This window comes from Suricata suricatta, chromosome 17 (genome assembly GCF_006229205.1).
Source record: "Suricata suricatta isolate VVHF042 chromosome 17, meerkat_22Aug2017_6uvM2_HiC, whole genome shotgun sequence".
Taxonomy (NCBI): Eukaryota; Metazoa; Chordata; class Mammalia; order Carnivora; family Herpestidae; genus Suricata; species Suricata suricatta.
The window spans coordinates 23,262,064-23,403,980 of record NC_043716.1 but is presented as its reverse complement, the minus strand read 5'-3'; the positions used below and the strand labels follow the sequence as shown (position 1 = coordinate 23,403,980).

The following is a 141,917-nucleotide window of genomic DNA, read 5'->3' as shown; positions in this document are numbered from 1 at the left end:
ACACTATTTCGGAATGCCACTCCCCTGGGCAGGCTCTGTGGCTCTATTACCTGCTCAGACGGGCCCAAGCTAGAGATACCCCACTGCCCTCCCCGGCCTGCAGGTGAACGTGTTGGCCCTCAGCATCTGCACGCGGGAAGCCTACCAGTCCATGAAGGAACGGAAGGTGGATGATGGGCACATCATTAATATCAACAGGTGAGGCAGGTGGCCAAGGGCTAAAGCTCAGATCATCACTCACCCTCTGAACTGAGTGATTTGTTGCAGCTCATTTGACCTCTTTGGACATCAGTTTCGTTGGTGGTGACACAGGGACTTAATACCCAGTTAACAGCCAAATGGCACAATTATGGCGAGGGAAACAACAGTGTATGTCAAGTGCCAGCCCCTAGTTGTACTTCTAGGAAGAGCAGGACTTACAGGAGCTGCTTGAATAACTGGAGCTACATCAGTGGGCCACCAGGATGGCCTGTAGAGGTCCCCTGGAGAAGGCCTCTCTGCATTATCTAGGTGGTGGGGCTGACTGGTCCAGCAGGGGGCACTGCTGGTCTAGCACCAGCTTCACTCTCTTCTTTCCCCTTCCCTTCCTCCACCCAGCATGTCTGGTCACCAAGTGTCACCCCACTCCGTGATCCATTTCTATAGTGCTACCAAGTATGCCGTCACTGCGCTGACAGAGGGACTGAGGCAAGAACTTCGGGAGGCCCAGACCCACATCCGAGCCACGGTGAGGGTGTGGCCTGGCCCTGGTGGGTACAGAGTAGGCACAGACAGGCCTTCCGCACCCCACACACACACTGTTCGGGATGCCCTGCTGGGAGCGGGAGGGGCACAGAGCTCCCGGGCTCTGCTGCTGCTTCTGTGACCCTGCACAGCCCTTTGCGCTTCCTCATGTCACTGACTTTGAGGTGGGAGGGGGCTGACCTGAAGGGAACACAGAGGGTCAGACTGAGGGAGAGCAGGGGCTGTGGGAAGCCATGGCTGCAAACCCAGACTCTGGGCCCTTCCCTCGAAGGCTGCATGACATTGGGCAACTCACTCAACCCCTCCAAGCCTCAGCCTTACTCATTTGTAAAATGGAGATGATACCTATCCCGTGATGAAGTCTTAAGGGACGCCATTTTGTACAACGTAGGTGGTAGGTATCATTGTGATCATCGCCAGTGGCAGCTTTGGGAGAACGAGGTGGCTGCTGGACATTGGGCAGCCATCACTGTGAAGCAGAGGGGCCCTTGTGGTCTCCACCCTCCCCTTCCCCTAAGCCAGCTTCTGACTGGGACAGAGGCAGGGCTCAGCTCCGCCCCTGAGCAGTCCCTCTCTGTTGGTCCAGTGCATCTCTCCAGAAGTGGTGGAGACACAATTTGCCTTCAAACTCCACGACAAGGACCCTGAGAAGGCAGCTGCCACTTATGAATGCATAAAGGTGAGGCCTCCCTCTGGGACTGGTGAGCCACTCACTCCCTAAGTAAATGCAGAGGGAACCCTGGCCTTTAGACCACACTCTTCTAGCCAGCCTGTCACCCCTCCTGGAGGGTTCGGGTGGGGATAAAGATGTTGGAGAGGATGTCAGAGGTGGGGGGTCCATTCTGCCCTCACCGTACCTCTTTCCCCCCATACTCTCCAGTGTCTCAAGCCTGAGGATGTTGCCGAAGCTGTCGTCTATGTCCTCAGCACCCCTCCACATGTCCAGGTAAGTCTGGCCTTGACTGTCCACCCCCTGGAAGAGCCCAGCCATCTTCAGAGGGGTACAGCAGGGAGGCCTAGCGGGTGGGGAGAGCATCCTGGCTGCCTCAAGCCTTGTGCCTTCCAGCAGATTGGAGACATCCAGATGAGGCCCACGGAGCAGGTGATCTAGTTTCCTGTGGAGAGCTCTGCCTTCTGTCCCCACCACTCATGGCTTCGTTCCTGCCTCTGGATTTAGGTGTTGGATTTCGGGACTCCTGGATTCTGCTTCCTCTCCCCAACCCACCAGGAGCTCCAAATTTTTGGAAGTTTTTATGTCTCAACAAATTATTTCCACCACAAATATGAACGGCGGGCTGGGGAGAGGAGGTGGTATCCCTGATTGTTTTACCTGGTAACTCATTACTGGTCCCCTTCTTAGGCTCCTTGGCTTCTGTTTGCTGTTTGGTCTCTTTCTTTTGACCTGGGGAAGGGACATTGGCCAAAAGGGAGGCTTCCCCCATCTTGTACCCTACCCCGTGTCTCTCAGGGAGGAGGTGGCAGAGAGAAGCCCTCACCTTCTACCTGAATGGTTATCCAAGGCCCCAGGCTTCCTCCTTTCCCTGCCCTACTGCCCCCATCGCCTCTTCTTTTCCCCCACCCCAGTTCTCCAGCCCAGGCTTGGCTTCTCTGCTCCCAGGGTGGTCAGCACTCCACACTGACTATGGCAGCTGAATATCAATCAGGCCCTGCCTCCCAAGTGGGTTTCACTGTGATAATTAAAAAAGAAAAACTGCAGCAACCCACCTTGGCTTCAGGAGTATCTTTCAGTTCTTCCTCTTCTGTGACTGAGGTGGTTGTGCCTCAGAATCCCTTCCAGGTGAATGGGAAGGTGGCAGATGTGGGGCATCGCTCCTGGAGTATGGATTATCTTGGGTGGCAGACATGGGTTTGGGTTGAGTCTTGAAAATGGGTAGGAGTTTGCCAGCCAGGAAAGAGAACAAGAGTGGGTACAAGGCCGGGAGACCAAAAAAAGCAGGCAATGTCATGGGAACAGCACAGAACACAGTGCAGGAGTGAGATGGGGCTGAAAAAGAGGCTCCCGCCTGGATCACCTGAGGTCTGAGTACGGAGCAGAGTCTGGCCATTACCTTTGGGCCAAGAGCATCAGTTTGCTTGTCAGCAGGCGCAGGACAGTCACGGAGCTATCACTTAGAGAAACAGCCGCCACAGGATGGGAAGTTACTGCCCGTGTCCTGCTGACTGATGCTGAGAGTTTGACAAGGCAGTGGAGGTGCAGAGGAGGGGCTGGATGCAGAAGCTTCTGAGGAAAATCCCCAGCAACTGGTAGTGGACTGGATGTGGGGAAGGAGTCACCACGACTGACCCGGTTGAACACATCCCCTTAATAGCTTTTGCCGGTGCCTGGGTGAATGTGGCCCCCCACCCTCCGGGGACCTCGAAGGGCACGGAATGGTGCCGATAGTAGGGGGCAGCCCAGAAGGTCGCGGTACAGAGAAGGCCCAGTCAGCCCTGCAGGAGGCGCTGTGGGCACGTCCTGCCGATCGGGCATGCGCAGTACGTCAGCGGGCAGGGGGCGGGCTGCCCGAACCCGGAAGCGGAGTATCCCACGTGGGAGCCGGGGAGGGGCGGCAGTGGTTAGGCTACCTATTTGTGGGTAGTCTGAGTCGGGAATCCATACTTTGTCTAAGGGGGCAGGGCCGGGACGGCCAGTGGGTCTCCTTCACCAGTGTTGGGGACCCGGAGCGGGCCGCGGCGGGAGTGACCACTCCTGATGACGCAGCAGGGGGCATTGACCATGGCACTGTTCTGGGCTGTCAGGGGCGCGACCTGGAGGCGCTCGGGTTGCCTCTTCGTGCGTCATTTCTCCCAAGCGTGGCGGCGTGGGGAGCGACCCGGCGGGGAGGAGCTGAGCCGTCTGCTACTGGATGACCTGGCGCCGACTGGAGCGCGGGGACTGGAGCTTCTGTTTGGCCTGTCCCCTTGTCTCCTGGCTCTGCGGGCCGCTCGTCGCCGCGTGGCCAGGCTTCTGCTCCAGGCCGGCAGGTCCGGGTTGCAGGGGGAACGAGCCGAGCTGCTCCGGGCGGCAGAGGCGCGTGACATCCCAGTTCTGCGGCCCAGACGGCAGAAGCTGGACGCCCTCTGCCGCTACCAGGTCCACCAGGGCGTCTGCATGGAGGTGAGCCCGCTGCAGCCTCGGCCTTGGACTGAGGTCGAGGAGGCGAGGCCAGGCGACGACTCCCGGCAGCTGTGGCTCGTCCTCGAAGGGCTCCAGGATCCCCGGAACCTTGGGGCCGTGCTGCGTTCTGCTCACTTTCTCGGAGTGGATAAAGTCATCACCAGCGGGAGAAACAGGCATGGACGTCCCGTAATCCCCATGTGCCCCACTTTGGGGCGCAGCCGAGTTTCTGTGCACCTTGACCCATGATCCCTCGGCCAGGCCTCCCCATCGTCAGAATTCTCACCCTTAACCCTTGGGGGCTGGGGACGGGAGGGGGAGTGGGGCGGGACTAGGGCAAAGCACCGGGTTTGAGATTACCCAGTTTAATGCAGGGCATGGGGGAATTTGCAGCTGCCCGCTCACCCCGGTAGTCAGCAAGGCCAGCGCAGGGGCGATGGAGGTGATGGACCTGTTCTCCACTGATGACCTGGCCAGTTTTTTACAGGTAATGGAGGGGAGGGGGACGGTGGGTAGAGAAGAAATGAGCCAAGCTCAGGCTCTCCAAGGGCATTCATCCAGCAGCTCATGGAAGAAGGCTCAAGGGGCATGTTGGCATCGTTTCCTACGTCCGTCTAAATCCCTTTGGGAAGGGAAAGATCCTGGACTTTTCCAAACCATAAGTAGAGCAGAATATGCAGTTAGAGACTTCCTAGCTTCATTCCCTTTACCGCACTCCTTCTTCGGGCATACCTCTGTGCCTCGGAGGCTAGAATACCTCAGATCCTAGCTGCCTACTAAGTCGGTTTTCAGTAAATGTTATGCTGGTTGGCAGGAGTCCTGCATTCTCTGAGTAGGGGCACAGCTTAAAAGGCTCTTTGAAGAGCTTTGAAGACTCACTTACACGCCTTTCTCCTCCACCACCACTCCACAGAAAACCACAAACAAACCACCACTACCACCACCACCAAACTGATATCCAGTAAGGGGTAAAGAAACCCCTTTCCAGGTCTGTTTCTGTCTTCAGTAGTGCTTCTCTTTCTGGACACAAGGGGGCAGTCTTGCCTTGCATTTGACTGCTCCCCTGACCATCTGCCCCACCTCAGGTCTCCCAGGCCCAGTCTTTGGATCTCTGTTCTGTGTGTGTTCATTTCTTGGTTTCATCCAGTGTCAAGACTTTAAATACCATCTATGCTTGGATGCCTCTCAAATGTGTGTGCTAGCCTGGATCTGACTCCTGAACCCCAGATTCCTATTATCAAGTTGCATACTCAACAGCTTCTTTTGTGGTCTGAGAGGCATTTCAAACATCACATTTTCAAAGCCAAGCATTTCCTTCCACGTAGACTTTGCCCAGCTCAGTCAATGGCAACCGCATCCCTTTATTTAGACCCAATGCCGTGGTGACTTTGATTCTTCCTGCTCTCCATGGCCCACCCTATCCACAAATTCTTTTGGTTTTTACCATGAAGGGTATTTTTGTATTCTCACCATCCCTTCCCATCTCTGCAGGCCCCACTCTGGTGCAGGCCTCTGTCATCTCTTCCCTGCATTATTGTCCAGTCTCTTGCTTTTGGCTCTCAACCCAGCAGGCAGGGTGATTCTGTTGAAACATGTTACTTCGCCCCTCAAAACCTTTCAAAGCCTTCACGTCTCTCCCAGAGAGCAAGAGCCAAAGTCCTTCTAGTGGCCTTTGAGGTCCTACCTTAGGTGGCCCTTTGTTCCCTCTCTTGTCTCAGCGGCTCCCTCCCCACCCACCACCTTGCCAGTCCACTGTTCCTCCCACATGTCACATAAGTGCCAGTCTCAGCCTTTGGACTTACCCATCTCTGCCTAGATTGTTCTGCCCCCAAATGTCTGCATGGTACTCCATCATCTTGTTTAGGTCTCCGCTTCAGTGTTGCCTCAGTGAGGCCTTCCCCAGTCACCCTCCCACCAGGTGGCTGAGATTCGGGCCTGTTTTGTTCTCTGTCCTGACCCCCTTGCCTAGAACGGAGCCTGCCCGTTCTAGAGGCTTAATCACCGTTGATGATGATCTGTGTTAATGGATCAGCCAGGGAATGACCGGGCAAGGCCAGCTGGGGCTTGAATGGAGGTCTGGTGACCTAGAATTTGATTTCTTCCTCCTCTTTTTAGGCCAGGACCCGGGAGGGCTGGCTTGTGGCTGGCACAGTGGGCTGCCGGGGGCCCGAGATTTCCCCGGTCCCGGAGATCCCCGTCACTAGCTGCTTGGAGTTCCTCTGGGACCAGCCTGCTGTCCTAGTGCTGGGTAGGTAGACGTCCTCACTTTTCCTTCTTCAGATGTGCATGTCCTGAGCACCTGTGTGTCCAGCGTGGGCATCCTTAACCCTCTGCCTCTGTGCCCTGCAGGTAACGAGGGCTCCGGTCTGTCCAAGGAGATACAAGCCTCCTGCCAGCTTTTCCTTACCATCCCACCTGGCCGGCCGCTGCCCCCTGGCCTTGAGTCCTTGAATGTCTCCGTGGCTGCGGGTGAGACTACTGTTGCCTGACTTCTTGCCCTCTGGTCACACGTGGGTAGCTGTTTCACCCTCAACGCGTTTCCCTGTCTTTCTGTACCTCAGTCACTTTATGTGCCAAATGGGGACAATGCATCTTTTTTTTAAAGAAATTTTTTTGTTTATTTTTGAGACAGAGAGAGACAGAATGTGAGTGGGGGAGGGGCCAGAGAGAGAGAGAGACATAGAATCCGAAACAGGCTCCAGGCTGTCAGTGTAGAGCCTGATGTGGGGCTTGAACTCACAAGATATGAGATCATGACCTGAGTTGAAGTTAGACACTCAACCGACTGAGCCATTCAGGTGCCCCAAATGCATCCTTTTGAGGATGAGCTGAGGGAGTGCTGGCACGTGTCCTCCCTCTTCCCCATCCTCTCTCTTCCCCTTGTCCTTTTGTCTGTCGGTGCAGGAATCCTTCTTCACTCCATTTGCAGCCAGAGGAAGGGTTTCCCTGCAGAGAAGAGATAGCAACTTCTCTAAGACCCCCAGGACCCTCAGCCACGGCAGCAGGGCCCAGAGTGGCTCAGCACCCAGGACTGTCCTCAGGACCAGAACAAGAGAGGCAAAATGGGGGCTGACTTGGATTGTCTGAGGTGTGTGGGCTGGAGGGCACACACATCCACGTGATCGAATGTGCTGGAGTCTTTTGCCTGAGAGTGCATCCAGGTGCCTGTTTATTCACCATTGTCTTGTAGGGCAGGAGGCTCTGCAATGGAGACCAAAGGAAAGTTCAGTTTCCTGTTTTGATTTTGGACTTGCCGTTGGAAGTGGCAGCTTGTTAACCTCCACGATGTGCTGGGATAGAAGGTCTCGCTCCCCCTGGGCCCTGCCTGGAAGTCCAGGCGTACAAAGGGAATTGGGCAGCCCAGTCCAGGTGTCCTGTTCCTCTTGAACCAGAGTGAGAATGTAGAGGAAGGCCTGGTTCCTCTTGTGGACTAGACAGGTACAAGTCCAGGCTCCAGCGCTGCCCTGGGGGCCTTGAGCATCAGACTTCATCCTTCTGTCCCTCACAGGGCTCTTTGTGAGGATCCAATAGGATGTCACCTGGGTCATTCTGCCCCATTTGTCCACTAGATGGCAGCCTAGCTCTTTGATCAGTAGTTTCTTCTGGAAGCTTTTGCGGCCACCCTGGGAGATTCCTGGCTGTGGCCCCGGGAGAGGCAAGGGAAAGGTTAGCAAACACCTCTCACCTCGCCGGCCCTCCAGACCCCCTCGCCAGTGACTCATCAGTCAGTGCACCTCTGAGAAAGGAGCTGATGAACCGGAGCCCTGGCCTTTGGTTCTAGGGAGTGGTGAGGACGGGGTTGCTGTTTATTGTACAACCCCATGGACTTGGTGCTCCTCCCACAGGGTCCCACAAGTGAGACGCCCCCAGTACACGTAGTTTAGAGCAGTCTTGGCTACACATTGGAACCTCCTGGCAAGCTTTCAAAAACAACTCACGTTAGGGACCCACCCCCAGAGATCTGATGTAATTGGTCAGGGGGCAACCTCGGTATCAGGATTTTTAAAGCCCCCCAAATGGGTCTATTGCATAGCCCAGGCTGAGAACCACTGGAGTAGGGGCTTCGGGACGCCAGCAGTACTGACATTCTGGACCAGATAACTCTGTTGTGGTGGCTTGTTCTGTGCGTCATAGGATGTTCTGCACCATCCCTGGCTTCTTCTACCCACTAGATGCCAGGAGCACCCCCCTGGCCCCCAGATTTGACACCCAAAATGTCTCCAGACATTGCCACGTGTCCCCTGGGGGACACAATTGCCCTAGTTGAGAACCACTGCTCTGGAGGATGGATCCTGGAGTACAGCAGCCTAAGTGAAAGTCCTAACTGCTGCGTCACCTTGGGCAAGTGCCTTTCCCACCCAAGCCTCAGTCTCCTCGTTGGTGAAGGGGGGGGTCACCCTACCTTCTCAGTTGTGGAAGGACAGAGAGAGCAACGTGAGCCTAGTGCCTTCCACACGGTGCTGCTCGGTAAGTGGCACCCCTCTTTTCTCTTTGGAATGAAATTTAACTTGGGATTCTTATGGGATGCCAATTTAAAAAGACATTTGAATTTGTTTAAGGGCCCAAGATTGTACGGGGTGCCTGGGTGGCTCCGTTGGTTAAGCATCTGACTCTTGATTTCTGCTCAGGTCTTGATCTCCTGGTTTGTGAGATCGAGCCTCACGTGCTGACAGCACAGAGCCTGCTTGGGATTTTCTCTCCCTATCTTTCTGCCTGCCCCAACTTGCTCCCTTTCTAAATAAATACGTACATACATGGGCCTAAGATTGCTTTAAAGTCAAAGTTTTTCCTCTCAAGAAGGAGGAAGTACCTTTTCATAAAACTCCGTAGATCTCTACCACATTGGCAGCCTTGAGCTATCTGTCCCTGACTGCCACACAGATTCTGACTCCCACTGGCATGTGTCGAGCGTGGGCATATCACACTGCCTCTCCTGTGTCTGTTGCGCTCTTGGCCAAGATCCGAATGGGGTTTTGAACTTAGGCTACACCTTAGGTAGGGCTGGGTGTGTGTGTGGTGGTGGGGAGGGAACAGCTTTAATATCCCAGCTTCCCAGAGGCATCGGACTGGTTAGATCAGAATCTCTGGGGAAGGACCTGGGCCCATGTTTTTTGGAGCTCCCCAGTTTTGTTAGTGCGCCACCAGTTTCGAGAATCACTGGTCTTCAAGCCATCTTCTCATGTCCAAGAAACTGCTTCCATATCATTCACACCCATACTTTTGAGTGCATGCCGGAAAGTTCGGGCCAGTTGGCCTTTCATCTGCCCGTAAGGTTCAGAAGACGGTGGGTCGAGTCCCAGCTCCAGGGCTTCTTACCTGGCTGGCTTCTCAGCTCCTCATCTATAAAACAGGATTTTACCTTCAGTACCTGCTCCAGCCAACCTGTCCGCAACAAAGATTTGTAAAAACAAAATGAGAGAGTATCAGTAAAAGGCATTCTGTGAACCCAGACTCTGTACTCCAGGACTAGCACATGATAATACAGACCTGGATAGAATGGCTCAGTTTATGTATCGAGTTGCCTGGGCCACAGAATGCAGAGATAGTTGACAAAACCTTATTCTCAGTGTTTCTGTGAGGGTGTTTTTGCATGAGACTGACATCTAAATTTGTAGACTGAGTAAGCCAAAGTGTCCTTTCTAGTGTGGGTGGGCCTCATCCAATCAGTTGAAGGTCTGAATAGAAGCGGGGAGGCTTCTCCCCTAAGAATTCTTCCTGCCTTTTGGAACTGAAACATGGGCTTTTTCTGGTCTCAAGCCTGTTAGCCTTTAGATGGGAAGTACAACATCAGCTCTCCCAGTCTCCAGCTTGCTCTCTGTAGAACAGGGACTTGCCAGCCTCATAACCACATGAGCCAAGTCCTCATAATAAACAAGTAAGCATTATATGTTTGTATATAGATATGTGTATATATATAATCTATTGGTTTGATTTCTCTGGAGAATCCCGACTAATAAACGTGATGGAAATGCACTGAGGTGCCTTGGTGTTCCTTCCATGTGGCAGCAGAGAATCAAGCTCTACTCCCTGGGAACAAACCCAGCGTGGAACCTAGAAGTTGGGGTTGGGGGTACTCAGGGTTCAGAGCCTGCTTTCCTGCCCATGGACTCCTATGTCATGTCTGGAACCTTACCTCACTTGCTTTGGGCATGTTGCTCATTAGTTTTCTGGGTCCCAATAGTCTGAGCCATCAGGTCTTCGAGCCAGGCACAGGGGGCTCCTCCCTGCTTCAGCCCGGGCAGCAGGCCAGCTGGCCTCTGGGAAGGCAGGCTCACTCCAAGTAAGGGGTATTGAGGCTGTAATTGCCTGCTATGCACACATAGGTATGTAGTTAGGTCATGCAAGCCAGGCATTCCCGAAACAAAGCACCTGAGACCCTAAGGCAAAGGATGAGGTCTGAATTTCTTTGTAGTGGCCTCTAGTGCCTAACACACACAGGCTGCTCGGCAAGCATGGGTAAGTACATGGGAGCTGGAGAGGCTGTGCTGTGGGTATAACGGGGGGCTAGCTGAGGGTCTGTCCCCTGCAGAGCAGGGGCAGGATGACCCTGAAGAGCCTGTTAAGAACATGAGCCTGACAGGGGCACCTGGGTGGCCCAGTCGGTTAAGGGTCAAACTTTGGCTCAGGTCATGATCTCACAGTCCGTGAGATCAAGTCCGGAGTCGGGCTCTGTGCTGACAGCTCAGAGCCTGGAGCCTGCTTCTGATTCTGTTTCTCCCTCTGTCTCTGCCCCTTACCTGCTCATGCTCTCTCTGTGTCTCAAAAAAATAAATAAAACATTAAAAAAAAATTAAAAAACAAACAGACATGAGCCTAACTACTGTTAAGTAGTGCTTGCTTTGAGTTCCAATCCTGACTTGCTGGTAGTGGAAATCTGGACATATACCTTAACTTTTCCAATAGCATCCACTTCAGAGGATTGGAGTGTAGATTAAATGAGTTCCCTCATGTAAAGCCTTCAGCCCAATCCTGGAGGAGCATGGCAGCTGTTTTTGCAGCACCTGAGCTGCATGGGCTCTGCTGTCCTGCTACCCGGACCTCAATTTCCCCACAGACTCTAAGACCTGTTTCAGTTGCAGCACACAAGGAGATTTACCCCTGAGACCAGCGGGAGGGGTTTGGATGACATTGGCAAGATCCTCCTTTGTCAGCCCTCCTAAGCCAAGAGGGAAAGGGTCTCAGAAGGTTGGTGTTCCAGAACAGCTGAATTGTGGCCAGCACCCCAGTCCCTTCCAGGGCTGGAAATTTGTTTGTTTGGTTGATTTTTGGCAGGAGGTGAAATTGCCAGCTCCCTCCCCCAGGCTGAGGTCCTAAACTAGACCCTCCCCCCTGGCTCTTACAGGGCCAGGTGCCAGGGATCCCCACAGTTTGTAAATGTAATCAACCTTGAGGTCTCAGGCTTCCACAGGTGCAATTAGCATGCCCATCTGCTAATCCCTGATTAATGATGTTTACAAACATGGGACTTCACTCACAGAGCTGCTCAGTTCCTCCCTCCGGGGCGGGACCTGGAGGCTGGGCTCTTCCTAACACACACCCTCCACATCTTTCAGGCCGGTGCTCCTCTCCATCCCCTTTCCCAGGCTAGGGGCAGAGCTGGGGGTCCCTCCTTGGAGCCCCCTAGCCCAACTCTCGTTGCACACATGGAAAGGACACCCAGAGAGAGCACACAGGGAGACCATGAGGCTTGGCGGTGGGGCTAGGCTTCTGTTCTCCCATCTTCCTCATTCTGGAGCCTCCGGATACCTGGTGGGCTTGCTGCCTTTATTCCCCACACCAGCTCCAGCTCTGGGGCTACACGTACATGTCTCTTTGCATGGAGTGTCCCTTGGGATCCTATACCTGTTCCCAGACAGGAACATTTCCACTCCACCTACCTTCCTGCTGAGGATGTTTGCGAGTGCATGCCAAAAGGCACAGTAGCAAAAATACTAAGAATGCAGACTTGTCCTGCATCCAAATGTTGGCTCTGCCTCAGGCCAATCACTTAATCCAATTGAGCCTCAGTTTCTTCACCCATAAAATGGAGATAAGGATAGTAGGTACTACTACTACAAACATAGTTTGTTGTAATGATTCATTGTTGGATTTAGGAAATGAACTTGGCATAGTACATGGGACATAGTAGGTGCTTAATAATGTAAGCTTTTTATTGCAGGGAAGAAGATGCTGATGATAATGAACAGAAGCATCTGAAGCTACAAAGATGCCCAGGGACTTCCTCTTCTCTCCTCACCCTCCTCTCTGGGGAGGTGGGCAGGTCCCAGCTCATTACTGGTGGGGGCTAGGGTGGAGGTGTCAGATTAGAATCACTCTTGGGTCTGTTCACAGCTTCCCTGTTTCATTAACACCTCCCTGGTGGTCTTCAGCTCATCCTCCTGGGGGAGGTGCTCCAGAAAGTTCTCACTGCCCCCCTGCTCAGCCAGAGCTCAGTGTGCCCCATTCCTAGGTCTGGAATCAAATCCACACAGAGAACATTATATGTGGCAGAGAGGTAGCCACTGGCCAGGAGGCTGTCGCTATCCCCTCCCCTCAGGGTCCTGGAGGCCTGGTCAGGGGACACAGTAGCTGGGCTGCCTCTTTTTCCTCCCCATCAACCTCTCATCAGTGGATTCTAGTCCCCCAGCCCCACTGCATCCTAATCTTGACACTTCTTCCTGTCAAAGCTGTAACTGATGTGAGCAGCACAGGCTTGGGTTCTAATCCTGTTTCACCTTCCCCCGCTGGATGACCTAAGGAAAGTCACTTATTCTCTAGGACATTTAGTTGCTTCCGTAAAACTGGGATACCATAACTACGGCAGGGTGGCACAGGGCTCAGAAAATTGTAAATTCTCGACAGTGCAGCCATTGTTATTTTGCAGGCACAACACTGATCTCTGAATTATATTTTTAAATCAAAAGGCCCGGTTTAGCCAACCGGGGCGGGTGGGGGAGCAGAGCCACATTTAGAGAAGCTCCAGTTAATTGTCCCAGTTTCTTCCCCAGTCTGGAAAAAGGAGTGGTACTGGGTGGTGAATTAGGACCAGGAGATTTCTATCTTCGGCTCTGGGAGGGCTGCTTCTAAACACCGTTCCCCTCCAGACACTTGAAGAAGGATTCTGATGGAAATGCTGTGCCCTCTCTGTCACAATATTCCATTTCAGAGGACACCCTTCACCAGCTGTGGGCCTGGAAGGAGGGGCTGGGCCCAGCCCCTCCCTGCCCCAACCCTGCAGCTGGCTGAACTTGGCTGGCCCTGCTTTCTCCTGCCACCTCTGCACCTCCACTTGCCCTCAGGCTCCCAGCTCTTTTGCTGAGGTTTGTGGGTGTCAGAAGAGAGACTCCATGAAAAATGTCACCTTTTGTAGTTCATCTGTAGTCTCAAAAAAAATGTCAGTTGGCTGAGCAGTTTCCTCTAAAAAGAAGAAACCAAGGCACAAGTCTGCAAATAAAGGAGGTAGCAAGACGGTGGGGTTGGTCCCTTCTTGCAAGTAACCCCTTGGCTCCCACAGACCTCTCTGGAGCAGACACGAAAGCCCCTCCCACCCCTAGGAATCCCCACTCCCATCTTTTACATGATCAGGGCTGGAATTAGCTTTACTGGTTTTATATCCCCAGGACCCAGTTCAGGGCCAGGCACATACTGGGTATTTAAAAATCACCGATAAACACATGAATAAGTCCTGAGGTTGGAGATTAACTGCCTCCCCCTCCTTTTCTCTGTTGTGGGTTGGAGGCAAATCTCAGCTCAATTCCAGCTTGCCCTCCCCTTCCACTTTTGGAGAAGGCAAGACGCAAATGATTCTCTAGCCACAGCTGCTCTTGATTCTCTGCAACAAAGGAGCTAATCGAGAGCGAAGGGACGCTCTGTAGAACCCCTCAGCCCTCGGCCCTGCTGAGACCCATCTGTATCAGGCCCTGCACAGATGCCCTTCCCATTAGATGGGGGAGCTAGCTGGGGGTCAGGCACAGCAAGGGGCAGGATCTCGTTTGAATCAGAGCCCTGAGACCAACACACATACTTAGAACAGTCTCGCAGCAGTGGGTATGGGACCCTGAAGTCGTGTGCATAGAGCAGGGTGATGATGATGACGATGATGGTGATGGTATTAACGTTTATTATGTACTTACCATATGCTAACGGTTTTATGTGCCTCGTCTCATTTAATCCTCAAGATGCTTTGGGGTAGGCACTGTTACTACCTTTGGTTTATAGATAGGAAACTGAGGCCCAGAAAGGTTAAGTAGCTTATCTAAGGTCATGCTGTGGCAATCAGAAGGATTTGTAGGGGGTGGGGGATGGAGGGTGGGGAGCTGAGCTTAGGAGAGAGCTTTCAGCTCATGCATCAGCTAGGAGGCCTGCCGAGCCAAATCTGCACACAGCTACCCTTCCCCCACCCCCACAGCACCAAACCCTCCCGCATGTAATAATACCCCTGGCCCCTCCCTCCACTCCACTTCTCCTGAACCATCCTGACCATCTCTAAGTGGGGCATCCTGCAGAGGGGGGGTGAGGCCACCTCCTTCAGCTCCCCACTTGTTTGTGGGTGGTCTGCCCTGGCTGGAGGCCAGAATACATAACTTAAGCTACCGTGGGGTGCCGTAAAGAGCCTGGACTCCAAGAGACACCCAGATTTAGGTTTAAATGTTAGCCCTGCTCCCAAATAAAGGCTCAGGCCTTGGTCAAGGTTCTTAACCTCTGAGCTTCATTTCCTGTCTATAAAATGGCACCAGTAACCTTTCTCCCAGGGTTGTTCTGGGGCCTGAGAAAAGATGCTTGCGGCAGATGGTAGGCCTTCAAGAACTCTTCCTGGCCTGCCTCTTCCTTCTTTCTCAGGGACCTCCCTCTGTGTCTGTCTCCTTGCCCTTCCTAGTTTGGGGTCTGGTGCCTCCCCTCTCACAGCTCTGCCTGGTTTTGATGATCTCTGTCTTGTCTGCCTGTCAGCGGGGGCTCCCTGTTGCTGCTCCCTTTCTGGGGCTCTGTCTCCACACCCTGTCTACCCCTCTCCCTTCCTCTCCCCTGGCTTCTGATACCCTGGGGGCTGATCGATGGCAGCTGCTGGTTATCGATTGGATGGACGTCCAAGTGTGGCTGCTGGAGGCCGGTATTGATGGACAGGATTGGTGCCCAGGCTGAGCAGAGTGGCAGTTGGGGAGCCTGGGGCTGCAAGGGAAGTGAGGCTCCTCCTCCTCTGCCAGGATCTGGGAGTGGGAGTCCTTAAAGCTGCAGACCCTGATGCTAAGATGGAGGTAAAGGGTGGGGCAGAGGATCTCTGAGGACAGAAGGCCAAGGCTTGGCTCATGCTGTCACTTAACAAGACTTATTGAGCACCTACTATGTGTCAACTGGGTATATAGTAGTAAGCAAGTCAAAAATCAATAAGTAAAATTATGTAATGTATTATGCAAGAAATAGAGCAAAGGGAAAGGGGTATGAAAGTGCAGTGGTTGGGGAAAGGTGCTGTTTTCAGTGGTGTAGTGAGAGAGGGCCCTCCTTGAAAAGGTGACCTTTAAGTAAAGACCCGAGGAGAGTGAAGGAGGGAGCCATGTGAGAGCATTCTGGGCAGTAGAAACACCAAATAAGTTCAAAGACCCCCTGGCGGCGGGCCATGCTTCAGGTGCTCTAGGCTAGGGGTGTGGTGTGGCGGGAGAGGGCTGAGGGATAAGGAGAGGGCAGGAGGAAATGGGTAGGAGAGGGAATGGGGGCGGGTGGAGGGCTTGGAGTGGACAGTTGTCCCAACTCCAGTCGGAGAGGCCTGAGTAGCTTCCTCCGAGGGCAGCTTCCAGAACATGGTTCTGCTGCTTCTGAAACTCCATGTCCGGAGTTTCACACCAACATCCCAGGCCCTTCACTGCTTGGTCAATGAGATAATGCTCACACGTTGGATTCTGTGGGTTGAGTTGAGAACTATGAGGTTCAGACATACTTGGCAACTTGGCCCAGGTCATGTAGGAAATAGCAGAGCTGGGACTCAAATCCAGTTGTCTGGTTCCAAAACCATTGCTTTTTCCTTCTTTCCTGGTTATCATCTTAACCACTTTTTTAAATTAATTTTTTTATGTTTTTCATTTATTTTTGACAGAGAGACAGTGTAAGCAGGGGAGGGTCAGAGAAAGAGGGAGACACAGAATCTGAAGCAGCCTCCAGGCTCTGAGCTAGCTGTCAGCACAGAGCCTGACGCGGGGCTCGAACCCATTAACTGTGAGATCATGACTGGAGCCAAAGGCTTAACCGACTGGGCCACCCAGGTGCCCCCATCTTAACCATTTTTAAATGGATAGTTCGTAGTTAAGTTTATTCACATTGTTGTACAACAGACCTGAGGATCTTTTTCATCTGAAACTGAACTGAAACTCTATACCCATTAAATAATAACTCCCCACTCTTCTCCCCCAGCCCCTGACAACCACCATTGTATTTTCTATGTACTTATGTATGTGACAACTTTTTAGAGAAATGTTTATTTTTGAGAAAGAGAGAGAGACTGCAAGAGGCGGAGGAGCAGAAAAAGAGGGACACACAGAATCTGAAACAGGCTCCAGGCTTCCAGCAGATTCCAGAGCCCAATGTGGAGCTTGAACTCATGAATCATGAGGTCATGACCTGAGCTGAAGTCGATGGATTAACCGACTGAGCCACCCAGGCACTTTACCATTTTATTTTTTTAACTAAAAATTGTAAAGATGTTTATTTGTTTACTTAGGGAGAGAGAGCACAAGCTGAGGAGAGTCAGAGAGAGAGAGAGGGAGACTCAGAATCCAAAGCAGGCTCCAGTTGAGCTATCAGCACAGAGCCCAACGAGGGGCTCAAACCCACAAACTGTGAGATCATGACCTGACCTGAGCCAAAATTGGATGCTTAACCAACTGAGCCATCCAGGTGCTCCTACGATATGTATATACCACATTTTGTTTATTCATTTATTAGTTGACTGACACTTGGATTGCTTCCATCTTTTGCTTGTGGTAAATAATGCTGCAATGAATTTGGACCTGCCCATATCTCTTTAAGATGCTGCTTTCAATTCTTTTGAATACATACCTAAAGTGGGATTGCTGGATCATGTGGTAGTTCTATCTTTAATTTTTGGAGGAACCTCCATACTGTTTCCCACAGCAACTCTAACCATTTTACCCTCCCAGCAACAGTGCCCAAGGGTTCCAATTTCTTCACATCCTCTCCAACACTTGTTGTTTTGTTTTGTTTTTTGATAGTACTCTTCCTGTTGGGTGTGAGGTGATATCTCATTACTGGCTTAATTTCCCTAATGACCAATGATGCTGAGCATATTTTCCTATGCTTATTCACCAAGTGTATATCATCCTTGGTGAGACATTTATTCATGTTTTTTTGCCCAATTTTTAATTAGGTTATTTGTTGTTGCTGTTTTTGTTGTTGAGTTGTAGGAATTTTTTATATTTTTTGGATATCAACCCCTTATCAGATGATGATTTGCAAATATTTTCTCCTATTCTGTAGATTATCTTTTCGCTCTGTTGATTGTGTCCTCTGATGGACAGAGGTTTTAAATTTTGATTTAATCCTATTTATCTATTTTTTTCTTTGTTGCCTGTGCTTTTGCTGTCATATCCAAGAAATCATCGGTGAGTCCATCCAAAATAGTTGCTTTTAACTACTTCTCTCCAACTTTCAGGAATTCTGCCAACACCTTTAGGTCAAATTGGGCAGGGAAATGACCCGGAGGGCAGGACTGGAACCAGTGGGAAGCTCACGGAGCAGCAGCTCAATCTAACAGGATTCCAGAGGATGAATGGGGTACTTTTGAGGTAGTGAGCTCCCTGCCATGGGAGGAGTATAAGGACTCAGATGACCTTTCAGGTAGGATGTTGCACAGAAGCCTCAGGTAGAGGACATTAAGGTTGGGTTGATGGACTCTGATCTCTTGTATGATTCAGTAAGGAACGAGGGAGAGCTCAAAGCTTCAGCGGTGAAGTGGGCTGGGGTGGTAGGACTGCAGCTGACAAGTGTGCCATCCTCGGTGCCTGGGGAAGTCTTGTGTTGGGATCTGTATGTGGAGGAGATTTCCTGAGTTCTTGTCATGCCAGAGTCTAAACCCAAGCTCTGACCAAGATGGCCCAAGGATTTTGGACCCCTAGGCTGGAGACTAAGAGAGACAAAGCTGTGGCTCCTTCATCACCTACGTGGAGCTGCTTGTGAGCAGAATGGATAAAACAAGGATTTCAGAGCCTGGTAGACTTTGATTCAGGTACTGCCTGAGGTACTCCCTGGCTGGGTGAGTTTAGGCAGTCATTTAACTTCTCTGATCCTCACCCTCATCTGAGCAAGAGGCTCTCACCTCTGTAATGGGGTTTTTTTGCCGAATGACAATAACAGGTGCCTGGACCTGGCACATCCTCAGTAAACTCCAGTGATTGCATTTAAGCACTCATAATTGCCTCTCATCACCCTCCAAAGCCAATGACCCTGAATGGGCCATATACTCCCTACCTTCTAGTGACCACTTCCCACTGTTCTTGGCCCCGGTTAGGCCCTCATTCCTTCTGAGGGCAGGGAAATCCAGACTCCTGGATCTAGAACCCAACTCAGCCATGGCAGATACCTGAGCCGGACCAGGGGCCTTCTCTGGGCCTGATGGGAAGTGCTGGGTGGCAGTCTGATATCCTGTCTGCTGGTCCCCTGCCTCCGCCTGTCCTTGTGGCTACTAGGCCTGGAGCTTCTTCACCCTGGTTGCGCAGTCTTTCCCAGCCCTGCATGCCATGCCCTGGCTCATCTCCCTCGTTGCACCCAGAAATTTCCCCCACATTACCCCAGCCCAACCCAGGCCGTCATGGAGAAAAATCAAATCTTATTAAAGGCCATTGATTTTCCTCCGAATTTTCTGTGAGTATACTTTGAGTCTTCTCAATATTATGCCGGCTCCCACTGTCCGCCCCTCAACCACCACCGTAGCTTCCCCAAGGAAACTGAGGAGCATGGGCTGGCAGGCAGTAGAGAGGATGAGAGGGCTGTCGGTACTGTCTGCTGGAGCCCCCAGCCCACTCCGCCCTTCCGCATGGCAAGACCCTGAATACGGCACTGATTTCTTTCCCTGCCTGATTCCCCCCATCTTAGGCAGAGGGGTATGTGTTTCTGTGTGTGTATGCCTGTTCTTGTGTGTTAGTGAGTGACTTCGTGTCTGTGTGTGTGTCTGGGTGTCAGCACTGTGTCTCTGTGCACCTATGTCTATTTATATCTGTGTGAGTGTCTATAAGTGTGTGTGCATATCTGCATGAATGTAATGTGAAGTGGAGGTCTTGGCCTGCAGTTGAACTCTGAATGCTGTGCTGCCCATGAAACAGCCAGCCTGAAGAAGGGGCTTGACTTGGGATAAACCCAAGATATGGTTCTTTTTCCAGGGGCCAAGGACTACGGAGGGCTCTGGAAGGGGAGGGGGCCAGGCTTCTCTGCCCTCTCCCATTCACCTCGCTGTCCCTTTGTCATCTTGGAAATGGGGCGCCTTGATGACTTTGTTGCAGTGTTAGGTTTGGGGTTTGAGGACTGGTGGGAAAGATTCCCAACCTAATGTTGGAGGTGGGCACGAATTTTTCCCAGCCTGCAATCTGAACTAAGAGTCCCCGGTGGGCATGTTTAAAGTCTGGAGAGAGTAGGATAGGAGAGAAGATTGGTAATGAGAATGCCAGGGAGGTTTTGTGACATGGAAGGCATTCCCATCTGCCTGGGTCATGTTCCCAGTATAATGTCAAAAATCAAGGCCAGCCTTAATGGGAAAGAAAGTCATAAACAGGGGCCTTTTGGCTTTTGGGGGGTGAAGTGACTTTCAGCTTAGCAGTAGGCTGGGCCACTTGCCTCTAGCCCACTTGCCAGGGCCTACAGGCCATGGTGCTGGACTGGCCTTCTAAACCCTGGGACACAGCTGAGCTATCCCACGGGGCAGGCTCAATGGGGCCTCCTATAAATTTGGGGGTGGGATGGTCCCTGGGTGTGTACCCTCAATAAAGCCTCGCCCACCACCCATACCTCAACCCTGCAAGACATGTCATGTTCATGGCTGTGAATACATGTTCTCCTAGATACCTCTGCTGGGGAGCTGGGAGCAGCTCTCTGGGTTCTGGGGACAGGCCAGATTTATGGCACTGGGAGAAATATTTAGGCCTGAGACAGTTTGGTTGTGTTAATTATGGAAATCTAAAGATAATCTATATTTAATGCTGAATTTTGTCAAATTTGCTAAAGAATTAGGGGAGCGTGTGCAAACAGTGACACTTCAATGAAGAACAAGGTGCAATTAAACTCTGAAATTTACAGTGGAATAATTGGAGAGCATGACAAATATAGTTATCAGCAGCAACTAATTAGAGGTCTGCTCGAGGTTTCTGGGCTTGATTAATCTTGCCTGGATGCTAATAAGTTATGCTGGGCAGCTGATACCATTTGTTGCCTCCTACTTTCCACCTCTTCTCCAGAGCTCTTGGTGGTTGGGGATGTGGCCCGTCCTCTGTACAGCCCAGCCTAAAGGGGAGAACAGGGTCACCAGAGCTCCTATGCGGAGACCCCCCTCTCCAACTAAGGATGGCACCGACACCTTGAGAAGCATGCCCCTGATCAGGCATCCTGGGGTCTTACTTGAGACTTGTTGGGATTGGGGGAGAGACAGTTGGGGCTGAGTTTTGGGGTCTAGCTGAGCTTAAGTGGGTCACATTTGTTCCCTCCTTATTGACATAGCTCAGCCTGACTCACCTCTGCCTTTTACTCTGCACCTCATGGGAAGGGTCACTGAAAGCCCGTGACTCTGACTCAAAAGAGATCCATATGACCATTCCTTGGCCAAACATGCCTCTCCTCTTTCCCTGCCAGGTCTCTGCTAACTTCTTTACTGCTGACTGTGACCAAGCCTTAGATGGTGCTCTTATCCAGCTGGAGTGTGGCTGGCACCCAGAGCACAGCTGCTGGGTCCAGCTGTGAAGGCAGAGCCATCCCCTTCCTCTCTCGGCCTCTCACCATGTCTCTGATTCTCTCTGCTTCACGACCCAAAATTTTCCCTCAAGACTGCTACCCTTGTTCTGTCAGGACCCCACCCTTAGAGAAGTCTCTGTGTGACTCATCAGGAGGAGGAAGTCACCCCTCAAGAACTCTCTTCTCCACTGCCTGCCTTTTCCTCAGAAGTTCTCCTAACTGTCAGGTCCCCCATCTGGGATATCCCACGGCCATGTTCATGGATCCCGTGCTAAACAGTCACCCTTTCAACTCCTGCCTTTGCTCAGTGTCATCTGGCGCAGGTTGGACACTCCAACTGGCAGCCTCAGAGGAGCGGAGTGGATCTAAAATGGGAGGCTGGATGAACAGCTTCTTTGTGCGTGTCTTCAATACACCAGAACTCTCCAAGGATGAGCATGAGTGTGTGTGTCCTAAGAGACCGGGATCCTGATGTGGCTGGTGGAGAAGACAGCTGGGAAGGAGTGCAGGAGGGGGACAGGGGCTTCCAGAGTGCCTCCCTGTGGCATCTGGGCCAAAGTGATCCTACTCCTGGGAGAAGGGGCCATTGCTTCCTGAGACCTCTCTGTTTCTCTTCCTGCTTGTGATCTGAGGAGTTTTGAGGTCAGACCCCTCTGGGCTTGTGTCCCCACCTTAGGGGTCTGGGCTTTTCCTAACCGTATCAAGTCTTGATTTCCTTCTTGTGGAACAGGGATAATTACTTCAGGACACTTGTCCCCAGGGTTACCAGGATCTCCAGAAAAGGGCTAGGATCTGAGCAGGGCCTCAGTAAGTGGGGCTCCCTCCATATTCCCCCCTTCTTCCTTCTATCCCCTGGCCCTCCACATCTGAATTCCTCCCGGAGGCTCGTGTGGTGTGACTGGGTCAGACTCCTCCACCAGAGGGCAACAGATGCTGCGGGCACAAGCAAAAACGGACCCCAGTATTGGCTACATCCACCATGGTCCCGCCTCTCCTGTGCGGTCTCCTGGACTTCAGGGTCGGAGGATTTGAGGTCAGGGAGTATTTTGTTCCCTTCTCTGCACAGCTAACATGTTCTAGGATTTGGGTGAAAATTAGAGAACAAGCTTCTTACGTTTGTACACTGCAGCAAGTTTACCAGTCACCACTGACACTTTGGGTCCCTAAGGCGAGGCTTAGTTGGCCCATTTTACAGATGAGGAAACATGTATTGGTCATTACTTACTCTTGTAGAGACTGGCAAGTCACAGGTGCAGAATGCAATGGATAAACCAAGGCTCAGAGCAAATTCACTGAGGGTGGCGTGGCCTGTGATGGAGGAGTTGGGACGCAAACTCAGGCTTCTTGGAATTCTAGGTTAGCACTTTTCCTCTGGCCCAGTTTTTCTGATCAATCAAGACTCTGGTCTAATCTCTCCTTGTCACTGTCACAGGTCACAGCTCTTGCTTCTGAGGCAACTGGAAATGGTGCTCAGGCTTCAGACTCCAGACTCTAAATCCTAGGGGCTGTGTGTCTGTGGATAAATCATTAGCTCCTTTGAGCTTCTGTAAAATGGTCAGGCAATGCTTAGTCCCTTCTCTGCAGGGTTGTTACAGGACGAAATAAGATGATGGACACGGAGACCCCTCTCCCCTAGGATGGGTTCCCTGTGAACCTGGGCTGGATATTCCCCGAGGGACTCTTGGTCTGTCACTTGGAGCTGAGAGGAGGAATGCAAACACCTGCAGGTCGCCCTCAGCCTTTCTCTGGAGGAAGAAGAGAAATTGGAGGGGGGGGTCCTTTTTCAGAAACCTGCAGCCCTTGCAGCTGCTTAGAAGTGATCGGGCTTCGTCGCCATGGCAACAAGGGCCAGCCGCCTGCAGAGCCTTCCCGTGCCAGCCGCCTTGACCTCACTTAGGATGATTACCTTTCGGCAAATAAAATAATTGTTTTAATAAAGAGGCTGTTCGCCCCCTCATCCCCCACCCTGCTTGGCCTGTTCCCTGTCCCCACCCCGTGGAGAAAGAGAGGCTTCCCCCACCCAACTACCCCTGGCCTGCGGGATGCCTTACTCTTAAATAAGTTGTTGACGGAGGTCCTGGCTGGGTTTTAATTTTTGCTGATTTTAACCACCTCCCATGGTCCGCATCTTGCTTTCTGCCTTCTTGCCCCGGTGTCTTTGTTGAAGTTGTACAGTTGGGATAATATGACTCTTCCGTCTTCCTTCCACGGGGCTTTGAGCACCACTGGGCCTCCCAAGCTATTACAATAATAAATTCTACTGACTGTGGGCCTGCTGTGTGCTCTAGCCTTTACAAGTGCTTCCACACGTGTCCTCTCCTCAATCCCTACAACGGCCGTGCAAGTCAGGAGCTTTAATACCACTTTGCAGAGGAGAAGACCAAGGTTCTGGGAGAGAATGTGTTTGTTTTTTTTTTAATATTATTTATTTTTATTTTTTTTAAGTTTATTTATATATCTTGAGAGGGAGAGAGAGTGAGTAGGGGAGGGGCAGAGAGAGAGAGAGAAACCCAAGCAGGCTTTGTGCTGTCAGAGTGGAGTTCAACTCGGGGCCCAAACTCACAAACCATGAGATCATGACCTGAGCTGAAACCAAGAGTTGGCTGCTTCACTGACTGAGCCACCCAGATACCCCCATTTATTTATTTTTAAACTGAAGCATCGTTGACACACAATATGACATTAGTTTCGGGTGTACAGCATGGTGGTTGGACATCTCTGTATGCTCACAAGTGTGGCTACATCTGTCACCACACAACACTATTACAACACCATCGACTATATTCCCGTGCTGCACCTTTCATCCCTGTGACTTACTCATTCTGTAACTAGAAGCCTATAGAAAATATATGTTTTGACAGGGCCAGGAACTTGATCAGAACTCTGGATTGGAGAACAAGCTCCCCTAACAGGGTATGGCCATTTAGCCTGGGGACATTCAGTTCATTTACTGGTAGACAAACACTTGTCACTGGGCTAGGCTTCCAGAGGGTCAGGGAGAGGAGATGGATCTATCCACAGAACATGCAAGATGCAGTGTGACTAGTGCCCAGAGAGCAAGAAAATGATGGAGACCCAGTTCAAGGTGCTGTGAAAGCAGACGTCATGACAGAGGCCCCAAGGGGCACAGGGAGGACAAGACTGGCAGTGGTGGAGTCTCTGGCAAGTGGCTGACACTTTGCTCAGTGCCTCACGTTTGTTATCTCACATGGTGCTCATTACAGCCCCATTTTACAGATGAGAAAATAAGGCTCAGAAGGCTTAGGTGAAATTTTCAAGGTTACACAGCCGGTAAAAAACAAGGATTCAAACCAGATTTGCTTGACCTCCCTGCCCATGCTCAGTGCTTGTTTATCACACTGCCTGCCAAGTCTGGGAAGGAGAGGGAGGAGAGATGGGGCAGGAGCAGGCACCCCAAGACAGGCGGAACGAGGCCAGGAGCACAGTCTTCCTACACCGATGGGGCCTCTTGGATATCTAATGATGCTTTGGTCACTGTTCATTATTTTAGGCTCTTTAAAAATACTTGCCAAGGGGCACCTGGGTGGCTCAGTCTGTTAAATGTCTGACTTCTGCTCAGGTCACCATCTCAAGGTTTGTGGGTTCAAGCCCTTTGTGGGGTTCTGTGCTGATGGCTCGGAGTCTGTGTCCCCCGCCCCAACCCCGCCCCTCTCTCTCCTTCTGCCCCTCCCCTGCTCATTCTCTGTCTCTGTCTCTCTCAAAAGTAAATAAACATTAAAAATTTTTAAATGTTTTTAAAGAAAAAGAATACTTGCCAAAGAGGGGTTAACAAAATTGTAGCTGGGATTAGTGTTAGAAGTCTGGACTTGAGGCCCTTTGTAAGTGTGAGTCCCAGGCCAGAAACCCTCCCTCTTCTTCAGCCCCCTACCCTCCAGAAGCTGTGCCTCAAAGTGACTGGACATGGCAGGGGCAGGCAGGGGATAGGGCGTGTGCTGGGCACACTAGGTGGCGCTCTGATATTGGTCAATCCTCTGAGCGCCTGGCAGTGCAGTGGCTGGAGGGCTGGGCAGAAGTCCATCGTACTGGACTTGACACCTGAGGTTAGGGCTGGGTGAAGAGGCCCTGGAGGGAGATGTCAGAAGCCAGGCGGGGAGTGGGGGGGTGGGAGGAGGGGCCTGGTCATTCATGGGGCCCCAAACAGTGGGGCTGAAACAGTAGCAGTGGGAGGGGGTATAGGTAGGGGAGTGAGAGAGGAGGAGCCCAGCGGTGTGTGGGTGACCCTGAGCTGTGGAGGGCATGGGGAACCCTGTCCTTTAATTGACCACTAGACCCCAGGCTTTTAAACCCAGCAGCCCCTGGAGGCAGGACTTGCCCACCTCACCTGCCCTTGGAAACCTAGGGCAGGTAAGAGGCTGGGAAGGCGAGGTCTGCATAAGCCTCCAGCTACTATTGAAGGAAGCCTTGGGAGATGTTGGCAAGACACAGGCACAGGCCCCAAAGACCTGGGTTCCTGTCCCTGTTTAGCTGTGTCCTAGCTGTGTGACCATGGGCAAGTCTAAGATACCTGCCTCATTCTTTGTGACATGGGGATAATTCTCCGAGTTGGGGGCACTTGAATGAGGTCACCCAGAGGTGCTCAGTGTACCCAGCATGGGGCTTCTCTCTTGTCTCATCAGTTTGCAGAAGTAGAATCTTGGTCTCTTCAGTGCCTGCAGGCCTGGAAAATTCTCAGTGATGTTGAGTGGTTAATGCCTGGGGTGAAGGCAGCTGGAGTTGCCAGTGTTCTAGAGGGGGCCTTCAAAACTTCACCTTGTGGGGGGCTGTCCTCCAGAGACCCTTACCCTCAGAGTTTATTTAGTCTTTCCCCTGCTTAGAAATGTGCACCTTGGAGCTGGGCCTGACCGCTCCTGGGTCTCCCCCTGCATATCTGGGGCTCTGTGGGATCTGCACAGAAGGGGATCCCTGGCACCCCCTAGGGGGAAGTAAGTAGAGGGGCAGACTTGCCTCAGGGCCTCTTTTCCAGTCCTGCTTGCCTACTTCCCTCATACCTGGTATAGGTGGGGAAACTGAGGCAAGAGAACCATGGAGAGAAACCAAAAATCCTTGAATTCTGGTAGGTGTGGGGAGCAAGGGGGTGAACTGACTTCCCAGCCTCCTTGAGGAACTCTGGTGGTGGGGTGCAGTGGAAGAGTCTTAACCCTAAACTCCCAGGACACAAGTGTCAAACGGTTGGCTGGAGACCGGAAGGAGCTAGCAGAAAAGAAGGACAGGAACAGTCCAGGATGAGTAACTCAAGGCCAAGGGGACAGATTTATTCAGTGGACAAACATTCTGCAAATGTTCAGTGAGACACCTTATGTGGGCCAGGCACTCCTATAGGTGCTTGGGATTCAGGGGACCCAGAGGGACAAAGTCCCCACCCTGGGGAGTGTCTTTGGAATCAGGCTGCTTGAGGCTTGACTCCAGGTGGCTTCCCCCAACCACCTAACATCTCTGAGTCCCTATTTTATTATCTGTAAAAGGGAAATAAAATGTCTACCTCGTGGGACTATTGTGAATGTTAGATGTGTGGAAGGTACTTAGCATAGGCTTGGTATTTAATGGCTGAACTGCGGTGGGTTTTGTCAGTGTTACTGTGATCACTAGCGCCCCTGACAGTGTGATCTTGAGTAAGCTGCTCACCTTCCTTGAGCCTTGGGTTCCTCATCTAAGAAAAGGGTTTATAACATCTACCCTCCCCACCTCACAGGACCCTGTTGTGGGGCTTAAACCAATTAAGACAGTGCATTGGGAAGGATCCATGTAGATGGTGTGTGTATTTGTGTGGTGCCCTGGCAGTTCATGTCAAGCGTCTGTCCCTAGAGCCCCGGGGCTGGAACTGAGGCCCTGGTGGAAGTGTGGAGATGAGAGCCAGCCTTGAGGATTGCAGCATTTCCCCAACGGCCTAGGGAAGTCAGGACGTAAATCTCAGAGGCTGAGATGGGATCAACCCTTCCCCCAACCCCAACTCTGGGTTGGAAGCTGGGCAGGGCTGTATGCTGAGGTCAAGGATCCTCTCTCCCCTCTGTGAGTGTCCTTTATTCTGTGAAACCTTCCCTGCCAGGCCTAATTCCTGTTGCCCAACTACAGAACAACCCAAGGAAAAATATTACAATGGGCTTTATCCTAGAGGTTTTTGATGTCTGCCTCCCAGCTCCTCATACAGAGGAGTAGAAGGTACCTGTCACCTTCATGAGTGTTTATTAGTGCTTGGGGCTCCCTGACCCCCAACTGCTCAACCAGCTGACTGAGTGGTGGTGCTGGCCAGGGTTCAGCTTGGACTCAAACTGGAAGAGGAAACTCGCATTTGGAAGCATTTAGATTGGGGGGGGGGGATCTCCCTCCCCTGGGAAAAGCGCTGTAGGAGGCAGTGTGGTAGAGTAGGAAGTGCATGGGTGTTGGGATCTGCTAGTCTGGGTTCCAATCTCTAGCACTGAGGGGGTCTGGGACAAGATGGATTGGTAACAGGACTCACTCTGGAGGGTGAATGTGATGTGCCTTAAACTGAATTCAAGCCTCGCTGTCCATGGGGTCACTTGAATGGAATTTGGGCAGTTTTGGTGGCTCTCCAGCCCCCTACCCTGGCTGCTTTTCTCAGCTCATTGATTGATCCATTAGGTGAAAGGCATCACAGGGAATGAGTAAGATGCCATCAAGTTGGGGGATAGGATGTGAGCAGAAAATCCCAGAGTATGCTTCCTTTCCAGGACAGAAGAGAAGACAGCTTTTCTGGCTGGGAGACGCCAAGAAGGTCTCGTAGAAGAGGGAGTGTTTCTCAGATAGCTCCAACTCCTGACAGGTGGAGAAGGGAAGGGGGGCCTGGTAGAAGGCATGGCATGGGCAAAGGCTGGAAGTGGAAAACCTGAGGAAACAGCCACAAAACTTCAAAGGAAGTTGTCCCAAATTCCTGGATTATTATCATAAAAATGCACTATGTCAGGGAAGAACGTAGGAGGCTAAATTATTTGGATAATTACTAAAATGTTCTTTCAACTCCCTGGATCTGTTCTGCTCCCTCAAGGTGGCCCACCTCCTTTTTCCTTCCCCTCCAGAACGACAGGCTTAAAGAAATGACAGTGAAGGGAAATATCCTCCCAAAGGACATCCCTTTCCCTTCTTCTTCCTCCTCTTTCTCACCTTCCCACTGTGTCCTTGACATTAGTCTCACCCCTTCAAGAAAGAAGGTGGTTGGGTGGCTCAGTTAGTTAAGCCTCCGACTTCGGCTCAGGTCAGAGCTCATGTTCGTGGGTTCGAGCCCCGTGTCAGGCTCTGTGCTGACAGCTAGCTCAGAGCCTGGAGCCTGTCCTCAGATTCTGTGTCTCCTCCTCTCTCTGCCCCTCCCCTTCTCATGCTCTGTCTCTCTCTGTATCAAAAATAAATAAAACATTAAAAAAAAAAGGAAAGAAGGTGGTGTAGGAGGAAGATGCAAGAGTGAGGGGGGGTAAAGATGGGTGGTCTTCAAACTGTCCTTGGATAGGAGGGATGGCTTTGTGTTGGAGATGTCCAGGCCACGTTTCATGCTTGGGTCCCTGAAGGCAGATACACATGGGGGTAAGAATCCTGTTCTCTGCCAGAAATACTCATGTCGAATGACTTACATTTAACTGGGCTCATGACTCTTCATTCATTCAGGCAGCAGGTGAGAACACAGGCTAAGGGAAAAGACAACTTGGGCCCTTTCCCTCCCTGCTTCTGGCTCTCTCTCTCTCTCTCTGTCTCTCTATCTCTGATTCAGGAGACGAATCCCAGGGGATTCCTAGGGCCCCTCTGTGCTTCCTGTGAGTTTCATAGAGTGGGTAGAATTTTATTTCTTCTATTTTAGACTGAGCTTGGGATTTCTCATGCCCAGTTACTGAGTGTGGCTTTGGTCCTCTTTGGGGGATCTGGGGTGAGTAGAGAGCCCACATTTCTCTCTCATTCTTCCAGAGTCCAGCTAGTGTTCAAAGGGCTGCCAGTCCTCCGTGGGGAATCTTCAAAGGGCCAGGGCCCCTCCTCCCAACCATGTCCAAAGGGATCCAAATAACTTTAATTTCTACATGTTCACCCTCCTATCAGTTCTTTCTGGAGTATCATTGCCTTCAGAGGCATCTTTGTTAATGAGTAGTTGAAAGCTCCTGAGCCCTGTGACCAGATAGAGCCTTTTTGCCACAGTGGGTTGAGGGCTGTTGATCTCCCTTTACAAATGAAATGACTGAAGCTCATGAATAGTGTCTGGATTTGAACCCAGTTCTTCCCTTCTCTGTGGTGGGGCTCTTTCCCCAGGACTGCAGTCCCTGCCTGCCCTTCCTCTGGGTTTCCTGCTTTCCCCTAACATCCACTCAGATGGACATTTTCAGGGTTCAGCCCCACAGTCTTGTGATTTTAATGGCCACATGGTGTCCCATTATGTTGCTGGCCTGCCACTTTGATCCCTTTGTTACCCGCTGTTGGGTAAGTGAGAGATGTCTAATTTTTTGCATAATAATTGCAACTACTGTTCCTTTTCAAATTACATCCATTGTCTTCTTCATTCCCAGTATGTTCCAGAGTATGTGCAGGATTGGCACACGGGCTCTGCCTCTCAACCAGGGTTGGGGTGGTGGTCAGTGCTTGGTATCTTGACCCAGAGTGTGATCAATGCAGAGATGGCTGGTGACCACCTCTTATGGCGTCGTCACTTCCACCCAGAAGAGGTTACAACCACCACTTTTAGGAGCTGGCAGGCTGGGGCAGTGTATATTCTGCGTGTGCTCTACCAGACAGAGCCTAGACCCACATCACTGATAATAGCACAGCTCAGCTCAGCAATTCTCCGAGCCACCACCACATTAAAAACCAAGGGCTGAAGTGACCCAGAGAATAAATCTCCCTCAAACATTGGCCAGGAAATTTAACATTAAGTGAATGGCCAATGTATCAATAGCTGGCTTAACACGGAGCTACTAATGCATTTCCCAAAACAGGTAAAAGATTTAGAGACTGAACATGGTTAAAAGGGATAACCATAAAGTTCAGTCTTTAGCCATAACACATCCATTTGGTGTAATGCATACATTTTATGAACAGGGTGGGTAATTTGAGAAAAGGGATCAACTATAGGAAGAGACCCTTATTTCAGTTCCAGTTGAAGAGAGGCTTGTGGTTCAGGTGGTCGATGGGGATGGGAACACGTCTGGGGTGAGAGGCTCTTATGAGCTGGCAGAGGAGGGAAGCCGAGGACGCCCCCCACCCTGTGGAGGGACGAGGAAGGGGCAGATCCAATCCAGGGGAAAGTGAAGGCACAGAGCAGGAAGGGACATGCCTGGGGTCAGGACTGGATTCCTGTGGAGTTCCAAGCATCTGAGCCAAGTTGCCTCCTGGTTTTGCAAAGCATGGATGTTAATAAGGGTGATTAGTAATCATGACGTGTGAATAAATAGGGGATGGTTGATTGTCCTGGTTATGATGAACAGCAGTCACTGGGAGAGGGTGGGGGAGTTGGGACCTCCCGACCTAGCACCAACGTCGTCACATGTGAACCGTTCGTGGCTGCTGCTTGCAAGTCCACAAAGCCAGCAAGGTGAAGGGGTATCAGTATTTTTAAAAATGGGATCTAATAATGCAGAATTTTAAAATTCATTTATAATTTCCTTCTATATAATATGAAAAGACATATGTTCCCAGCAGAAAATTGGGAAAATACAGAAATACCAAGGAAGGAAACAAAAACCAGTGTACATATCTTGATGTACATTCTTCTAGTCTTCTGTATGTACATAAACATGGCCATACACATTTATCATAATTGTACAAAAGACAGAATTATATTCTGCATGGTATTTGGTAACTTGATTTTTTTTTAACTTATGAACATTCATGTTTATTTCGCCATGGGATTATCTTTGAGAATATGATTTTTTTTATGAGGGGGACAGTACTTTGGGCGAGGAGGAGCCCATTCAAAATGACATGCATCCTTTCCTGTCTCCTCCCAGTAGAGAGGCTGGGGATCTTTAGGACTATGGGAGGGAAGGACTGTAGGGCAGGCTAGCTCAGTGGACTCCTGTGGATCGGGAATTGGGCAAGGAAGGGGGCAGTATTGTGTCAGAACCTGCGCTTGGAGGAGGAAAGTATCTTCTGAAAACATACAACTTTTTTTTATCCTCAGTTGAAAATAGAGGATAGCCAGTTCCTTCATTGGGCAGAACTAGGGCCCAGTGCCGATGTTAGTACATGGTCCTGCAGAAATTCTGAGCCTCAGTTTCTCCATCTGTACGTAGAAGAAACAACCCCTACCTCTGGCCCACCTCCTGGAGGTGTTTTATCAAGGACTGAGACACGAGCCCACTTAGGAATTTGAAGAACATTGAGCCTGGGCTTCCCATGAAAGTGAAAGAAAGCCAGTCTCTGGGTTCTAGGGAGGGGACCATCTATGTGGCCTGAGAAAAGTGCCATCCTCTTTAGGGGGCTGACTTTCCTCATGTAGATTGTGGGTTGCATTTGGCAGGGTCTGGTATCCTTAGCCCAGTTCTGAACTCCAATTTCCTCTAATAGGCCACAATGGGCCCTGCTAGAGGGAGCTTCGAGACACCTGGCTGGTGCCAGGGTGAGGGGCGGTCAGTGATGCTGTGGCTTCAGGGTCCTGTTCTTGAAAAGAAGCTTACAAGTAGCCACAAACTCTCTGTCCCATGGTTAGACCACTGTGGAAAGAGCATTTCCGGTTTGATTGAGATGAGGGATAGTTATGTCACCCTTCCTAAAAATGGGAGAGCACATGACAAGGACTGTTGGCCTAACCTCAAGGGCTTTCCCACCAACACCAAGAAGCTCGGCTCCACAGAACTCTGAGCCGTCTACCTCGACCTCTGCTTTATCCACCACACCAGCATCTGTGGACTGAATGAGAGGGATGCCATAGGAGCACTCCGATACATCCCTGGCACTTTGTTATTATTCTTATGCAACTTTCTTTCATTATTCATTCACCTTATGAGTGAGAGTTATCCACTATGTCATGAATTGCATTCCCACTACCTGCTGGCTCTGTGGCCACCCACAAGGTGCTTCACCTCTTAGTCCTCAATGTCTTCATCTGTAAAATGAGGCTCCTATAAGGGTACCTATCTTGTAATATTGATGGAAGGAATAAAATGAAATAGTAAATGTAAATTGTGCTTCAAACAATGCTTGGGACATAGTGTTCACTAACCATTAGCTATGATCACTCCTACTTCTCTTCTATGTCAGGCACTATGGATACAGAGATGACTAAGATGGAGGCACCTGGCTGGTGCAGTTGGTAGAGCATGCATCTCTTGATCCCTGGGTTGTGAGTTCAAGCCCCACATTGGGTGTAAAGGATTACTTTAAAAAAGGAATCAATCTTAAAAAAGAAAAAGAGAGCGAATGAGAGAGAGAAGTAAGAGGCCTAAAACACCAATCCTGCTCTCAGGGAACACAAAATCAGCTGCAGGAGAGCCCTCAGGTCTGGGAGCACAAAGAAGAGTGCCTCCTTCCAGGTGAGCAGGATTTTGACCGGCAGCCCCCATCCCCACCCCGTGCTCGCTCCCAGCTGCGGCTCCCCAGGACTCCCCACCCAGTGTGCATCTTTCTCCAGTCTTTAAAAAGCTAGGCCAGCCCCTCCCCCAGTTCCCCTCTGCTGCAGCAGCATGGAGGCTGTTTGGAGAGGTGACAAAAAATTAAAATTAAAGCTAAATTAAAAAGAAGATTCCCATTTCCTCTCCCCATCACACTTTCCACCTTAATTTTATCGCATCTTCCTTCTCGTTTTATTGACTTTTAGAAGCATTGCCACAAGATTTAGTGTGGAGCAGGAGGGGAGGTAATAAATGTGTACTCCTCTAGCCTCCAATTAATGCTGCCAGGGAGTGGGGGCTGAGGGGAAGAAGAGGGCCGCCTCTGGGTGTGAAGCCCCTAGGGACAAGGATAATCCAAGACCACAGAGGTAGTGGAGAGACACTCCCCTAAGGTGGGGGCAATGGTTGCTTTGGGCTTTGGTCCCCTCCCTGGGCCCGTTTCCTGGTGACCTAGACAATCAGTCCGTACTGTTCTAATCCGTCCAGGAAACAGAAATCAGAATTTACAGTCTCCTTGGGCTGGCTTTACAAACAACTCCAGAAGTCTCCCCTCCCTCAAACTCCACCCATATTTCCTAGGACAAAGATTCCCCACCCACCAAACAGATCTTTATTTAATTTAATTTTATTTCATGCTCTGTTGCTGCCAGGCAGTTTTTCCTCTCCTTTCTCCACCCTCCCTCCTTTCTTCCTTTATTTTTTTGCTGCCTCCCCCCAATCGCTGACATCATTTTCACCCACCCACAGCGACGATGCGTATTTTCTTCCGACCTTAATGGCCCTGGTTTCCCCTCAGTATTTAAGTGGAACAAGACAGAGGTAAGTGGCAAATAAACAGCAGTTCCTATTTACGCTGGCAGTTTCTGTTGATCGTGGAGAGGCTGCCTTGAAATTAACTCTGCGGCTGTCTCTTCGGAGGAGGGTCCGCCGCGCACCGAGGGCCAGGGGCTCCTTGCGGCCCATTACAGCCCCTCCAGGTAATCCGCCTGGGTTACACTGGAGGAGTGGGTGGGTAGGTGTGGTCAGCTAATGACCAAAGGGGTTCTTTCTTTCTTTTTTAAAAAACAGGCCCTTCCCCCTTCTTGGCCTTGGCCTTTCCCCTCTCCTGACCGGTGGTTGTCCCTGTGTGGTCTTGGCCAGCAGTATTAGCGCCAGAGAACGTGGTAGAAATTGAAATTCCCCAACCATCACATCCCACAAAACTCTGGGGGTAGGATCCAGCAATCTGTGTTATTTTTTTAAAAGCTTTATTGAGGTATAATTCACATACCATAAAGTTTACCTGTTTTAAGCATACTGTTCAATGACTTCTTAGTAAATTGATTGAGTTAGGCAACAACCCTCCCAACCCAGTTGTGGAACATTTCTATAACCCCACTAAAATCTCTAATGTCTGTTTACAGTTAATCTCTTCCCCACCCCAGCCCTAGGCAACCACTAATCTACTTTGTGTCTCCATAGATTTGTCTCTTCTGGAGGATCTTTTGAATCTGGCTTCTTTTACTTAGCATAATGTTTTGTTAATTGTTAACAGCTTTATTGAGATATAATCCACATTACCATACAACTTATCCATTTAAAGTGTACAATTCAGTGGCTTTTAGTACGTTCACAGTTGTGCAACCATCACTGCTATCAATTTTAGAACACTCTCATTACCCCAAAAAGGGGTAGCTTAGCTGTCACCTCCAAATTCCCCTATCTCTTCATCCAAGGCAGTCAGTAATCTACTTTCTGTCTCTAATACATTTGCATATTTTGGATATTTTATATAAATAGAATCATATAAAATGTGGCTCTTTGTGACTGGCTTCTTTTACCCAGCACAATGTTTTCATGGTTCATACTTGTAGCAGGTATCAGTACCTTTGTCCTTTTTATTGCGAATAGCAGTCCAGTGCATTAATAGGTCGTGTTTTGTTTATCCATTCACCACTTCATGGACTTTTGGGTTGTTTCCAGTTTTGGGCTCTCATAACAATGCTGTGAAAATTCAGTACATAAAATCTGGTACGTGTGAACATAAGAAATCTGCATTTTAATCTGATCGCGCTGAACTTGAGAACCACTGCTCTAGGCCTCATTCCCCGTCTCCCTTCTAGATCTTTCCTTTACTCTCCCATCTTCCAACATCAAGTGCCCTCCTTCCAGTGGTTTCCTTCTTTTATCCCCTGAACAAACATTCATACAGCACTTCCTGTGTGTCTGGTTTAGGTTAGGGTGGGCTGGTGACAGGAGCACAGACTATTGGCCATTCTCAACTTCCTGAAGAGCGAGCTTGGGACTCCCTGGTAGTCGCTTAGTGAGAAGTCCCTCCTGCACCCCAGCTCTGTCCATCTACCCCTATCTCTTTCACAGCTCCTCAGATAAGTCAAGCAGGCCTACAGGCCCCGTGGCTGTGGATGTCACACACCCAGGCTAAGGTACTGGCGGAAGTGTGACTGAGATTTCCTTAACCTCTGCTGCTTCAGTGTTCTCAGCTGGTAAAGTGGGTGTGCTACGCTGACCTGCAGGAATGCCCGGATCATCACGGATCAGCGTGCTGATTCTGACTACTGCTCCGGACACTCAACTCCACTTCTCCACTGAAAAGTAGGTCACTGGGTCGACTTCAAACCCCGTCTGTTTCTACGTCCTGCCTTGTCACCTGCTCCTAGTCCTTTCCCTCCATCTCCCCCTCCCGCCTTCCTTCCTTTCCCGGAACACACTTGTCCCCTCCTCCCCTCTCCCTTCCGCAGCCCCCTCCAATACTGCCCTGTTCCGGGTCACTGTGCTAGAGGGCTCCTGGCTCCCCCACCCCTGGCCTTCTGAGGAGTACAGCCCTGGCTGGGCGCCCGAGGCCTTGGGCTACCCTCAGAAACCTTTGAAAATCCAAGGTCTTTTGGAGCCCCCGGGTCCAGTCCAGACTTGCCCGCGCGGAATGTGTCCCAGCCTGGGGGAGGGGGGTGGGGGGGTGGTTTATGTACCCCCCACTCCTCGGCGTTTCGGATGCCCGAAAGCCCACCCCGAATGTGAGGGTGTCCCGTTATCTCTGCCAGGTATGAAACCAGCCCGCGTGCCGCTCGCCGCCCGTCCGGGACGGAGTCGCCGTCAACTGGCCCCCCTCCCTGGGGGCCTTGGCTCTAGCCCCTAGCCCCTCGGTCTAGGTTTCTCCCCCCTCCTCCGTCCCCTCTCGACCCCTCTCAGAGAACGTTCCTTTCCCTTCCAGGGACTCTGGGGCGGCGAGCGGAGCGCGCGGCCGCGCTTCCCACCCGGCGGTGAAGCTCCTCATTAGCGTGTTTGTTTTTATTGGACGCACAATCACAGTAATGGGCGCCGGGCGCGCTCTCTAATTACAGCTATGAATATTCATAGAGCGGGGGGAGGAGTTCCGGGCGGGGGGGAAGCCGGGCGGGGGCCGGGGGTGGGACCCGCACCCGGCCTGGGCGCCGGGAGAGGCGGGTGGAGGGGGCTGGGAGGGGGCTGGGAGGGGGCTGGGGGGGGCGGGGGAGGCCTCGGTCCTGGGGGTCCCGAGCGCAGCGCCGGCTTCCGCGCAGCGTGGGTGGGATCACCGCCCCAGCCTCCGTCAGGCGTTTCCCCCAGCCTTCAAACCAAAGTGCCAACGTCCCTCCGCTCTGTGTCTTTTTTCAGAATGTTCATTTCCTTTCACCTTGGCTGCTTGGCCAAGGTAATTTGGGATCTAGAGATGACCCCACCGCCGAGTGCAAACTCTAGCGCTTCCTACTTCCCTGGCCTCCGCCTTGGTCTTCTTGGAGCGCTCTCTCATTTTGGTTGGGGTCGGTAAAGGGGAGCGGTGCCTGTAAAGAGATTTAGTCACTTGTGGAATGACTTTATTTTATAGCGACTTCCTCCCCGACTGAGTGATGTTGCATGCATTGGTTGTATTTATAACTTAATAGCTTTTCTCAATTTTATTATACTTTTTATGATACTTGTGGCTTTATGGGACTTCATAATTTTTCTCAGATTCATTAAATTCAGCTGAGGGTGGAGCTAATGACAGAAGCAGGTACCAGATAACAAGATGGCAGGCTAGCCGGTAGGGTGCCGCCCTCCCCACCTCCTGCCCTCCCCAGGCCTTCGGCCTTTGACCTGACTGGTGGTGGTGGTTATGGTGATGGGTCTCTGAGGTGATCTTGGCTTCCTTTTCTCATGTGGGGCCTGGGGTTTCAAAGAGAACCTGCCTGATAGAGCCCTGTCCACAGTTAGCCCACCTTTGCTCATGAACTGCCTCTGACTTGGGTCCTCTCATTCTCTCCAACAGGAATTCCCAGAACCAGAGACTTCCAGCTGAGCTGACTTCCAGCTCAGATGGCCAAACTTCCCATTTTATAAATGGAGAAACTGAGGCTTGGAGAGAGGCCGTTACAGAAGTAGGAACAGCAGACCCATATCTCCTTAACTCCAAGCCTAGGCCTCTTTCTCCTGGTCTCTGCTGATTCTGCAATGGCATCATACTCTTTAGCTTAGCTCCCAATTTCCCTCCTCCCCCCAAATTGCATGTCCTGTTAAGAGCTGCAGAGTTAGAGTGTAATCATAATAGTTAACAATATGGAGGACATGCCTTATGCCCTTCAATCTTCGCAGCAGTCCTGCTAGAGTAGCTACTAGCATTTATTTCCATTTTACAGATGAGGCAGCAGAGGCACAATGAGATTAGAGCATTTGCTCAAGGCAGTGCTGAGGTAGAGAGGGTCAAGGCTTCTGTACTTGGCAGTGATCACATCTCTATGCAGTCAAGGCTCAGATTATTTGCAAATTTTCCGGATGCCTTTTCTCTTCAGGAAATCTCTTTTTGTTAGGAGGAGGTGGGTAGGAAGAGCAAACAGTCTGGAAGACAGTGAGGACTCTTAATTCCTGAGCTGTGGTTGGTTGAGGGAGGAGGTGGGAAGGCAGAGGAAGAGGTGGGTCAGCTATTGGTGGAAAGGATGGTGGGTGGCAGTGCCACGGACACTCTGTGTCTCTGTCACCCTGGGAATCTCTGGCGTCTAGGAGGTAGCAGCTCCTCTTAGATGGATGACTTTGAGTTCTAGTCCCCTGTCCTACTTGGTCTCCCAGGGGCCTGTAAGCTTCTATTTCTGAGGCTCCAATGCATTTAAAAATGAAGAAATACCAAACATGGCTGCCGAAGTGTCATCTGATTTACATTCCACAGGTTAACACTTTTAACTCACAAAAGATGATGCATGTAATTGTGCCTTTCACAAAGTCATTTCATGACTGAGAAAATTATGAAGATGATAAGCTCTGTGACAGCAAGCTTTCTGTGCTTGGGTTTGTTCCCCCCATCAGCTCCAGCCCATAGAGCAGTACTTGGCACACAGTAGGAGCCCCAGCTCTTCTGATGCATGAATGGTCCACTCTTGGCAGTGCAGGCCAGGAGACACTCCAGGTTTACCCCGGAAGAGAAACACCTTCTTCTTTCAACTCTGCTGGGGAGTCCCTGTGGTCAACATAACCCCATGTGGAGATCACGAAAAAGGTGTAAGTGGAGACCATCGGTGGCTGTGGGACCAGAGCGTGGTGTCCGTTCTGCTCTGTTCCCTCCCCACCTCTTGCCCCTTATCGGCTTTAGTGCTGCCACATTGCTTTCCTTCCATTCTCTTCTTAGGATCTGCCTCCCTCAGGGAATCTTCCTGGGCTGACCCTGCCAACCCTTAACCTCATGGCCCTGTTGCTCAGAGGCCCCATCTCGGTCAGAGGCTCTGGATCCTTGGACTGTGGACCTTAGTAGGGGAAGGAGCACTGGAGTTCTTGCAAAACGGTCTTCTGATTCCCACTTGTGTCTACTATTGCTGCCAACAGAGATTCTGGCTTGTTTATGTCTGCATTTTAATTTTTTTCCCAAGAATGTGGTGACGAGTATAATTAAAATTCCTTTAAAAGTGTGCCTGGCTAGGGGCACCTGGGTGTCTCAGTAGGTTAAGCATCTGACTCTTGATTTTGGCTCAGGTCATGATCTCAATGTTCATAGGTTCAAGTTCTGAGTCAGGCTCTGCACGACAGTAGAGTCTGCTTGGGATTCTCTTTCTTCCTCTCTCTCTGCCCCTACCCCGCTTACATTCTATATCTCCCTCTCTCTCAAAATAAATAAGTAAACATTCTTTAAAAAGTGTGCCTGGATTTATTATAGCTTTACAGATGTTTAGAGGGAGAGCCACCAGTGTGCTTGGGAGTGCATGGTTAGTGGGGTGCTGGGTAACTTTCAGATACTAAGAAAATGTTTGGAATTTGGAGAAGTGGACAGTCCTGCTTCAGAGGATGCTATCTTGTTCTGTTCACAACCTGTTTGGTTTACCCTTTCCAGGGCATGGCCGTGTTGTGATGTGCATGTACTTAGAAAGTGTGTTCAATTTCTTGGATGAAACTGGAAGGAATAAGCCCCTGGGGGGCAGTGGTGGAAAGGGTATGGAGTCGGGAGGGGGGGTCCTGGGTTTGTATCCTTGTTCTACCTGTTACTAGTGAGTCATCTTGAGCCAAATCACAACTTCTCTAAGCTTCGGTTTCCTCACCTGTAAAATGAGTGGAAGAAAACCCAACTCACTCAAGGGGTGGCGATGACCAGGAAAAATCTTATAAAGTACCAAATCAGTTGTCATGTGGTAACCGTCACCCTCTGAATCCTTCACATGCATGCCAGGGGCACTCTGCAAGTCTGCTGGATGAAATAGAGACAGAATGACCAGCCAAATGGAAAATGAACTGGTGTCTGTCCGTGTTCCCCCCCCCCCCCCCCCCGCCCCACGCCCTCCCCCTCCCTGCTCCCACCTTGAAGCACTCGTGGCTTGAGCGAGAGCTGTGCCCCAAGCCCAACCCTGTTCGGTGCCTCCATTACAGACCTCGGGTACATGGCCCTCAAGATGCATTTGTAATTTTTATTGTTATATCTTTTAATTTTATTTTGCTTTCCCTGCTGTCTTGAGCAGGGGAGATAGGAAGCTGGTATTTATGGCTGCTCCCGCGACCTACCTCTTAGAATGTATGTATCAGTTAATTTAATCTCCCCTGGTCTTATTTAAACTGTTTTCCTGATTCACTCTCTTCATTCTCCATCCACAACCCCTCCTTCTGTCTCATCCCAGCCTCTTTGCTGTGGCTGTTTCTGGGCTTGGTCCCTTTCCTCCTCCCCTTCCCCCTCCTCTCCTCCCTGCCTTTCTCCCACTTTATCCTTCTCTTCTCCCTCCTGCCTCGCCTCTGGCCTGGGCCTTTCCAGCCTTAGGTTCTGGAGGATGAAGAGGCCTCCTACACAGAGGTTGCTACAGTATTTTCCTTGTTTTTCTGTCTCAGTCTCTCCCTCTCTCTCTCTCTGCCCCGGTGCCTGATTGACATTTACAAATTACCCAGCTGAAAGTGTTCAATCCCTGACCCGCCTGTTTCTGTTCAGCAATGAGTGAGATTTGCAAGCATTTTGTCATATAATTACTGCAAATCCCTTGAAAATTTCCACAACAAGGCCAGATGAATGGTAATTTGGGGGCCTCCAGCCCCTAGTCGCCTCGCCAGACCACAACGGTCTGAAGCCAGAAATGCAAACCAGCCTGTGTGTGTGTGTATGCGTATGCATGTATGTAAGTATGTTCGTATTGGGGGAGGGTTTGGGGGGACTCATTGGTCATTTTGCTTATTTCCCCTAGAGATTACTGGGAAAAAACTTGAACGGCACAGACATACACACTTCTCCACTTTCTTCCTTGTGGTGTACATGCTGTAAAATATTTGGATTGGGAGATTTATTTGCTTTACACGGGTGTATTTGTGCTGATTTTATTGTATTGACTGGGTGCATTTTTTCTGCGTTCCACTACAGTTTTATTGTGTGCCAGTCTTGGGCATACATCACCTGCATTGTTTTCTGCAAAAATTACGCCCCGTTTCACTGTGTCTTGATAGGACTTACTACATTAGTACCTAAGTGGGGAAATTTGCTGTTGCCATAGCTGTCTCACTGCCTCCTCCCTGCTTTGTCTGGCCAGTGCCAGGCACTCTAGGCCAGAGCCTTAGGCACCCGGGTTTCTGTGGCCACCCTGTGGCCCTTGGGCCTGGAGAGGTGGCTGGACAATGGAAGAAGTGGTTGAGTTGGCCAGGGGATTATGTGGTCATGGGATTGAGGGTGGCAGAGGCCACCCTGGGCAGTAGGATGAAGAGAGGATGTCCTGGTCTGGTCCTCTTGGAGGACCCTCTTAATTTGTCTGCTTTTCGCTAGCATTTGCCGGATTATCCCTGGAGAGCATTCATGGGCCTTTCATGGTATCTCCTGGGGATTAATGAGCATAATGGAGACCGGGAGTTCCACACTTAACATAGGCAGAGAGTTTGGCTGATATCTTTTGGAATAGTTCTCCCTATTTTACAGACGGGAAAGCAGAAGCATAGAGAGACGTGATCACTTGCCCTAGATGACACACTTAGCGAGTGGTGTGTGGAGATTGGAGTCCATGACTGCTTGACACCAGGGTCTGGTTCTTACCCCTCAGGAAGCCCAGGAGGGAGGAGGCATGTACTTGGGATGGTGATTTAAGGCAGGGATGATTAAAGCCGGAAAGGGTCTTATAAAGCATATATTCTACCTCCTTGAAAGATGGGGAAACTGAGGCCTGGGGAGGTCACCGACTTTCCCAAGGCCAAGCTGTCTGTTGGTGATTAAGTGCAGGAGCCTTATTTTCCTTCTTCTTCTGGGGCTGTTTATGGGACTGGGGTCTGACTTCTGGGTGTCTGTCTGGCCCTGCCTGGCCCCTCCATGGTGTGAGAGAGAGTGTGTGTGTGTGCGTGCGCGTGCATGTCAGGCAGAGGGCAAGAGGAGCATGCTATAGCCTGATTCAGGGGGTGAGATGGCTCTCCTGAGGTGGACATAGGCCCCCCTGCTGTTCCCCAGCATGACTGTGGACTTGACCCATAGCCTCCCTTCTCTGTGCCCCTGCCCTGTGGTTCCTGAAGACACCTCCTCTGTGACAGTGTTTTAGGGGTGCTCATGGATAGATTTGGGTCTGACCTGTTCCTAGGATTTTCACCCTCTTATCCTGGTAGTCAGTGAGCACAAAGGAAATGCAAAGGATTGATTTCAAAATCTCAGCCCCTCCCCCTACCCATATCACTTTATTTTTTTAAGCAAAGACTATATAGTTAAATTAAAAGAAAATATGTCTTCTAATAAACTGTATTTCCTCATGGTAAAGTTCCATTTTTGAGGCAAGATTGCAATATCATATCTAGAAGTGTTTTCCTTTGGGTATGAGCTGTCTCTTCCAATTAATTGTTTCCACCACCATATCAAGAGCTTATAAGAACAGCTTCACCTCTAGGAGGCTCCTTTGGAAGGAAGCCGCCAAAAGGCAGTGGTTGGCGCTTGCCAAGCCTGCCCAGCAGGCTCAGCAGGCTCCTGGAGACAACCCTCTTGTCTCTTATACTCTTGACACAGGGACCCCTGCAGGTGAGACTATGGAGGCCTTTGCTCCTCAACCCGTAGGCAGTGGCATGTGCCCTGCCCTCCTGCACACACGTGCCTACATGTGTGACCTAGCCTGGTGTGCACACACATGCTCATACCCACAAACATCACAAACATGTAGGCAAATGAATGCCAATTTTAGATATTGACTCAATTATGTGAACAAATGCATGCAGGCTCTTTCACATGGTGGGTACTGCTTGCACATGTGGGTGTCTATGTGTGTGTATATACATATGTTATATATCATATATATGTGGAAGGATATCTGTATCTCTATCTATCTATCTATCTATCTATCTATCTATCTATCTATCTATCTATCTATGTATATCTTTCCATCAAGTCAAAGTCAGCCCATGGCTTCAGAGTCAAGAGACCAGGTTCTCCTTTCTTCTCTCAGCTGTGACTCTGTGTGACTAATGCAGTTCCCTTCCCTCTCTGGGCCTAGTTCTCTCTCAGTAGAGAATTTACTAGCCCCAGCTCCCTGTGAACCCTCCTTCTCTCTTCTAGGTTGTTTGCTTATCTTGTGCTCAGGGTTTCTCAGAGGGAGGCAGGAGGTGTCTCTCCCCATTCCTGACCTCCAGCCCCTGCTTTGTCTTGTGGCCCTCAAGATCTCTATGCTTCCTCTGACCACTCTGTGCCCCTAAGGCATTTCCTCCCAATGCCAAGAACCCCATAGTGTCCAGAGGAGAGCTCAGTGCAGGCCATGAGCAGGGGGAAGTAGGCAGCAGGTGAACTGACCGTGACTCTTCCTTCTCAATAGCTGCCAAGGGCATGATCAGACAATCCTGAAATATGAGTTTGGCTGGGTAGCTGTAAGGGATATCCTGGGTGCCCCCACTCCACTTCTGAATTTCCTTTCTCTGTGGATCTCCATACAGAGGAATGGTAAGCAGGTCTCAACCTGGAGCAGAATCAGCAAAAGCCCCAGAGGTGGCAGAAGAACAGACAGGAAGGAGGAGTTAGGCTCCGGTGAAGAGGGACCAGTGGGGAATGTTGGGATTCTCAGCCCAAGGGCTACTTGTGCTTCCCAGTTTCTCTTGACAATGCCAGGAATGGAAGGATGAAAGTTTAGGGCAGGTATTGGTATTTATGTACTAGATGGATTTCTATAGCATCTCCTTCTTTACTCCCCCTAAATAACACCCTCAGTCGTGTGGGAGAGGAAGGGGGAGAGCAGGGTGGTAACCAAGGGCAACCCTCCTCTCCCTCCCTCATCCTGAGCTAGTGCCCCTGAAGAGCTCTCCAGGGCCAGCGAATCACCCACATAATTATCCCTGGAGGTAATGGGCTTGGAGAGGTGGGGGTAGGGGGGTGGGCTAGGGTGGGAGGGAGCTCAGGATGAGGGGTTTGTTGAGGCTGAGGGAGCAGAGCCATCCCTCCCTCCATGGGAGGTGGACAGGGACAGGGTATGGGTGCTGGGCAGGTACGGATCCCAGCTGCTAAACTCTGCACCCCCTACTCCATGTCTGCTTTTCCTACAAGAATCAGATTTGAGGTCCAACTGTGTCTTCTGTTGTCTAGTTTGAAACCTGGTGTGTGTGTGTGTGTGTGTGTGTGTTTGCCTGTGTGTGTCTGTATGTAAGAGAGAGAGAAAGAAAGAGAAAGAGAAAGAACAAAAAAGAGGGTTGGGCCAAAATCAGGTACAAACATTTCAGGTTCTGCTTCTCTTCTTCAAACAGAAGTTCTTTCCTTGGAGGAAGTGTGGAGAGAGGGCAGTGTGGGGTCAGACTCATTCCCTTCCTGGATTTAGGATGAAAACTATAATCAAGGCTTACAGCTCGTCACCCTCACCCCATGACACATTTCTGTTTAGAGCTTAGAGGGAATGTGTGTGTGTGTGTGTGTGTGTGAGAGAGAGAGAGAGAGAGACAGACAGACAGACACACACACACACACACAAAGAGAGACAGTTTGTGAGGGGTTAAACTGAACAGGGCTTTCCAGGATGATGGGGAGGGGGTGATCTTTGAGGATGGAGCTAACTTCTGAGCACAGGCCCCAGATTACAAGGCGAGACCGAGACTGGGGAATTGGGTCCAATGGCTGGTCTGTGTCAGCGTCTGGATGCTTCTCTGCCTCCCGCCAACCCATCCCAGCTCCAGCACAAATTTGCATTTAAATAGAGATTTTTTTTTTTTAATGAGAAGGACCCAAGGGAGCCCCCAGACTATTAAGTTTTCTTCTGGGGGCTGTGTGGAGCCTTCTTCATTTACCCCTCCACCCCAGCCTCCCACCCCTCCTCCCTGAACTGTCATATTGTGCGGCCATATATTCTGAGGGCCAGATGAGGCCCTGGCTGACAATCTGAGGGCACTTGTGGGGACAATGGGGCTGGTGCTCTTGGGAAGATAGAGGATGCGTAGTGCTCGACCCTAATACCTAATACCCCTTCCTCTTTGTCTGCCGAGGCCTGAGCACCCCACCCTTTAATTTCTCTCTGCTGGCCCTGGGGAGTGGGGGGTCTGGACTGGGGGTCCTGCCACTGGTTCTGGGCTGTAGGCAGTGGTGGCAGCATCTATGGGCAAGGTGTGTTAATTAGGAGGCCGGAGACCTGGTTTGAGCCTGGCTGTGCCATTCCCATGCTATGTAACCTTGTGTAAGTCACTCAACCTCTCTGAGCCTCAGTTTCCTCATCTTTAGAATGGGGATAAAATAGAAGCATCCTTAGGGGTGAGTGTGTGGTTGGATGAGATAATGTGATAACTGGTTCAGCTCAGTGCCTAGCATAGAATGTGCCTCCGATGATCAGATTGAAGGCATTGGCTGGAGTGAGATTTTCAGGAAGAAGTCGGATGCTGTACAGAAAGAACAGGATTTGAAATTGAGAGATGAGGGTTTCTTTTCCTGCAGCTCTAGTTACAAACTGTGAGGCTTTCCCTGCTGTGGTTGAGATTTCCTCATCTGTAAATTGAAGATTTTGAGTTAAAACTCACCTGAAAGGGTTCTTGTGAATGTCAGGAGGTACAGCCAGGGCTCAGGGCCCCTGGCACCTGGTAGGTTCTCAGTAACAGTTAGCTCTCCTCCACCTTCCCTTCCACAGGCTGGGCAAGATGGAAAGGCCCTTGGAAAATGTTTGGGAGGACTGGGGCCAGGGCAGGCCCTCAGAGATCTGAATCTCAAGGGAAGAGGCTGCGGGTGCCCCCTAGGGTGCCCATTTCTGGAGCTGGGGCTCAAAAGCCCTAGATGAGCCCTAGATGTTCCTTCCAGGGGCAGCCCCTGATGGGTGGTGACATGTGTTTGTGTGTTTAGGGGGATCATGGGAAATGAGGAGCTTGGGAGGGAAATTGACAGATTTGATTAGACTCCGCCCAGCCCAACCCCCACCTCAGCTTCTATCACTAGTTTCCTGGGAAGGAAATGAGACATGAAAGGTCCCTGGCCACCTGGGATGGGCTGAGAAGGGACACAGCATGGGCATGGCAGGGGAGGTGTGTGTGTATCACCTGTTAATCCTGATTTACCCCTCACCCCAACCCCAGATGTTGGTGGGCGCAGGTCAGTCATGGCATCTCAACTAGCAGAGTGACATTGACAAGTTCTGTGATTAGAAAAGCCTCCAAGGATGATCCCCTCCCCCACGCTCCTCCCTTCCCTCTTCCTCTCCTTTCATTTTTTCCTTTCCCTCCTTCTCTTCCTCCTTTTCCTCTGTGTCTATTTCCTTTCCTCTCTTTCTTTTTTTTTTTATTTGTAAGGAAATAATGTCTCACAGGCAGAGCTGAAGAGCCCATCTGTTACCTGGCCAGCTCAGAATGCTCCTCTGTAAGAATCCAGAAACGGCCACGCTCCTAGGGGACACAGTTCTGCGGGTACAGTGCGTGATGGTTGAGGGTGCTTTCCTTGAACAAGGTGACCTCCCGCCTGAAGGACACAGCCTCATGTCAGGTGGTGGCTTGGCCAGGGCAGGGAAGGCTGGATTTGAGCCCATACTTGCCCCTTTGGGCAGTGAGCAGCCTCCAACCCCAGCCCTCCTCCTCCCACTAGGGGCCACCTCTGTCCTGATGCAGCTGTGCATCCGTCACATCCACGATTTTGTATCTGCTCCCTTTTCTTCCTCCTTCTTTGGTTCCTTTCTCTTCTTTCACCCCCTTCTTCTCTTCCCAGAGCTCATCTCTTCCCAGAACAAGACTTACTCCTGTCTTTTCCATGTCTGTGTATCTTGGGGTACACATATAGTGTGTGTGTACATTGTCACCCCGTCCTGGGAGGAGTGTCTTCATGTCTTTCTCTTGGCATGTAGTAGGTGTTCAAGATCGTGTGACTGGTGTGTGTGTCCACGCATGTCTCAGCTCTCTTGACCCTCAACCATTCTCTCACTTGAGCTTGCAGGGGACAGGAGATTCGAAGAGGGCCCCACCTGGTTGAGGCCCTGTGACCTACCATCACCCTCTCAGTCCCTTCCTGGCCTATTAGTTCTTCTTTCACAATACTCAGTCTTCCACAGAGCCCCAGAGAAGTACAAACTGAGGGCCAGCTCTGTGCTGCCTTCCTTGGCCTCCAGGTGGGTCCCCCTCTACTTCCCTCCCTGGGGCCTCCTGAGGCCTGCTAAGGCCTCCCAGAATGGAGATGCTAGGGCAGGGGCAGGGGAGGGGGCGGAGAAGAGGAGGTGAGGGAGCCTGAGGAAGCTGGGCAGGGGCTGGCGGCCCCTGGGACCCCTTTCCACAAGGACAGAGGCGGCACCAGCTGCTCCACAGAAGAAATATTCCCCAAAGTCAGAGTGGTCGTCTCGTATTTTAAGTGGCCCTTATTTATCACCGTCCTCCTGGGCTCCCTTTCGTGGCAAATGATGATAAAAGACAGCAGTGAGGGGGGCGCGGGGGGCTGTTCCCGGCTGGCCCTGCAGCTGTCGGAGGTGGCAGCACCAGGGGAGGTGCAGATGGGCACAGCGACATACACACACATGCCAACAGTGCACACAGACACACACACACACACACACACACACGCAGTGACACATATGCACACAAATTCAGCCACAACAATGACTTGCCCATAAAAGCTGAACACACACATGTATGTCCAGTGACACCCAGAACTATGAACATCTGGGCACACATATACCAATATGCACGTACAGTGATAGACACATGCCAGCACGTGCTCATGGGACACACACATGTGCACTGACCAAAACAAGCATGCGTACACATACTCATCCTGAGTACTCACCCACTCCTCACACCCACTGTGCAGATGTATTCTGGACTTTCCATGTGTCTCTGTGTGTGGAAACATGTGTGCCTTAGCCTCTGCACGTGCACCCCCACTTTCTCTGAATGGCAGCTAGCAGATGTGTGGACATACATGTAGTCACACATGTGGACATACAAATGCAGTCTTAGTCCACTTGAAAAAAAAAAAATGAACACCAAACCTCATCTCACACCATGCACCGAAGGTAACTCAAAATGGAGCGTAAACCTAAATGCGAGATGGAAAAACAGGAAAACTTCCGGAAGAAAAAAGAAGGCCTTTGCAAGCTTGGGGTACACAGAGCTTTCTCAGGTAGAACACAATGATGGCTGGAGCTCTATGGTTTTAAGCATGAGCTTTGAAATCAGAAAATCTCTTGTTGATTCCGTTTTACTATGTAAACCTGGGTAAGTTATTTGCTTGCTCTGAGTCAGATGCCTAATGTACATTGGAGGTATTACTACTACCTACCTCTCTGGATGCCTGCAAAATCCAGGGAAATAACACAAGTGAAAATTAAAAGCCGGGACCTGCCACACAAAAGTCAGGTAAATACAAAAAATCAGTTTTGTGTATTGTAACTATTCACACGCATCTACCTAGGTAAAGCTCCTAATGGCAGTCTACCACTCACACACCTTCCAGCCCAGGTGGGGGTGGGTGGGCCGGTTGACCATCCTCCCTACCTAGGGAAGTCCCTTCCCTGTCCCACACCCTTCTCCACATCAGCCGCCCAGTTGCCAATCAACCACCCTCCCCAGGCTCAGCCCATTAGTACAGCTCCCTGGGGGAATCTATTTTTTAAAGGTTATTAGCAGATTATTGGTTCTTTATCAACCTCAGGGCCCCAATCTCCAATCTCCCAATGAAGCCATTGTCGCCTAATAAGATGCACTTGATGATCTCCAAGTGCAGGTAGTAGAGGGCCTGGTGGGGGTGGGGCAGCTGGAAGGAGGGAAGGGTTAACAGCACCGCCCCAGCCCCCACCCCCTTGGTCCTCAAATAGCTGAACTACTGTATGTTGTAGTTTTCAACTGCAAATCATCTTTAATAGCAGACATCACGGGATGGCTCATTACATTAAGCTATTTTTCATGCTATCTGCTGTAATATCCTCTAATCCAATGCGTTTCAAATCACCTCGGGCTAAAATAAGAGACATAGCGATGTAATAGCCTAGTGTATTAGTGGGTTAATTGCCCTGTTGTACTCTTTCTAGTAGCTATCTCTGGAATGACTTCTATATTAATTGTAAATTGCTTAATACATTTAACTCCTTGCCATCACCCCATCCCCTAAATAAGGAGGCTACTACCAAGTTGCTTGATGGGAGGGTGTGTGTGTGTATTTTGTGGGTGCTCCTGTCCAATCCTGGACTACCTCTGTCTTCTCAGCCTGAATTGGCAGAGAAACTTGGAACATACTTCCTAGACTAATGAGGGGAAGCGAATGAGACAGCATTTATTGAACACCTGCTATATGCCAGGCCCTGGGCTAGGCCCTTTCTTCACATGCAGTCTCCTTGGAGCCTCATAAGACCCTGAACAGTGGCAGCAGTCTCTCCAGAGGTCATGTGACTTATTCAAGGTCACAGAGCTAAGACCTGATGAAGGTGGATCTGTGCCCAGACTTGAGGGCTCCTAGAACCATAGTGCCCGGGAGTGGGATGGGACCCTAGTAGGGCTTTGAACACTAGTCAGCTGTAGTCAGTTGGGTCCTGGGGAGGACCTTCTGATCTAGAGGGGAGACACACAGCCCTTTATCTGAGGGGGTCCTCCATTTGAAGGGGGAGGCAAAAGCCTCTATTCTAGGGACACAGTCCCTGTTCTGGGGAGCACCCAGTGTGATGGGAGGGATACAACCTCTGCCCTGAGGGGTGGACTCTCCAGAATGATGAGGAAAGCCATTTCTGTCCCCAGGAGAACCCACACTCAGGGAAGGGGGGGGATACCAGTCCCACTCATCCACACAGAGGAAGCAGTGATAAGGTACAAATGAATCTGGATCTGAGACAGAGTGAATGGCCACTGCAAATAGTGTGCTCATGATGAGGGCAGAACTCAGCCCGTTGGCATGCCCAGTGCCTCAGATCCAGACCAGGGAGGGGGCCTAACCCCGGGCGGGGGGGGTGGGGGTGGGAATGCATGTGTCTCAGCTCAGTGCCTTCCTCTCCCTTCCACGGTTACTGTTCACTTCCCTCTGGGCTGAACCCCTCTCAGGGCTGACTGGCAGGTGGGGGCACCTCAGGCCACCACAGGGCTGGAGACCTCCTCCTCACACATGGTTCTGGTTCTAGGTGCCAGCAGCCTCCACCTGTTCCCCCTTCTCCAAAGGGGCCTCAAATGTCCTGCTAGCCCAGGACCTGGGGTCTCTCCTGTATCCACGCCCCCTCATCCTCTCTGGAGGAACAGTGGAGATCCCTGAGGGGGAGGAAAGAGAAAGATCAGGGAGGGAAAAGGGTGAAGGAAGGGAGCAGAGCTAATGAAGCCATGTCAAAACAGTCACTGAGATGGGTTAAATGTTCACCTTTCTCAGATTAGCACTTTTAGCACAAGTACACTCGCTGCCTTGTGAGTGACATTCTTGAGGTAGTTACCGGATCAAAACCTATTCCAGTTGGGCTTACTCCAGGCACCAGGCTGGGCAGAGGGACCCAAACGTGAAGTTGCACACTGAGCACCTTCTTGCTGCAAGCCCGGGTGTCCTTACAACCTCATCCTGGGCTGGAACCTACATTTGAGGCTCTTGGTGAGTTTGGAGCGGACACTGTGGCCGCCTGGTCCCCGAAATAGGTCTTTGGGGCAACAAAAAGAGCGAGAATGAAAAGGAGGCAGCGGGAGGGGGGCGGGGAGGAAGGCAGAGGCGCAGCAGAGGGGCCGTGGGCGTCCCTTCCGCGGGCCTTCCCGGAGGCGGCGGGGGGCCGGCGGCGGCTTTGTTGGCGGCCGCTCGGGAGCAACCTTGAGCGCGGGCGCTGCGACAGTGATTTAGGTGCTGGCATTGGAGCGTGAAGGTAAATGGCCACATTTCACCGTCAGAAGGTGAGCCGGCGGCGCCCGCCCCTGCCCTTCCCCCAAGGCCCCGGCGGGGTGAGGGTGGGCGCTCCTCCCCACTCTCCCTGGACGCAGGCCCCGGCCTCCAGGCTGCCGGGGAGGACTCCCTGCCGCCCCGGCCCCTCCCTCCCCGGCCCGCCTGGCGGGAGGCTGAGTGCGCTGGGAACGCCGAGGAGGAGCGTCCTCGCCCGAGCTGCTCTGGGAGGGTTAAAAAAAATTTTTTTTTAATGTCTTTTAGAGAGACAGAGAGACACAGTGTGAGCAGGGGAGGGTCAGAGAGAGGGAGACAGAATCCGAAGCAGGCTCCAGGCTCTGAGCTAGCTGCCAGCACAGAGCCTGACGCGGGGCTCGAACCCACGATCCGTGAGATCATGACCTGAGCCGAAGCAGGACACTCAACAGACTGAGCCACCCTGGTGCCCCTAGGGGAGAGTTTAGAAGGCCTACCAGTGGAGGCACTTTGGGGGGCTGTCTGCTTCTGTCAGGGGAGGGGTAGGTGGGAGGCACCTCCCTGGTGCTTGTTGACGAACGAGCAGGGAGCTCAAACACCCCATCTTAACTCCCCACTGGGGTCCCGAGGCAGGATCTGCCTTCTGTCCACAGTGCCGATGTGAAAACTGAGGCTCATAAGGTTAAGGGACTTGTTGAAACCCACACAGCTGGGAAGGGGTGAGGAGGCTAGCGACGCAGGTGCTGGGGATTTCTGAGTCCTTCCAGAGCTCTGGAATCTGGATGAGGGTGCAGGAAATGAGGCATCCAGCAAACCTGCTGATTCCGGGAGGTTTTAAAAATAGCACATGCTCTTGATAGTTAAAAAGTCCAGAAATGTGGGTGTGATTAGGTAACCCTTCATCCTGACCACTCTACCCCTTCCTCCTTTGGACCCGCCTTCCTTGCCTAAGACCCCTGCCCCTCTCCCATGGTACTGCCCCTTGAAACTACCAGTTTTGAGTGGAGCACTTGTGAGTGCAGTGCTGAGATGAGTAATTTAATTCATTTTGTTCATTTGCTGAGAAAGAGGACCAAGCTGGGGCCTGTGTGCATTGCTTGAGTAAGGGCATAACATGGCGAGAGAGCCCCCAGCCCATTGCTTTCCAGACTTGGGGCAGGGCTATGGAGCCAAAGGCAGAGTAGGGAAGGGGTAGGGGAAGAGTAAGCCTAGGGCTCAAGGTCTGGGCCAAGAGAGACTTCTTGCACTGACAGCCTATGCAGAGGTCTCAAGCCAGTGAAAGGGAAATAGCTCCCTGGCTTCACTTCGAGCAGCTTTTATTATTCATAGTAGCTGGTTTTCCTTGGGCACCTACTGTGTGTTAAATATTCCTTTAATTGTCCCAGCAACCCTGTATGAAGTGTGTATTGTTATCCCCATTTTGTAGATGGGAACACCGAGGCCCAAGGCCTGGCTCCTGGAAGCCCTCAGTAGACACACCTCTTGCTATTCTTGTCTTTAAGTAGATGAAGGCATCAGGATGGCACCACCTCACCTTTCAGCCCATTATTTCTGTGCCTGGCTCTGAGCGCCAGGGATCCAACTTCCTAGCCAGGGTTTCAAGGTACACCTCTCCCTCCTAACTTCTTCTTAATTAGCCTTTGTGCTTCTGTCTGGCCCTGGATCTAGGGTGATGCATGTGGGAGCATGTGTGTGCATGTAAACATGCCAGAGAGGGAGTGGGTAGCTTCAGAGATGTCGCTTGTCCTGTGAAGAAGTTCAGGCAGAGTGGAGGGATGGGTGTTCCAGAAAAGCCCTTCCCAGGATGGGGTCTGATCCTAGGTCCAGGATTTTCCTAGCTTCCACCAGAGTGGGGAGCTTCAGGACCCCCCAATCCCACCAACCACCATTTCTGATCTGGGACAGTCACATGCATGGAGGTGGGCTGTGCAGGCTAACCTCTTGCCTTGGTGGCAAGACCAGGGGTCTGTTCTCCTTCTGGGTCCTCAGTACTCTGCTGTGCCCACCCTGGTTCTTTGTGCAGTTGGTCCAACCCCATCTTTTGAGAGCTAAGGAGAGAGAGAGACACAGAAAAGGGGAGTGACTTGCACAAGGTCACACAGCGGGTTAGAAGCAGGCCTTCAGACAATGCTAGGGATGACAGCCTGATGAGAATCTCATAGTTTTGGAGGGGTCCTAAGTATTGAGGAGTGCCCCTCCCTCTTCTTTCCTGGGGTGTTGTCAGTTTGAGCACTGGCCACCCCCTCCCCGTCTCCACATACCAGGCAGAATTGTCTTAATGCAGCAAATTGTTCATATGCGTGTAAGCAAGTATCTCCTGAAATTATCTCTTATCACCAAATAGCCTGCGATGCTCACCCCGCTGGAGGGCTGGGGTTGTCTTTCAATCCACTGACGCTGGGGAGGGGGCAGGAGAGGGGGGCTGGCTGACACCAAAAATAAACCGGCGGAGCGGGGATGGTTGTCGTGAGGGGCAGAGCGAAGTTGTCAGGCGGCGAGAGCGTGTGAGGCGGCAGGACGATAATGTGGCATGACACTTCTGAAATGAGCGGCCCGTTGCCATGGTGAGCAGCCAGGAGGGACCGGCTCTCCCGAGGCTGAAATAAAACACGCTTTAAATGATGTTTGATTAGAATTTAGATCATGTAACCGAATACCTCAGTCCTCTTCTCTGTGCTTTTTCTGCTTTTCTTTTTAGTTCTCCCTTTCTTCCCTCCATCCCCTCCCCTCCCTAACCCGGGGCAGACAGAGACACACACATTCAGACAGGCTCACACCCACATGCAATGTGTATACACATGCACACACACGCCCTTCTCCTCCCCCTCTTCCCCCCAGTTGTTCCATGCCTTGGAGGACCTTGTTTCAGAAAATCCAGCTCAGAGCAGAAGCCAAGGACCCCTTGGTGGGGGTGGAGGCTGGTCACAACACTGGTCTCAGAGTCATGGGTTTGAGTCTCTGTTCTTCTACTCCAATAACAGTGATAATGAAACAATTCAAATGGTCTGAGCCTCTCGTCTGTGCAGCGCCTCATCCTTCTACAAAGCTCTTCCAAATGCAAGCTCGTATTTTATTTTCATTGCAGCCCTTTGCCTAGTTACGATCATACCCATTTTCTAGATGAGGAAGCAGAGGCTCCAAGAGGCCAAACATCTTGTTTGGGATGTGAGTCCAGTGCTTCTGTAGGCTGTCCTTTGGGCTCTTAGGAGAAGCCACTCTAGGAGGAAGGAAGCACAGCCAGCTGTCTGTCCTCTGAACCCTCAGACCTTTACTTGTGTAATCCATTCAGTATTGGTTCTGGCCTGTGTGAACCATCCGCAGGATGGGCAGAGAGGCCCTGACCTGCTTCTAGAGGAATTTGTGATTTTCTGGCTACATGCCCCATTTTTTTGTTTGGCAACAGACTTGTATTATATCTGTAGTGGTTTTTCCAGGGCATGCTGCCCATGAAGGGCAGACAGCCAATCCTGGGGCTTGAGGACACTGCTGCTGAATTACCCAGAGTGGGTAACAAGGGTAGGCTGGCATGTATGAACAGGGCAAGCAGGGATACTCCCCAGAACCCCATCATCTTGCACCTTGGACCTTCTCTGAGGGCCTGGGGAGGTTATCAGCTTCCTATTTCTTTGTCAAAGAGACATGACTTGACCCAGTGTCCATTTTCCCTAGCAGACTAGTGTGTCCAGATTGTCTCTCATATCAGCCAGTCCCTCCAGCCATTCGGTCACTCAGCCATCACAGACTTGTTCAGCACCAGCCGGGACTCTTACTGGGCCTGGTCTTCACCCTCACAAATGTGGGGCTTTGTGGGCCAGGGGCACGCACATGGGGACAGACAACCAAACACACCTGAGAGTGTGTGCATGCACACACACACACACACACACACACACACACACACACACAATCTCCTTCAGTGGAAAGTATGAAGTGTTCTGATGGAGGAAGGAGCAAAATGCTCTGGGAGACTCCCTGTGTCTGCTGGGAATCAAGGAGAGCTTCTCAGAGGAGGTAATATTTGAAGGAAAAGTAGGAGTTTTCTAAGTGGTCAGGCAGGAAAGGGCAGCCTAGGAGGAGAGACCTTGATGTGCAGAGATTCACCCTTCCCCAGAAGGCTGGAAGCTCCCTGGAGGGATTGTATCTCTTCCAGAAGAATTTGAAAGATGGAGACTAGGGGCCTCTGTCCCCTTCCCCCACGCAGGAAGTGGGGCCCCGAGGGTAAGGTGTTATCTGCAATTTCTTCTGCTTATTGCTCCAAGGGAAAAGGCATTTATACTTTCTTAAATTTTTTTTTAAAGTTTGTTTATTTCTGAGAGGGGGGAGGGGCAGAGAGAGAAGGGGACAGAATCTGAAGTAGGCTCTGAGCTGACAGCAGAGGGCACAGACTGTGAGACCATGACCTGAGCAGAAGTCCGACACCTAACCAACTGAGCCACCCAGGGGCCCCAGAAAAAGACATGTATATCTCTGTATATCCTGTTTGCTCTGTGAAAGCTGGGACCCTGCCTTACAGGTACATGTGTATAACCTGGTCCTAGCCTACCTTTCTGGCCCTTGTGTCTCTCAACCTGTCCTGTTCCAGAGCACTCAATTCTCGGTGCCCTTTCTTTCACACAGCTGTGCAGACGCAGAGTGCCCTCCAGGAGTCCTCTCACTCATCCTCAAGCCAAAAATTTACTCTGGTTTTTTTTTTTTTTTTTTTTTTTGGTGGGCATAGCTCTGGAATATCCTTCTTGACCTGAGGGTATATGTCTTAGTCAGCTCGAACTGCTTTACAGAATATCATAAACTGGGTGGCTTGAACCACAGGAATTTATTTCTCACAGTTCTGGGAAGTCCAAGGCCAAGGCACTAGCTCATAAGGTTCCCTGGTGAGAACCTATTTCCTGACTTGGAGAGGGCTGCCTTCTTGCTGCATCCTCAGATGGTGGAGAGAAAGCTCTGGTATTGCTTTGTTGTCTTCCAATGGCATTAATCACTTCATGGGGCCATACCCTAGTGACCCCATTAAAGCCAATTACCTCCCCCAAAGCTGCACCTCCAAATACCATCACACTGGAGATTAGGAATTCGACATGGATTTTGGGTGGACACAGATTTTCAGCCTACGCAGCATGTCTGTTATATGTAGTTCAGATTCCCATGTTGTCTAGTCGTTTCAGGTATGTCTTCAACTTGACCGTAAGCTCCTTGAGGAGCAAACTATAGATGGCAGCAGTTGTGTGTTGACATATTTGATCATAACAAGTATCACAGGACCAAAACAGAGTTTACCCCCAAGGACCCCCAGTCTTACCCGTCGTCTGCCGCCAACAGTTTCTATGTTTGATCCTTTTTGGGCCCAGTTGTTCTACCCAGGGGTAGAAATCAGAAATTGAAAACAGCCCAGAAATCTCAGATTACCTTCCTTCACAAGGGGGAGGGCATCCCTCCTGGGGGAAGGAATGGAAGAGGATAAAAGACAGAGGGGAGAGCACAGAAAGCTGGGTACCTGCAGGGGCTGGGTTTGGCGAGCACTAGAGGAGACTGAGGCACCACGGCCCAGCCGTGGGGGGCTGTGGGCGATGGAGGAAGAGGGCTCCAGGAAGCATTACCTTATTTTAGGATTCATAATGCCCTTGGAGATGCATGGTAAGAACCGGAGCTGCATTTCCATGTTGTTGTGGTGATGGACTGATGTTTCCTCTGAATGCTGCACCATGCAGAGCTGGCTGCAGGGTGGCCCAGTGTTAGCTGGATTATGTTGTCTTTTGGGGACCACCTGCCCTGGGTCCAGGAGCTACCTTTACCTAAATTGTTTCCAGTTCTTATAGCAACACAGCAAGTTCAGTGGTAGGAAAGGCAGTTTATCAATGAGAAAACTGAAACACTGAGCAGGGGTAGAGAGAAGGGCCCTGGCCCTGACTTAGACCTTTAACCTTTCACCTCCAGCCCTAGAGCTCTGTTTTAGTCAGGGGCCACCATGGCCATTAAGCTCTGTTTTGTGGGAGATGTAGTAGGCTCATTAGGCTAGAAAATGATTATATCAGCTCCACTCTGTCCGTGGGGTCAAAGGTGGGCCAGCCCCAGGTCTCTGCAGCCGTAAGAGCTCAGATGACGTGTTAGCAGGGGAAAGCCCTCTGTGAAGGCTGAAATGGGAAGGAATGGTGGGGTGTTCTGGGAGATGTGCAGAGGGAGGGGCTAGAAACTGGATTACTGATCCTGAGGCTTGTGGCTGCGGGCAGTCTTGACCACACGGCCAGTATATCAGCAAGCTTCACCTGTTGGTGTGTGGGGCCGCTTTGGTGAGGGGAAACCTTACAACTAAGAATAACTTTATTTGAGGGTGAAAGGGTGGGCCAGGTTCAGCCCAGTATGGGAGGAACGGCCAGGGCTCGGGGGTCAGAAGATCTAGGTTCTAGGCCCCCAAATTTGACTGTAGGAGAGCTCCTAAATTTTGCTGTCTGCTTCGGTTTCTCCACTGATAAGTTGTGGCTGCAAAAGCCCCTGTTGCTCACCTCAGAGGATGCCACAAAGTGATGGTGATTTGAGAGGTCAAGTCCACTGTTCGCATGTGAGCTTGGCGGGGTTTGGGGTCACAGTAACTCTTTAGAAGACCAGCCCATCACAGGCTTACTCTGGGCACTTACAGCCCCATCAGGGTGGATGTCATTAATGAGATCTCTACAGGGACAGGAAGGGGACCAGACATGGTTGGAATCTAGGGAAAGACAGAGCTGAAGAGGGGATCCTGGCTGACACAGGCTGTCATCCCTGCCATTCAGGACTCTGTGGGAGAAGGAATTCTTTGTCACCCCCTTCCCTTCCATCAACTGACTTGGAGCCCAGTAGTGAACAGTAATAGTAAAAAACAAACAAACAAACAAACAAACAAAACCACAACAAAAAGCACTGTACATTTACTGAGGGGTTATCATATGTCAATCTCTATTCTAAGCACTTTACCTGGAACGGCCCATTTCTGCCTCAGAACAATCTTACGTAGAGAGTACTGTTTGTGTCCCTACTTTATGGATGCAGGATCCAGAGCAGTTAAATAACTTCCCCACAGGCAGAGCCTGTAAGTGGTGGAGTCATGACTCAGTCTTGGATGGTCCAGGGTGTGTACTGAGCTATGCTGTCAGGAAGTAATCCTGAATCCTTTATACCTCAGAGCTTAGCTCTTCAGCGGAAGGGATCTCATTCCCCCTCCCTCCCCATGCTCACACTAGGAGGAGGTCCTCTCCTCTCTCCAAACAGAAGACCCAATTTGAGTTCCCTCTGGCTGCTTATGTGTTCTTGGGCAAATTAGTTTTTCTGTAAAATGGGAAGAACAAACAGGTGTTAGATGTCTATCATGTGCTACATTTAATTTAAACCTCACCACAACCTTCTGAGATTGGCATTATCTCCTCCAATTTATAGCTGGGGAAGTCAATGCACAGAGGGCTTAAGCAAATGACCAGGGCCAGATGAAACAGGCTGAAACTGAGCTTTGTCTGACGCTGGAACTTATGCTCTTTCTGCCCCTCTTCGTTCCTCAAAGTGTGATCCACAAAGCCTCAGTGTCTGGGGTTGTCCATAAGTGTTATGGAGAGAGAAAGCAAGAAAGAAAGCAAGGAAGCAAGGAAGGAAGGAAGGAGAGAAAGAAAGAAAGAAAGATAGAAAGAAAGAAAGGAAGGAAGGAAGGAAGGAAGGAAGGAAGGAAGGAAGGAAGGAAGGAAGGAAGAAAGGAAGGAAGAAAGAAAGAAAAAAGAAAGAAAGAAAGAAGAAAAAGGTTTTATGATCAACTGGGTTTAGGGAAGGCAATTTTCTTTCTTTCATTCTTTTTTTTTTTTTTTAAGTAGGCTCCATGCCCAACGTGAGCCTTGAACTCACCCCCGAGGTCAAGAGTGGCATGCTCTACTGACTGAGCCATAGGAAAGGCTATTTTCAAAAAGTTAAATAGATTCCTTGCTGCAAGACTTCTCAGAGCCTTTATTATGCTGGTGTGTATTGGGTAGTTCCAAGAGAAGAGCATTGTAAGTATCAACTACTTTGCTGTGAAAAGTTTTGTTGAGAAGAATCTTGTGGCGGAAATGTCCCCTGGAGTTCACTTTGGGAAATGCTGTGCCTCACCCTGCTATTCCCCAATAACAACAGTGCTGACAACAGCAGTAACAGTAGCATATGAAAGAGGTCATCACTATCATGTTAGCTTTGTCTCAGTTGCAATGATATTTTTGTGTCCAGGATATTTTGAAGCTTTTTCAAAAAACGGCCCTTCTCGTTGTCACACCCTTCTTCCTTTCTTGAGCTCAGGCAGTTCAAGCCTGTGGGGTGCATTGTTCTCTGTGCCTGTAAGTCTTCTCACTTCTAAGCCTTTGCCTGGGCTGTGCCCCTCCATTGTCCTTCTCTTCCTCTACATCCCTGCCTCGTTCATGAGGGAAATGAGAGAGGTTTGGAAATGGAGAGCGACATGGCCTGGCACACGTAGTGAGATGGGGACCCTGCATCTCCTGCCGCTCTCCTCCAGCTTACTTCCGCGGGACACCCCTTCTGAGAGGCTGATGCTGCTGGGTTCGTCCCAGGGCCAAGCACAAGGCTACTCTGGGTCTCTCTCTGTCCTGTCACGTGGTTTCTGTTGTACACCATGGAAAGCCAAGGAAGGGCTTTCTTCTGGCATACTGTATTTATTTTTTCAAAAATAGGTTTGCTGAGGGGCCCCTGGGTGGCTTGGTTGGTTAAGCATCTGACTCTTGATCTCAGCTCACGGTCCATGAGATCGAGCCCTGCATCAGGTCTGCGCTGAAAGTGAGAGCCTGCTTGGTAGTCTCTCTCCCTCTCTCACTATCCCTCCCCTGTTTGCACTCTCTCTCTCTCTCTCTCTCTCTCTCAAAAAAAAGAAAGTCTTCTCCTTACTTTAAAAAAAATAGGTTTTCTGAGGTGTAATTGATATACCCATTCACCCATTATCATTATCATTTTTATTTGTTAATTTTTTTAATGTTTATTTTTTAGAAAGAATGTGTGTGGGGGGGGCAGAGAGAGAAAGAGAGAGAGAATCCCAAGCAGGGAGCTCAGTTTGGGGCTTGATCTCATGATCTCATGACCCCATGACTGTGAGACTATGACCTAAGCTGAAATCGAGTCTTATGCTTAACTGACTAAGCCACTTAGGCGCCTCTCATCTTCATTTTCAAATTGTTAATTAGAAAAATATCTTCGATAAGGAGCATAAATCAGTACACTAAATACCTGTGCGATCACCAGCCACCTCAGAAGCAGACCATTTCCAGTGTCCAGGACTTCCCACCATTAGACATTTTCCTGACTTCTAACACCGCGGAGGTTTATTTTCCAAAACTCGCCAACCTTTTCTTTTCCGCTTTCCTTCCTTTGCCTCTTCCTTCCTTCTTCCCTCTCTCCTTCCTTTCCTGTCTCTGTCTCCTTCCTCTCCCCCTTCACTCCCTTCTTCCTTTCCTGTTGGTTCTACTTTCTTTTTTTTTTTTTAATGAGAGCCAATCTTTTTTAAAAAAGGTTTTTATTATTTATTTTTGAGAGACAATGAGACAGAGCGCGAGTGGGGGAGGGGCAGAGAGAGAGGGAGACACGGAATCCGAAGCAGGCTCCAGGCTCTGAACAAGCCTTCAGCACAAAGCCCGATGCAGGGCTCGAACCCACAAACTGTGAGATCATGACCTGAGCCGAAGTTGGACACTTAACCGACTGAGCCACCCAGGTGCCCCTGGTTCTACTTTCAACTAGTTTTATTGAGGTGTAGAATACGACGCACAGTAAGAGAGGATGTGAAAACCTTCAACATAGTTGAGGTGTTGAAGAACGTGAAGCCTGGGGAGGCGGTGTGAGGTGGGATCAGGAGGGCAGAGGCCTGAACCCTGGATTGACCACTGGCAGCTATGAGGGCCAGTGCTTGTGACTGAACCTCTCCAGACCTCAGTTTCTTTTTCTGGGAAATGGGAATAATGACTGACTTCAAAGGGTGTTGGGAAGATTACATAAGGTAATTTTACCTTATGCCTGGGAAGTGTTCGCTGGGTGCCTGCCTGTGGGAAGCATCAGTAAGGGTCTGCCACATAACTACATTCTTATTAAGTTGAGACTTTGTGGACATGAGGTCTGCCGCCATTATTGAGCACTTATTGTGTGTTAGGGTGTTGCCTTTCATCTGCATGGCAATCCTGCAAGGAGAGATTTTCTCCACTTTGCAGATGGGCAAATGAGGCCTGAAGAGATAAATCCTAAAGACATAGATTGGGAAGCGTTGGAGCTGGAGCTCGAATCCAAGGAGTTTGGCCGAGTGCCCATGACCCTAACAACAGGGCAAGCCTTATATTCATGTCTCCTGGGCCATGGCCTTCCAACGCCTCCTCAGGGCTGTCTGTACCTGTGAGCTGAGTACCATCTTTTGCTGTGGGATCTTTTGTTCACGAGGTTGCCCCTCTGGACAAGCAGAGCAGTCCTCCTGGGGTCAGAGGCGAGGTTCTGGGGAGGGGATGAGTTGCCCAGGCGGGGTATTCAGGGGGCTGCCTGGTAGTAGAAGGTTCAGACTGCCCTGGGTGTAGGTAGTGCTGGGCCCTTCTGGAAGCATGACCTTCAGCTCAGGGAAGACTCAGAGTTGGGGGCAGGGGACAGCCCTGTGGGGTGGCTACATCTCACTAGCCTGGGGCATTGGGGAAGAGCAGCCCACACCCAGCAGCCTCTCCTTGAAGGGCCTCACAAGGTGGGGGTTGTGGAGGAGGGCCAGGAAGGCCTGGTGCAAGGTGTGCAGTGACTCCTTGAGAGGGGGTGGGGCCAAGGTGCTGTGATCTGTCACCCCTGCTGAATACTCAGTAAACACTGGGTCATGGGCGGGATTCCTGCAATGTCCCTCCCAACAGAAGGAGGGCTGGCCAGTCAGGGTCTGTGTCATCTCCATCAGATGAGTTCCCTAGACTGGTCCTGGGGCCGTGCGGCCTCCTTTCCACCCAACTCCTAGGACCCATATGTCCTGGTGTGGCCCAAGGTGGAGGGCAAAGAGGGCATCCCCAGCTGGTGTGCCAGCCAGCCCCTAACTTCTCAGTGGGCCTGGTGGCAGTGCTGACGTCCCTGCCCTGACCTCTGCGTTCCCCGGGGCCAGCCCGGACATCTGTATCCATCTTGCCCCAAACTCTGGAGATTCTGACACACTTCCTTTCATTGCTTCCAGCCATGTTATTTAAAGTAATTAACCTTAATTTATAAATTTTTATATCAAACTGCCTTTTAACTTTTAGAACTGGCAGGAGCAGCCTTATCCCTGGGCTCCTAATAGTTCTCCATTTAATCAAAATTCATCCATCAGGTTCCAGTGTTAAATCATCTTTTAATTGGGAGTTACATTCTGGTTAATAGTTTTATAATTCGCCTCCTCTAATAGTTTTTACCACAGGGATCTCTATTCCATTTTTCCTCACTCTATTATTGCCACACGCGGTTCTGCGGGGACGGCTTAGCCAGGCCCCGCCTCTCCGGCCTCTGCTGGCTGCCTCTTTTGTTCTTGGTGGTCTCATTAATTCCCGAGAAGAGTTCTCTTGCCTTCTCATTACGAGGGCACAACTGCTGTCCTCGAGAGGTGCAGCCCTCTCACTGCCGCAGCCTTCGGATTGTGGCCCCCGCTGCATCTCTCCAAGAGAAAGCCAGAGAGACACAGACCGGAGAGTGGGAGATAGAGACAGACAGACTGGCAATACCACAGAGAGGCAATACGGAGAGGAAGGAGGGTTCTGGAGGCCGCAGGTCAGGCCCACCGGGACAGGCAGTTGATGGGGGAGAGACAAGCAGAGGAGTTTGCAAATGGACAGGGACCCCAGTACAGTCTCTTTCCTGGCTCCTGTGCCCCTCCCCGCAGCCATGCCCCCTCTTACCTGGGAGTCATGATGGAGGAAGGACAGCGGCTCCGCCAGAGACCCCAGAGTGGCTGGGGCTGCAGGGTTCCTGAAGGCCGGCATGGAAGTCCAGGGCCCCTCCCCATTCGCTCTGGGCTGCTTCTATTGCTGCTCCTTGAAAATATTTGCAGAGAAGCCACCAGACCTGCTGCTAGGAGGGCAGGTCAGGAAGGGGGAAAGGGCACAGACACCACAAAATGGGAACGGGAGTAGAGTCAGGGACGAGGGGAGTCTAGCGCAAGAAAAGGAAGGAGAGGAAAGAGAAAGGGAGCGAGAAGGACAGAAAGGAGGACAGACAGACAGAGCAGGGTGTGGAGAAGGTAGACTGGTGCTCCTGTCAGGGAGCCCTGGACTGCGAGCAGGCATAACTGGCAGGCACATGCACATACGTAGTGTGCACACGCATGTGCCCTGCACACCCACATACTTACACAGACCTGAAACAGATCTAGAAGACGCTAGCGAGGGGTGCTGCTGGACTGGGGGCCGGACCTGGGGCCTGTGGGGGGGGGGTCTCTGAGAAGGCCTATTCTGGGGGTGGTGGCCATAAGGGGTGAGGGAAGGGTCAGAGCCGGGGCTGAGGCCACAGATGTGGGGTTCCCTGGGGAGAGGACTTAGAGGCTGGTCAACCATGAAGTCACGTCCTACGGAGTGCGCTTCCCTAACGCCCTCCAGTTTGTGACTTTCCATCTCAGTGGGTCTCAGCCCTGACTACATGCTGGAGTCACCTGGGGAGTGTTTAAAATCACAGGATCCCAGCCCGCCTCCCACACTGTGGTAGTTTAAAACTATTTCCACATCAGGGCACCCGGTGGCTCAGTCTGTTAAGCATCTGACTCTTGATCTCGGATCAGGTCATGATCTCACAGTTTGTGAGTTTGAGCCCCGCGTCAGACTCTGTGCTGACTGTGTGGAGACGGCTTGACAGTCTCTCTCCTTCTCTCTCTGCCCCTATCCCACTCGTGTTCTCTCTCTCTGTCACAAAATAAATAAACTTTAAAAAATTTTAAATACTTTTCCCTTCTAAAGATGGAATCAAATTCCCTTTCCCTAGAATGTGGGTTACTTCTAACAAACAAAAAAAGCAGAGTGACAGTGTGATTTAGGAGTTAGGGCATAAAAGCAGGGTGGCTTTCTCTTTACACTGTTTTGAATCAGTCACTCAGAGCTATAACCCAGCTGCCGTGTCACAGGGACATGTAAGCAGCCCTGTGGAGAGGCCCATGCGGCAAGAAACCAAAGCCTTCTGCTGCCAGCCAGGGGGTGACCACCTTGAAAGCAGATCATCCAGCCCCAGGCAAGCCTTCAGATGCCTGCAGCCCTGGCAGCCATCAAAACTACAACCTTATGAGAGATCGTGAGTTGGGACCACCTGGTCAGCTGCTCCCTCAAAATGCATGTGAGAGAAGAAACATTGTTTCAAGGGGCTACGTTTGGTGGGAGGAAATTTGTTATGCAGCAGTAGGTTACTAATACACATTTATTCCTTCAGTTTCCCTGGTGGTGGGGCCAGACGCTGGTGTGTTTAAAATCTCCCCAGGTACCCCAGTGTGCACCTAGAGTTGAAAACCATTGCCCTAAGACCTGTGTGTGCTTGTGAGAGTGTGTGCGCTTGTGTGCCTGGCTGTGTGCACATGCCAGGTGCTTGTGGATGGGGGGAGGTTCTGCATCACACATATTTGTCCGGATGTGTAAGTGCCAGCACCCCACAGGATGACCCCCTCTCAGAGTGAGTCAGTTCATGTGCCCCAGGTACCTGGGCCAGAGCCTGGCTCAGGAAGGTCTAGGGCACGGAAAGAGCCTTAGCGATCTTGTAGCCAGACCCATATGGATCATTCACTGCTTCCTCTCTGTGAACCTTTGCTGACCCTCAGTTTCCCCATTTGGGGAACAGGAACATATAGATCACCATTCTGCCCAGTCCTCTGAGGAGGCACTCTTTGTGCTGGCTGTATGCCTCCTGGTCAAATTGGCAATATTTTGGTAGCACTAGGACTTTTGCTGTAATAGCTGACCTGCAGCCATGCAGAAATGAAATCAATCCAATGTGAGGCCTCTCTGCAGGACTGGACCTGAAGGAGGGTCTGCCTTGTGGGACATTCCTAAGAGGAGGACAGTTTTAGTCATGGCTGCTTTAGGCTTTGAAGTCTGAGACTAACAGTCTTGCCCTCCTAATGCCAACTGGCTCAGACTGGCAGGATGAGGAGTTGGACTTCACATGCCAGAGAGTGAAGATGTTGCTTCTGAAGCAGGAAGCAGAGTAGTTTGCTTCCTTTTAGCTGAGGTAGGCTGGTGGTTCCAGCTGAGCCTAGACCTCCCTGGGCTTTGTGTCCTTGGCTGAGCTCCTTACCTTGCTGGGCTTCCATTTTCTCATCTTCGACATGGAGGAGAAAATACTCTCCCACCTTGTACATGTGACATGCTGTGATCTGTTCACTGGGGTGAGGAGCCTGTGAGGTTGGGAGAGGGGGGACTCTGCTGTAGGGAAGCTCCCCATGGCTCCCAACATCTGTAGACAGAATTGATCCCCATTCCTGGCTCTTACTTACTCTGTGACTTTAGGCAAGCCACTGCGCCTCTCTGGGCCTTGGTCATCACATGTTGGTAATAATGCCTGTCTCGTGGGGGTGGGAAGATGGAATAAGATGCTGCGTGCACTGCACCTTGCATGGTGCCTATAGCACCCAATAAAGGGCAAATTCACTTTATAAGAGCCTCAGCCAAACTTTTTCAGGAGGAAATGGAAAACATGCTTTCTTTTTCATGGAAAATGGTTTCTCATTTCCATGGGAAGGGGAGGAGGGAAGGGGAGGAGGGAGAGGAGGAGGAGGAAAGCAGCATTTGTGGTGAGCCCCTCATGGGCCCCAGGAGGGCTGTGCTCTGGCTTCCAGCTCACTGTGGCATTTAAGCCTCATGACAATGAGGATGATCAATGTCATTTTACAGATGAGAAAACTGAGGTTCAGGAAGGTTAAGGAGCTTCTAGCTCAGTGTCACACTGCTAAGGAATAAGGAACCAGGGCTAGGGCCTAGGCTTAGTGGCTGCAAAGCCTGGGATTTCTCACAGGTACTTGAGGGCTGGGAAAAGTAGAGACTGGGGTGCTGCCTGCTCCCAATGGGGCACTCCTTCCAGAGGCTGTCACCAGGGTAGAGGTAGGTGGATGGACATGATGGTGGAAGAGTCAGTGAGAGGTGTCCAGGAGTGCCCTGAAGCTTGAAGGATTTAGGTTAGACTTTCAGGAAGAATACAGGTACTGAATGCTCAGGGTGGCTGCAAGGAGCCTGTGAGGACTTCTTCCTGGGGGCACTCAGGGACCATGAGGAGTCAGGCTCCCCTCACAGGCAGTCAGCCTGAGCTTCGGAAGAGGATGAAAGTTGGTCCTTTGGGGAGGCAGAGGTGTCATCAGATTGACCTCTGCAGGGACCCACCAGTCTACGTCGGATGGACAGGCCACCTCTGATGTTGCTGGTGCAACTAGTTGGTCAAGTTCACAGTTTCCATACACCACTTGTAAGCAGAGTGACTTTGGACAAGCCACCTAACTCCCTGTGCCTCAGTTTCCTTATCTGTAAAATAGGGAGAAGAAATCTGTTTCATAGGTGGAATGAGCATTAAATGAGATAAGCCCTTTATAGCGTTTAGTCAACTGCTTAACCCGAGAAAACCACCAGTACGTGGTAATCACTGTTATGAATTGTCTGAGAAGACAAGAGGAAACAGCACACCTTTTCAGTCTGGAGTCCCCCCTGGCAGTGCTGAGTGGCCTATCTTACTCCTGCTCTTCCCTTCTGTGAGATCTTGAAAATATCCACTAAATCTCTCTAGACTTCAGTTTCTGTGACTACCAGATAGGACCTCAGTCCTGCTCATCTGGGGACAGAGAGAGACCTCAATGGCCAGAAATGTGTTATAGATGCTCTGGGTTGGAGTCTACCCTTCATCCTGTTCACATGGTATTCTGATGGGGCTCCCAATAATAAACTTTGTCCTCACCCCCATAATAAATTGAAAAAACACGAATTATGTTAACCTCCTCTGGTGCTGGGCTCTGTGCCCGTGTTACCAGTAGTACTTGTTGGGCACTAGCTCTGTGTTCTTAATGCTGCAGGACCATCTATAAGCTGCACAAACATGGGAGCAATGGCCATGGTCGTTCCTCCTGTATGGATGAGGACGATGCAGCTTTGGGCTCCTCGGTAACTTGCCCAAGGTCACAGCGGAAGACAGGCATCTGGCTGTAACTCAAACACACCCCCTTATGCCTTCAAAGCTGCATTTCTCACTCTGTCCATCCTATTACTTCCTGCTGGATCTGGAGGGCACTCCTGGAAACTCAGGATTATTATCATTTCTACAATGAACAGTCGAGATTCCCAGAAGTTTAAGGTCTTGTCCAATGCTCTTTGCAGTGGCCAAATCCAGGTACCTCTGACCCCGGGACCCTGTTCGCTCCTGCCCTAATGATACCTTGCCCCTGGGGGACACAGATGCCTTTGGTCCTAGTATCTGTTTTCCTATTTTCTTTGCTATCTGCTGTATCGCTAAGCAAGCCTCTGATTTCTAGGGGTTGTGCCTGCTGTGGAGCTCTGTAACTTACAGAGTTGCTAAGGGAAGAGTCCTTGCCTGGGCCACAGTCCTGGAACTGAGCTCTGTGTAGTGACATCCAAGGATTGTTGAAAGAGTCACAGTCCCCATGGCACATTATCCAATATAAGCGCTTTCCTTTGACAAACTCTCACTGAGCCCATTTCACAGATGAAACAGCTGTTGCTCAGAGTCCGAATTGGACCGTGTCATCGAGGAGCCGGAGCAGCTGAGACTTGGCTGACTTGGCCAATGGGCCTGGCTGGCTCCGGTCTCTGGAATAACAAGAGGTGAGTGCAGGGACAGAGAAAGAATGGGGGAGCCAGAGTGAGGGAAGTGAAGCTCAAAGCAGAGCTGGCCCCTGGAGGTTGCAGGAGCCCCAGTGTTTGTAGGGGTCTGAGGAAGGGGACAGAGAGATCTGTTGATGCTTTCAATGCCCTCAGCTATGGGAGCCAGACTGGCACCCCCTCTGAGTGCCAGTGGGACTGGGTGCTGATCAGCCTCCAGGCCCACTCTGCGACCTTCCCAGGAGGGCTGTCCCTGAGCCCAGGGGTGATGGAACTGAGGGGACCGACGGGGGACCCAGCAGCAGAAGGGGAGCCGGGCAGAGACACTGTTCTCATGAAATCTCAGAGCTCCTCTCTCTGTCCTTTCAGGTGTGGGAGGTGTTAGGGCCCCTTCAGCCCTTTTAGAATGAAGTGTTTATTTTCCCCAGTGGGTGGAGCAGGTTCTGGAGGGAAGGAGTGGAGGAGAATAGGCAAGAGTGGAAACTTGGAAAAACCCAGGGATAGAAGGAAAGAGCCCAGGGAGGCCCAGGAGCAGCCCAACCAGAGGCTGTAGATTGTAACAGGCAGGAGAGCTTGCGTCTCTGGAGTGCTGGTGAGGCTCCATGGTCTCTGTCTCTGTGGGGAAAAAAATGGGGAGTCTGTGGCACGGGGAGGAGGCCCAGCTTTCCCTCAAATCCCATTTGGGGATAGAGGGGGGAGCAGGCAGGGCTTCTCCACGCCAGGGACCCTCCCCTTCTCCTAGTCCAGATCCACGGGCTCTCACTCCCTTCCCCAGCACCTCCCCCCATCTGGCTTGCACCTAGGAGAAGCCTCTGGTTCCTTGAACACCATTCCCAGGATAGTGGGCTACCAGGCTTCAGCCTCACCTCCAGAAGGGGCAACCGAGGCCCTGGCAGGTTTGATTAGATGGGGTTGGGTTCATCTGAACTGTGGTTGAGTAGTGGCACAATCTAGAGTCCACTGATGCCAAATCCTGGCTGAATTTTGGTCCTTATTATCCTTCTAGGAGGAGGGGGGACATATCAAAGCCCCTTTTCACCCCAACACCACACAGGGGACTTTCTAGTGGGGCGTGAGTGAGGCTAAGAGGCAAGGGGGAGTGGAGGAAGGGCAGGATGCATTTATCAGGGGCCTCCTGGGGGCGGGCATTTTATATACCTGCCCTTTTGACTCATCACCATCTGTGGGGCAGAAATTATGACTCCCTTTTACAAGGGAGGAAAGGTTAATTAAATGGCCCATGGTCGCTCAACCTGTGAGTGATAGCAATCAGGATTCGAATCCAGTTCTGGCTCCAAACCTAGATGCTTCCCAGGCTGCTGTGTGCATGAGGTTTGGAGTGGACATGGAAAGAGCAGCTGCCCTCAAACTGGGGCACAGGCTGGGAGTGGGGGCATTGCCGGCGTCCACCAGGGCAGGGTGGACAGATACCTTGTGCACTCAGACCTGGAAAGCTTCAGCTAGAATCCTGGCTTTGTCACTCCTCACCTGTGTTTGGCTGGATGAGACCCTTCTCCTCTCTGAGCTACTCGCAGGAAGATGGAGTGGCTGTGAGGTGTCTCCCAGCTGTTTGGTAAGCAAATGACTGAAAACACAACTGAAAGTGTGAGGAGAAATCCCATTTATTGTATCTTGGATTTAAGGTTGGAGGGCCACCTTGGACTGGGGACAGCATCCCTGCAGGACCTCGACCCTGAGTCTCTGTCCCTCTCAACCCACCTAAATGGGGTCCTCTGGCCCTCCCTGCACATCATGTGGACACCAAGAGACCAGCTGATAGGCAGTGGGTGGGGTGCACATACTGGTGGCCCCAATTCTGGTGGCTGTTTGTCACACTGTGGCATCTCTTTCCCTATGAAGGCACCCTGAGATCTCTTTTTCTGCGCTAGGTTAGTTGCTGTTAATTAAACCAATTGTTGGACTTAATGCCCATCCCATTAACATGTCTCCTAGACCCCATTAATCACCCACCAGTGGAGGAGCGGGATGGGAGGTGAGGGTGGGGGCAGAGGAAGGATCCTGAAAATCGAGTCTGGTGGCCTTAGGAAGAGAAGGGGCCTGATAGACTTAAGCCCATACTTTTTGGGAGTCTTGGAAGCTTCATTCCAGCTGTAAAATCCTGGAAGCCTGTAGCTGCTGCGTCCTGTGAGGTTCAACTGCCGCCTTATGGCTGCTATGGGACCTCTTCACCATTCAGCTTCCCTGGGGCTTCTGGGGCAAGGCTAGTGAGCGTAGAGGCGACTGCATGGGGTGAAGGCAGGGGCCAAGAGCTCATTCTGGGGGTCAGGAAGGAAGGCTGGACAGGAGCGAGGGCTGGAGAGCCTGGGTTATCCCCTTCCCTCCTATACACATCCGTCCCAGCCCCGTTTCTTCTGCTGCTCCTTGGGGATAGGTGGGGCTCCCCCAACACCTCACTTCGCTGCTCAGGCCTTCCTGGGAGCAGGTGGACCTAGAGGCAGGTTCTGGGGCCCTGGGAGGGATGCTCAGACCTCCACTGGGCCTCCCCTTGGTGACTTCTTCCTTCCTGCCTCCCTCCAGGGGGACCCTGCCCCCTCCTGGCAGTGTCAGGGGCCAGCTGGGGCAGGGAGGGAGCTAGGGTGGGGCTAGCAGAAGGTGCATAAATCATTATTGGCGAAGACCTCAGCCCTGAGCCGCCGGGTGGAGGCTGCTGCTCACGGTTCAGGCCAGGGCATAAATCATAATTCCTCTACAATAGATCCTTTTGCAGCCGCCATCAGGAAAACTGTGTTGGTTTTATCGATTTTTTGACATGGGGGCCTAGGCAGCGGGCGGCTCCTGAATCATTATGAAATGAAACTGATTAGGAATTCATGGAATACTAAATAAACTTTACGAGCCCGTTGTAAGTTTTTTGATGCATGGGGAGCGGAAAATGAAAACTAATGATATAAAAATTACACAGCGTGCTGAGTATTATTATACCGCTATTGATTTGTTTCAAACTGTACATCAAAATCGAAGAGGTCTGGGGCAGCTCCTGCAGCGATGCTGGGATGTTTGGGCTCACCGGGGCCAGAGGACTTTTTTTTCCTGTTTTTATTTAGTTATTTTTTCTTTCTCCTTCCTCTATCCACCCTGCTCTGAAATCTGACTCCTTTCTCCCTACCTCTATTCTTCCAGAGAAGACCCCAAGGGGTCACTCAGCCACCCACCCACTGGGCAGCCTCCCCCTCAGCTTGGAACTTGGACCCTGGTTGAACTTGAATTCCTGGCTTCCACTGGTCTTTTTCTCTGGAGCTGCATTTTCAATCTGAGTTTTTCCTTTTGCCTTCTGCCTTCCCTTTGTTTCTCTAGGGGAGGACAGTGGGATTTGGGGAAAGGAACTGAAGATCTTGCTGTGTGACCTTGGGCATGCCACTGTACCTCTCTGGATATCAAAAAGAGTGGACTCATTCGATTGGGGTTCTTTTTTTTTTTTTTTTTTTTTTTTTACTGTCTTTATTTACTTTAGAGAGAGAGACAGCATGAGCAGAGGAGGGTCAGAGAGAGAGGGAGACACAGAATCTGAAGCAGCCTCCAGGCTTTGAGCTAGCTGTCAGCTCAGAGCTTGACACGGGGCTTGAGCCCACGAACTGTGAGATCATGACCTGAGCTGAAGCCGGACGCTTAACCAACTGAGCCACCCGGGCGCCCCCCAATCGGGTTTCTCAAAGTATGGTCTGTTGACAGTCCACCTGTCACCTCCAGGGCTTGTCAAAAATAGTAATGCCTGGGCCCCTCCTTAGATGAAATGGCTCTGAATCTTGGGAGGGGGATCTGGGATTCTGCATTTTACTAAGCATCCCCTGTGATTCCCATGAATGTTTTTTTTTTAATTTTTTTTAACATTTTATTTATTTTTGATACAGAGAGAGACAGAGCATGAGAGGGGGAGGGTCAGAGAGAGAAAGAGACACAGAACCAGAAGCAGGCTCCAGGCTCTGAGCTAGCTGTCAGCACAGAGCCTGATGCGGGGCTTGAACCCACGAAGGTGAGATCTGACCTGAGCCAAAGTTGGAGGGCTAACCGACTGAACCACCCAGGTGCCCCTCCCATGAATGTTTGATGTAAACACTGTACACACTGATGTGTACAAGTAGTACAATGACATGTCTGACCCATTTAATCCTTTGGGTTCTCAGAAGTTGCCTTAAAACTGTGAATGTCGCCCTCTGTATTAGACAGCTTTTGCTAGTTTATGATGTAGTAACAAACAATTCTCAAATCTCACTGGCTTATAGGAACAAAGTTAATTTTTTGCTTATGGCACATGATATTTATGGCTCAGCTCTATGTATCTTCATTCTGGGTTTTAGACCGAAAAAGTCCCAATCAAAGACATGTTATACCGGTGGCCGAGAGAAAAGAACAAGAAAGATGGTGGAAACCTGTGACGTTCTTAAAGTTTTTGATTGGATGTGGCATTTGTCACTTCTGCTCTTACTCCATTTGCCAAAAGGAGTCATGTCCTCAAGTCCAACGTCAATGGAGCAGAAAGTACACTTCTTCCAGTGGAGGGCGGGCGCCAGGGAGAGGCCCCATAGGGATAGATTGGGAGAGAAGGCTGCAGATACTGTAATACACAACACCACACCCTCCTGGTTTAGGTGTGGGTCCAAACTGCCCCAGGATTTGGGATCCAGCCTCTTATTTGGATGGACCAGTGGGATTTGACCCAGTGCAATTTGGAATGGTGCTTTACAGGTGTGCCCACACTGCACAATCATGTGTCTCTGTGACCCTTGTCGGTGGACTTCCTCCTCCACCTGCTCCGATGCTGGCCTTCTTCTCAGGGCCCTGCAGTGGGCAGGCTTTAGCCCTTTGTCTCTCCTTGTTTCCTTCATTTCTGCTTCCCTGCTGGAGAAGCCTGTCAACACGCACCCTGGCTCCTCAATGGAACTGCTGTAACAATTAAAATCCTCTTGTAAGAAATGTCCTTTAACCTCTAAGTTCAGAATATAAATTTAGATTTTGTGGATTGGACTTTCTTAAAGTGGAACACCCACAGTAGCTTTCTTTTTAGCAAGTGCCTGACTTTTTCACAAGAGATATTCATGAAAGTTACCTCTTTTGCTAGTCTTGTTCTTGTTAGGTTCAACTTCATATCAGCCTGAGTCTCAGAAAGGTTGAACTCTTTTTTAAAAAATGTTTTATTATTTATTTTTGAGAGAGAGAGAGAGAGAGAGAGAGAGAGAGAGAGAGCGAGAGCGAGCAGGGGAGGGTCAGAGAGAGAGGGAGACACAGAATCTGAAGACAGGCTCCAGGATCTGAGTTAGCTGTCAGCATAGAGCCCGACATGGGGCTCGAACCCATTAACTGTGAGATCATGACCTGAGCCAAAGCCAGATGCTCAACTGAGTGAGCCGCCCAGGCTCCCCAGAAAGGTTGAACTCATGTCCTGGACATACAGTGTGTCATTCCCAGAATATTATTGCCCATCTCTGGGCATCCCCATTTATACTTGATGTACAGGGGGGGGAGTTGCTGTATTGACTTGGGTCCAGGAGATGTCAGGGATGTGAGTGGTACAAGTCTGGCCCTTGGGGACCTCAGTATGTCTCTGAGGATGCAAAAACATACACACACACAGCTACACGCACACTCACTGTGTATACACTCTGCATGTAAACCTTTTCAGAACTAGATAAAATGAATCATACAATGGTCCGAAAAAGACACAGGAGTAAGAGTCTTAAGGTTTGGGTTAAAATCTCAATTCTGTTCCTAACTATTGCAGAAGCTTTGGATAAATTTTTTTTAACCTTTTTTTAAATTGCCTGAATAAACTTTTTTTTTCTCCAGATATTTATTTTTGAGAGAGACAGTGTGAGGGAGGGAGAGGCAGAAGCAAGGGACAGATAATCTGAAGTGGGCTCTGTGCTGATAGCAGAGAGCTTGATGCAGGCTTGAACTCACAAACTGTAAGATCATGACCTGAGCTGAAGTTGACACTTAACCAACTGAGCCATTCAGGTGCCCAATTTTTAAAAATCTGTTTTTCAGTTTTCTCCACTGCCAAAGATGGATTTGGACTCAATCCATCTGAGATTCCTTCCAGAGGATTAGAGTGGGCAGAAGTTAACAGACTGGCACAAATCCCACAAGATACTGATCCCTGTATCAGTCCCAACTCTTTTCAGTTTGGGAAAGAGGCTGGTAGAAACCTAAACTCAAAACTGGCTTAAATAATAAGGAGGTTACTGACTACTAAAGAGTCAAAAGGATTCTTCAGGGACAGTGTGATCCAGAAGTTCAGACCATATTATGAAAGCTCTGTCTTTTCTCAGATTTTCTTGCCTTTCTCTAGGCTGGTTTCTTTCTCAGGCATGCTTTCTCCTCATGGTGACAAAAATGGCTGCCAGTAACACTAGGCCCACATCCTAGTGGTTCGGCAAAGGAAGTTTCTTCTTCCCAGTAGTAACAGTAAAATTCTTAAGACTGAATTTCAGTGGGTCCAGCTTAGGTCACATGCCTGCTTCTATACCAGTCACTATAGCTGGGGGCAGAGGGAGGATTTTAGGCCCATGACTATCCCTGGAGCCAAGGAGTGGGCTCTGCCCTTGCAGAACCACATGGACATTGTGGGAGATGGATGCAGGCTCCCCAGGAAATTTGAGGTACAGTTTCACAAGAGGGGGATTCTGGGCAGATAAATGCCACACAGGTCCATTGAAGTCCCCAAGGTCAGGGAGAGTAGCAGTGGGCAGAGTGGAGTCAGAATACGTGAGGCTCTTCTGGCCCTACCTCATGTCTGGAACTTTGGAAACAGCTAGGATAGAGCCCAGAGCTGGGGCTGAGGAGTGCTCATGTGTCAGGGGAGCTTGGAGCCAGCAGTGAAGCCTGGAGGCTGTCCTGGGCAAAGAGAAAGAATGCCCCGTCTTCACCACCGGCATCCTCATGGCTATGAAAGCGTGCCAGTCTCTAAAGTTCCACCCCTGTGTTCACATCCAACTTTACTTCCTCTCAGCTATGTGAACTTCAGCCTGTCCCCAACTCTTTGGAGCCCAGTTTCTGAGGATGGAGTGAGGAAAATGTTAAGTGCTGGCCCCACCCTGGCTCCTGGAAGCTGCTCAGGTAAGACTCTTTTGCCCTCTGCCAGCCGAATTCTTCCCGGGTTGTGAATTGATTTGTCTGCTGTTCTCCTCTCTGGTCTTTGACTGAGGCTAGGACTACATCACATACACCCTTGTTGCCAGCCTTGGCACTGTGCCTGGCGCATGGTCTCGGCCCATGAAAGGCTGTGAAACAGCGTAACAAGGAGCGTCGGGTTGGGTGATCCTCCCCGCGTGGAGCTCGGACGCAGCTGAGCCCGTGTCAGCCTCCTCTCTACCCCTCGCTCGCCCGGTAACATGCGTCACATGTGCATCCGATTCCCGGAGCGCAGGCGAGCTGGGTGGATTTTCCTGCAGTTTTCATGGGAAGACAGGGGCGCAGATGGCATCACACACCACCACCCCGAACTCATCATACCCCCCCCCCCCGGGGCTTCTCTCTTCCCTTCCTCTCCAACCTCAGTTTTTGTTTTTTAATGTTTATTTGTTTATTTTTGAGAGTGAGAGATAAGAAAGAGAGAGTGGACAGGGGAGGGGCAGAGAGAGAGGGAGAGGGAGAATCCCAAGCAGCCTCCACAATGTCAGCGCAGAGACTGACTCGGGGCTCGGGCTCGATCCCACAAACTGTGAGATCGTGACCTAAGCTGAAATCAAGAGTCGGAGGCTTAACCAACTGAGCCACCCAGGCGCCCTCCGATCTCAGTTTCTTAAACAAACGTGAAATTCAAACACTTATTCTGTATGCACACAGCAAAAGAAAAGCCTGATGGGACCTAGAGCACCTGACCCCATTCAGCCTGCTTCACCCCCTTGTTTTCACTGTGGGCAACCACCAGGGCTCTGTGTGCCTGCGTGCCCAGCAGCCTTTCAAGCTGACCCCCCATGTTGATTCCCTGAGGCTCAGAGAGCAGACACGACTTTCCTCATGTCACCCAGCCCTTATGTAGGTCTTCTCCCACTATGCCCCAGGTCATGTTGGGGGGGTCTAGGTTTGGCCCCCTTCCATGCTAGTTTGCCCCTGTGCATGGGAGGTGTGGGATGGGGCAAGGCTGCTCCTGGCCAGCTTCCTTCATGAAGTTTGGGTGATACACACACTGAATTTAGATGTGGTTCTGAGCAGGCCGTTCATTCATTCCTGACCATATCGACTGCAGAATTGAGTGCTACAAGTAAGAAGGAGTTTAGCTATTATTCTCCTACTGATTTGATTTAATGTTTGGTTTATTCTTGTCCCTCCCCACCCTCTCCTCATCAATTTGACATTTGCATGGTGTTTCCCTGTAGTTTTGTCAGACATGTGGTTTTTCTGGTAGCTCCTTGCTTTGGCTTGAATGGTTTTTGTTCGGGGGAGTTTGGAGCCCACTGAGGCACGTTCTTGCTTCACTATCCTGAACTTTCTCTTTCCACCTGCTGTGGGGAGGGGCACATAAATAACCAGATTTCTCTAGTTCTTGCCCCTTTGTGAGGCTGTAAGATTCCCATGACCTAGTAGCCTTCAAGTGTTTGAATGTCCTGCGTGGGTGAGAGTGGGGGGAACTAAGAGTGCTCGTAAATAAGTCTGCCCTCCACACTGGGTAATCTCCGCCCCCTTCCACCAGACACCTCTGCCAATGCCTTGAAACCCTTAGGTGACAGAGCTGCCCAGTGGTGAGGTGGCATGTTCTGTCCCTACTAACCGCTGGTGCTGCCTTTTGTTAGAGGTGTCCTACCCTGTCGGGCCTAAGGGTTTATGGAAAACCTGGCTGTCTTGTTGGATGTCACCCAGAGGCAGACCCCAGGACAAGAATCAATGGAGGTGAAAGGGATATTGGGGAGTGGGTGGGATGTGCGACAGGGAGGGATGTCCACACAGGTAGTTGAGCTTAATCTCACCCCAGCTCTCCAGGTCGCCCAGCACGCCTGAGCTGCTGGCGTGAGTACCCCAGGGATGAGGGAGGGTCAAGGTGGGAGCCCTCCTCCCCACTAGAAGGCTGTTGAGCTGAGAAGGGGCTCACTAGGGACAGAGAAGTTTTTGGAAGAAATCTACAGATTCCAGAGTTCCAACTCCTGGGTCTGGACTCCTCTCCCCAGAGAGGAGAACCAGTGGCGTGAGGTTGCAGGGAGGCAGCTAGATGCTCAAGAGGAGGCCAACACATAGGCAAATGCATCAGCAGTAAGATGTTTAAAATGATCAGGCAGAGGTTGAAGGATCACCTGCTCAGGGAATCCATCGGCAGAAAGCAGGGCGCTGGCACGCATTAGACACCTACTGTGTGTCAGCTCTGGATATATGGGGGTAGAATGCAAGCTCCTTAAAGACTGGGGCCCATGTTTTATTTCTCTTTATATTTCTCAGTGCTTAGCATTGTGCTTGGCTTTTGGTCAGAAAACCGGAACAGAAAAAATAGCTACCAGTCACCTACTATATACTAAGTGCCTTATATTCATTGTAGTGAGTCCTTATGACAATCATCATGATGTGTGCTATTATCCCCATTTTACAGATGAGGAAACTGAGGGACAATGGGGTTAAATGACTTGCCTAGGGTCAAACGCTAAGTGGCAAAGTCAGGATTTGAGCTCAAGTCCGTCTGCCTTTTAAGTGCCTGATTTTTGTCCTCCTTTGTGGCATGTTCCTGCACTGGGAGGTAAGTCAGACTATAGATGTCCTTGGAAGGTCCTCCAACCTCTGAGGTTCTGTCTTGTTAGCTGCTATTCCCCTCAGCCCCCCACCAACCACAAAGAAAAGGAAAAGTCCCTTCCTCCCCCTCAGGTGGCTTGTGGCGGATTACTTAGCGCTTGACACGGCATGTCTCTGTGTCACTGTTCCCGGGCGGAATTAAATCAGGACAGGAAAATATTAATTTGGAGTTGGGGATGGAGGCCGCTCCTTTCCAATTACTCTCCACCCCGTCAGGCTTATCCTGGCGCAAACAAGGAAGGAGGCTGGATTAATTGCTTTGGACTCTGCCCCACTCCAGTCCCAATTACTGGGCCGGCTTGGCTCCCAGCATTATGAAGCACACTGCTGTGCGGGAAATTGTGTGAAATTTTAACGGATTTTCAGGCGCAATAATGGAGCACAGGATTCGAGGCTAACATTCGCTGGGCGGCTGGGCCCTCTGTGCCTCGGCTGAGGTTAAGCTGTTTGGGTTTCTTTGTGTATTAAAGGATCATCTGGTTAACCCCAAAGCTTAGGGCCACCAGAAAGGTTCAGACCCTGACCCTGCAGAGGTAGGGTGAGCTCCTGGAGGACAAAGCCCACTGTCTTGATAATAATACCACTTTCTGAGCTGCACCTGTGCCAGGTGCTTACCTACAACATCTGTAAGCCTCACCCTTTAAAGTTCTTGTTTTCTCATCTTATAAAGGAAGAAAAGGGGATGCAGAGAGGTTTAGTAATTTGCATAAGGTTATTTTGTGACTTAATGATGAAGTCAACATCTAAATCCAGATCTGTCCCCAAAGCTGCTTTCTGGCACCTCTTCTATCCCTCGTCTTCTATCCCTTCTTCTTCAGGATGCATTATACATGCGTCTCTCCCACCACCCTTGAGCTGTGAGGGTACAGCGTCCTTTCTTATACTGTCTCAGCAACTTCAGCCACTGTCAGAGGACCTGACACACAACAGGTGCCCACAAGAGGTTTGTTGAACTGCACTGAACTTGGCCAAGCTTCTCAACTCCAGGATTTGTTAATGGAATGAAGGGAGAGGGCTCGTGCAATCGGAGACATCTCAAGTCAATAAGAGCTAGCCCCATTTGAGCCCATCTGGAACCCACAGGAGGGAGTGCATCTCCAACCCTACTGTGTACAGGTGCTAACTGTATCCGTGTAGAGTTTCTGTTCATCCTCACCATGACCTTAAGAGATAGGCGGCATCACTCTCATCAGAGAGATGTAGAAATGAGGCTTAGAGAGTGGACTTGTTTGGTAGAGCTAGAAAAGGATGGTCTGATGTGCCTGAAGCTGGAGCCCCGTGGTTTTGGTTGGCCAGAGCTGGAAAGGCTGAGGCATGGGTTTCCTGCCTCAGGGTTTCCACACCTTTTACAGCAATGGCACTTGTGGCTTAAACAGTAAACAGAAGTCTACCTGCAACTTTGCTGTGTCAAGCTAGTAATAGTGGAAATGCTCTGGGGAAAGGACACTGGGACCCTCTATGGCAGCAGAGCAGTTGGGGGATGAGGGCAGAGGTGGCAAGAGGGATGACACTTGGAAGAAGGGATGGAGGATTGGAGCCTGGGGACATAAACACTATGTATCTCACAAATCAGACTCTGGTGAGGTCCCCATTTGGAAAGGGAGTCTGACTTGAGTGGTGAGGGGCCCAAAGAGGAGGACCCTGCAGAGGAGGAGGGTGGTGTGGGAGTGAGGACCAGGCACGCCGTGTTCATTAGCTGTCCAATTCTCACCTGCCCCTTTTAGCAAAAGGAGAATTAATTATGTGCAGGGGATGCCCCCTTAATGGCTATCATTTAGTTTAATTTAAGAAACAGGCCTCCCCTCACACCCCCTTGGCCAGCAGCACCACCAATGGCAGCTGCATTGATTAATAGCCTCCTGGATACAGGAGAGCAGTGGTTCTCAAACTGGAGCATGCCTCAGAATCTCTTGGAGGGCTCATTAAAACGTGTTTGGCTCGGCCCCACCCCTCGGTACTATGCAATAATTTGTATCTCTAACAAGTTCCCAGGTACTGCTCTTGTCACTGGTCTGGGGAGCACACTTTGGAAAGCACTGTCATGGAGACAGGCTTTCTTGTAGCGCCATCACAGCACTTGAGAACTCTGGGCCTCCCCTGCCCCCAAGGGCCATCTAATCTAATGGGTGAGAGACATAGCCGTCTCTGCCATTTTGCACCCCTCAAGTGTATCCTTCCCTCCAAAGATGGGTTAAGACAAGTGCATTTTCTCAGCCTCGCCACGGCCTCTACCCCGGGCATTTCTGTTCCAGAGAGGAATGGCAGAATGCCAAGGGCTTGGTTTTCTGACCAGTGCATCTAGATGCAGCCGCTCTTAAGCTAGATTTGGGGGAGCTTAAGAAATATCACTTTTTTCATCCTCAGTCCCAGGCCCAGAGAGGCCCAAGAGAAGCTGGGCCCAATTCTGCAGGCCCTCGGCTCCTGCCCACCAGGTGAGAGAGGTGAGGCAGTGAGCGTCTCCAGGGGCCTGGCAGTGTCAGGAGGGGGCCTATGATTGGAGGATTAATTGTGGCTCCAGGACACTCCCCTCCCACCCCCCCATGGATCTGGCTCTGCAGGCTTTACCAGGACCACCATCCAGAGAGCCTGTTTGCACCTGTGTCAAGGCAAGCTCAGGAAACCTCATTAGCTAGTTTGGTGTTTTATAATTAGGTCCTTTAAAAGAATTCATAGGTGGTGATAATAAGCCATTTAAAAATCTATTAAGCTCAGGGGAAGTTTAAGGGAAACCTTGTAACCATGTGCACATTTGCTTTCTCTTTCCCTCCATGCCACTTCCTTCTACCTTTCTCTAGTTCTTCCTGATTTTTCCTTCTTCCGTCTTTCCCCATCTGCATCCTCAGAGTTCCTCTGATTCCTCTGCCGTGCTAAATGCTGAGACCTTTTGATTGCCACTCGGGTCAGGCAGTGGCACACGCTGATTCCATTAATCCTCCCTGCAGCCCTTGGAGTGGGGTACTGTCATTATCCCCATTTGACAGGTGAGGGCAAAAAGGTGGGACAACCCCTCTGAGCCTACACGCCCTTAAGTATCTGAGCTAGAATTCGAGTGCGGACAGTCTTGGCTCTTAATCCCTCACAGAGCCTCACTTTCCTCCGCCAGCATCGCCCTGTCCCCCCCCACCCCCATCCTCCGTGCTCTAGTGCTCCCGCCAGGCTGGCTGAGCTGAAATTTTACAAATCACATTCCTGTTTTCTCAAAGAATTGGTGCCAGGGCTTCAGAGCTAACTTCAGATGAGTTTGTAATGGACAATGGCTTCTAATACATTTTGCTTCTCTAGCAACTCTTCTCCCTTGGATTTCTGCCAAGGTAGCGGGGTGGAAGGAGCAGCTTGAATGCTTCTCCCCGCCTCCCTCTTCCATCCTTCCTCCCTTCTTCCTCCTCCCTCTTTTCCTTTCCTCCCACCATCCTCCTTCCCTTCCTTCCCTGTGCTGGGCCTGAGGAGCTAAACATGAATCAGCCGGTTTCTAGCAGTGGAGCCTCCATGTCTCTGTTGGACACCCCACCTCTGTCCCATCCCCGTGTGTGTCCTTCAAAGCACTTATCATCACATGAAATTCTCTCCGAGATTTGCTCACCTCTTCATTTACTTGTTTTTTACCTACCTCTCCCCATCAGAATGCAAGCACTGTTAGGGGGCAATGACAGGTCTGTATGTATCTGGTTCTCTGGGGCCAGCACAGAGCAGGACCCAATTCATAGTGTTGGGCCTGATCTTCAGTTTCCTTATCTATAAAATGGGGATAAAAATACCTCCTCTACAGGGCAGCAAAGTGCCTGGGACACAGCCGGTCACCTGTAAGTGTCAGTGCTCTCACTCCTGCTCCTATCCCCCTCAGGTAAGCACTGCAGTGCCCAGAGAGGTTCTGGGACTTTAAGAACCCTTTGATGACTCCTTTTTTTTTTTTTAATACAAATAATTTTTCTGTAAAGCAAATGAGCCCTCCTAGATTTATCTACTTTGGAAATTGGTGTTTTTGTTTGCTTTTGGCTTTCTTAAAGTGGGCTAACTTAGTATGTATAACTATAGAAACATATAAATGTATATATTAGTAGCTTGTTACAGTAGCTCATGATTATGCAGATTCTGAGAGAGCAGGCTCAAATCACGCCTCCTTGAAGCATAACCATGTGGCTGCAGAGATATAAAAGTCAGATACAGAGCTGCTGCTCGGGGGCATGGCTGGCAGGGCGCTTGCTCTGAGACAGGGCTGAGACCCTCCACTTACTGGTTACACGACCAGTGGGCAAGTTACCGAATCTCTCCAAGACTAAGTTTTCTCTTCTGTAAACTGAAGAGGGGGGTAATATTTATCTATATCTTATAGCACAAGAGCCCTATGAAATCAGACTGTGAAATCATTTATTGAATGAAAGCTTATTGAACAATTTTTTAATGTTTATTTATTTTTGAGAGATGAGGGAGGAGCAGAGAGAGAAGGAGACAGATGATGTGGAGCTGGCTCTGGGCTGAGAGCAGAGAGCCTGATGCGGGGCTTGAACTCACAAAATGTGAGATTGTCACCTGAGCCAAAGTCAGATGCTTAACTGACTGAGCCACCCAGGCGCCCCATTGAACAATTTCTATATGCCCAGCACTGTTCTGAGCTTTGGTGATTCAGCAGTAAGAAAGACATTCACTCCTCCATGGGGCTTACATTCTAGTGGGAATAATGCGTGTGAAACCAGCTCAGTGAGCACTGGCCAGGAAGGTCACTGTGTTCAGAGTGGTTCTACAGTGACATAGCTTACAGTGAGAGACACAAGTCCACATTTCCCCTTTCTCTGGGAGAAGAGGTACATGTGGCTGGATACATCTCTCTGTAATTGACCTATGGTGGGGGATGGCCTTGCTTCTCTTTCATAAGGCTTGGATTCTTTGTGTGTGTATTTTGGGAATAAATGGGTGTGGACGAATGTGTGGCATTCAGTGAACAGGTCTCAATCTCATTTTTCCTAGCCCCCATTCATATACAGCTTACTGCCCTCTGTCTCATGCACACTTCACCTTTCTTACTCTGCTTTGGCTCACCCTGTTTCCTATTCCTAGACCACTTTCCTCCTGACTCTGTAAACTCCACCCATCCTTCATGGTCCTCCCTTATGAAGTCGTCCCTGCATCCTCAGCTGGGAGAAATCCCTTCCTTGACTCTCCATCTTCCTCCTTTTTATGGCCCGTGTCTCTTTCCTCCCCAGTCCTCCTTGGCTTGTTTCTGTTCCCCTTGGTGGGCTGTGAACTCCTTCAGGACCAGACCCTGTTGTGTTCATCTCTGTGCCTCTGTACTGCATCGCTTTACTTGAAATAAATTCCCAACAAACATTTCTTAGGCAATTAAACAAGTGTAAGGCTTAGCAGATTTATTTAGCATCATCAGACTTTACTTTTTCTGAGGGTGAGAGATCTGAGGCAGGGGCCTTGTGTGGAGGAATAACAGCCTTTTTTTTTTTTTTTTTGCTTGTGTGCAGAAGCTCCCTTGGGTAGGCTACCACTTGCTTCTCTGTGCACTCTTCACATGCATCCACACAGCCTGGGCAGTTGTCTTGGGTATGTTTTGGGGGGGTATGGTGGCAGCCCAGTGCCCAGTGATGGATGAGGGGGGTGGAGGTGACTTTCCCAGGGGAAGATTAGCGCCTGGCAGCTATGATTTGTCTCATGCCCTCCTGTCCTTTTGCTGGGCCCCACTGCAGAGTCATTCATTACAGAGACTGCTGTCACAGGGCTGGGGGCAGGGGCTGAGCAATGTGTGTGTGTGGGGGGGGATGGCTGGTTGGACCCCTCTCCCAGATTCTCATGCTGGAAACCAGAGCCCTCTCTGTGGCCATGCAGCAGTCCCCTGGAGTTGTAAAGAAGAGGAACAAGTTGCAATTTGCCTTCTAGAACATACCCTTGCACCCAGGGGCAGCACTGTGTGATGGGGTGAGAGGAGTGCTCATTCATTCATTCATTCACTTGGCAAACAATTTCACTAAGTGCCACCAGAACTTCAAGGAACTCACCATTTCTGGAGAAAGGCAGGAAAGTAAACAGTGTAAGGAGGGAAACAGTCTGCTGAGGACAGGTGTCCTACACCCTGGGGGACCTGAGAATGAGGGAGAAGCTACAGGGAATGGTGGAAAGAGCATTGAATGTGGAGGCTGCCGAAGAGTTAGGCCCAGTCTTGGCTTCATTACTTACTAGTGTTATGGCCTTGGACAAATCACTTTAAACCTGCTTCAAGCCTTAGTGCCTACATCTATAAAATGGGGCCAATGATACGTCCTCCATCCAAAAGGCTGTTTTAAAAGTGAAAATGCTGTTAAAGTCCTTTTTAAATTGGAAGGTGCTATATAGGTGTGTGAGATCATTGCTTTCTCCATTCTGATGCAGGGATGGGGGTGGGGGTGGGGAGGAGCAAGGAGTAGGTACAGGGTAGCCAGATGAGGCTACAAGAAAAAATAATACAATGCCCCCTTGTATTTATACAGCCCTCTACAGTTTACAACACAGTTTTACACTCTTATATTTCTTGGTCCTTACAAAAACCTTGCAGGCCAGGTCAAGGCAGGCATTATTAACTCCCAGTTTGCAGGGTAGGAAGAAACTTTGAAGATAAGTGGTTTGCTGAAAGCCCCTTAGTTAGTAGGTGGATGAGTTAGGATTGGAATCTGGTTCTTTCTGATACTCAGGCCTCTGTGCTCTTTCCCTGTTTCTACACACCAGAGTTTCTCTTCTTTGATAACAGCCTCCATTCATCTCTCCTTCAGTCTGGGTGGCATTACCTCCACCCTCTAAGACCCTCCTCCCATGAATGGATGCAGTGACTTACCCATTCCCACACCTCCATTGTGCAAACTCATGAACACTTCTGGACACAATCGTGCCAGGGAATGGGGGATGAGCAGAGAGGGAGTAAGTCTGAGTGTTAGAGGAGAAGAGAGCAAACTGAGATTTTCTAAAAGCTCTTTTCCAAATCTGGTATGCTGACTGCTAAATTAGTATGATAGGGGGAAAGGAGAAAGCTGAGGAAAGAAGGAGGAGGAAAGAAAAGAAAAAAGAAAAGAAAGGAAAGGAAAGGGAAAAAAGAAAGGAAAAAGGAATTTAGGATGAAGAGCATGAAGAGGGAATAAGGGGAGGGGAAAAATACAGGAGAATGGGGGATGAGACAGAAAGGAATCTGGGAGAGAGGAGGGAAGGGGAAAAAGGGGGAAGGTCTGAGGTCTAGGAGGCTGGGAGGGCGTTGGGGGAGGGCCAGCTCCACTCTGGCAAGGGTGGGAGATTGAAGGCTGAATCTCAGCAGGCTGTGGAGGAGAGGAATAAGTCATAAACGCTGTGGGAGCAAAGGTCAAATATAGACTGATGGCTCCATTGTTTCCCAGCCTGTGAGGAGGACCCTGTTGGGGGTTGCTAGGATGCTTAACCCTTCCCTGTCCAGCTTTTTGATGGGGAGGCTGGCATGGGGCTGCAGATTGAGAAAAGTACCTGTGTGTTGGGGTGAAGATTGTGGGGTTGGAATTAGGATTGGACAAAGACCCCACAGGTTTGGGACTGGATCTTGGGAGAAGAGACTCAAGGGGCCTTTTCCACTTCAGTTCATAAGAGGTAAATAAAACCATACCACTTCCCTTTTTCTAGTGGTGATAGTCCTCTTGTGCATGCCTGTGGGGGCAGATTTCTTAGGGGAGAAGAAAGTTACTGGAAAATGATTCTTGAGTAACACCTATCAACAATAACAACAATAATAAATGGTATTAACACTAAAAATAAATATTTACTATACTAGATCATAAAAACAAAATTAGTATCAATTAGTATTTATCATGAACACATTAATGTGTTATTATATGTGCAGTGTTTATGGTTTACACTAACTATAAAAACCCTAATATTATTTAAATCTAACAATCTTGTGTGATTGGCATTATCATTATTGTTTTCAACTGAAGAAATTGATGCTTGGACTTTTATCCACATTCTGCCAGTTAGCAGGTTTTCAAATCATAATCCACAATCTTTCCGCTACTCCACAACTTTCCTTGGGCAGTATCATATCCACAATAGAGGAGGAAAAGAGGGACTTTGGGGACATAATTGAAATGTCCCTCACTCATTGGGAAAGCCAAATGTAAGAGGAGGGAGAGAGGGTAATGTCCGTCTGTGGGACAGGACTTCAGCACCACTGACAGTTCCAAGTCTGGGTGCCCTGACCCCTCTCGCCAGTCCGCTTTGCATAACCTGCCTTCTTCCAAGGAGGGGTCCATCACCAGACTCCTTGGGCCCTTCTCAGTGAAGAACTGGGGGGCTTGATGTCGACTCCTCAAGCGCTGTAACCACCCCCAACCCCCCTACTCCTGCACCAATGATGTATAGACTGACAAAGGACTTAATGCTGTGAATACATAAAGCGGCCGAGGCTTGGGCGGTGGAGGGTGACAGCTGCCCTTTAATGCTTGGCTTTTTAAAGATCATGGTAGAGTTCAGAAAGTATAGTCATGAGGTTTAATGATTTAATGGGGACGACTGGGGAGCAAAAATAGTTACTGCGCCCTGGGGAAAAGTGACTCCTCATACATATTACTTTAGCCTAATGGCCTATAACGCCCTCCCCCAGCGCCCACGGGGGGAGTCACGCTACATAGCCGCTGTAATACCGAATGGCCTGATTAAATGCATATTAAACAATACTAAATTGGGGGAAAAAAAGGCAGAGGCGGTGCTAAGTGTATTTATTCTGTTCTGTGGGGGCAGGATATGGCTCCTTCTCTGGTGTTGGGTGGAAGAGGTCCTCCTTTGTAACCTGCTTCTCAAAAGAGTGGTGCCCCAATGGGATCCTGAGGGAGGTGGGAACCTTGGTTCTCTGGGAGGAGACATATTAGGTTTCATATGGGGGGACATATTTTAAGAGCCTGGAATGCCAGAAGTAAAAAGGGTGAGCCAGACCCACCATCCCAAGAGAGCCTATGTGGTTCCCAGCTTGGAGACTTGTCCAAAGAAATGTGGTTTGATTCTAACCAGTCTTTTTTTAAATGGTTTTTATTTATTTTTGAGAGACAGAGACAGTGCGAGCAGAGGAGGGTCAGAGAGAGAGGGAGACACAGAATCTGAACCAGGCTCCAGGCTCTGAGCTAGTTGTCAGTACAGAGCCCACGAAACTGTAAGATCATGACCTGGGCCAAAGCCACATGCTTAACCAACTGAGCCACCCAGGCACCCCTAACCAGTCATTTTTGAGAGGCTGCTTTTCTATAGGTTCTGGGTGTACTCTGTTGGGGGCCCTAATGGGATGGCCTCTTTACCTGTAAACCATTTCCCTATAACCTTCCAACCATGATCACCAGTTTCTAAGATCCCTGGTTAGGCTGGAATGAGAATACAGCCTCAGTTTTCCAATGCAACTTTGTTCTAGAGACCGTGAGTGTGCATTAGAGTCACTTGGGGAGGTTAAAATGCCAGGGTCTTGGGGTTATATCTCAAGAGATTCTGATTTAATTGGCCCCAATGCAGCCCAAGTGTTGGTGTTTTATAAAAGCTAACCAGGTGATTCCAAGGTGCATCCAGAGCTGAGAATCACTTCAGTAGAATGTCAGAGCTGGGAGATTCTTTGGAAAACACCTGGTTAAAGTTTTTTATTAAAAAGCAAGAAGTTGATGCTCATAGAGGCCATGACTTCTTTAAGGTCTGTAGGAATGGACAAGGTTCTTGTTTGCCAGCCCAATGCTCCCTTCTTTTCTTATGGTAGCATAATCAGGACCAGTGTCAGGAGAAGTGATTACGAAAAGTTAGCATTCTGGCTCTGCAACTGTCTTCCCCTGACAGGACAGCCAAACATGGGCTAGGTAGACCTAAGACAGCATCTCCTCCATTGGACTCAGGGAAGAGGGATTCTTTATTTGGTCACTCAGCCCTGTCTGAGATAATAACACGTGGGTCTTCCTTTCCCAAGAACTTTCCAGACTACTTATATGGCCCTATGTACCCTATGTCCTGCTGACCTATTGGCATGAAGAACATGGACCGCGGAGCCAAGCTGCTTAGATATAAATCCTGAGCCTGTCATTTATTACTGGTGCAACTTTGGGCAAGCTAATCCCTATGTGCTTTAGTTTTCTCATCTACAAAATGGGATATGAAAGTACTGACCTCATACATAGGGTTTATGTAAGGATTAAATAAGCGAATACATGTAAAAGTACTTAGAACAGGGCCTGGCATACAGTAATTGCTATGTAAGTGATAGGTATTGTTGTTTTAACATTTTATATGCGTCTCCCTTGAGGCCACTATCATAGACTGCATTTCATTAAGTTGTTTGTGTATTTATATATGCTATTCAAGTTTCTCAAGGGTGGATTCTAGGGTCTGTACTCAGGGATTTTTTTCTCTCAGGTCCTGAATGGCTCAGGTCCTGGTCAGGATCCAGGTAAGTTCAGATGTTGCCTTTCCCCAAAGAGAAGAAGAAAAACTTTGAAGCTTGGTTGAGGATGGGGTAAGTAGGGCAGGAAGATAGTTATGTAGAAACCCAGTTCCAGGCAGGATGCCAGGATGAAGGTTCTGCCTGTCCTCTTGGAATGTTTGAGACACCTGAGAGTAACAAAGTGATGGTGATGACTGCTAGACTTTAAAATCCCACTGGTGAGTAGGCATTAAATATAGCCCTGCTTCTGGCTTCCTGGTGGTAATACAGAGGAGTGGGTGGTTCATGAGTGTGCATTCATCTTTTTCCTTGCCTATAGCCTGACTTTGTTGAGGTGCAATATTATTTCCAACCAGGCTGCTGGATGCAATGGAATGGGCCCACATACCATCCAAGGCATGGGCTACAGGCCACAGTGCTCATCACATGCTCCTGACAATCACCTGCCCTTTGTGTCTTGGGGAGAATGACTGTGAGGAAGCCACAATCTTCTCAAACCAGCTTCTCTACTTTTGGTTTTGTGATATACAGAACTCTCTCAGAGTGGCCTTTCCTCCCTCATCACTAGTAATGACACATTCCAAGCCCTCTGTTCTGAACAGCAGAGTATTGTCCCTCCTTTGTGTTGTCCTTATATACCTCTAATCATGGGGGACCTGACTGGAGCAGTTAGTGGAGCATGTGACTCTTGATCTCAGGGTTGTGAGTTCCAGCCCCATGTTGGGTGCAGAGATTACTTAAAAATAAAATATTAAAAAAGAAGACACCTCCAGTCTTGGTTTATCAAATTCTGCCCACCCTGCAAAGCCTAGGTTGAATACTATTACCTCTAGCAAGTGTCCTCTAATGGAACAGGCTTTCTCTGTCTTAACCACTTTAAAGTGTTTATACTTATGCTCCTCACTGCTCTTATTACACACTGCATTGTACCATAGTCACCTAGGCTCCTTTTGGCTCAGCCTTATACTGTACCACAGTCTATGCTGCTGGAGGGCATGGGGCTTGCCTGACCAATCCGTGTGTACCCCACTATCTAAAGTCTAATGCGGGATTTATCCCATGTGTTGTTAGATGTATAAGGGTTGAGTGAATGAGTGAGTCTTCTTACCTATCGAACCTCACATTAAGTAAGAATGCATGAGGGGTGTGCCTGGGGGACTTAGTCACTCAGGTCATGATCTCATGGTCTGTGGGATTGAGCCCCAAGCAGGAGTTGTGCTGGGCATGGAGCCGACTTGGGATTCTCTCTCTCTCTGTCTCTGTATCTCTCTTTCTGTGTATATGTGTGCTTCTTCTCCCTCCCAAATAAATAAATAAGATTTTTTAAAGGAAAAAAAGTAAGAATGCATGAGTTACCTTTCCTAGACCTGGTCAGAAAGGCTTGAAAGGGGTGGAAAACATCCTACTGGGGCGGGGGGTAAGTGGCAGAAAGCCCTCAGTTCCAACCCTAGACCATGCCTTTGGGGGAGGAGAGGGGAAAGGAAAATTGATTGATTCCTCCTTCTTATTCCACAGACACTCCTCCACACACTGACACACTGTCACACACACAGACCTCACTACCTGCCTTCCTTTTTCCTCCCTCAACTGCATTTTAAATAAATGCCCATTAAAAAAATCCTCCTCTTCCCGTCACTACATGAGCCATACCCTCCACCCCCAGGTCCCTGACGTTCTTAGATTTTCCTGCTGCCACGTTCCACCCTGAGCCATGTCTTCTAGTATTTTGCTTTCAAATTGTGTCTCCTGCCATTTGTGCCACATTTAAAATGCTAACAGTACAGAATGTCATTTACAGAACCGGGGCGTTTGCTCCGGAAAATTAATTTGACTTATTCCTTCTGCCTGTTCCTATCTCCAGGCCAATATTATGCTACTCATTCTACAAGAGTAATACTTAATGAATAGGACTATTAATAATGTCAAGGTCCGCGGGGGCCTGGCGGCTAACGGATAGGCGTAGACGGAAGGAACCCATCACCTGACTCCTGGTTTAATGTCCCATGAAAATATCAGGCACTGCAGTGTAATTATGGAGCAGGGAGAGGCGAGTGGATGACGACCCAGAGTTTCTTAAATATTTTTCAAATTAGTTGATGCTTTTCCTTTTGGGGAGGAGGATGCTTGTCTCCCCCCACCCCATTTTTAGTTCTGGTATAGAAGAGGAGGTGGACTTGTTTTTATTAAACACACAGATACACACACACACACACACACACACACACACACACAGAGAGAGAGAGAGAGAGAGAGAGAGAGAGAGAGAGAGAGAAAACAATGTAAAGTACAGATGCTAATAGCTGCTATCACCCCAACATGTTGAGACATTTCAGTATGAAGGGGAGAAGGACAGCTTAGATTTTCATTTAGGGGAAAAAAAAGAAAAGTAGAATCAGAAAATCTGATTTACAAAGAGAACCCAGTGACCCTCCTTTCATCCATCCACACCCCCTTTTCCAGTACATGCCGAATCACAGAGCTAACAGGGGCTTCTAGAAAGAATGTGAGTTTTCTGCAGGCCTAGACATCCACTCTCCACCCCCACTGCCCATAGTTCTGAATACTCAAGGAGATGGAAGAATGTCCCTTGGTTTACCGCTTCTTTGCTTGAAGCCTGATTTCTTTCAAGTCCTGAAATTATGGCCCTGAGTTGGTCCACATGGCTGCTCTTATAGGAATGGATCAGCACTGTTGGGCTGTGGGGGGAGGGGCGGGATGGGGGTAGGACTGGGGGTGAGGGACTTGGGGCATCAGTCTCATCTCATGTGCAGAAAGGGGATGAGAATATCTGTCGTTCAGGATGGTGGTGAGGCCATGAGATAATGGGTATGAAGGGCCTGGGGCTGTGGCTGGCACATGAAGGGGGCTGATAATGTTAGTCTCTTTTGTCCAGTTCACAGATGGTGCAGTCAGGCTCAATCAGGCAGCAACCAAGCACCTCTCCTTGGTGCAGGGGTGAACAAAGGATACGTATCTCTTGTCCTGAGGAAGACTAATTTATAGGAGCTTACAGTGCAGTATGGGAACCTCTGCCCTTTAGGGGTCCCCATACTCTTATGAAGAAGTCACAGCCCCTATGGTGGTGGCCTTTAGTCTTGTGGGAGAGACTCAGCCTCTGATCTGAGAGACTTCTGGTTTGTTGGCAGAACGCCTGTTCTTGAGGGGATTCTAAGGAAACATAACACCTATTGTTGGGGGGACAGTCTTATGAGAGAGTTAGAGAAACCCAGCTTCTAATTAGGGTGGTGGGGTTTGAACCTGGTCAGGGAAGCTGAGCTCCTACTCTTGAGGAAACCCTGGTCTGATAGAGGAAACAGCCTCTGGGTGGGGGGCTCCCAGTTTGATGGTGGAGGCACTTCTCTCTGCCAGAGGAGCTCTCAATCTGGTGAGACATGCCTAATCCTGACATAGTTAAATCCCAGTCTCATGGGGGAGACAAAGTACCTCTTGGGGAGATTTCAGTCTGATGAGAGTAACAGACCAAAGAAGGCCCCATCTTATGGGAGGTACCAGAGACCATCTTCAGACCATCACAGACCTCTTGGCCTCAGGGATTGCCTTTATAATCAAGAAGAGGCTTTTTTAATGTAGTGACAGATCTCCCAGTCTTATTGATGAGACATAGAACCCACTCTGGGACAGCTTTATCCTGACAGGGATGGTAGGAAGGTAAAGGCAGGTAAACTGCAGAAACCCCAAAGAGAGGCACACACCATTCAGCTTAGTTGGGGGGAAATCAACCCAAGCCCATAAACATGGCAGATACCCTGGGAGGCTGAGCCTGTCAAACTGGAAACCTGGCAGGCTGGTTGCTTTTGCTCAGTGCCTGCAGCCTCCCTTTTCAGTACCATGGCCAGCGGCTATGCTGCCGGCTGAGCACAATTCTGCTTTCCCCCTGGGTGGGCTTGTGGACAATCTGCGTGTCTCTCCATCCATAGAGACACCAGGCTTGAGGAGCAGGCGTCCAGGTCGTGAGTGAGAGGCTATGGGGCGCCTCACTCGCGCGTCTCTCTGTGAGTATCTGTCTCCCCCATGCGTCCGCAGCTCCTTAACAGAGGCATCTGGAGTGCGTGTCAGTGTCTCCCTCCTTTGCGTCTGGGCCAGCGCCTGATCCCACAAAAAGAAGGGGACATTTACCCCATCTCCTCTCCCACTCTAGGGTTAGAAAAGGGTCAAGGCTTCCTCTTGGGTTCGGCAGGAGCAGGGCTGTTCTCTCTGAAGGCCTAGGTGTGTGTGTGTGTGTGTGTGTGTGTGTGTGTGTGTGTGTGTGTGGTGTGTGTGTGTAGAGGTGTTGCTTTGAAGGGTCATCTTACTATTCATGTCTCCTTGGGACACTGCAGGGCCGACTGGGAGAGGAACAGCCTCCTGAGCTCTGCTTGCCCTGCTCACAGGATCGATGTCAAGCCTGGGTCTGCCTCTGATCTCAAATGCTCCCCTCCCCCAATCTGGAACTGTGTGTGGGAAGAGTCTTGGGAGAATCCTGTGCAAGAACACTTGGCTTCTGGGAGAGACCCTGAGGGGCTCATCCCATGCCAATTTAAGATCAGGAGATCAGGGCCTCTATAGTTGCTCTGTGTCCAGCCTTTCCTCCTCATTTTCTCCCCATCACATGGCCCTTATCATCTTCCACAAAAGACATGTTCATGGCCCCTGCTGCTTTCTGCATCTGCACCTTAACAGATCCAAGTGGTCCAACCAGACCCCTATTATTTCATTCCTCATCCCCCAGCCTCTCAGAAGAAAGGTCAAAGGTGATGGACCTGGACACAGACAGACACCCCTTCTCTACTCCTGCCTTCATCCTCATAAAAGGCAAATATAGAATCAGCAAAAAGAAAAAAAAGGCCAATTTATATAAAAAGTAATAAAGTAATCCAATTAATAATTATTCTGATGGGCTCATCAGAATTCATGGCTTGGCCAAGGAAAGGGTAGAAGAGGGTGTCGGGGAGGACAAACGTGGGGGGCGCCTTCTTGTCCCTCACCCTCAGGTGAGGGTAAAAGAGCCTCCTGCCAAGTTCTCGTTTTCTTGCCTGCTCCTTTTTTTATTTTTTTTTATGGGGCATCCTGAGTGTAAAAAATATGACTTGCCTTTATGGTGCTCCAACAGGAATGAAGCTATAAAATTATGAACAGTTTTTATGACGGCTATTCGGGGGATGCTTTTATATTGATGGTATACAGCCTGAATCTGTCTTTTTTGCATCCTACCCCCCTTCCCTGGGTGGGGAGGGGAAGTCTGTGTAACTATTTTTCATGCATTTAATATATTAATTATCCGGTAAATGCTCCCCAGGCTGTGCTCGGGACATTGGAGAGTGACAGGTTCTCAGCGAGCCTCCAAAGGCAGCGCATCAGCCTGCAGTGTATTATGTCGGCGAGGTCAGGGTGGGGTTAATGTAACTTTTTATTTGCTGATTTTTCATAGGCGGGAGCAAAGCTAGGATGGAGGGAGGGAGGGAGGGAGAGGGAGGGAGAGAAGGAAGGGAGGGAGGAGAAGGTGCCAGGAGAGCAGAGATAATAGTGAGGCAGATCTCTCCACCCCCAATTCACCTCTGTCAATGCCAGGAGGTTTGATTAGGTAGGAAAGGAGCAGTGGCCTCTCCTGGCTGGCTCTGTCTCCCAACAACACACATCCCTGGTGACACTTCTGAGCGCTCATTGCTGCATCTTGCACACTAGGCTATGGGCTCAGTTTCGCCATTTGACTCCTCCCTACTCTCTGAAACCAAAACCCAGGATCTTGGGCCTGGAAAAAACCTTTAAGCTTACATGGGAGTGTCTGGCCGACTTCTGCTTGCAGCTCTCAGGTGGGTTCTTGTACACAGACAGTTGCACACTGCCATGTGGACTTGTACACACACGTAGGCTGGCTTTGTCATGTGGTTTGCATTGTCCCTCATGCTCTCACATAGATCCCTTACCCATTCACAAGTACAGCTTCTGTTGATTAAATAAAGGGAGCAAGAAATGGGTCCCACTGGCCACAGTTTATCTGTGTCCTGACACCAACTGCCTTGAGTCTAGAGCCGAGACCCCATCCACCTGCAAGAAAGAAAAACCACAAGACAATCAGATAGCACAATCAGCATCAGGGTGAGGGGTGGTCCACAATACCAAGTGCCAAGGTCTTCCCTGGGTCTGTGTGTGTTCCAGGTCTTGTGAAGATGAAGGTTGTTGCTTGGACCAAATGGGGACTTCTCTGTCCCTGGACTCCTGACCCTGGCCCTCCATCTGCCAGCCCCAAGAGGGCAGCACAGTGAGGTCTTCTCTGCTTTTACTAGTCTGTGATCCTGAATGCCTGACTCCTGGTCCTCTAACCTTTAGAGCCTTTTTTTTTTTTTTTTTTGCTTTTGTATATTTTTAAATATAAAAATGTCTAATCACTCAGAAAAGTATAGATATTGTTATTATTATTATTATGTTATTGGTATAGATACATCCGTGTGTCAAGGCAGCACAAGGGCTGCTCCTGCTGAACCTGGAGTCCAGATGTTGGGCCTCAGCACTGCCGAGAGGCGTTGTGTGATGTCCCCTTTTTCCTTCACCAAAGATGGCAGGAAGGGTGAATACCTCTGAGACCCCACAGACCTGTCCATCCTTGCCCCGGGTGGCACTGAGGCCAGAGTGTGTGTATGTATGTATGTAGGAATGAGCCCTATCCCTTTCCAAGGGAAGAAGTTAAGACTTCAAGTCCCAGAAACATAGGAAGGAGCCTGAGTTCAGGTTCTTGCTTTGCCGCTTCCTGTTCTGTGATCTGGGGAGAGTTTTTTTCACTGCTTTCAGGCTCAGTTTTCCCATCTGGTTATTGGGGGGTAATTATATTGGGAGTGAAACCTTATAGGAATGTTGTAAAAAACAAAGTAGTTAATACGTGTAAGGTGCTTAACTCAGTGCCTGGTACAGACATTTTTTTCTATTGTTATCGTCAAGATTATTATTTAGATTCTACTCATTCCCACCTACTCATATTATCTACAACCAACCTCTATGAGACTCCCTCCACAGATTTGCAAGTTCTGCATTCCAGGTGACTATTTCCTCTTAGGCACTTGGCCTGAGTTGTAGCATATTGTGAATAAGTATATGGTGATATCTAGTTATAGTCCAAACATTCCAGCAGGCTTAGCATGCATCTGCCTTTGTTATTTATTTATTTAAATGTTTATTTATTAATGTAAAATTTTTTAAATGTTTGACTTTATTTTTGAGAGAGAGACAGTGTGAGCAGGGTACGGTCCGAGAGGGAGACACAGAATCTGAAGACAGGCTCCAGGCACTGAGCTGGCAGCACAGAGCCTGACGCGGGGCTCAAACCCACGAACTGTGAAATCATGACCTGAGCTGAAGTCGGACACTTAACTGACTGAGCTACCCAGGCACCCCAAATGTTTATTTATTTTTGAGAGAGAGAGAGAGGGAGGGAGAACAAATGAGGGAGGAGCAGAGAGAAAGAGGGGAACAGAGGATCCAAAGCAGGCTCTGTGCTGACAGCAAAGAACCTGACGCGGGGCTCAAACTTGCGAACCACAAGATCATGAGCTGAGCCGAAGTTGGATGCTTAATCGACTGATCCATCCAGGTGTGCCCCGCCTTTGACATTTTATTAGGCTAGTGTAGGGAGCAGAGTGAAAGAGCCACCATCACTGGGAAACAGTGCGAGCTCTTGGTGCTGAGGGTGTCACATGCGTTACCCGCTTTATTTTTCCAAGTGACCACAGAAGTATATACTATTATTAAACTATCTCACTGGTGAGGTGCCTGTGAATCAGTGACACTCAGTCAATGACATGCCAGCCTGAGGTCACCCAGGTGGTAAGAACTACAGTCAGGATTCAAGGACACCCTACTCTGAAGCTCGTGTTCTTCCATTCCCTCAGGCTGTCTCTCACTCTGTTTTTAAAATGATACATCAAACGAAAGCAGTGATAACAACTGGCAAGTATATGTGCCTATTATCTGGCAGGCGCTGGTGAGGGGCTTACAAGAAAGAGATGTTGTTGCTGCCCTGGTGGAGTCTGGAGGACTTGAGGGAGGTAAGATATTTATTTTATTTTATTTGTTTTAACATTTATTTATTTTGACAGAGATGGAGACAATGTGAGTGCGGGAGGGGCAGAGAGGGAGGGAGAGAGAGAATCCTAAGCAGGCTCCATGCTGTCAGCGCAGAGCCCGCCACGAGGCTCAAATCCATGAAAACGAAACCCTGAGATCATAACCTGAGCTGAAACCAAGAGTCAGATGCTTAACCGATTGAGCCACCCAGGCACCCAACAACACATTTAGTAATAGAAATAGTTGTGGTACCCTTACGACTACTGTGCTACTCATAACACTGTCAGCAACAACCACAATAGTTCTTGCTTACTCTGTGTTGGGCACTTTTCCCAGAACATTATCCCACAGAGACTCATTTTACCCTTATACCCTCACAAGATAGGTACTGTAATTACCTACAAGTCTGTAGATGAGAAAACTGAGGGGCAGAGAAGTGAAGGTGCAGAAAGCTTGCCCAACTAGCATGTGGAAGATTCTGGAACCAAGGCAGGCTGACCCCAGAGGTGAAACCTAAGCTTGCATGCAATCTGTCATGTGCCTGAGGCCTGTCTTTTCACAACTCCCTCATCAGTTTGGGAACCTTCTTCCCATTTAAGTGTATACAAATTTGGGGCCCTTAAAATTTTTGTTTTATTTTGGTGCAAGTATTTAATAAAGTGTTTTAAGTGTCATGTTTCTCATCACAATGACTCTAAGAATAGTAGTTAACATTTGAGGATCTACTATGTCCCAGGCACTGTGTCAAATGCTTTACCCTACATTACCTCATTTAATTAAAAAGCTTATTTTTTATTTTGAGAGGAAGAGTGCACGTGCGCATGCACATGTGAGTGGGGAAGAGGCAGGGAGAGAGGGAGAGAGAGAATCCCAAGCAGCCTCCGTTGTCAGTGCAGAGCCTGGCATGGGGCTAAATCTCATGAATAGTGAGATCATGACCTGAGCCAAAATCAAGAGCAGGATCCTTAATTGACTGAGCCACCCAGGTGCCTCTACATGATCTCATTTAATTTTTTCAAAAACCTCATGCCGCTGGTACTGTGATTATCCCCATTTTGCAGATGGGGGAACTGAAGTTTGGAAGAGGTTAAGCAATTTGCCCAAAGTTACACAATAGGTGATGAGGCCAGAATTTAGGCTGAGGCATCTGTCTCCAGAGCTTGAGCTAATAATCCAAAGCTGCTAATAATAAAAAAGAAGCTTGCAGAGTAAAAGGGATCAGTCAGGCCCCTGTTGCCTCCCTCCATCCCAACCGCACACTCTCCCCCTTCCTCTCTCCTCCTCAGAGAGCTGTGATGTAGGGCTTTCCCAGAACCATATATATATATACATATGGATTTTTCCTCCATGAATGCGATCATTTTGTTGTATTATTCTGTAGCTTGCTTTCCCCCCTCATTTGATGTCATATATGTAGATCCATTTTATTCTTTTAACTTCTAGTATTACACAAAATGAATTCACCCCAATCCTCCCATTGATGGACATGTAGGTTGTTTCCAGTTTTTAAATACCGAACGGGATGAGCAGTGCTTCTCAGAGCATTCTAATACGGGCGTTTTACGCCCATGTGCTCAACACCTACACGTGGAACTGTTGAATGGAGCAGAATGTGCCTTTAAAATGTTTATAGCTGTTGCCAAACTGTCCTCCAAAAGAGCTATATGCTCCCCATCCCAAGCATGAGAGGACGCCCATTACCTCACAGCCTTGACATTAATAGCTATTATACATCTTTTCCCCCTCATTTTTCTTTAGCTGACAATATGAAAAAAATCTTTATTGTTTCAATTTCCTTGATTACTACTGAGATTGGGGACCTTTGTGTTTATTTCTTATTTTTTCTATCTTTTTACCCCCCTTTTTTTTTTTTTATCTCATCTATGCATAGCTTTTGCCCATCATTTGATTGGGTTGGGGGCTTAAAGTTTTTTATAACATTATTTTTCTGAGTATGGAGATAACACATTCTAAATGAAGAACATTAGACACACAACCATAAGGGAAAATAGATATTACATATAAGCTCACCACCCTGAGGTACCACTTGGCAACGTGTTGATGCATTTTTGCCACCTCTTTTCCTATGCAATTATATGTGCTTCTTACCCCCACTCTTAGTATAGCATGGTATATGCGGTCTTGTACTCTTTTTCCCACTTGACCTTATAAAGGGCACATTTCCCTGTGTTATTAAATATTTTAAATACAATTTTTATGTTTGCTAGTATTGATCAAATTGACATGTCAAAATTTATTGAACAATTATTCTAATTGCTATATAGGTTGCTTCCAGTTTTCTTCTATTATAAATAATGCTGTAGGGAACATCTTTATACATAAATCTCTTCCCTCAGCTCTGATTATTTCCTTAGGATAGATTCCTTGAAGTGGAATTACTGGGTCAAAGGGTATAAATTTTTAAAGATTTTTGATCCATATTTCCAAATTGCTTTCTAGAAAAGTTATATCGATTTCCATTCACCCTAACCATGTAGGAGACATACATTTGAGTGCACACTTTATAATTAAAAAACAAACTTTTCAATTGGGAGGTAATTGTATCCTATTATTGTCTTAATCATCATTGTCCCTTGCAGTGACATGAAACGTATTTTCTATACCTCTCAGCCATTTGTATTTAGTCATGTATTGCCTGTCCATGTTCTTTGCCACTTTCTATTGGACTTATTTTCTCCATTTTTTAGACAGAGAAACTGAGGCTCAGAGGAGTGAAGTAATCTGCCCACAATTACAACAGCTGGCAAAAGGCAGAGCCAGAACACAAACCTCTCTTACTCCAAACCACCAGCTCCTGTACCATGTTCTTTCTCCTTTGCTCTAGAGCAAGAGTCTGCAAACCACCACTCAGCCTGCTGTTTTTGTAAACGAAATTACTGGAGACCAGCCACGCCCATTTATGTACTATCATCTATGGCTTCTTTTGTACTACAATGGCAGTCTCAGAGTTGCCATGAGACCATATGGCTTACAAAGGCAAAGTATTTACTATCTGTTTTTACAGAAATATTTCACAGAAGATATTTGCCAACCCCTGATCCAGAGCAGCGCCGTATGCCACATTTAGTAATAGCCACAGTTTAAAAAGAAACAGGTGATGGGCTCCTAGATGGCTCAGTCAGTTGAGCACCTGCCTCTTGATTTCAGTTCAGGTCATGCTCCCAGAGTTCTGGAATTGAGCCCTGCATTGGGCTCCACACTGAGTGTGGGGTCTGCTTGGGATTCTTTCTCTTGCTTCTCTCCCCTGCTGCTCATGCGCTCATTCTCTCTCTCTCTCTCTCTCTCTCTCTCTCTCTCTCTCTCACTCACACATACACACACAAAGAAAAAAAACAGGTGAAACTGATTTTGAGGTACCTTACTTAATATAAATGAAGATATTATCATTTCAACATGCAATCAACATAAAAATTGTTAATGAGATATTTTACAATTTTTTGTACTGTCTTTGAAATCTGTTTTGTATTTTGCAATACATCTCCATGCAGGCTAGTCAAACTTCAAGTGTTCAGTAGCTCCTTATGACTAGTACGCTTACCTTACAGGACAGCGCAGCTTGAAAGCCCCAATTTTTTTCATCTGTGAAATAGAAACAATGTTAATATCACTCACTTCACAGGTTGTTGCAAGACTTGAATGAAGGGCTATGTGTGCACACAGTTTGTAAGGCACTGCATAGATGTCATGAGCTATGACCGTAACCATGGGGGATCCAGGGATGATCTGTCTTACTTGCTGAAGCACGGGTAGAAATTTGATAGGCAGTGAAGGTATTTGTTGCCAAGGATAGTTCAGATGATCACACACATACATGCATACCCCACATTTTTGTTTTTTCCCTTCACCAGCTCAGTGTCTCCTGCATAGTAATTGGGCTCCAAGAGGGCAACGGTTATGCTCGCTGAGTCCAGGAGAGAGTCTTCTGTTAATTTCTTATTAGTTCCTTACATGCTCCATTGTTTTGTGTGGGCTGTGCCCATAGCCACTGGAGGTATCTGGCTCTGAAACACCCTGCTTCTTCTCAAGCAGAATTAAAATCTGGCTTTTTAAAATTTACTATTTTATTCCTTCATCAAGCATTTATTGAATACCTATTGTCTACTAGCTTCTGCGCTAAGAATTCAAAAAATTTTCTCAAAAGAGACATTTACAAAGTCATTGAAATTGAAATGTAAAAACAATGAAGAGGAAAATGTGTTTAGGCACAGAGCTGATGTCACATGAAATTATGCTCTGAGCTTCTTGGCAACCAGGGCAAAAAGGGAAATATATTGAATTACATCATTTACAATTTGGGAGGTTGGGGTTTTATGTGGAGAAAAAAATTGGCTGAACCAATTTTATCTGGGAGGAAAAAAAAGTATGCCACTGTTTTTCAAGAAAAACAAACCGTTCCCTGGTACTACATTCAAACAGGCAGGCATCACCCGAGGCACTGCTTGGGGACTTGGAGCAAAATAATGAACAAAGCCCTTCCACTGCAAATTTACAGCAGGTGCAGCCCTGATCTTCATGTGGCTGTTTCTTGTATGTGCCCTCAATAAAAGCCGAGGGCACAATGTGAAAGCTCAGACTCAATGAAGGCGATCCTGCAAGAGGCTAACCTAATGTGGTCCAGGTATGCGGTTTTCTAGGGATTTAGTCGGAAGAAGGAAAGGGTTTAGAAAGCGCACTGGAGCATATGCCCCTGCTGTCTGTCAAATCCAGTCCATCCTATTCTCTTCTTGGGGTGGATCCTCGTCATTTCCTGCCTCCACCCTGGTCTGCCTCCGGACTCTCTTCCACCCGGCAATCTGTGATCTTTTTAATACGCAGACCCCTTCATCACCCTCATAGTCCATAGACTTAAAATCCATCAGTGACCCAAGTGGTGGGATTTGGGGTGAATTTGTTTGCTTTCAGCTTGGAATTTTTAGTCATTGTTTGAATTCTTTATGACAAGTATGGATAATGCTTACAAAAACATTAGGGAAAAAATCTGAATCAAGATGCCCAGATGTGCCAAGATTCTAATAGTGGTTATTTCTGGATGTGGGAACTATGGTTGTTGTTTTGTTCTGTATACTTAAGTATATTTTTAAAGAAAATAAAAAATCAGGAATGCTTCCTTGTTGCTTTCACACTGCCTGGCACCCACCCATTTCTCTTCTCTGCTCTGACAGTGTCCTTTGCATAGAAAACACATTTATTAGGCACCTACTGTGTGCTAAGCACTGTTGCTAGATGCTTTATTTAAAAAATTTTTTAAACATTTTTGTTTATTATTGAGAGACAGAGAGAGACAGAGCATGAGCATGGGAGGGACAGAGAGAGGGGGAGACACAGAATCTGAAGGAGACTCCAGGCTCAGAGCTGTCAGCACGGAGTCTAACACAGGGCTGGAACCCACAAACCGCAAGATCATGACCTGAGCCGAAGTCAGTCACTTACCCGACTGAGTCAGCCAGGTGCCCCTGTTGCTAGACACTTTAGAGAAATACAAATATTACTGCATTTACCATGTCATGTGTTGGGGCCATCTCATGGATGAAGAAACTGGTTAGAGTTGCAGAGATTTTGTGGAGTCTCAGGCTGGAAGTGAAACGTGATTAGAACGTGGGCAGTGTGAAGCCAAAGTCTGAGTTTCCTTTATATCACTGTCTCCTCTTTAGCACATTGGATCTTTTCTTTCTTACTTTACCATAGCATAGTACTTGGCATATTCTAGGTGTTTAATAAATATCTGTTATTGAATGAAGGTATTTCCTAAATATCACTTCTGTGTTAGGATATTTCTGAAACGTTTATTGATTTTGTTTCTCTGCTCCTAACTGCCCCTCCCTCCGCCCCTCAATAACATGCCTCCATGGAGGGATGGGGAAGGGTGGAGGGTGGAATCATGAGGTTCGATCTTCTGTCTTCAAAGCCTCAAGCCCTCAAGGGAATGGACCAAATTTCCTGGCTGAGAGTTTAGGCTTGCTCTACCTCAGAAGAGAGGCCTGAGCCCAGGAAGACCCCTGAGAACGAAGAGGGCTTGGCTGAGAGGTGGGTCCAGGAAGTTGGCACTTAGATGACTTAATGGACAATCCCATGCCCAGTAAGAGGAGTGGAGTCACTAATATGCCTTCCATCATGGCCTGAAAGAGTGCGACTTGGGCAAAAAAGAGTGTCCTCTTAGGGGCCGTCTGGGTGGATTGATGCCATGGTGGATTGCCTGGCTCGTCCTTGGCCTCAGCACTGTGTAAGGCCCCTAGGACTTAGAAGGAAGTCTAGGATAAGGACAAGAGCTGGAGAAAACCCAGAAATGCCCAAGACTGAATGTTTTTCCACTGCCAGTGGAATGAGGATTCAAAATAGAAATGAAATTGCATTAAAGAAAAAGTCTTATCTTATACTTTTTTTTTTTTTTTTAAGTAAACTCTATGCCACACGGGGCTCAAACTCCCAAGATCAAGAGTTGCATGCTCTACCAACTGAGTCAGCCAGGTGCCCCATTTTTATCTTACACTTTCGACTGAGTCTTTGGACTGAGATGTTTACTGACTGCCCTCAGCTGGGCATTTGCTCTGGGCTAGAGAAACACAGTCCCAAGGCCTCACTATCCTCTGTGAAGAAAGAGGCCTGGAATTTCAGTTCATCCACTGAGGGTGCGGGGGAGGGGTTCTCAGGCTTTGGAATCCATAAGAGTGGAAGACTTCCTAAGACAAAAGTTAAGGATATGGATAAATGTTCTTCCCACCTGGAAGGTCTTCCCTCCGTGTGTGCAGGTGGACCAGAGGGCCCCCTTGTGGGGAAACTCAGGGTTTCCCCTCAAGATAGGGGGTTTTTGTACCCATCATGCTTACAAACAGGAACTTGATTTAGACCTGCAATTCCATGCTATCAACCACGATAAGAATGATCTTAGCCTTAAAAACTTTCAGAGAAGATATGACTGGTTGCCCATATCTGCATCATTAGTGCCCTCTGGACTGTCTCCTTCTGAGCAGCACTGTTCCCTGGGGACCTTCAAGATGAGTGAGCCATGAAATGGACACCCAGAGGATAAAAATTTGGGGGAAGGGAGCTCCTGAATGAAGTTCCTTCCAGTGACCCTTTGCATTTGAGCCTATGCATTGAGGATGATGAATTTGGCCTTGCCATGGCTAATGTTGTCAGCGCTTGGGCTCTGGGGGAAGGAGGGAGCACTGCCAGTGGGCCAACAGGGTGGCTGCATGTGGTGAGAACGTCATTTAGCTGGAAGGTCTGGCTCAAGTTTCAACTCTGCTCCTGCCAGCCTGGGTTAGGCAACCACTTCCCCTTTCCGAGCTTTGGTTCCCTCATCTGTTCGAAATGCCTACCTTACGTGATTGTGGAGAGGGCACTTGGGAAGCTCTTCGTGGCTTCCCCTAAGGATCTCTCGTCCTATTTTATTACTGCAGCCTCATCCAGTCTTGGCGGCAACCCCGTGTCATACATGGAAATCCCCTTATCCCATGAAAATGGTGTGATTCAATGCAATTAGGATAAGGAGGGACTTGGGGGCAGCCACTGGCGGTTTTGCTGCAGTTAGAAAGTAAGTGGCCTCTTTAGTACCAGGAAGCCCTGGGAGTCCCCCACCCAGCTGATCCCCAGGCTGGTACTGCGTCTTCCGTTTGAACCTAGGCCTTCTACAAAGCTAGAGATTCCATACTTTGGGCTCTTCCTCTGTGGTGTGGGGAGGTTGGTGTTAGTTGCGGGCTCATTCTGAACAAATGAGCTCTGAGCCTGGGAACCTTTTGTCTTAGTTGGAATTTTCACAGCAAGAAAGCCACGGGGGTGACAGCCTTTCCTGTACATTATCTCATTCAGTGCTCAGGACACTCTGATGATATAAGCCAGGGAGGCATAATTTTACCGTTTAGATATCTCTCTATCCTCATCTCTCCAGCGCCTCTGCTATCTTCCTAGTCCAAGCCACTGTCAATTCTTCTTAGTAAGTCTTTTTAAGGTATAACATATTTAGTAAAGTATGCAAACTGTAAATGTGCAGTTTGACGAGTTTTTACACCAGCATGACCACCATCCAGATGGAGATATAGAATGGTCCCAGCAGGTTTCCTTCTCCTTCCTCACAGTCATTACCCCACCCAAGGATGACAACAACTCTGACCACTCTTCTTAGAGAATCCTTTTGCGTGTTTTTGAACTTCCTATAAACAGGCACAGACAGTGTGTCTTCTGTTGTGAGAGTCATCCACGTGGTTGTCTCAGTGCATTGTTCTTCTTCATTGCTGAACAGTGCTCCGGCGTTGGCTATGCCACAATCTGGGCATTCCGCAGTGGTTGGACATGGGTTGTCGTCGGCTTCTCACTGTTACAAATAAAGCTCCTGTCTTCTGGTAGACTTATTCTGGGCCAAAAGTCATACCTATATTTAACTTTAATAACTATCACCAAATGTTTTTTCCAAAGTGGTTGTCCTAATTCATATCCCCCGTGGCAGCATGTGGAGGGGTTCCAGTCACTTCATACCCTTACTCATCCTTGGAACTGTCACTCTCTTAAATTCCAGCCAGTCTGATGGGTATGTAGCAGACTCTCACGGTGGTTGTACTTAGTGTTTCTTCGGTGGTTAATTATGTCAGGCATCCATTCATTTGCTGTTGCAAGCCACAGTTAACGCTCTCACAGAGCACTGGGAAGGACCTACCAGACCTTCCTGCTTTGGGCCTCTCTAATCTTGTCTGGCCAGTATATTTGCAGCAAGTGGCGTTCCTGACATGTAAGTTGGATCCTTCTACTGTCTTGCTTAAAACCCGTCACTCTTTTGCCTTTTGGATCAAGAGCCAATCCTTGACCTGTCTCTACCTGCCCAGAACCCCTGCCCATCTCTCCAGCTTCATCTAGACCATTCTCCCCTCTGATGTCCTCCATCCATGTTGGCCACCTTTGGGCATGTGAGTTGTTCCCAGCTTTTGGCTATTACAAATAAGCTCATATCTCTTTCCTTCTCCACATCCAACACATTCTATAATTATATAGTGATGCGACTACTTGATTGATGGCTTCTCTGCTACAAGACTGTAAACTTCATAGGAGAAAGCCTTACTTGCTCATTATTGTATCTCCGGTTCCTAATGTAGTACCCAACATATAGTAAGTCCTCAATTAATAATTGTTGAATGAATAAATATGGCCTTAGTTTACGGAGGAGCAATCAGAGGAAAGGTATCTTTAGGTCACACACCTGGGGCTAGAAGCCAGGTTTCCTGACTCTGCACTGCTCTATCCACTGCCAGACCCTGCTGCCTCTGATAAAGCACTTTGCTGCCACTTTTGCACAATTCTAGTGTAAGGAGTGTACTGTTATGATTATTGTCATTGCTGTTATCAGCTCCCCAGGGCAGCTCCCAGAAGTCAGTGATGGCGTCTGTTTCATTCACTGCTGGATCCTTAGCACTCAGGACAGTGCCTGGAACATCAGAGATGGTTAACATCGGTTAGATTAATAGTTTACTATTGGTTGAACTGAAACATTATTAGTATGGACCAGTATAAAGAAAAATGTCAGTTCCTGCTAAAAGCAGATGCTGTGGAACTATCCACATGGTTTCATTTTGCTGGGATTTTATGGGACTGATTATTGCTCAAATTAGAAAACTTGGCGACAGGTACCTGGAAATCTGTCACAGTGCTAAATGGCATTCACTCGAACCTCAGTAATCTAACACTTCCTCGGGTTGCATCTAGGCAAGTCGGCTTTCATTTGCCCTCTTGGGAAAAGAGTTGGCTTGAACCAGGAGGCTGGAAACGAGAGGACACTCTGAAGGCCACAAGGCACCTACCAAAGAGAATTAGGACTTTGCTCATTGTTGGCAAGCAAATTGATGCTGCTCATTGCAAATGGATCTTATTTGCTCACCATCAAGTCTTATCTGCTCATCCAAGCGGGTCCTGCTGCCGCGCTGCTTGGCAGCCGATGGGTTCCAGGGATGGCGGTTCCATGGAAGTAATAAAGTGGCGTTTCGTTTCCAATTGTCTCTCATTGAGACCTCTCGGTAATTTGGATTGATTGTCCTGTAGTCCAGCGCAGGGACTGACAGAGTGAGGTTTGTCTGGGCCGGGATTTTTGTCACTGTCTCAGGAACTGAGTGATACGCACAGTGAGGGGGGTCCTGAGCTGCCTGGGGGATCCTGTCCTTTCCAGCCAGGGGCCCAAACCTGTGGGTGACGTGAGGGGACACTGGGTGTAGGCTTTCGGACTCCTGATGCACCCCCAGGAACAGGTCTAGAACAGGTTCCATGTCCCTGTCTCTGCTGTGACCATGGTCCTCAGAATTCCTGGTGGCTCTGGCTTCGTCTACAAGGGCAATCCATCCTCTAGGAACCACCCAGCTGGGAGTCCCAACGTGCTTCCCATGGGGCAGCTCCCACGTTCTTGCTGTGGCCTGGCCCAAGCTCCGTGCTCACCTCTGGAAGAGCAGGTGGGTGAGGGAGTAGTGAGAAACCATCGCTCCTTAGTCCCGGGCTGTCTTGTTTGTAGGAGCACGGAGAGACAGATGTTCTGGGTGCTGAGGGTGAAGCTGGGGTCTGGCAGGGTACTGCAAACCACCTCACTGCAGTCGGTGAGCCACCAGCCAGAGGCTCTGCTCAGCTCAGAACCTTCTGGCAAGGCCTGTTAAAGGCCCAGGGCCCTGCCCCTGGGAGCAAGGTCAGCCTGGTGCCCCCTCATCCCCTTCCCTTTCCATTTCTGTGCGTGTTTAGTTCTCCTCCCGGCCCTGTCTCTTCTCTCGCCCCCCTCCCACAGCCCCATCCCCTCAGACCCATCTACCCCTCAACCCCATCCGGCTGCCAATTGAAAAGGCCTGAAAATAATGTGAAATAATATAGTTTATCACCCAGAGGCTGCTGACAGGCAGCGCGGCCACCTCTGAAAACAGGCAGGGAGGCTGGGAGGGCGAGGAAATTATAGGCTGCACAAAGGAGAAAAAGTTAAAGTGAGAGCTCCATAAAAGAAAGTGGAACTATTATACTGCAAAATGCCAACTCATTACAAAGCGGCCAAATAAGAGAGAAATACGGCGCTGCCTGTAATAGCAGTTTACAAGGGAACATTGTACAGCAACAGAAGAGACGCTGCTATAATTTGCTCTAACAACTCCAATTATCCCTTTTATTGATTTGGCAACACATTTAATAGGAGTAGCCACACCTCTTCTGTTACAAATCATTAAAGGTGTTGAACGGTGTAATTTTAAAATTGTCCTCCTACGGCTGTCAGTATGACAGCATAATTCCCCCTGATTTCGGCTATGTAAACACCGAGGCACGGTCATTTCCCCCCTTACAAGGCCGGAGATGTTGTCAGCCTAGGGTTTTTGTGCAGAAACATCCATTTAATACATATCTTTTTCCCCCAGCTGCCTCTCCTAATTGCAGTGAGGTTTGGTTTAGTTGTTTGTTTGGGTTTGTTTTTTTTTTCTCTTCCCCCTTTCTCTCTCACTCTTTCCCTCTTCCTGTGATGGGGATAGTGGAAGGAGCGAAATAAACAGGCTGTTTGGCCTTCTCTTTCTTGCTTCGGGGCAGCCTCAACCGCTACTTAAGTCTGGGCCCCCTCACTTAATATCCGGAGAGCAGGCCCTGCGCACCCAGCACGGTGTACTGAGGCCGCGGCGCGCGCCCCCGCCCGCGCGCCCCCGGGAGCCGACGTCGCGCACGCGCTCTGGTCAGAACCGGCGCGCGCCACGCTGCAGAGCCTAGTGGCCGAAGGGGCGAAGGGAGACTAGGCTGGCCCGCGCCGGGTTGACGTGGGGGTCGGGGTTCGGGTCAGGGTCGGGTCGGGGTGGGCGAAAGGCCCGTGGAGTGCGCGGGGAATCGCAGCATCGGAACAGCTGGGTCCAAGGATGCCCAAGGATGCCCAAGGCTGGGAGATCGTGGGGATGAGAGGGCAGCGTAGAGGGCAGGGACAGGTGTCTGGAAAGGCCCTGACGGGGGTCGTGGGGAGGGTGTGCCCTGATGGAGCCTTTTGGGGGGTGTTTACCCGAGGTGGCCCTCCCTCGCCGGCCTACCAGCTCCTTGGGGGAGTTTTGTGGCTGCAACCCAGTGCTTAGCTGGGTAAGGAGGCCCTCAGTGTGTTGACCAGACAGGGAAGCTTGGTGGTTGAGAGGAGTCTGAGCAAACGAGGTAACTGAGGGTTACTCAGGTGTGGGAGAGGGTGAGCAGGAACAGGGTGGCTCCTTGGGAGTCTGATCCTGTGCCATGAGGTGGGGCTGTGTGGGGTGGCTGGGGCAGGCTCACATCCTCCTTCTCTCCCCTAAGACCACACCCAAACCCGTTCTGGTCCCGTGTGTGGGCTGCCTTCAGGTATGCCAGGGGCACACTGCTCCTACTAGGAGCCATTGGCCAGGTGCTGGGAGGTGTGTTTTGAGGAGTCAAGACCGCTTTCCAGATCCACCTCTGAGAAATCTTGGGGGAAGTTCTTCCACCCTCACGATTACTCTGTATGGTAGAGCTGGGCCTGGAGCCTCTCTGAGGTGACTGTGGGCGGGCCAGCTTCTGGGTGGGTGATCAGAATGATGTAGACAGCGTGCACACATCTGCTCTAAGGCCTTGAGCTCCTGCACGGGACCACTGGCATTTGACCTAAGCTGCAATACAAGGGATTTAAGTTAGACCCAAAGAATGTTAGCTCTAAGGACTTTATGGTTCCAAATTAGGTGACTAGGGACTGTCTTAAGATGAGGAGAGCCCCTTACTCTGCACTGGGCCAACTGAAGGGCTCTTGATTTGGAGAAGTGGATGCTGACTCAAGCATGGCCATCATGGAGAATCTGCAGGAGCTGGGCTCTTGGCCTTGGCTCCCAGGGCAGTTGGGGAATGGGACCCAGGCCCAGCACCTGCCATCCCCCTGTCGTCTACCCCCACACATTTGTAGATGTTTGCCTTAACCAGGGCCTGGCTCTTCCCCCACCTGAGCCTGCTGCTCCCCTGAAGGAGAAAGCTTAGCTCAGCCCCATTCCGACCTCCTCACAGAAGAAAGCTTTGGGTCAGCCGTCTCTACTGGCAGGCCAGGGCGGTGGCGTGTGTGTGCATGTGTGTGTGCATGAGTGCACATCTGTGGATGCCTCTTTCTCATGCTCTCTCTAAGCACTTTTGTGTGTCTTGGCTTCTGCCTTCCTCTTTCTCAGCACCTCTGGGTTTCTCTTTGTGTCTTTTTCTCTCCGGCTGCCTTTTTGTGCTTCTCTGGGCTTCTTTTCATCTTTGTGGGTTTTGCTCACTCTATTGTCATTGCCATTTCCATGCTTGCTCTCTCCCACCAGATCATGAGCTCTGCGGGGGCAAAGACTGTCTTTTATCTCCCTGTGCCTGTGCATAGTAGGTGTCTAATACATTTCTGTGGAATAAGTGGGTGCATATCTGACTCTGCCTCCAAATCCTTTTGTGTCTGCCTACACCTTTTTGCAACTGTGAATCTCTCAGAAGCTAGTTTTGTGGCTCTGTGTATAACTGTACCTGGTTTATTCTTAGGCATATGTGTATTTCTTGGGGGTATTTTCTCTGACCTTGTCTAGGTCTTCAGGTCTGCCGGTCTGCCTAAATGTCTCTCTGTAGGTAGCCCCACGCCTCTCCCCATGCCTGCTGGTCTCCGACATGAAGCATAATAGTTACTATGTGCAAAGCAGGTGTCCTCCCTGGGTGTTCCTGGTGGGGGAACCGGACTTCCATGTCCGCCCCTCTTCACCTGAGTGAGCTCCTCTCAGACTCTTCATCACAAGAGGCTGTGAGCACCTGAAACTGCTCAACTCCTTCTCAGCCTCGGCTTGGGTGAGCTGTGTTCCTCTCTATCTCCTCTCACAATGACCCCAATCACAGCACCTGCCCTTCTCTAATTGGCCGATGTCAGCGGAAGGGGGGAGGGAAGGCTGATGTCCAAGGAGGAAATCCCATTAGGGGGGCCAGAGCCAAGTTATTAGTGGTTAAGATGTAATTGGAGTTAGTGAATAATCTCATTCGATTCATCACATATTTATGGCGTACCCAGCTGTGTGACCTTGGGTGAGGTGCTTCACCTCTCTGATGAAATAAGACCTCTGTGTTTGTCAAGGACCTCCAGAGTTCTGGCATTCTGACTCCCTGAAGCTGGAAGGAATCTCTCTCCACTGAGTTCTGATAACTTGCTGCTGCTGCTGCTCTCCTGGGATGGATGCATACCTTGTCTGAATTATTTGTGCAGGGTCCAAGTTCCCCTCCAAAACTTTGCACTTCTCTGCACTTCTTATTCCCCACCGCTAAAGTGCCTTGCACCCAGTGGGTGGTTTGTTGGTGTTCTGAATGAATAACTGAATGATTGAATGCCAGGCAGTGTGACTAATAACAAAGAAATACAGTTCCAAGACCTTGTACAATTGCGGCCAACAGTTGGGTGGTGGTGAGGGGTGAGATAACACTGCCCCTTGGTAGCTCTGTGAACTGAATTCCTCAGCCTCTTTGTATCTCTAGCTCTTCATTAATAATAGGCAAGTAATAATAGCTACCACACGACGAGCGTTTTATGAGGGTTAGATGAGATCATGTGTAGAGTTAACTCCCGGATGCAGTGGTTGGCACTTAATTGTTTCTTTTTAAAAATATTTTCAAAGCTTATTTATTTATTTTGAGAGAGAGAGAGAGAGAGGAGGGGAAGGGCAGAAAGAGAAGGAGAGGGAGGATCCCAAGCAGGCTCCGTGCTATCAGCACAGAGCCTGATATGGGGCTCAAACCGTGAGTTCATGACCTGAACTGAAACCAAGGGTTGGTCGCCTAACTGACTGAGTCACCCAAGTGCCCGGGAACTTAGTAGATTCTTACTTAATGTATATTCTTGCTCTGTTCCTAAGTGGAGAAGGGGCACTAACCCTACAGATATCAGTAGGAGAGAAATTGGTGCTGGGTAGGTTTTTGGACTAAGGCTGGAGAGTGGGGAATCTGTATTGGCAGGATAAATATTGCTTTCTTGTGCTCGTGGGCCTTATGGATTCTTTTTGTCCTCCCTTCCCCGACACACATAAAGATAGCAGATGCTCAGAAAGTATTTGGTGAATTAATGAATAAATGAAACCTATTTGTGTGTGTGTGTGTGTGTGTGTGTGTGTGTGTGTGTGTGCGCCTAAAGACAGCAGACCCTGAATTAGGCTTCTCCATGGATTCAATGGTATCTTTAAAACAAAATCTGCTTTCCCACACCCAGCTTCCAAAACCTGCCCCCCTCCCATATTGATTTAGAATCTCTAGGCTTGGGTTCAGAATCCAGTATTTTTAAAGATACCCAAGTGATTCTGACATATGGACAATTGGGGATACCTTGGCTTAGGATAGTACCAAGATTATACATATTTAATGTACATCTGTAATGTACAGATGTAATGTTTGTAACGTACATAAAACAAATGATTCTGGTTAATATATGAACACTAAACATTATTATTTGAACATTGTTTATAAAAATCTATATTCATACCCTGTGTTCCACTCCCATGTCTCCTCAGCTACACTGGGGGTCACTTTCATGTAGCACTGAGGTCAGGGGGAGGAAGGATGAATATTTAAGTGGGGCTTGGCACTGGGACTAGAGGGACAAAGGGAAAGCAAGCAGGCTGGAGGTTCTCTGCAAAGCTGTAGACCTTGGAGCAAGTTACTGGCCCCTACCTCCTAACGCTTCCAAAAAGCTTCTCCTGAGCACCCCCTCACCCGTCTTGGGTGGGGGGGCATAGGAGCTGGAGAAAGCAGCTTTATCCCTTCCAACATGGCTGGGCTAAGGTAAAGGGTAAAGATAAGATGAATGACTGAAAAAAAAAAAAAAAGAAAGCTTCTTTGTGGAGATTTGAGATGTTTTGTGTTTTGGGCATCCTTGGGTTATTGTGTTTGTTAGGCTTGTCATTACAAGGCATTGCTTCTTCTACTCAAGAGTGACTAATACATGATGGGCCCCAACCCTGTAAGGTATACAGGTCATTACTGTTTCCATTAAACAGGTGGGGACTGATACTCAGAGACATTGACCTACTGAGTTTACACAGCCAACAAGGGTCACCTCTCAGCTCTAGATGGTGATCCTAGATCTTATGACCCTAAGGCCCATGCTTTTCCTTCATGCCTTCCTGGAAAAGGTCCCAAGCCAAGAGGTAGGAGAATTCTCTCAGTGTGGCTAAGCTCCAGCAGGGATGCAACTGGCTGAGTTGCCAGCATGGATCAACTGGCTGATCACTGCCTTGATTCCCTTCATTAACTAAGTACCTTCAGCTGGTAGAGCCTGAGGACTGAGGACCAGCTCTTGGGCCACACCCCATTTTTCTTCTTCTGGGCCCTCATATCTCCATACCTTTCCTGAGTCGCTTCTCTTCAAGTGTGTGTCTGGTTCTCACAGAATGTCTCCTCTCCCCCACCCTCTTTTTTATAAATTTTTTTTAATGTCTTTTATTTATTTTTAGAGACAGAGAGAGACAGTGTGAGCAGGGGAGGGTCAGAGAGAGAAGGAGACACAGAATCGGAAGCAGGCTCCAGGCTCTGAGCTAGCTGTCAGCGCAGAGCCCGACGCGGGGCTCGAACCAACAAACTGGTGAGATCATGACCTGAGCCGAAGCCGGTCGCTTAACCGACTGAGCCACCCAGGCGCCCCTCCCCCACCCTCTTAGCCCTGCCCTGTTCCACTTGACTTCATTCATTCATTCATTCATTCACTCATCTCCCCATCCACCGAATCTCTCAGCAAACATTCATCCAGCTTGACCAGGCATGTGCTGGCATTGACATCCAGGGTTAAGGAAGACCTGGCCCTGGCCCTGGCCCTTTAGGAGCTCTCAATCAAGAGAGGGCAGTGAATTCAATGGCAGTACACTGGGATTGGCACCCTGCAGGAGAGAGGTGGGCAGAGAAGGAAACAGCTTCCAACTTGACCCTATGAAAACTAGTTTTTCATGATGTGTGTGACAAGGGTCCAGCTGGAATAGCTAGAGGTGGCCACAGTGTGGCACTTGGGGGACACTGTTTGGATTGCCTTGAGGATGCCCCTGGTCAGTCGAATAGACCGCTGACCCCCGAGCTTGCAGGGATTCTACCTCTCCTAATCTATGCCTAGTGCCTTTCTGCCTTCTTTTCAGGCCCCTCAAAATGATCTGTCCTTTGAGAAGGGCTTCTCCTCCTTCTGGGCTGTGTTCTTCCCTAGAATTCGGTTCTCCTGGTGTGTATGCACGTGCGTGCATGTATGTGTGTGTGTGTGTGTGTGTGAGAGAGAGAGAGAGAGAGAGAGAGAGAGAGAGAGAGAGAGAGAGCGTGTCTTTTATATCCCATCTCCGCCTCTCTCCATCACTGTCTTAGACAGTAGATGAAGAGCTAGGCCCCCATTCTAGGCCCTGAGCCCCATCCCTGCCCTGTGCAGGAGCACACTGGTGGCCACAGTAGTCCTTTCTTCCTTCTGGAAGCTTGCAGCCTGGCAGGGAAGAGAAGACATGCTCATTTTGCATGACTTGAGAGCTCTTGTCAGAGTCTAGAAAGAGCCAGGGGGAGGAGAGGCATGAAGTAAAGGAGGTATAAGGAAAGGCCTTGACTATGGGAAGACCAGGGGAAGTAGCATGGGGTGAAAGGCCAACAGCTATCACCTCCCTGGAAGAAAGGACCAGAGACCTTTGGCAGGAGCAAGACTCCACCCACCTGCCCCCAAAGGCCAAGCCTCCACTCCTGGAGGTAAGCTGAGCTAGACCAGGTCTAGGCTGCGTCCCCCCTGGGGGCAGCAGGGGTGTGGGGGAGTTCTGAGGTCTCAAGGCCAAGGGGTTAAGCCAGCAGCAGCAAAGTTTGTGGTGTCAGCCCTTTCCTATCTGCCTCTCCCTAGTCCTGCGCCCCCCTCTCCAGCCCCCACCCCAATCCTCCTCCAGTCCTGCTCCTCCTCCCTTTTCCATTTGGAAGAAGGAGGCTTGCTGTCTTTGTATTTTAACTGTAGCAAAAAGATTAAATTGTTTACGAGCCGGGAGCCTCGGCTGGCTGGATGAGCCGGAAGAGACAAAGATAGACATTCTAATTCTCCCCTGTTCTCCGGGCCTCCGTCCCCCTGGCTGCTGCTAATTCTTTTATCTGCCCCCAACACTCCAGGCATTATGTGCATTCATAAAAAAGGGGGGGGAGTGGAGAGAGCCCTTGCCGAAGCCAGCAAAATTACTGTTCTCTGCGCGGATTCTCCGATAGCAATCTCTTGAATGCTGATTACTTTTTTTCCCCTCTCCCGTGCCCCCTCCCCCCTTCCCCAGCACCCAACATAAGTTGGTCTTTAACCCTTTATCTTTAGCAAGCAGAAAGACACGGAAAACATCTCACTCAGTGGGTGGAAAAAAAAAAAAGCAAGGAAAGGGGGAGGAAGAGAAAAAAACCCAGCACGGAGAAGAATTACTGTTATCTCCCCACCAGAAGAGGAACAGCAGAGATAAGGGAGGCCTGAAGAATTAGAAGAAACGTAGCGTTGGGGGCTCTAAATTCACGCCGAAGCTGGTTGTATTTGTCTGTCACGGGGGTTCATAATTTTCCGAGGTTGTTTTGATAGACTTATTGTGCGGACTGCATAGAAAACTCATCAGCATTTGTTGCCTCTGAGCATTATTGTCAGAGGTAACTGCGTGTCTATAGACTGGGGGAGATAATGGCTGAAGTAGAAAGCAGATAAAGCCTGGGCCCTTCTCATTAAGGACTATCTCTGCCTCCGCAGACCGGCTGGGATTGAGTGACTGGGGCGGCAGCACAGGGCATACATTATGCCAGCAAAAGCGAAAGGCGGCGTCAGGACTGTGGGCAGCCCAGTGTGAATGGCCCAGAGGGGCTCCATCATCAGGGCCCCCAGCTGATCCTCAGATGGCGCCCTCAGCGTGAGGGGGTGGCCCCGGGGCTCTCAAGCCACAGGGGTTTGTGGCACGGCAGTGTGGCTGGTGCAGGCCATTCTTTGGTTCAGTTCCAGAAGGGTCCAGAGAAGGGAATGGGTGTGCGTGGGGCCCCCCAGTGAGGGAGGCTTCTGATTCTGGCGTCTTCCACCTTGGTCTGTGCCTCACATGGGGAGTCGTTGAGAGGCTAGCTTCCCCTAAGCCAGACCACTGCCCACATGGAAGTGTGGGGGCTTATATTCTCTTAGCACCTAGGACCTGTGGGTCCCTCTTTCCTCCTTCTCTCCTCCCTTCTTCTAGAACATTCTTCTGGAGTGCCCCTGAGGAGCCAAGTGCTATGGAATGCTGCCAGCATGTTTTGTGTGTAAACGCACTGGCGATCTTCTTCCCTCCATCTATCATGGAACCACCCTCCTTCTATCTCTCCCCCCCCCCAAAAAAAAAGCCAGCAAAGGGGAGCAGACACATCTAGGCAGAGAGGCTCACATATGTCCTCAAGCCAAACCCTCCGAAAGCCAGGCTGGGGCCAAGCTCTATATGGAAAGTGGAGGCCAGGGTCAGCAGAACAGGGCTCTGTGTAGCCTGGGATGGGGGCCCTCTCTCTGGCCCTTCTCCCATCTGTGAAATGTGGATAATAATGTAGCCCACTTCATAGTGTGACAGTAAGGACTGATGAAATCATTTATTTAGCGAAGTCTGTTAGCACAGTTATTGGACATACTAAGTGCTCAGCAAACCTGTTATTATCTTTACAATTACTGTCTGTCTTGTGGTTCTTAGGGCCTTCTGTCCACCCAGTTCTGCATCTGAACAAGCAGCATGGGGCTCTGGAGAAAGGCATCTCAGCTGTAGGCGAACGCTTTATCTCTGTCTCCTACTCCCATAAAGGTGAGGCCTTGGTGTTTCCTGAGCCCATCCTTCTCAGCTGGCTGATGAGAAACAGGCCCAGGGGAGGAAGGGACTGGCCGCTAGGGCACACAGCAGGTCCCTGGCAAAGCTGGACAAAGGACACTGTCTCTCTGGGGAGTCGTTTCCCTCTGCGGCATCTGGCCTATTTCCGCCTGGGATGCTGGCCAGGCAGGAGAGAGCACTAGTCCTTGTAGAGAGGCCATATCTGAGGCCATTCTGGTCTGCAGCTTGTGTAGAATGACCTGAGCCAGGCTTGGGAATGTGAACACTTTTAGCAGTTGATTGATCTCCTGCATTTGGTTGTCTCAGGCCATCTGAGAAGGGAGATTATCATCGGCATAGAGACTTAGTGATGGGGGCAGGGGGAGAAGGCAGTCAGGTCAGGAGGAGGGCCCCCAGACAGAGTATCCTCATGAGGGAATATGGTCACCTCAGGGTCACTGGCCAAGGAGTCTGTAGTGTGGACAATGGGGAGCCACCAGACATGGCTTCTGCTGGTATAACAAAACCCATCATTGCCCCACTCACCCCTCCTGGGCACTTGGCCACAGTCCGAAACTGGGCAGGGGATAGGTTAAGGGACTCTGCAGCTGTTGAGCACTGTCTACATGTCACAAGGTGTATTCTTCTATCATCCTTGCAATTGCCTAAGAGGAGAGACTTTACCATCCCCAGTTTACAGCAAGAAAACCAAGACCCAGAGAGACATAGTTAATAGGCTTACGATCACAAAGTTAGTAAATCAGAACTGGGACTTGAACCCAGGACTCCCTGACTCCAGAGTCATGATTGATCACACTCTATATCTGCTCCATATCTTCCTTCTAGGACCAACTGGCACACAGACCTTTCCTCCCTCCCTCTATCCTTCTCCCTTCCTCCCTTCCTTCCTTCTTCCAGTATTCAACACTTATCTAGCTCCTATCATGCCCTAGTCACGGTGTTGGGTGGGTAACAGGCTGCCTGGCCTTCTAGGACTAGCGGGGAAGATTGCCAACATAAATTAGGAGAGGGAGCCAACACTGTCAGGGCAGGGGAAGAAGGAAAATCAAAAGGCAGACAGTGTGGCGAAGGACATTCCATGCTGAGGGAACAGCCTGTACAGAGACCTGGAGGCAAGGAGGAGCACAGAATGGAAGTTGAGTCAGGAGTTGGGTGTTAGGAGAGGGCAGGTTGGGCTGAGCCTTAAATGTCTGGGGAAGGAGATGGCCTTATCTAGTGCATCGCAGGAAGCCCTCAAGGGTTCCAAACAGCTTGAAACTCTCACCTCTGGAAAGTTGGGCTCTACCAAGGACCATTGCTCTCATCAACCCTACCCTCCTCAACTGTCCACTGGTTCAGTGAAAGGCTGACTCCTGATGGCAGAATTTGGTAGGAGTGGCAGAATGCTGAGTGGAAAGAATGTAGACTTTGAAATGTCTGAATCTCATGCACTGAGATTCAAATCTCTGCTCCAAGCTATGTGGCCTTGAGGGTCAGGGATGTAATCTCCCTAGACTCAGTTTTCTAATCTATAAAGTGGGGACAACCTCTATCTCACAGAATTACTGCAAGAATTACCTGAAGATGGTGTGAGGAGCCTGGCCAGCCTTGAAACAAATGCCATTTCTCCCTTTGTCTCCCCCAACCCTGTGTGCTGCCAGCACTCTGGTTGGGGCCAGGGTACTGTGGTGCCTCTGCCCTTGCCCTTTTCAGGTGAGCTCGCCTGCAGGGCTCCCTCTCCTTGAGACCCCAGGAAGCTCTGTGGTTTGAGTCTGTCATTATCTCCCTGTGTTCGGGCACTCCTGCCCTTCCTTGCTTTTTCTGACAATGACATACTGCATCCATCCCAGCCTGCCCTCCTTGACAGAACACCTGGTATTTCCATCCCATCCCTACTTCCCAGCAGAAAGGGCTGTTAGCCCAGCCCTACTGTGGCCAGCATCCCTGGACAGAGCTCCACCTTGCCTCTCCAGGCCAGACCTGTCCCTTGTCCACATTTCGATTTTGCTCCCTGTAATAGAGCTAGTTTCCCGACAGTCATGGCCCCAGGAAGGCCTTAGAGTCCTCTTCCAGGTTAGATGGGATAAAGAGGTAGATTTGGCGATCCTGGTGGCCAGTGGGCTGGCTCTGAAGGGACTCTGCATCTGGGACAGTTCAACCTAGCAGAGAGAGTTCTGGCTAAGAATCAGGAGACTTGACTGAGCCCTGGCTAACTGGCTGTGTGTCTGTGTTAAATTACTGTCTCTCTCTGGGCCTCAGATTATTAACCTATAATTGGAGATGATCCATCTCTAAAGCTTGATCTGGCTCTAAGGGTCTGGGATTCTAGCCCAGAAGGGCCAGAGGCCACAGCAAATGTAACCCCCTTCCTCTGTGGCAGTGCAGGGGCAGCAGGGAAGCCCCCCCAACCCCCCAGCTCAGCTTCATCCTGCCCCTCCCTCCCGGACCGCTCCCTCCGCAGGATTTACAATGGGCTGAATTCATTTGCATGACAAAATTGGCTCGGGTATCCAAGTGTTGCAGGAAGACAAGTGTAACATTACACAGAACAAGCAGCCGGGAGGAAGGTTACCGCTGCCGACAATGAGGGAACAAGCCACCCGCCCACTCGCTGCTTCTGCCAACCTTTCATCCACTGGTGGAGTGGGGGGCTGCCCTGAGGCAGTGTCAGGGAGGGGGTGGGGAAGGGGAGGAGATGGCACCTGCCCAAGGATCTGGGGTAGGGGGACTCCTGCTCCCAGTGTCTTCCCACAATTAGGGTGAGGAGGTTTCTTTGCTATTTTTAAATACCTATAACCCTTTAAATGTTGCAAGGTTAGTTCTCCACTCTCAGGACTTGATAACACCAGCATTTTCTGAACCATTATCCATGCCCTTGTCCACTCATCTACCCATCCACTGACTTATTCATCCATTCACTCACTCATCCACACATCCACTGTCTATTCATCCACTGACCCACCCACCCACCTATTCATCCATCCATCCATCCATCCATTGATCCATGCATCCACCCAATCATCCATTCATTTTTCCACATGTCCACACACCCCTACTCACTCACCTATATACTCACCCATTTGCCAGTCTGCCTGCCCATACATATGCACCTATCCTACCCACACTTTTATACACCCACTGATCCACCCACTCATCCATCCTTCCATCAATCCATTCATCCATCCATCCATCCATCCACTAATCAATTCACTCATCCACATTCACCCATCCACCTACCTACCTATCCATCCATCCATCCATCTACACTTCCACTCATCCATTCATCTTTACACATGCCCACCCACTCTTACCCACTCATACACTCACCCATTTACCAATCTGTCTGCCCATCCATCCACCCATCCGCCTACTAATCCACTCATTAACTCACCTATCCTTCCTTCCATGTCTCTAACAAAAACAGATATTGGACACTGTTTATATGCCAGGTATAGTTTCAGACATTTCTCAGTGCCTCAGCTTTCTCTCCTGTAATAATAATATCTACCTCACAGGGTTGATTCTGGTCCAGAATAAGAGCTATGTAAGTGTTTTCTACTATTAATCTTATTAGGAATTCAGGACCTAAAAGTAAATAAAACATAGTTGCTGCCCCAGAAAAAATCGGAGTCTTTAGTGGAGAAAGAAGATACATGAAAATTGGAGATACACTGAAGTTACGGTCCTATGTGGAATGTGCTCTATTATAGGGAAGTATGAGGGGCTTGGGGGGTTAGAGCTGTGGCATCTTGTCTCGTTTGAGACTCTGCTTGAGAGGTATGTGGGAACAGAAAGTATTGTTATCAGCCTCCCTGTGTTACAAATGAGGAAACAGAGGCTTAGGATGGCTAGTGGCCTGCCTGCAACCACACACTTGCAGAGTCACCAGGACTGAACCTTGCGTCTTCTGATTTGGAGACATCCCAGTGGCCTGGGCTCTGCTCCCTCTGTCCCCTTCAGGCAGCCCGATGAGGCTGCTCAAATGCTACCTGACTCCCAGCAAATGAGCAGCACTATGTGGTTCAGATCCTGGAGGAAAACAATGGCTGAGCTCTAAGGGGCCACCCAGAGTCCCCAACCCATTTGGAGCCCCTCATGTAAGGTAAAAGAGGGACAGTGGGCAGATGAGATGGGTCAGCTCCGGAGACCAGAATGGGGGAGGGGAAGGCAGACATCTATTTGGAATCAAGGCCTGAGCAATGAGTTCTTGGCTATGCTATGGGAAGTGATCCTAACGGTAGATGAGGATCAACCCATGAAAGCTACAGAAAGAGCACACTTGATCATTTGTCATTACAACACTCAGAGCCTCACTAGCAGAACTGCCCATGGTGAGGTAGTTGTTTTCTTCTCACTAAAAGTCTGAAAATATTATAGATGGCAGAGTATGGTAGAAAGAGGGTGGCCTTTGGAGTGTTTCAGGCTTGGGTTCAAATTCTGGGTCACCTAACACTATCTGTATGATCTCAGGAAAGTCACTGAACTTCTCTGTGGCTGGTCTGAAAAATGAGATGAATAAACCTCCATCCCAACATTTTGTGACAATTAAGTACTAATCACCAATACTTATAATGTGTTTAGTAAGCCTTTCTCACAACAAACTCGTAAGATGGTCTTTTAATTTTTTAAATCCACTTTTTCTTTTGGAGTAATTTTGGATTTACAGGAACATTACAAAGATAGTACAGAGGGTTCCTGTAAGCCCCTTACCTAGTCTCTGCTATTGTTAGCATTTTATGAAACCATGGTTCTTTGTCAAAACCAACATTGGCACATTAGGTTCTGTACTTTTTCTTTATCTCCATCTTACAAATTAGGATGGGGAGCCACAGAGAGGCTCAGTTTGCAGCCAAAGATCACACTGCATTATGATACAGAAAATGAAATAGAGTGTATGAAAGGCCTATTAGAATATCTGGCATCAATACCTCTCCCATTCCAGAAAAAGTGGGTTGGTCCTGGGCTCCACCCTTTTTTACTAAATGGCCCTGGCAGGCTGGATCTCGGCCTCTGCATCTATGTCCCACTTTCTTGCAGGGTCATAGCAAAGAGCCACCAGAGAGACAACTCTTGGATTGATGGAGCAATCATAGATTACTACAATTCTGTCAGGGCTGGCTGCCTTGTCTGTGCTTATCAGCAGGCACATGGTAGGTGCTCAATAAGAATTTGTTGAGTAAACAAATGAATGAATGAAGTACAGGGCATTCTGCTCTGTGTAGAAGATTGAATTCAGGGACTTCTAGGAGCTTTTCAAAATCTAAACTCTGGAATTCTAAAATGCCCAGTCTATTTCCTGGCCAGGCTCCCTTTTCCCTTGAGAAATGGGAATCACCAATCTGTCTTGCTTACAGTAGGCGCTTAGTGGATGCTACCAGTGCTGAGCCTTGATTTTCCCTTGGCCTTAGTGTCATCTCCACCTACTTAAATTTTATTTTACCTTATTGTGTGTTTCTTCCAAGCTGCTTCAAATCCTTGAGAGGTGTGTGTGTGTGTGTGTGTGTGCATGCGCACGCACACGTGCGTATATATATGTGTGTGGTGCATGGTGGTACACAAAGAACCCCTCAAGTCAATCAATCACTAACGGTAATGATGGTGGCATGTGTTGAAGGTGAGGTAGGTGGGTAATCCCCCACCTCAAGATTCTTGGGCCCTGGGGCACCTGGATGACTCAGTGGGTTGAGTGTCTGACTCTTGGTTTTGGCTCAGGTCATGATACCAGGGTTGTGAGATCAAGCCCCGTATTGGATTCCATGCTGAATGTGGCGCCTGCTTGAGATTCTCTTTCTCTGTCTGCCCCTCTCTCAATCACATTCTCTCTCTCTAAAATTAAAACAAACAAACAAACAAAGATTCTAAGAGGTTTGTTTTTGTCCATTTGGTCACTTAGCCTATACATGTGTTGAGCACCCACTGTTTGGCAGCCTTATCCTGGAGCTGCCCTGCTCAGTGCCCAGTGCAGTGGTCAGCAGAGGCCACAGCCAGTGACATCAGGTGTAGTAAGGGTCTCTTGGGACCTGGCCTGGGGAGCTCCAGAGGAAGATCCTCCCCACATGCATCCCCTGCAATCAGGCATTTGGGGCTCAGATTGGAATGTCCTCCCCACTTCTCTGAAGTCCTTCTCATCACTCAAGGCTAACCCCTAGTCACCCCTGACCCTCCCTCATTTCCTTCTTTTCCCCTCAGCAGCCTCAGGCACTCCCTGCCCCACAGTGTATATTCAACCTAAGCCACCAGGCACCCACAGTGAGTCTGGCTTCTGCCCCAGCAAGACTCCAAGAGCCCCCTAAACAGGAACTGGGCTCCCTTTTCAGCTTCTCACTAGCACCCAGCATAATCCTCAACATGTAGGAAGTGTGCAAACGATGTTCTGCTCTCTCTAGCACTTGGTGTTCTGGTACATGTCTGGGCTCAGCCCCTGCTGGCCAGCAGCCAGCACTGGTCTCAGGTTACTGGTTATACAGTGGGCACTCCAGGTGGCTGGACCCAGGAGGATAGGCCAGAGCTGAGAGGGTCAGATCAGGGGACACTACTGCTCTCCCCTCTTCCATAGTGACCCAAAAAAGCCCTTAGAGTGGGTTGAATTTTGTTACTCTGGAAAGATGTGTCCAAAATCTAACCCCTAGTACCTGTAAATGTGGCCTTATCTGGAAATAGAATCTTTGCAGATGTAATTAATCTAAGGGTGTTGGATGAAGTCATCTGTAGGGTGTCCCTTAATCCAATGACTTGTGTCTTTACAAGAGAACGAACAAGATCTGAGACACAGAGAAACTAAGAGCCAGAGGTTGGATGAGGCAGCTCCAAGCCAGTTGAGCTGCCATGGGTGGCTGGCAGCCACTAGAAGGTAAGGAGAGAGGCATGGGGCAAATTCTCCTTCAGAGCTTCAGAAGGAACCAACCCTGCTGATACCTGGATCTCAGACCTCTGGACTCTAGAACTGGGACAGGACATATGCTTGCTGTGTGAGGCACCAAGCTGGTGGGGATTTGTAACGGGAGCCCTGGGACACTAATACTGCCACTTTCTCCCTCACTCCACCTGCCTCCAGCATGATTTTCTGCAGCCTCTTAGAACAAAGAGAGGACATCAGCCTCCTTGCCCCTCAACCCAAAGACTGCAGGGAAATCTCACAAGCAATATTGCCACCGAGATGCTCGCAAATCCCAGCATGCCTTTCTCTGGGCCTCAGTTTCCCCATCTGTATGGAGGGTTGGACAGGTTGATTTCTAAGACACTTTCTAGCTTTGAGAATTCATAAAGCTAAAAGTCAATCTTTTTCTTTTAATGTTTCTGTTTCCAGAACTTGGGGGGAGGGGATACAGAGTGGGCCACCCTAATGGTGGTTCTGTGCTCTGCCTCCTCTCCATAATCCAGGCTGTGACTAGGGATCCTATGAAACGCTATTGTCCATTCCAGTCCCACGGGCAACCCCGTCATGATGTCATTTCTGCAATTGCTTCGTTAGGCAAGTGGGAGGCAAGGACAATGTGGGGAACTGCCTCAGTGTCTAAGGGCTGCAGAGATGGGTGACGCCTGACAATGAATTTAACTGGAGGCCCTTGCCTCTGCTGGGCCTCCATGCTTTCCCGTCTCCCCTCCCCCCACCACACCTTACCCACTCTTCAGATGCCCCCATCATCCCTTCCTTTCCGTGTTTCCTGCCTGTGGGTGAGTGAGTGATGGCCATAGGTCAGATTGTGTCCCCAGTGGCCTGTCCCACCTCAGCCTTCCCTGTGAGCCCTGGACATTCTGCCCATGCCTGTGGGGCAGCGTTTACTCCAGCAGTGATTCTCAACCCCCTGGCTGCATGTCAGGGTCTCCTGGGGATTTAAAACATACCCATACATACCATAACCCAGAAATCCTGGGTTAATTGCCAAGGTATTCCCTGGGCACAGGACTCCCAGGAGATTCCAATGTGCATTCCACAGTGAGGACCACCAGAGCTGGTTGTCTCCACATTGCTCTGTGTGTAGGGTGGTGTTCCTCCTTGCTTGAATGCTTGCTTCTCTCTTCTGCCAAGTGTGGAGTTTGAGGGTAGGGTCTTATCAAACATCATAGCCAGAACTGGCACAGGGCCTGATGCTTCAAGGAGAGAAGAAATACATGAGCCTGGGACCTAGGGTCCAAGCCTGCAGGGAAGGGGTGGGAGAAGACTGCTGGGATTTTATAACAGCCTTGTGAATTAGGGGGCAATACCCTAGTTTTACAGTTGAGGAAACCAGGTGGTTGCAGGGATGGCCAGGGTCAAGGATGGTGCAGAACTAGGAAAATCCCACTGTATGCCATCCAGCTAGGTGGATGGGGCAGGTTGGGGGGCACGGTGTTGGTGAGGATGAGAGATTGCCTTATAAGGAACTGAAACTCCACCAAATCTGTGTAAGGGAAAAGGAAAGAAGGAAGGAGAAAAGAATGAAAGAAAGAGGGCATGAGGGTATTGATGGCAGGATTCAGGAGTCTCTGACTCAGGCTCCCCAGTCCTTGGATCCCCTCTTAGCCAGAGCAGATGCCCTGGTTTTCTGCAGGCTCCGACTTGGGCGGGGACACTCTGGAGATGAGACTGGGGAGGTGATGGCAGGCACCCACGGGGCCCGGGATGACCTCATTAAGGAGTTGCCTCTCTCGGAACCTCACTTCTCTCTTCTGCCAACTGAGGGGGTCCAGCTCTTAGGCTGAGCTCCTCTGTCTGAGAACAACAGCAGCACCACTTCCTGGCACTGCATCGTGGCCCACTGGTTACAACAGAGCCTGGCTGTCTGGGCTTCAATCCCCACTTTTTATCTCTATGGCCTGAATGGGTTTCTCAGTGCTTCCTCAATTTTCCCTTATGTGAAATGGGGATGATAACTTTATCTCACTCACAGAATTTGCGAGGACTAGCTAAGCTTGTGCATCAGAAAGGAGCTAGGGACATACAGTGAGCTTTCTATCCAGGCAGCGCTGGCCTTCATCAGCATCCTGGTTTTGTCATTATTATTACTCTGCCTACTACAATGTTGACGGTATACCAAGCACTACACTTAATGTTTTATTATCCCATTAATCCTCACAGCCACCCAGAGATGAAAGGACTAAGGCTCTGAGAGATCATGTGATTGCTTAGGTCAGGTGGTTCATCAGCGGCAGAGCCCAGATTCACCTGCCAGACTGTCTGACTCCCCAGCCTAACTTGAACCCAGAACAGCTTTCCAAAGACAGGGCCACCTGGGTTCATTGGGAGGCAAGAACAAGCATTAACTGAAAACCTACTGTGTTCCTGTGATCAAATTTAACACTTACAATGGCATAGCTAGTTGGTCCAATTATTCCTAATGTAAAGATGAGAAAACCAGGGCTCAGTGAGGCTCATCAACTTACCTATTGGACCTGGTAGAGGAGGATTGCTACACTGGAGTGATTACACCTGCCAGCGACGCCAGAACCTTCCCAGACTGGAGATACTTTCTGTGTGTGTGTGTGTGTGTGGGGGGGGGGGGATCTTACTGCTCACACCTGCCAGGTTGTGTGAGTTTGTGAGTGTGTGGATGAGTGTGTGGACGAGTGTGTGAGCAAATATTTGCCTCTTCTTCCCACTAAACCCAGAGCAGCTCTGCTCAGATCTGAGCAGTCTGAGGGGAGCAGCAAGCCCCTGTGTGTGTGTGTGTGTGTGTGTGTGTGTGTGTGTGTGTGAACAGGGATGGGGGCCCTTTGTCTCCTGGCTCTGTACACCTGGGAGATGAGGGGGCATGTGGGGGCCACCTTGGAAGGCCTGAGAGCTGGGAGAGGGGAGGAGGGCAGGGTAGCCCATTAATGCTGCCCTCCTGGTGGGGGGTGCAGATAAGTGGCCCCAGGGGGCTGTGCTGAGGACCCTCTAACTAGCTTGTTGCCATGGGGACACTGGCTATGAATACAGGCCAGGAAGTCCAGCTTGAGCCTTCCAGCCCCTCCCTTGCCTGGCAGGTGGAGACCCCCAGCTGGAGTGTGTTCATCTGGGAAGGGGACTGAAGGGCCATTCTATCCTCCCCCACTGTTATTTAAAGCAAAGGCCTCCATTCCTTCTGCTGCCCAGCTAGGAGAGCTCTCCTGGGTCAAGGGAAAAAAGGACTTTCTCCGACTCTCCGGGGTACAGTGGCTCTTGGAATTCGGGGTTGGCTTCCTGCTTCCTCTGTCTTACTGGCAGGTGACCAGGGCAGGAGGAGAAACACATGTGGTCACACAGCTACACGTGCGTTCCAGACAACACAGCCAGCTCCACCAGGAGACCAGACCCCTGCTCGCCCTGGGGACACTGAAGGGTGTGGGACGTGTCCCAGGTTATTTGAGACCCACCAAAGCGTCTGGAATCAGAATCCCTGGAGGGATGGGGGTTGTTAATGTTTTTATTTTGAAAAAATTAAACAATGAAAACTAGAGAGTAGTTTCATGAATCCTAAGTGCCTATTACTCAGTTACAACAGTTATCAGTCTTGCCCATCCTGTTTCATCTGTCCCTTCCTTTTTTTTTTTTTTTTTTTTTTTTTTTTTTTTTTTTTTTTTTTTTTTTTTTTTGCTGGGGTAGTTGAAAGCAAATCCCAGATAGCAAGCCATTTCATGTGGAAATACTTCACTATGTATTTCTCACTGATAACTGACCATGCCATGACCACATCTAACAAATTGAACAGTAATCCCAGTGATGAATATTATCTGAATCTCGGTCTAACTTCAAATCCACCGTTAAATACGTAGACCCATGCTCCAAGGGTGAATGGAGGCTCTGTGGCAGGGGCGGCCTGTGCTATAGCTTTGGAGCCACCAGAGAGTGATGGGTGAATGCTTGTGTCTTTGGGGGAGTTATTTTGCTTTATGAGGCCTCAGTTTCTTCCTATGCCGGAGGAGTTTACCTCTTCCAATGCTGTTGGGAGGATTGAATGAGATTGTATGTGTACAGTCCTGGGTGCGCAGAGGGGACTCAGTGATCATGAGGGCTCCAGAGGAAACAAGTTCAGTGGGTAACTTGTCCAAGGTCACACAGCTCGGAGCTGTGAGTCTGGTTTTCTAAATGTGCTAGGATGTCTACTCTTTCCCATTCTGATGCTGCCCCCGCTCACTACCACCCCACCTTACATATGGAAATGACACTGGAGCTGACGTCAACAGGTCCCTTTTTTTCTTGACAACCAGTGGGCCAGTCACGGTGGCACAAGCTGAGCAGATGATGAGACACAGCAGACCTAGCTCCAAGATACCTAGTACAAGGCCCTCCCCTCCCTGGGCTTCAGTTTTACTATCTATACCAGGAGGGCATTCACAGCAGTCCAAGACCCCAGGCTATAGAACAGTGGGGAGGGGAGGGGGAGAGAACATCCTGTCTTGCTGAGCAGAAAGGGAGTGGCTCAGCTCAGTGGAATCAAAGCTCCCCCCTCTTCCTGGGTTGTAGGTCCCTGAAACTGTCTGTGCCTTGAAGATTATAAGTAACATGTAGGTGAGATACAAAATTTTACTAAAGTAATGGATAGAACTATATAGAAGGTCAGCAAGGAAACAGAAGACTTGGAAAATATTAGAAACCAACCAGGCTCAACAGACATTATTGTCCTTTTTAAAGTTATGTATTTATTTTGAGAAGAGAGAGAGAGACAGCAGGGGAGGAGCAGAGAGAGGGGGCGAGAATCCCAAGCAGGCTCTGCGATGTCAGCACAGAGCTTGATGTGGGGTTCTATCCCATGAACGATGGGATCATGATTTGGGCTGAAATGAAGAGTCGGATGCTGGGGTGCATGGGTGGTTCAGTCGGTTAAGCATCTCACCTGCTTGGAATTCTCTCTCTCTGAGAAATAAATAAATAAACAACAAAAAAATAAGAGTCAGATACTTCGCCAACTAAACCACTCTGGCACCTCAACACTATTTTCTAATAGTGATCTACTAGAATATTCCACCCACCAACTACAGAGTACACATTCCCAAATGCTCATGGAATGTTTTTTTTTTCCGGGAAAGAGCATATCTTAGGCCACAAACCAAGTCTCAGTTGTTTATAAAGACTGAAATCATATAAAGTATGTTCTTGGGCAACAGTGGAATAAAATTAGAAATTAAGAACAGAAGGAAATTCGGAAAATTCACAAATATGTGGAAATTAAACAATGCACTCCTAGATAACCAATAAATCAAAGAATAAATCACAAGGGAAATGAAAAAATACTTTGAGATGAATGAAAACAAAGTCATAACATAATAAAGTTTATGAGATGCAGGAAAAGCAGTCCTGAGAGGGAAATTTATAGCAGTAAACACCTACATTAAAATAGGAGCTCTCAAATCAATGGCCCAACCCTTCACCTTATCAGAAAAAGAGCAAAACCAAACCCAGAGCAAGCAGAAGAATGGAAATCATAAAGATTGGAGTGGCAATAAATGAAAGAGAGAATTTAAAAAATAGACAAAAATCAACGAAACCAACAGTTGGTTCTCTGAAAAAAATCCACAAAATTGACAAATGTTTAGCAAGAATGGCCAAGAAAAAAAGTGAGAAGACCCCAATTATTAAAATCAGGAATGGAGGCAGAGACATTACTACCACTCTTTACAAAAGTAAAAAGAATTAGGGGTGCCTGGGTGGCTCAGTCGGCTAAGTGTCTGACTTTGGCTCAGGTCATGATCCTGCGGTCCATGGGTTCAAGCCCTGCATCAGGCTCTGTGCTGACAGCTCAGAGCCTGGAGCCTGTTTCAGATTCTGTGTCTCCCTCTGTCTCTGCTCCTCCCCTGCTGGTGCTCTCTTTCTGTCTCAAAAATAAGTAAAGCAAAAAAAAATTTAAAAAAACCCAAAAGTAAAAAGATTTATAACATTTTTTTTTTCTAGAGAGGTCGAAAAGCTCCACAATCATATATGCTTACCAGTAGTTGCCTTCAGGGGACAGGAGGGGAGAGGAAGGCATTTGCTTTTCATCGTAAACCCTTCTGGGCGTTTTTGGTTTATTGTAAAATATAACATATATACAGAAAAATGGATACAAAGAGGAGCAGTCTGTTCAGAAATTTATCACCAATGGAACGCCCATGGAACTACCACCCAGGCAAGAATTAAAGCATTGCCAGCTGCCCGTATGCCCCCCTCCCCGCCTCACCTAACCCCTCCTCTCCAAAGGTTAGCCACCATCCTGACTTTTTTTAAGTTTAGAGAAAGAGAGTGGAAGAAGGGCAGGGCGGGGGGAGAGACAGAGAGAGAGAGAGAGAGAGAATCCCAAGCAGGCACTGCATTGTCAGCACAGAGCCCAAAGTGGGGCTCGAACCTATGAACCATGAGACCATGACCTGAGCCCAAACCAAGAGTCTGGCCCTTAACCAACTCAGCCACCCAGGGGCCCCACTGCCACCCTGACTTTCATGGAGAGTACTTCCTTGCTTTCCTTGGTAGTTTTGCCATCTCTAAACGCTGTAGTTTGGCTTAGTTCATGCTTTGGGCTTTATATAAATCAAACCATACAGCAGATCCTTTTTTGGGTCTGGCTTCTTGCATGTAACATTATGTGTGTGAGATCCACCCACGTTGTTGCATGCAGTAGTGTGTTCATTTTCTTTGCTGTGTTGTATTCCATTTTATGCTTACACCACAATTTACATGGCCATTAACTACTAATGGAATGGGCTTCTTTTAAAAAAAACACGTACATGAAAATACATTAATAAAAATATTTTTAATAAAACACACATTAAAAACGGAACTCCGTGAACGTGAGCTTGGTTTCATTTCTAAGACTCTCACTTTCTTTTTCTGCTCTAATTAGTCATGAGGCCAGCATGGGAACCAGAGAAAAATAGGCCACTTAGGCAGGAGCCCAGAAGGAAGAGGTCTGAGAGATATAAAACGCCCATGGGAACCTCTCAGCAACCCGCCTCCCTGATTTTCAGCTTCAGATGCGGGGAAGGTCACAAAGATGGAGCAAAGATCACTCAGTCCCTTCCACCCAAAGTCTGCAGCTTCCCAGCACACCTAGAGTACGCATCCAGGCAGCTGGGCAGGAGCATGCCCACATGTGGGCACCCATGCATGTTCTTGAGCTGGCAGTGCCTGTAGGCGCCTGACCAGCAGGCGAGGTCTGTGCATGGAGTACTTGGTGGAAGAAGAGGAGGGGGGGGGAAATCCCCTCATTTCTGAAGAAATGTCCCAGATTAGATTTGTAAATCAAAAACCAATATATAACATGCAAGAATTGATCTGTTTTATATTCCTCAGTTACATTTTTGTGAAGCACATTTAGAAGATTTAGAACGTATTTGCGCCTGCTGGTTGGGCCATTATATGCTTGAGTTCATACATCTATTTGTGAGGCTATAAAACAGGCATCGACTACCATGTAAATTGTGTTCTCCACAATAAATTATATGCATACTTGCAAAAATACATAACTGCCGTGGCTGAGCCAACGCGGCCGGAATACTAATGAGGGCAAAAGTTGCTTTGTCCCTCTCCTCCGGCCTAATTTAGCCTCTACATCAAAAATTATGTAGGAAAAATCACTTTATCCTCTCACTGAGAAATAAAATAGCACTCACGGGCACCCTCATCTCTTCCCACCCCCCTTCCTTTTAACCGAATGCTACCATTTTTGTACTAATTTTAGCCGCTCCAGGTTTACGGAGAAGAAACCTGGCTAAACCGAAGCCGAGGAGTCACTGGGCTTGCCGCCTGTCTGAGAGGCTGTCGGAGCTGGCACACGTGTGTGCACACAAATACACATATGTGCGTGCGCACATACGCACATTCCCTCCTTGCAGTTTGAACTCACTCATGCCAGGGCATGTTCACAACATCCAGACAGACCCACGCTCAAATGTGGAGATTTGCCCCAGACCCGCATGCACCGACACTCCATAAGCATTCACCCATGTGCCACAAATCCATTCTCTCTCCCTGGTACAGACTTGTACGCATAGAGATTCACCAGGAAAATCAGTCCTGTTCGGATGAATTCCATTCAATTCGGTTTAGTCCAGCAAATGTTGATTGAGCACCTACTATACACCATGAACTGTATTTGGCATAGAGATTCACCAGGAAAATCAGTCCTGTTCGGATGAATTCCATTCAATTCGGTTTAGTCCAGCAAATGTTGATTGAGCACCTACTATACACCATGAACTGTACTTGGCACTGAGAATACTGAAATTTACAAAAAGGACAAACCCTCAGGTCACAGTTCAGGGGAGCAGGGCAGCCTTTCCAGCAAATGCAGCAAGTCAGTGTGGTGACAGCTGCAGCACATGTAGGGAGCCTGCTGTGCACGCACTCGCACTCACACCCTCGTTAGTAGCCACGCATGCACTCTAATACTCACATGGCCCCATGCACACATCTCTGCATGCACACAAACACCATCCACTGCGTTCGTGTGTGCACTCACACCACACGTGCACACCAATGGGTGCATGCAAGCATCAGCATAGCCATCTTCCCGCTCTTAGTAAAGCTGCGTGCTGAGACCTGCCTGGCCTCTGTCTTCTCTGCGAGCCCGAGTTAACCCGATGCCTTGTCTGGCTTTGGGTTTGGCTGCAGTCTACACTGGAAACAGCTCCTTCCAACACTAGGTTGGCTAGCATTGGTCCCACTTCTCCCAGAGGCCTTGCTCAAGGCTCCAGCCTGGGGGTTATTGCAGGGGGCTACAGAGGGAGGGGAAGACGCAAGGCAGATCTCTCTTCCATGATCTCATGCCAGTTGTTGGCTCATCCTGGGCCTCAGTTTACCCATTTTAAAAACGTGGGCAATGGATAGTTTCTGAGGTCCACAGTGTGTTGGTTCAGGTCAGAGAGTGGGGAGCAACTACAGAGACAGCCTGCAACTGGAAAAGGCTCAGCCCAGCTCTGAGCCCCCATGGGGCAAGACTAAGGCCGCAGCTTTGTAAGTGCATCCTTGAGAAAAAGAGTGGCAGTAGGTGGTGGGGGAAGAAGTCTTGGTGGTGCCAGGACCCAGTGTGGCCCAGCTCACATATTTATAGGTGCCAGACACAGTTCTAGTGGCATTTCGTTCTATCGAAGGGTGCCAGCAGACAGAGGAAGGGACTTCCGGGCGACCCCGCTGGGAGAGCTGTCATAATGGGAAAGGCCGTAGCGGCTCCAATGTGTTCAGTCCAAATAATGATCAATGTGATTTCTCTGTGTGTGTGTGTGTGTGTGTGTGTGTGTGTGTGCGCGCATGTGTGCACACGTGCATGTGTGAATGTATGTGTGCATGGGTGCGTGTGAGGGTGTGAATCCTCCTATTGCATTTGTGGTTTCCCTGTAGTCCTTTATCTTATCTACTCCCCTATATCTCATCCTATTTCTTTTTCATACCATACAATTTTTTTTTATCTTAGCCCGCTCTTTGAGTAGCAAATACTTTCTTTTTAGAAGGTAAATGGTATTTCTATTGTGAAAAAGTACTACATGCACATGATGAAAAATTCAAATTGGTCAAAGATGTATAGTGAAAAGGCGGTCTTTCCACCTGCTCTGACTCCGCAGTTTCATAACCATCCAGTTCCCCCTCCAGAAACAATCACTGTAACCAATGTTCATGTTTTCTTTCAGAAATATAATATGTAGGCAAGCATATCTATCATTTATATCATCTATCATATTATCTATCTATCTATCTATCTATCTATCATCATCTATCTCTCTCATCCCTTTTAACACAAATGAGAGCACACTCTGTGACCTAACACTTACTTCCCTATTGCACCCCTCAACTACATAGCTTAGAAACTATGTCTAAGAAAAAGTTTTCCATCACGCAGTGTCCAGCAATGGACTCCATTATGAGTTCCCCAACAATGGAGATGTGGGTGCACAGGCTAGGTGACCACTTAGAGAAAGGAAATGAGAGCGCAGAGTCCTTGACTGGGAGAGTGAGGTTAGACTCATACCCGTTAGGGCTCTATCCATCAACCAGTTTCTTGAGTACAAAGAGAACAACCCTTGTTCTCACTCCATCCTTTCTCTCCACCCCTCCCAGTGCCCCCCACCCTGACCCTGCAAGCTGGCCATGGTCACCAGTGCCTAAAGCTGCCCAACCATGATTTCCAGCCCTCCTGTAATTGACAAGAACCCCCCAGAGATAGCCTCTTTGTGCCAGCCACATGCCACTAAACTCCAAATTAAGAGGCCCAGCTGAGATTTCTGTCTTATTCCACCCATATCCCTGGGGCCAATCCTCTCTCATTTCAGGAGGGGAATGGAACTACAAGTTTGGTTTTGGGAAGGGGGGCAAAGGGGACTCACCACCAAAGCTGGTGCCTCTATGCTCCAGAGAGATGTGCGTGTCCTACCATGCAGCTTAAGACTTCTCCAAAACACCGTCCCCCCCAAATCCAATAAAATTGCAAATTTCACTGTATTTCACAATATCCTAAATAAACATGAACAGCATGCGTTTCTCTTCCTTGCATCAAATATTAATCTGCCCGTGGCCAGCGCCCGTTCCCCCGCATGTGTGCGCATGCTGGGTAAACACTGGGGAGATTGTGATGCCAGACCTTCCCTTCTCTTCCCCAAGTCGAGAGCATGACAAATTTTTCTCCTAATTACACCTGCCACTGTTTGCCTTCTAATACTGTAAATCCTCCATCACATAGTTTTTCAGATTTGGGATTAGGTTCTCTTCCTGTCGTACAAATGATTGGAGGGGGCAGGGATAGAGGAAGAGTTGGGGGGCCGTGTGGGCTTTGTGGCATTACTTTTCATGATTTTTCATTGGGGGGGGTCCCCAAATTGGGCAGGGGCAGTGTTCCTGGGCTCCTGACCCTCCGTAGGGTGCAAAGGAGATTTCAAGGGAGAGGGCAGAGGAAAGAATGGAGAAAAGACACCTGCCCAGGTGTGCAGAACCTGCTCACCTGAGCTTTATTAGCTCCTTAGTTGCCCCCAAATCCCAGGCATAATAAAAATCCCATCACAAAGGGTGAGGATGAATAAAAAGTGCCCAAGGCAGGGCCCAGCACATAGTAGGTGATCAATAAACCATAGTTTCCTCCCCCGTTGCTCTATCTCCTGGCTGAAGTCATAATCATCTCTCTCGGACCATGAAACCTGCCTCCTCACTGGCTTCCATCTAGCTGTAGCCCTCTCCAATGAAGCCATTGTCCCCCTGCAGCTGTCAGAGTGCTCTTTGCAAAACACAAGCTCAGGCCCTGCCTTAAAACCCCCATGACTTCCTACCATGATTGAATTAGTCCAGGCCTGGCAAATAAGGCCCTCTGCTGCTGGGCCCATACTTGATTCGCTGGCCTCATTCCCAGGCCTCCCAGGGTCCCTGTGTATCCACCCTAGATCATGGCCACCCTGCTCACCAACTCACTCTTCCCCACTTATGCTAAGTAACTTACCACCTCCGTTCCTTCACTCGGACTTTCCCTTAGCCTGTTGAAATTTTGGCTTTCTGTCCAGGTGTTCACCCCTGATGACAGCCCTTCCTTGAGTCTTACAGGGCTTTGCAGCTACTATCTTTTGGCTTGGACCTTTACCTTGTCTGTCAGTGATATAAGAGGGCCTGTGGGTACCTTCGAGGTAGGTAAGCACCAAATCTTTTTATTTTTTATTTTTTAATGTTTATTTATTTTTGAGAGACAGGGAGAGAGAGGGAGACACAGAATCCAAAGCAGGCTCCAGGCTCCAAGCTGTCAGCACAGAGCCCAATGTGGGGCCTGAACTCACAAACAGTGAGATCATGATGTGAGCTGAAGCTGGATGCTTCCCACCTGGGATCTTAAGCATCCTTTGTCACCTCAAGCTCTTTCTTGTCTCCCAGTCTTGATGCTGCAGACGGTGATAGTTGGTGTGTGGTTGTGGGGAAGGGGCTTCCTGAGGCTCTAAACCTCATGACCAAGTCAACGGCTGGTTCCCCCAGACCAGTACCTCCCTGCCTCTAGGAGCAGCCACCTAGCCTTCTAGAGATAGTATGGAAGCGCCACCAACACAAGAAGTTGAACCCTTGAAGGCCGCGGTAGTGGAGGGGGAAGGAGGCTGAAAACCCTCCCTTCTCCCCACTCCTGGAACTCGAGTCCCGTCTCTGATTTCCCTCCTGAGCCTGGGCTGGTTTGACAGAGTGTCCTCCCATGTATCTGTGTGTCTGGACCACTTAAGCTGTGCAAATGACATCACATCATTCTTGTGGGGCTTTGGCATAAGCAGTATCATTGGGTCCTTCTATCTGGTGAGGTGGTGCAGGTAACAGCTTCGCCCTTATTTTATTTGGTTCCTAGAGGCCCTTCTGCCTCTAGGGATGCCTGGCCTATCAGCTAAGGAAAGGGACCCACCCTTGGGCTGGAGCCCTAGAGCTGGGCTAAGGAGGGCATCTTGGGCATGCTCCGATCTATCCTGGTCAAGTCTCCATCCTTCCAAAGCTCCCCAGGAGTTGTTCTTGAAGACTTCTCTCAGAGTCAGCTTGTTCAGCTTGAATAATATCTCTCCCTGGCCCTAGCCCCTCCCCATACATTTCACCTTCAAAGGGCTGGGAGAAATTTCCCTAATTAATGAACTCCGCTGCAGCCTGCCCTCCATGTCATTGGGTGATTAATTGTCACTGTGCCTTTAAATCCAGAGGCAGAGGGAAGGTGGGTTGAGTTGGCAGTGGTGGATGCCAGAAGCAGGCATGCTGGGGTGAGGGCAGCCTCAGGCCATTTCCTGGGTTTGGAGGACCCCTACCTCCATCCCCATTCCTGTCCTTGCCCAGGGCCTGATAAGCCCCAGAGCCAGACCACAAATTCATCCATCAATAATCAATCAATGAGTCTCAAATACGAGACTGTGAGATCTGGGGCATTCTGGGAAAGGCAGGGTAGCTGGGGCATATCCTAAAGTCTGCAAAACAGGGCAGTTTAGCAGTTCAGAGCATGGACTTTGGAGTCAGGAAGAGCTGAGTTATAATCCTGACGCTGCCTCTTTCCAGCCATGTGATCATAGGCAGGTCATTTCACCTTCCTGAGCCTCAGTGACTCACCTATAAAGTGGGGGCTGGTAATGGGACCTACCTCCCAGGAGAGCTGGGAGGCTGAAACAAGATTAATGTGCGTGAAACTCTTAGTGTGGTGCAGGGTATATAGCCAGTGCTCAATAATGGTGACAGCAATCATGCTGCAATTGCTGTATCATGGAGGTGCTGTAAGGCCACACTGGTCATCCCCAGGGCCCAGCTAGGACCCTCCCACTCCCAACTCTGTTTTTCTTAAAAGCACCGCCCCAGGCCTCTCACCCCCATGGGACATTTCTGTGTGGTGTCACCTGGCCTAATCCCAGCCACAGCACTCACCTGCTGCGTGACCGGGCAAGGCATTTACTTTCCTATGTCTTCATTTCCTCGTCCAGAAAATGGGGACAAAGCAACCCTATCTTTGTGTGTGCAAGGCACCGGGACACAAATACAGATAAGGTCTCACACTTCCTCCAAGATGTCCCACAGCAGGAAAGACAGACAGGAAAACAAATCACTGCCAACATGGTATGAGCTGTGACAGAGGAGCCTGGGCATTCAGCAAGGAGGCAGGGATGGCATCAAGGGCCCAGAGTGCAAAAAGAGACAGCTCAACAACCTCTGCTCCCTTCTCCAGCTTTCCCCTTCCTGTTATGGCCTTACTTTTTAGACTTGGCTGCTTTTTACCCTAAAAAGCCCCATTTCTGTCCTGTCTGCTGAACCTGCAAGGTCTGGAAAGAGGGACAAAATGCGGATCCACTCCGGGAGCCCCTCCTCCCCTCAGCTTTACCCCATCACCCTCCCTCCATCACCCACATTAGCTAATGTCTATTGTTTATTGTTGCTGGGCTCTGGGCAGGTGTTTGAAACAGCGCCATTTGACAGTCAAGGAGACTGAACCAGAACCTAAAGGAGACAGAGGGATAAACCCAGGCATAATTAGCCTGAAGCTGTGGAAACCAAGAATTGGAAAAGTGGTGTTGCCAAAGAAGGGTGGTCCAATCAGGAGAGGCAAGTAACCAGCCCACAGTCTCCAGGCAAAACCCGGCTGAGACCTGTGGTTTTCAGGTATATTCACTTCATTCACTCCTTTAACAAAGCTTCATTGACCTTGATCTCTGTTGCAGGTCTGAGTTCAGCAAGCCCAGCCCCATCTCCTCTCAAGGCTCCGCCCTGAAGAGCTCAGCAAGCCCCGCCCCTGAGGACAGTGGAAGTGCACTGGTACTGTGGTGGGAGCCACCGAAGGGTGAGTGCTCTTCTGGTGTGGGGAGGGCGGGTTCCTGGGGCTCGAGCCGACCCAGAAGGATCTATGAGACCTTCTAATGCAAGGCTTAGCAATGAAAAGTGTGTACTGAAGGGGAGTGGAGGGGGCAGGAACTTGCTCAAGGTCACATGAGTTCATGGTGATAGAACCCAAACCCCTGGGCCAGGGTCTTCCATAGCAGAATCCCCAGAGGGCATTGGTAGAGGGAGGGAGGAGTGTGTCGTTGCCTTACGTTGGGAAGTGGGGGAAGGAACTGTCTGAAATGGCATTTCAGGGAAGGCGGGGCAAGGGTATTCAGGAAATGAAGATGCCAAAAGTTACCCTGCACAGGGTGAATCCAACAGGTTTTGGAGCAGACATACCACACTTTTCTCCCTTTTCCAAGCTGTGTGACTGGGCAAGTTACTTCACCTTTCTGAGCATCAGCCCCCGAAGCGGGCAGTGCTCAGTGCATAGAAAGGCTGAGACAAATGGCAGGGTTTGTTGTTGTTGTTGTTTGTTTTCCTTTTTCTTCCTCTACTTGAGTCTTCCCTGGGAGTTTCATCCTCATGCCTGGTTCCTGGTAGATTCATTTATTGTTTGAGAGAGGACTGACTAGGTAAAAGGGACTGTTCTAAGCACTGGATATAAGAAGTGAACAAAAATGACTGCCCTCCTGGAGCTTTACACTCTGGTGGAGGGAGAAAGACAGTAAATCACATCAAGTGGTGATAAATACTATGGAGAAAAGAAAAAGAGGAAAGGGGGCACAGCGTACTGTAGAAGTGGGTTCAATTTAAAGTAGTCAAAGAGGGCTTCACAGAAGAGGTAACATCTAAGCAAAGATCTGATCTCCGTGAGCTGCATGGAGTTCTGGGAGATGTCTGGGCAGAGGAAACAGCCATGCAAAAGCCCTAAGGCCAATTTGGGGACATTCAAGGAGGGCAGGGAGGCCAGTGAAGCCAGTGGAATGAGAGAGGGAGGGCATGGTGGGACATGAGGTCCGAGACGGAGGGCAAGGGCGCGGATAAAGTAGTACTGGTGGATTAATGCAAGGACTTTGAGGGAAGTCATGAGCCATAGCAGAGTTTGAGCACATGGGGGGATTTGATCTGACTCTGGCTTAATGAGGTCCCTTTGGCTGCTGGGTTGACCATAGGCAGTAGGGGAACAAAAACGGAAGCCGGATGCCCATGTGGAGGGTGATGAGGCCAGAGGGCATTGGGGCAGGGTGCTCTGGAGCATGTGGAAACTGAACTGGTGGTTTTCCTCTATATAGAACATGCTCGGGTCTTGTCCACCAATAGCTTACATCCTCCAGTCCCCTTCTTTTTTCTCCCCCATTGAGGGGAGCTCCAAGATACTGTTTTATGGGATTGGACTCAGGCCTTCCTTCCTGCTGACGCAGAATTAAGAAACTTCAGGTCAAGGAACTGGAGCCCTGCAGTATGTCTGAGCCTTGGTGTATGCATCTGAGAAATGGGGGCAAAGACTGTGGAAGAACCGTGGGCTGAGCTAATGTAGGGATGGAAGCTAGAATGTCCGCATGTTGTTACAGTGAGGCCAGGAGACTGGTGGAGGGTGTCAAGGTAGCTGGGAGCAGGGCAAAGATACAGAGGGAGCTGAGTTTGGAGGTGAGCGGAGTGGGTCTGGCAGCAAGAGAGGTGCTTGGTAGGTGCCAGGGCATGGCAGCTCTCTGTGGGTATGGCTGCTGCAGGATGAGCACCCCGGGTACCCATGGCTCTATTCGATTGGGCCTCGGCATCTCACCTGCCCTCTCTGCTCTGCTCATTGGGCACCAGCGCCAGGTCTGCTGCCACCTCAGGACCTTTGCTTTCGGTCTCCTCTACCTGGCGTGCTTCTTCCCCCAGCTCCAATGTTAACGTGTTCCCTCACCTCCTTCGCATCTTTGCTGGAAGGCCCTCTCTCAGTGAGGTCCTCTTTGACCACCTTATTTAATACGGTAGCTCTCTTCTCTTCTCTGATTTGATTTCTTTACTTAGCACTTTGCTGCTAGTTTTTATATATTTTACTTATTTTGTTAATTGTCTCCTTCTTTTAGAGTCTAATCTCCATGAGGGCTGGGACTTCTGTTTTATTATTATTTTTTACTGTAGTAAAAATACATACATACATGATATCATTTTAATCACTTGTAAGTTTACAAGTCAGTAGCATTAAATACATTTGCAGTGTTCTATAACCATCACCACTATCTATATCCTATACTTTTTTTAAAATCCCAAGATAATTAACATACAGTGTTGTTAGTGTCAGCTGTACAATATAGTGATTCAGCAATTCAATGCTTATCATGATAGGTGTACCCTTAATCCCCTTCTATATTCTATATTTTTTTACCCCAACTTAAACTCCATACCCGTTAAACAGCGATTCTCCATTTCCTCCTCTAATTCCTGGTAACCCACGTTCTACTTCTGTCTCTGAATCTGCCTAGTCTAGGTACCTCATAAAAGTAGAGCCAGGCAATATTTGTCCTTCTGTGGCTGGCTTATTTCACTCAGCATGTTTTCATATGTTGTGGCATATATCACAATCTCGCCCTCTTTGTGGCCAAATAATATTCCACTGTATGTATATGCCACATTTTGGTTCTGGTTGTGTGTTCATGCCTGGCATGGCACCTGACTCATAGTGCTCAATAAATACTGGTTGAATGAAGGGTGCCTGGGTGGCTCAGTCGGTTAAGCATCCAACTCCGGCTCAGGTCATAATCTTGTGGTCCATGAGTTCGAGCACCATGTAGGGCTCTGTGCTGATGGCTCAGAGCCTGGAGCCTGCTTCAGATTCTGTGTCTCCCTTTCTCTCTGCCCCTCCCTCGCTCATGCTCTCGCTCTCTCTCTCTCTCTCTCTCTCTCTCTCTCTCTCTCTCTCTGTTTCTCAAAAATAAATAAACATTAAAAAAATACTTGTTGAATGAGTGAGTGATTAAACGAATGGGTGGCAGGAGTGATGAAACTTTGTGGTTTTGCTTTTGTTTTTTAATTGTTTACTTATTTTTGAGAGAGACAAAGAGAGAGAGAATAGTGGGGGGAGGGTTGGGGGAGAGAGAGAGAGAGAGAGAGAGAGACAGAGAGAGAGAGACAGAGAGACTCTGCACTGATAGCAAAGAGCCCAATGTGGGGCTCAAACTCATGAACTGGGAGATTATGACCTGAGCCGGAGTTGGATGCTTAACTGACTGAGCCACCCAGGCTCCCCTTGTTTTTATTTTAGAAACATTGCATTTGAGATCACAGAGGAGCATTCAAATAGGGATGACAACGAGTGTTCCTGGGTGTTGAGGATGAAGGTGGCTAAGCAGTAAGTGGCCTACTGGGGAGATGAGTGGGGTACAGTGGGGGGCTCCTTCCTACTCTGGGCAAATCACCTCCACCCTTGTTTCCTCATTCCGGAGGAGACTAAGTGAGGGTAGGGGGAGATGGTCTTTGGTGGGGATGCAGTTTAAAGCTCCCTGATACCAGCCTGATCTAGATTTTCTTCTCCCTTTGGGGTGCTCAGAATGTGTGTGAGATGCTCTGTGCCTGTGAAGGGGACTCATGTCTGACATGCTGGAGATGGTGTCTCCACCAGGTGACTATCCTCAGCCTGAGTGTGCTAAGGGTCTGAACTCCCTCTGAGAGGGTCCAGATGTCCAGCTTCATTTTTGCTAATTAGTGCAATTAATTAACAAATGGCTTTGTGGCTCTGGGAGTCCTGGACTCCTTTGGCATTCTAGATCAGGGGGCAGCACTGTAAACAGGCGGTGGCGGCCCATGAGGGGCAGCAAAGGAGACAAGATTCCAGGCTGACGCTGTCCTGGGCAGAGAGCACCCCCTCCCTGAGTGATTGCAGGGGTCCCTCTTTCTCTCTCTGTCTCCTGTCCTGCTGGGCCCAGGAGAGCTACAGCTAGGAAAAGGTGGGATCCAGGGCGCCTGGATGGGGGGGTGTGTGTGCAGCCAAGCCCCACTGGAGGAGACCCACGTTCCATGGACAGAGCTATGGAAGGAACAGGACACATGGCCTTACCTGTTCCAGGTTGGTGGAGGAGACGTGGGTGCTGCCAGGAGGATCTCCCTGTGACAGGGAGACACAGCCTCTGGCAGGAAGTCTCCCTGATCTCACGTGGAAGATGGACCCTGTCCTGGGAGAGTTGCCTGGTCTGATGGTGGAGCCACAGCTGCTGCCCTGGGAGAGCTCCTAGTCTGATGGAGCCCACAGCCCCTGGTCTAGTAGAGGGATGAAATAGCACCCTTTGGGTGATGCATGATAAGTGCCCAAGGAGGGTGTTCAGAGAAAGGAGGGCCAGGTCCTGGAAGAAGCAGCCACTCTGCTGCCCTTGATGGACTAGACAGAGATTAGGACACATGAGCCAGTTCTCAGTCAGGGGGCCCTTGGCACCTCCTGGGAACAGTGAATTGCACACCAAATTGGGATATGGGCAGGCTGGCATAGAGCAGGGGACTTGTGTGAAGGAGAACACGGCCACGGCTGGGTAGAGACCTGGCAGGCAGCAGCCTTGGGGCTTCAAGCCAGAGTTGGTGGGGACCCGCTCGGGGACACCTGCCGCCCAGCCCATGGGGATGGGGGTTGGAGAGGTGGAGGGCTGGCTTGAATGGTGGAATCAGAAGGAATAGAGGATATTCCTGGACAGTGTCATTGTGACCAGCTGGCCTTGGGCAGGAGAGAGAGGGTGTCCAGGGAGAATGAGCCTGGAGGGAGGCCTTCAGGATGAGATGATGAATCTTTTCAATTAACCATTTGTTCTAACTTTTAGAACCACTGAGGTCTGGGGGGAGCATATAAAGATGATGAGTCCCTAGGAGTGTGGCTGAGGAGGGAGGTGAGACAGAGGTCAGGATTCAAGGCAGCCTCAACACCGCTGCCTCCTACGGGTTCGCTGTTAATAAGTAAGCCCCAGTTCCTTAAAGTGCGGGCCCCAGACCAGCAGCAGCCCCTGCAGCTGGCCACAACTGCGGGCGCTCAGGCCCTGCGCTGGACAATTAGTCAGGATTTGTATCTAAACAAGGCTCCTCTGTGCACACGCAAGTTTCAGCAGCCATGCTCCAGGTGCAATTCTTAGTCCTTGAATTCTGAGGTTGAGGAAACAGGCTCAGAAGTCGGGAAAAGGTGGTGAGGCACTGGCTGGTGGTATGGGGAGTTCAGGTGCCTGGGCTTGAGGCCCTCCAGAGGCATACGGCCTCCAGCAGGAACAGCCAACAGGTGCAGGTGCCAGCGAATGTTTGACAGCTGGCTTTCTGGGGAGAAAAGTCCTGACTTGTAGCATCCACTAGTTTCCATGGTGTGAATACTCCCACTGTAGCGGGTTTCGGGACACCAAGTGAGATCACCCAACATGGACTTGGAAGGAGATGAGCGCCATTGCCCCTTGTGGGGGAGGGGCTGACTCCAGCATGTGCACATTTCTCTTCTTGGCCTGGGAAAAATATCAGACGAAACGGGACCAACCCCTCTGCCACTGGCCTTAAGCTCTGCCCACCCACTCCCTCTAAGTGTGGATGGGTGGCCAGCAAGGCTGAGGGACAGATGGTGCAATGCTAGTTCTTCTGCATGCTGTTGGCCATAGGTGGTGTATGTATATTGTCCTCGCTTCAGGGCCGGATCACTGATATGGTGGCCTCTGCCCCCTGTCTCCTAGCTGAATGTCACCCGCAACTAGCCTGCATTCCAGTGAGTTCTCTCCAGGGCATGAGCATCGGAAGCATGGAGCCTGGGCAGCCATCAGAGGCTGGACCTGTGGGAGTGGCCTGAGCAAGCCGCCCAGCACCAGCTGTGGCCTGTTTATCCCATGCCTCCTGAACTGCCTGGTCGGCCTGCCACTCCCTCTTTTCTGGAAAGCTGTGAGTAATGGAGAGCCTGGGCAGAGAGTCCACAGCTCTGAGTTCTAGTCCTACCACTGCTACTGCTTCACAGTGACCCTGGGAACTCATCTGTGCCATTTACACATTTGTATAGCGTGCTTTTGCATTCCCAGAGTTGCATGGGAGTGAGAGTATAGGTGTGTCACAGTGTGGAAATAAGTGTGCATGTGTGAGTGAGTGTATATTGATGGAGGGCAGCACAGCAGGATGGGTTCAGTCT

The 141,917-nt window shown here is 49.6% G+C and overlaps 2 protein-coding genes and 1 long non-coding RNA gene across 11 annotated transcripts in view; all 3 read left to right on the top strand.

Moving 5' to 3' along the window:
* Positions 1 to 2,468, top strand: part of DHRS11 (dehydrogenase/reductase 11) — a 7,422-nt gene extending 4,954 nt beyond the window's left edge. The window contains exons 3-7 of one of the 3 annotated variants that reach the window (XM_029927381.1): positions 104 to 198; positions 646 to 727; positions 1,331 to 1,423; positions 1,625 to 1,690; positions 1,811 to 2,468. In XM_029927381.1, the coding sequence (XP_029783241.1) occupies positions 104 to 198; positions 646 to 727; positions 1,331 to 1,423; positions 1,625 to 1,690; positions 1,811 to 1,855 (381 nt within the window). In that variant the 3' untranslated portion in view covers positions 1,856 to 2,468. Of the gene's footprint in view, positions 1 to 103; positions 199 to 597; positions 728 to 1,330; positions 1,424 to 1,624; positions 1,691 to 1,810 lie in introns of all 3 variants that reach the window. The other 2 variants (XM_029927379.1, XM_029927380.1) reach the window with 2 other exon arrangements.
* Positions 2,469 to 2,503: 35 nt separating this feature from the next.
* On the top strand, positions 2,504 to 35,603 carry MRM1 (mitochondrial rRNA methyltransferase 1). 7 transcript variants are annotated; one of them, XR_003904416.1, is made up of 6 exons: positions 2,518 to 4,038; positions 4,256 to 4,349; positions 5,978 to 6,110; positions 6,212 to 6,331; positions 34,806 to 34,926; positions 35,543 to 35,603. XR_003904416.1 is itself a non-coding variant. In XM_029927377.1 (6 exons), the coding sequence occupies exons 1-6, from the start codon at positions 3,458 to 3,460 to the stop codon at positions 20,689 to 20,691; spliced, it is 948 nt and encodes a 315-aa protein (XP_029783237.1). In that variant the 5' UTR covers positions 2,518 to 3,457; the 3' UTR covers positions 20,692 to 20,714. The 7 variants fall into 7 exon arrangements, 6 of the variants coding, with proteins under 6 accessions (XP_029783232.1, XP_029783237.1, XP_029783235.1 ...); XM_029927377.1 differs by lacking the exons at positions 34,806 to 34,926; positions 35,543 to 35,603 and adding exons at positions 17,440 to 17,448; positions 20,681 to 20,714; XM_029927372.1 differs by lacking the exons at positions 34,806 to 34,926; positions 35,543 to 35,603 and adding an exon at positions 22,416 to 23,029 and having other exon boundaries at positions 2,504 to 4,038.
* Positions 35,604 to 49,890: 14,287 nt separating this feature from the next.
* Positions 49,891 to 135,773, top strand: LOC115281812. The gene is made up of 3 exons (XR_003904417.1): positions 49,891 to 50,013; positions 73,700 to 73,806; positions 135,700 to 135,773. It is a non-coding gene; the product is annotated as an uncharacterized LOC115281812 (long non-coding RNA).
* Positions 135,774 to 141,917: the final 6,144 nt, after the last annotated feature.

Excerpts from the sequence above, each read along its gene's own strand:
- MRM1 (XM_029927372.1), top strand. The coding sequence starts at position 3,458 with ATGACGCAGCAGGGGGCATTGACCATGGCACTGTTCTGGGCTGTCAGG. Across the intron at positions 4,039-4,255 it reads ATCACCAGCGGGAGAAACAG|CTGCCCGCTCACCCCGGTAG; the intron begins GCATGGACGTCC and ends GGGAATTTGCAG. Across the intron at positions 4,350-5,977 it reads ACCTGGCCAGTTTTTTACAG|GCCAGGACCCGGGAGGGCTG; the intron begins GTAATGGAGGGG and ends TCCTCTTTTTAG.